General features: G+C 40.8%; 3 protein-coding genes and 1 long non-coding RNA gene across 5 annotated transcripts; 1 reads left to right on the forward strand and 3 right to left on the reverse strand.

Annotated features, from left to right (window-relative positions):
• Window positions 1–17992: 17992 nt before the first annotated feature.
• On the reverse strand, window positions 17993–63947 carry LOC145458941 (serine/threonine-protein kinase ATR-like). Of its 2 annotated transcripts, none has more exons than XM_080337455.1 (42): window positions 63006–63947; window positions 62165–62297; window positions 61828–61957; window positions 60876–61046; window positions 60592–60764; window positions 58913–59071; window positions 55065–56998; window positions 54198–54431; window positions 53148–53343; window positions 51761–51912; window positions 51100–51214; window positions 50921–51043; window positions 49890–50002; window positions 49681–49810; window positions 47353–47523; window positions 46391–46638; window positions 45564–45763; window positions 45160–45226; window positions 44515–44635; window positions 43593–43748; window positions 40961–41196; window positions 39994–40168; window positions 39086–39229; window positions 38385–38537; window positions 37277–37465; window positions 36911–36978; window positions 34727–34936; window positions 32632–32833; window positions 30662–30853; window positions 30269–30378; window positions 29940–30084; window positions 29760–29878; window positions 26232–26420; window positions 25210–25327; window positions 24889–25044; window positions 23978–24175; window positions 21997–22154; window positions 21191–21335; window positions 20061–20165; window positions 19590–19741; window positions 19153–19351; window positions 17993–18354 (listed from the first exon to the last, which is right to left on the reverse strand). In XM_080337455.1, the coding sequence occupies exons 1-42, from the start codon at window positions 63062–63064 to the stop codon at window positions 18295–18297; spliced, it is 8208 nt and encodes a 2735-aa protein (XP_080193581.1). In that variant the 5' UTR covers window positions 63065–63947; the 3' UTR covers window positions 17993–18294. The 2 variants fall into 2 exon arrangements, with proteins under 2 accessions (XP_080193581.1, XP_080193582.1); XM_080337456.1 differs by lacking the exon at window positions 21997–22154 and adding an exon at window positions 23105–23262.
• Window positions 63948–64075: 128 nt separating this feature from the next.
• On the reverse strand, window positions 64076–72034 carry LOC145458943 (26S proteasome regulatory subunit 6B). Its single transcript, XM_080337458.1, has 10 exons — window positions 71875–72034; window positions 71657–71816; window positions 69009–69183; window positions 68332–68438; window positions 67785–67894; window positions 66738–66913; window positions 66590–66675; window positions 65528–65604; window positions 64818–64986; window positions 64076–64441 (listed from the first exon to the last, which is right to left on the reverse strand). Exons 1-10 carry the CDS (start codon window positions 71878–71880, stop codon window positions 64272–64274), a joined length of 1236 nt encoding a protein of 411 aa, XP_080193584.1. The 5' UTR covers window positions 71881–72034; the 3' UTR covers window positions 64076–64271.
• Window positions 72035–75987: 3953 nt separating this feature from the next.
• On the reverse strand, window positions 75988–80627 carry LOC145458774 (tether containing UBX domain for GLUT4-like). The gene is made up of 2 exons (XM_080337259.1): window positions 78398–80627; window positions 75988–76386 (listed from the first exon to the last, which is right to left on the reverse strand). Exons 1-2 carry the CDS (start codon window positions 80139–80141, stop codon window positions 76250–76252), a joined length of 1881 nt encoding a protein of 626 aa, XP_080193385.1. The 5' UTR covers window positions 80142–80627; the 3' UTR covers window positions 75988–76249.
• LOC145458775 (uncharacterized) lies at window positions 76386–79979 on the forward strand. The gene is made up of 2 exons (XR_013921182.1): window positions 76386–77254; window positions 77615–79979. It is a non-coding gene; the product is annotated as an uncharacterized LOC145458775 (long non-coding RNA).
• Window positions 80628–108792: the final 28165 nt, after the last annotated feature.

Genomic DNA, 108792 nt, shown 5'->3' on the forward strand with positions numbered 1-108792 from the left:
TAGAGGTAAAGCGACTAGGTCCGTATCAGCCTAGAAATTGCCCATTGGTCCAATCGTACGCCGGAGGAAAACGCACTCGTGCCTTTTCTTCAGCGCATTTCGATAAAAATGAATGGCTTACTTATAGCGAGGATAAAAACGCCTTGTTTTGCTTTTACTGTCTTTTATTCGACAGTGCCGGTACCGGAAGCAGTGGCTCTTGTTGGAACAAAATTGGTTATCGCGATCTGAAGCATTTGTCAGAGCGTGTGAAAGCGCACCAAAAATCCCAAGTGCACATGGCTAGTGCAGTTAAATATAAATTGTTTGGCAGAGTAAATGTAATGTCGCCGCTCAATGAAAGTTATCGCGTATCAGTCTGCAAGAACGATGAGCTTGTAGATAAGAATAGGCATGTTCTCTCTCGGGTGATTGATGCCATTAAATTTATTGGAGTTCATGAATTGCCCCTTCGAGGCCACGATGAGAAGGAATGCTCTCTCAATAGGGGGGTATTTTTGGATCTAATCAAATACACGGCTTCCATGGATAGCATTTTGCGCGAACATCTCGACACCGCGACAGTAGCTAAGGGTACCTCAAAGACTATTCAAAATGATGTGCTTGATTCGATATATCACATCTATCTACAGCATTTGTTTACCGAGATTGTTGACGCTGAATTTCTATCTGTTCAGTCTGACGAAACAACTGACATTACGTGTTTGTCACAACTAGTCGTGATTTTTCGGTTCACGAAATTTGGTATGCCAGTCGAACGATTCCACAGCTTTGTGGCTGTTGACGATCGCACTGCTGTCGGAATTTCTTACGTATTAAAAAAAACATTACAGCCCTATTCAGTTGAGTCGAAACTTATTGCGCAAACCTACGACGGCGCAGCAGTCGTGAGCGGATCGCGACATAGCGTACAAGTTTTAATGAAAGAAGTTTACCCGCATGCGCATTTTTTGCATTGCTACGCGCATCAGCTCAATCTTGTAGTGAAAAAAATGTGCTTAGGAATATCTTCTGTCAAGATATTCTTTGCAAATCTTTCTGGGTTCTCCTCCTTTTTCTCTGTTTCGCCAAAGCGATCTGATTTATTGCGCGACATATGCAAGCACCGGTTACCTAGATGCGTATCAACACGGTGGAACTTCCAATCCAGAGTTGTGCAACGAGTGTCAGATAGTAGGGTGGAGCTTCTGGAATGCTTCTCAGTGATTGAGAGCTCTCCTGTCTGGGATGATACTTCCATACGTGAAGCGGCGGGGCTTAAACGACTCCTGGAAGACGAAGAATTTTTGTTCTTTTTGAAGCTTTTTTGTGACATCTTCATGCACGTCGATACACTGTACAGCACTTTTCAGTCGCGTATGGCCGATGGTACTACTGCGCAAATGTGTATTGCACATTTTTGTGAGGCAATTTCGCATATTCGGGAGAATGTACACTTCGCTGGTGACACAGCACTTTTACGTCGTGGGATAAGTGTGCAAAACCTGCTTGTTGCGGCTTACGAATGTTGCGATATACTGATGTCCCAAATCCAACATCGTCTGAATAGTGACCAGTTGGTTGCTTTCGCCCTGTTAAATCCGAGAAATTTCCCTGCCTACAAAATTCATTTTCCTTCTGGACTACTGCGCAGCGTGCCTCGTTATTACCCGATGATCGACATTGCTCGGTTGGAGAGCGAGTTGACTTGTTTGTATTCTAATACATCCTTTTCGGAAGTTAAAACCACTAGTGAACTTTCAAAATTCCTAGTTGAAAATTCGCTTTCGATCAACTTTGCTACAGTAACTAGCTTTCTGAATATCATTTTGACCACCCCGATTTCATCCGCGGAATCCGAGCGCAGTTTCAGCACATTGAAACGTATCAAGACCTTTCTCAGAAACAGGATGGGCCAAGATAGGCTTAATGCGTTGGCTGTTCTCTCGATTCACAACGACGTGGTTCTGGGAATTCCAGATTTCAATAAACTCGTTATTGAACATTTTGCTAATAAGAAATCACGTCGCGCACAATACTTATACAAGACATAAATTAATGCTGGTGGGCGGACGACTGTACACATCATGTTCTTTCCGAATAATTTCAATCAAAAGTGAGCCCAGGTAACTCAACCATGTCTATGGCTAAGGAAAAGTGAGTGGTTTTCATCCTTATTACTCGAGGCACACTGACAGTTAATTTACCGATATATTTTGTTATGGCTATGGAAAAAAAGTAAAAAATTCATCAAGATGAAATAATTTATTCATGAAATTGTTTAATGCGATATGTGCTCGCATTTTAATTTAACACAATGCTTGGATTCATGCTTGAATGATGGCAGGCAGACTCGTAATTAATCTTCCATGGATAACAGCTGGCTTTTTATAATGTTTTACGTTTATGGGTGCCACCGCTTTGATTGCCTATCCCCTGGTCGTAACGCATCAGGATCGTGTACCAAACACTTTCGGACGGGCTTAGAAAAACGAGGGCAAATCGATTTGACTCGCTTTCGGGACGAGAATCCTACCATATACAAATCAGGTCGGAGGCGCTGCAGCACTTTACAGAATTGCTGAGCATGGAACGATTAAAACACCACAAGGTGTCATGCGAATGCTCTTTGTAGGTAGTTGGTCTGTGTATTTTTTGGTATAGTCTTACTCGGCGCTTGCGTAATCTCTACCACGAAATCATAACGCATGCTACTAAGGATACCCTGATGATTGATTCGTGGCATGGGAACGATTCTTAGTTCGCGTACATTTTGTAAAATAATCATTTGAATAAAAAACAATGAATAAAACATTTGTTACCGCACTTCAAGTCACGCCACCGGCAAACCTCTCGCGGCACCTACGTTAAAAATCATTGTTTACGGGAAATTCATGTGACCATCATGAACGTTGAAAAACGCTACTGTGACGTCATATTGATAACAAGTCGCTTGCGGCCCTTGCCCCACCACCCGATATTGTCACGAGCCGCCACTGGTAGTCAGTCTGCTGAGTCGAGGTAAAATTGCTTTGTCCAGATAAACGTGTTACCGCCGAGAGTCGTTTACAGTCTTTTCGCGCCGAAGACCGCGGGTTTAACCGACCACGCCAACTCGAATAATATTTTTCTCTTTGTCAATATCGAGAAAAGGTGGGGTCGAACCAAGCCCCTTGTCGTGCTACCTTGCTCATTATCCACTCCCACCGGACGCATAGGCTACTCTGGCAACTACGAATACAATGCGAGCCGGAAGAAAATATCTCACAGCAACTATACCGGCAATCCGTGCCGAAAAAGCACTTAGTCAGCACAGCCCAAAAAATGTTGGTCTTGGGCCCAAAATGCGCCAATAGTGAAAATTTTCGATCATTCATGACTGAATCGGTTTTCTTGCTGCCGAATTTTTGGCACACCTTTCAGAGTCCCATGTTAGCCTAAACCAGTGGCGGCTCGTGACAATATCGGGTGGTGGGGCAAGGGCCGCAAGCGACTTGTTATCAATATGACGTCACAGTAGCGTTTTTCAACGTTCATGATGGTCACATGAATTTCCCGTAAACAATGATTTTTAACGTAGGTGCCGCGAGAGGTTTGCCGGTGGCGTGACTTGAAGTGCGGTAACAAATGTTTTATTCATTGTTTTTTATTCAAATGATTATTTTACAAAATGTACGCGAACTAAGAATCGTTCCCATGCCACGAATCAATCATCAGGGTATCCTTAGTAGCATGCGTTATGATTTCGTGGTAGAGATTACGCAAGCGCCGAGTAAGACTATACCAAAAAATACACAGACCAACTACCTACAAAGAGCATTCGCATGACACCTTGTGGTGTTTTAATCGTTCCATGCTCAGCAATTCTGTAAAGTGCTGCAGCGCCTCCGACCTGATTTGTATATGGTAGGATTCTCGTCCCGAAAGCGAGTCAAATCGATTTGCCCTCGTTTTTCTAAGCCCGTCCGAAAGTGTTTGGTACACGATCCTGATGCGTTACGACCAGGGGATAGGCAATCAAAGCGGTGGCACCCATAAACGTAAAACATTATAAAAAGCCAGCTGTTATCCATGGAAGATTAATTACGAGTCTGCCTGCCATCATTCAAGCAGGAATCCAAGCATTGTGTTAAATTAAAATGCGAGCACATATCGCATTAAACAATTTCATGAATAAATTATTTCATCTTGATGAATTTTTTACTTTTTTTCCATAGCCATAACAAAATATATCGGTAAATTAACTGTCAGTGTGCCTCGAGTAATAAGGATGAAAACCACTCACTTTTCCTTAGCCATAGACATGGTTGAGTTACCTGGGCTCACTTTTGATTGAAATTATTCGGAAAGAACATGATGTGTCCGCCCACCAGCATTAATTTATGTCTTGTATAAGTATTGTGCGCGACGTGATTTCTTATTAGCAAAATGTTCAATAACGAGTTTATTGAAATCTGGAATTCCCAGAACCACGTCGTTGTGAATCGAGAGAACAGCCAACGCATTAAGCCTATCTTGGCCCATCCTGTTTCTGAGAAAGGTCTTGATACGTTTCAATGTGCTGAAACTGCGCTCGGATTCCGCGGATGAAATCGGGGTGGTCAAAATGATATTCAGAAAGCTAGTTACTGTAGCAAAGTTGATCGAAAGCGAATTTTCAACTAGGAATTTTGAAAGTTCACTAGTGGTTTTAACTTCCGAAAAGGATGTATTAGAATACAAACAAGTCAACTCGCTCTCCAACCGAGCAATGTCGATCATCGGGTAATAACGAGGCACGCTGCGCAGTAGTCCAGAAGGAAAATGAATTTTGTAGGCAGGGAAATTTCTCGGATTTAACAGGGCGAAAGTAACCAACTGGTCACTATTCAGACGATGTTGGATTTGGGACATCAGTATATCGCAACATTCGTAAGCCGCAACAAGCAGGTTTTGCACACTTATCCCACGACGTAAAAGTGCTGTGTCACCAGCGAAGTGTACATTCTCCCGAATATGCGAAATTGCCTCACAAAAATGTGCAATACACATTTGCGCAGTAGTACCATCGGCCATACGCGACTGAAAAGTGCTGTACAGTGTATCGACGTGCATGAAGATGTCACAAAAAAGCTTCAAAAAGAACAAAAATTCTTCGTCTTCCAGGAGTCGTTTAAGCCCCGCCGCTTCACGTATGGAAGTTTCATCCCAGACAGGAGAGCTCTCAATCACTGAGAAGCATTCCAGAAGCTCCACCCTACTATCTGACACTCGTTGCACAACTCTGGATTGGAAGTTCCACCGTGTTGATACGCATCTAGGTAACCGGTGCTTGCATATGTCGCGCAATAAATCAGATCGCTTTGGCGAAACAGAGAAAAAGGAGGAGAACCCAGAAAGATTTGCAAAGAATATCTTGACAGAAGATATTCCTAAGCACATTTTTTCACTACAAGATTGAGCTGATGCGCGTAGCAATGCAAAAAATGCGCATGCGGGTAAACTTCTTTCATTAAAACTTGTACGCTACGTCGCGATCCGCTCATGACTGCTGCGCCGTCGTAGGTTTGCGCAATAAGTTTCGACTCAACTGAATAGGGCTGTAATGTTTTTTTTAATACGTAAGAAATTCCGACAGCAGTGCGATCGTCAACAGCCACAAAGCTGTGGAATCGTTCGACTGGCATACCAAATTTCGTGAACCGAAAAATCACGACTAGTTGTGACAAACACGTAATGTCAGTTGTTTCGTCAGACTGAATAGATAGAAATTCAGCGTCAACAATCTCGGTAAACAAATGCTGTAGATAGATGTGATATATCGAATCAAGCACATCATTTTGAATAGTCTTTGAGGTACCCTTAGCTACTGTCGCGGTGTCGAGATGTTCGCGCAAAATGCTATCCATGGAAGCCGTGTATTTAATTAGATCCAAAAATACCCCCCTATATTCCTTCTCATCGTGGCCTCGAAGGGGCAATTCATGAACTCCAATAAATTTAATGGCATCAATCACCCGAGAGAGAACATGCCTATTCTTATCTACAAGCTCATCGTTCTTGCAGACTGATACGCGATAACTTTCATTGAGCTGCGACATTACATTTACTCTGCCAAACAATTTATATTTAACTGCACTAGCCATGTGCACTTGGGATTTTTGGTGCGCTTTCACACGCTCTGACAAATGCTTCAGATCGCGATAACCAATTTTGTTCCAACAAGAGCCACTGCTTCCGGTACCGGCACTGTCGAATAAAAGACAGTAAAAGCAAAACAAGGCGTTTTTATCCTCGCTATAAGTAAGCCATTCATTTTTATCGAAATGCGCTGAAGAAAAGGCACGAGTGCGTTTTCCTCCGGCGTACGATTGGACCAATGGGCAATTTCTAGGCTGATACGGACCTAGTCGCTTTACCTCTAATTTTTGCTCTAAAGGCAGCTGGCTAAACGGCGTACGGAGCAAAGATTCAACACGATTCATGTTCGCACTTGACCTGACTACTTATCTGCAGAAATGGAAATGACTATAAATCGAGAGATTGCGTATGCCTTACGAGTTCGGACACATACGCAATTGTTATCTCATAGATTGGACAAGGAAATGTCATATTGAATCCAAAACATCATTCTGAAGAACTACGGATAGCAGCCTCGGAAATTCGGTCCCGGTACAGCTTGGGAGATTTTGACCTTGAGGCTGGAGATTGTCACACGACACATACGGCTTACGGTCTATAGTGTCTACTGTCTATGTCTGCTGCAAAATCGCCTTCGGAAAATATATTACCGAATAAATACGTGGATGAAAGCCGAAAACTTGGTACACTGTTACATGAAATCATCGAGAAGTAGCCTCATGACCGTTTTCGGTATGGTACACTGTCAAAATTAATACGAATTGATCAACGCCGAATTTTGCGTAAAATTTACTGAGGAATAGGCTGATCAAGCGATAAGCTGTTAGCCGCCATCGAAAACGAAACAGCTATCGCGCTTGACAGGGGTTGTAATTGTGAGCAAATGGCCCGAAGGCCACCATTCCACGGTGAAATTGACATTGGAGAATATAAAATAAAACTAAATATTTGAATGCAAACCGAGGATGTTAGTAAACTGTTTCATGATATCATCATCTCATCACCTATCTCTGTATGGAACACAGATACACCGGCTTTTGCGTGAAATCCGCAATGCGTTAGGTAGGCTAAGTGTCAGATCAGCGCACATCTCTACCATACTCGAACTTGATAACGGAATTGCTGCCCTAATCATTGAGTGCCAACCTTGAGACTTGGCACAGCGTTCGATACTAAAATCAAGACATACCATGTAAAAGCTCATGACGGATCTAGCTAAGGAGCATCGTTAAAATTAATGGAGACCAATACCGGCCGCAAGCGACTTGTTATCAATATGACGTCACAGTAGCGTTTTTCAACGTTCATGATGGTCACATGAATTTCCCGTAAACAATGATTTTTAACGTAGGTGCCGCGAGAGGTTTGCCGGTGGCGTGACTTGAAGTGCGGTAACAAATGTTTTATTCATTGTTTTTTATTCAAATGATTATTTTACAAAATGTACGCGAACTAAGAATCGTTCCCATGCCACGAATCAATCATCAGGGTATCCTTAGTAGCATGCGTTATGATTTCGTGGTAGAGATTACGCAAGCGCCGAGTAAGACTATACCAAAAAATACACAGACCAACTACCTACAAAGAGCATTCGCATGACACCTTGTGGTGTTTTAATCGTTCCATGCTCAGCAATTCTGTAAAGTGCTGCAGCGCCTCCGACCTGATTTGTATATGGTAGGATTCTCGTCCCGAAAGCGAGTCAAATCGATTTGCCCTCGTTTTTCTAAGCCCGTCCGAAAGTGTTTGGTACACGATCCTGATGCGTTACGACCAGGGGATAGGCAATCAAAGCGGTGGCACCCATAAACGTAAAACATTATAAAAAGCCAGCTGTTATCCATGGAAGATTAATTACGAGTCTGCCTGCCATCATTCAAGCAGGAATCCAAGCATTGTGTTAAATTAAAATGCGAGCACATATCGCATTAAACAATTTCATGAATAAATTATTTCATCTTGATGAATTTTTTACTTTTTTTCCATAGCCATAACAAAATATATCGGTAAATTAACTGTCAGTGTGCCTCGAGTAATAAGGATGAAAACCACTCACTTTTCCTTAGCCATAGACATGGTTGAGTTACCTGGGCTCACTTTTGATTGAAATTATTCGGAAAGAACATGATGTGTCCGCCCACCAGCATTAATTTATGTCTTGTATAAGTATTGTGCGCGACGTGATTTCTTATTAGCAAAATGTTCAATAACGAGTTTATTGAAATCTGGAATTCCCAGAACCACGTCGTTGTGAATCGAGAGAACAGCCAACGCATTAAGCCTATCTTGGCCCATCCTGTTTCTGAGAAAGGTCTTGATACGTTTCAATGTGCTGAAACTGCGCTCGGATTCCGCGGATGAAATCGGGGTGGTCAAAATGATATTCAGAAAGCTAGTTACTGTAGCAAAGTTGATCGAAAGCGAATTTTCAACTAGGAATTTTGAAAGTTCACTAGTGGTTTTAACTTCCGAAAAGGATGTATTAGAATACAAACAAGTCAACTCGCTCTCCAACCGAGCAATGTCGATCATCGGGTAATAACGAGGCACGCTGCGCAGTAGTCCAGAAGGAAAATGAATTTTGTAGGCAGGGAAATTTCTCGGATTTAACAGGGCGAAAGTAACCAACTGGTCACTATTCAGACGATGTTGGATTTGGGACATCAGTATATCGCAACATTCGTAAGCCGCAACAAGCAGGTTTTGCACACTTATCCCACGACGTAAAAGTGCTGTGTCACCAGCGAAGTGTACATTCTCCCGAATATGCGAAATTGCCTCACAAAAATGTGCAATACACATTTGCGCAGTAGTACCATCGGCCATACGCGACTGAAAAGTGCTGTACAGTGTATCGACGTGCATGAAGATGTCACAAAAAAGCTTCAAAAAGAACAAAAATTCTTCGTCTTCCAGGAGTCGTTTAAGCCCCGCCGCTTCACGTATGGAAGTTTCATCCCAGACAGGAGAGCTCTCAATCACTGAGAAGCATTCCAGAAGCTCCACCCTACTATCTGACACTCGTTGCACAACTCTGGATTGGAAGTTCCACCGTGTTGATACGCATCTAGGTAACCGGTGCTTGCATATGTCGCGCAATAAATCAGATCGCTTTGGCGAAACAGAGAAAAAGGAGGAGAACCCAGAAAGATTTGCAAAGAATATCTTGACAGAAGATATTCCTAAGCACATTTTTTCACTACAAGATTGAGCTGATGCGCGTAGCAATGCAAAAAATGCGCATGCGGGTAAACTTCTTTCATTAAAACTTGTACGCTACGTCGCGATCCGCTCATGACTGCTGCGCCGTCGTAGGTTTGCGCAATAAGTTTCGACTCAACTGAATAGGGCTGTAATGTTTTTTTTAATACGTAAGAAATTCCGACAGCAGTGCGATCGTCAACAGCCACAAAGCTGTGGAATCGTTCGACTGGCATACCAAATTTCGTGAACCGAAAAATCACGACTAGTTGTGACAAACACGTAATGTCAGTTGTTTCGTCAGACTGAATAGATAGAAATTCAGCGTCAACAATCTCGGTAAACAAATGCTGTAGATAGATGTGATATATCGAATCAAGCACATCATTTTGAATAGTCTTTGAGGTACCCTTAGCTACTGTCGCGGTGTCGAGATGTTCGCGCAAAATGCTATCCATGGAAGCCGTGTATTTAATTAGATCCAAAAATACCCCCCTATATTCCTTCTCATCGTGGCCTCGAAGGGGCAATTCATGAACTCCAATAAATTTAATGGCATCAATCACCCGAGAGAGAACATGCCTATTCTTATCTACAAGCTCATCGTTCTTGCAGACTGATACGCGATAACTTTCATTGAGCTGCGACATTACATTTACTCTGCCAAACAATTTATATTTAACTGCACTAGCCATGTGCACTTGGGATTTTTGGTGCGCTTTCACACGCTCTGACAAATGCTTCAGATCGCGATAACCAATTTTGTTCCAACAAGAGCCACTGCTTCCGGTACCGGCACTGTCGAATAAAAGACAGTAAAAGCAAAACAAGGCGTTTTTATCCTCGCTATAAGTAAGCCATTCATTTTTATCGAAATGCGCTGAAGAAAAGGCACGAGTGCGTTTTCCTCCGGCGTACGATTGGACCAATGGGCAATTTCTAGGCTGATACGGACCTAGTCGCTTTACCTCTAATTTTTGCTCTAAAGGCAGCTGGCTAAACGGCGTACGGAGCAAAGATTCAACACGATTCATGTTCGCACTTGACCTGACTACTTATCTGCAGAAATGGAAATGACTATAAATCGAGAGATTGCGTATGCCTTACGAGTTCGGACACATACGCAATTGTTATCTCATAGATTGGACAAGGAAATGTCATATTGAATCCAAAACATCATTCTGAAGAACTACGGATAGCAGCCTCGGAAATTCGGTCCCGGTACAGCTTGGGAGATTTTGACCTTGAGGCTGGAGATTGTCACACGACACATACGGCTTACGGTCTATAGTGTCTACTGTCTATGTCTGCTGCAAAATCGCCTTCGGAAAATATATTACCGAATAAATACGTGGATGAAAGCCGAAAACTTGGTACACTGTTACATGAAATCATCGAGAAGTAGCCTCATGACCGTTTTCGGTATGGTACACTGTCAAAATTAATACGAATTGATCAACGCCGAATTTTGCGTAAAATTTACTGAGGAATAGGCTGATCAAGCGATAAGCTGTTAGCCGCCATCGAAAACGAAACAGCTATCGCGCTTGACAGGGGTTGTAATTGTGAGCAAATGGCCCGAAGGCCACCATTCCACGGTGAAATTGACATTGGAGAATATAAAATAAAACTAAATATTTGAATGCAAACCGAGGATGTTAGTAAACTGTTTCATGATATCATCATCTCATCACCTATCTCTGTATGGAACACAGATACACCGGCTTTTGCGTGAAATCCGCAATGCGTTAGGTAGGCTAAGTGTCAGATCAGCGCACATCTCTACCATACTCGAACTTGATAACGGAATTGCTGCCCTAATCATTGAGTGCCAACCTTGAGACTTGGCACAGCGTTCGATACTAAAATCAAGACATACCATGTAAAAGCTCATGACGGATCTAGCTAAGGAGCATCGTTAAAATTAATGGAGACCAATACCGGCTTTGCGTGAAATATGTTTGCGATACATGACGGATCAGCACACACTCGACTTTGGAAACGGAATTACTGCCCTAAACTTTGAGTAGAAACGCTGAAACTTAGGACAGTGTTAAATACCACCATCACGACATGACATACCAAGTTTCAAGAATTATCATGGTGTGAAACACCATCAAAATCGACCTATACCAGCAAAGGTCGACTCAACGCATATCACGGTATCCGAGTTCAGATGTAGATACGATTGTTACATCACACCTTAGGGGCGACAGGCATATATGCCCCGGTTGCTCGGCCATTTTACGAATAGGAGAGAGTATATCACCGTTTCTTAATTGTGCGCGGCTTTGAGAGAATAGATAGTGAAAGCTTGTTATGAGCGCTACCGGGGCAAGCCCCGGCTAGGCATTCACAAAGCGAAAACACAGAAGAGAATTCGATTTTCGCAGAGACTTCTCTATGTATGGGCATTTGCAAGCGAAAGCACAAGAAGAACGCGGGTTTCGCTGTGATCTCGGTATATATTGAGCGCTGTGCGTCTATAAATGGTTAAATTGTTATTGAACAGAATTTTAGGTGGGGCAATGTCCCAGTTGCCCTATAGGACGAGCCGCCACTGGCCCTAAACTCGATTATGTGTTGGTACGTCGTGGCGCAGTAATGGATGACGCAGAAATGTCTATTTCTATAAATCATGCGTATTTCTCGGAGAAGGGCACCTAATAAGCAAGACATTTAGTGACATTAAATCGAGCAAGGCGCGAAAAGAAATTGGCAAATGTTGGGAAAAGTTTCAAATAAATACGCTATGATTTAGGTTCATTTGCAAAATAATTTTGGGCTCTTTTCAAGCTCGGCCCGTCTCGAATTGGGCGGTTTAGGATGTCCCAGTTACGGTCCTGCGCAAAATGAATGAATCGAAAACGAATGATCGCGCAAACTGCGCTGTTGAACGATGAGTCGGAGGTTTATCTGGGCTCCTCTTCCCCTGCCGTTGCCGTTCTTACGGCGACAAAGAAGCCCAGAAAAAGACCCGACGAAAGAAAGCACTCACAATGAATGGAAAAGAACTAGAAGAAAGGGCCGCGGCTTCAAAGAGATCAACATCGAAAAAGAACTGTGACATCGGGCACTCTAGGCCGAGGCGGATGTTAAGAGTAAAGGATCGCTACTGATGCGTGTCGTTCTACATCCTCCTATCTGTTCATGACATCGCATTGTGTCTTATCGCATTGTACATTGTGTGTGACTTGTTCAGATAAAAATATATAACCCAACCATGTTATGTTATGTTATGTTATGAGTCAGCTCGTACCTGTTCTGTACTTGTCGCTCGCATGTCGTCAAATGACACGTCTTGAACTTTAAGTCAAATCGAACATGTTTTCAGCCCTACTGTTACCTCACGAAGTTCTGAATCAGTTTAAAAGTTGATGTTTTATTTATTTTACCAATGGACAAGCCTTTAACGTTGCATCTTGAACTTTAGGTATAAAGTTGTAATATACCTTGCGGACCGGCAGAAACGTCGTCGCGGACCGGTGGTTGAGAACCACTGGTTTAAAGCACAGACCTGGCAACAAACCAGATTTTAACTTGAATATGGAAACAGTGACTTGTAACTTTGATTGTTACGGCATAATTTGCTATATTGACTTTATTTTGAACCTGAATTACAGTACTCACACGACGTTCGTAGGTTACGCGATCACGGTACATTAATAGACTATAGACTTCAAAGTAAAAGCACTTCCGTATCAGTTTATATACAGTAGTTTTTGTCCACACATTAACATTAATAAATATATTTTATAGTCTAAATTCCAAGGTATTTTCGCGGCCGCTCAGAATCACGTCGCGGGCCGGATCTCTATATAATTGGTGTGGTACCTTATGATGAGTATGTTCGGAAACGATTAGAGTTAGGCTTACCCAATATACCGTGCAGCAAACCATTCCCAGTGCATAGGCTTTTACCAAAGTAGAAGCTCTCCATGGCACTATTGATAGTGGAGAAAATCCCTCCGGTAATTGCAGCAATACAATCGGACGTGGCCAGGCATATCATGATCAAGCTGCATGGTCCTCGTAGATTCTATAATGCAAATTATAATTGACTTTACGGCCGTCCAGTCACAACGAAAACAATGATTAGCGATCAATAAATATATTCTGTCGATACAAATTTGTACGATATTGACTATACTATTAACCCCAGCCCCTCGATGAGTAAATAAATATCCAGAACAAAATTTCCAGATGCTGAAGTATTTATGAATGACAAAGAAATAGGGGACAAACAATTTCACAGTTGATATATGACGAAATATTCGAAGTGAAGTCATACGAGTTTCATTCAAATCCCAAAATGACAGGCGATAGTGCATCTTCCGTGCTTGCTAATAATTAGGGTTGCATTCAAAACAAACAGTGTTTTAAACAAATGCCTTTTTGAAAAAAATTGTGTTTTTTTAAAGTTATTATGCCATAATTGTGGATTACTGTCCAAAAAACATGTTGTTCGAGCCTACGGACAATTACCACCCGATATAGCCGACGTATATCGATATGGTATGGTTGAAACCCCCAAAATAGTCGGTTCAACAGCAATATTACTGATATTTCGTCAAATATTTACCCTATAGTTCAAATTGTCAATGTCGATCCACTATTAGGGTTACCATATTTTGGAAATCTGAAAAGAGGACACTTTTTCAAAATTTTCAGACTTGCAATACCGGACGAAAATTCTGAAAATGGGAAAATTTTGCACTTCGTGGTCGGTTCACTAAAAAAGGTCAACTTTCTAGCTCAGCTACCAAAATATAGTTTTTCTTTCACATTATCAGTTGGTTGACTAAAAAAAGGTCAACTTTTCGGCTTAGCTCCCGAAATGGCCGCCGGAGCGTTACTTCAGGGCTGATTTATTGTGTCTCAGTCGAATTTTGCCCTATATTTAACCAAAATTCTCAAAAAAGAGGACATAATCTCAAAAGAGAGGACATTTGGGCGTCCTCCGAGGACACTTTCAGAAAAGTAAAAAAAAAAGACAAATCCTGTTAATAGAGTACGATGGTAACCCTATCCACTATGGCTTCAAAAATAACATGTTTTAAACAAGGGCCTTGTTCTAAACATGTTTGTTTTCAGTTGATTTTTGTTTTAAATGCAACCCTAGTTATAGTGCGGAGCGGATCGAAAAATTCTCCGGTTCGACTCCAATCCTGTTTCTTGAATTCACTGGTCCGGGATCCTAGAGGCCGGATTCTTGAAGGCCGGTCCGAAAAACTCCGACAATAGTCATGTACGAGTACTTATTTCTAGTATACTACAAAACAGTAAATTATCCGGTACGGGTTCAAGTTGTCTATTGAATATTGCAACAACAAAAAACATTACAATAAAAACTAAGATTTTTGTATTGAACACAAAGTTTGTATTGGCGGCTACTGGCGCGTAATTGGGAGTTACAACAGTCAATAGCCGCAATAGCGATTATGACCATATCAAGAGAGTACGATCCGGCTCCAACCGCTTCAGAAAAAATGTGAATCCGGCTCCGACCCAAAATTAAAATAAAAACCGGCCGGATATCCGGTCCATGCCCGCTCTAATACTCGTGGTATGTGGTATAATTACAGCCCGTGATGTCACTTTAGTGTATTTTGACTGTAGCTAGTGTTCTAGTGTATTTTTTATGAAAATTCTGCAAATCTAGTGTTTTTCATGAAGAACGACATTTAAATGAAGATGTTATTTTGATGTGCTTTACATAATATATACTCTAACGAATAATAATTTTTATTATCCGTCTACACTTGTTCATTTAGCTCAAGAACAAACCTCATAGGTATATTGCTTTGCTGCCGATCATTTCTATCACTGGCAGAGTGAAGATCCTGAGATTTAATCCAGAATTTTCGACACCTTTTATAAATATGCCATGGCGATGCGGGACTGAGAAATATGATATGATGTTCGGGAGTCCATGTTGAAGTTTTTACCAGGCCAAGACTGGCAGTTTGTTAATCGAATCGTCATGTCCTAGTAGGGGTGAAGTTTGGACGACAACGACTGAGATAAAAACCGGACAAACCGGCAACATGACCATTGTTTTTACACTCTAGCCTGAGACCGGTTTTCAACTCCCAAAAGCGAACATGACACCTTGCCCAAATTGCCTGGGCCCAGACATGAATGATTTCCAAAGGTGTAGCCTATATGCATTATTGCACATTCTGTGTAGCCCTGGTGTTGTCAAGGATGTATAGGCCTATGTCTTCTTGTAACTTCATTGGTGTTAATCAATGCATCCCTTCATATTTTTACGATTTATGCAATAGATTTGACATAAATTTAATTTCAAAACTAGTGTATTTCTTGTCGATGTAGCGTTTTTTGGTTGGCAAATATAGTGTTTTTTCGCGAACCTCGAATGGCAACACCGATGACAGCTTCCAGGACTGCGGAAATGCTTGAATTGGTTGGTTATTAAACACAGAGTGGTTCAACTATACGGGCAAGCGAACCATAGAAATAAAAAGTATGCCATGTGTGTTACCTGCGATTTAAATGTTGTTCCAATGACCATGCTATTCATAAATATAGACCACGCCGAGGTAGCTCCACAACACGTTGACAGGATAGCAAAGTAACCGTGCGGAAGTTCGGCCGTCGAAAAGCTGGACATGTCTGTCGGCTTGTCGCAGTCATGTTGTAGATGTGAATCACAGATAATTCCATATCTTGTGGCAGTTGGAAGTTCCGATTCCGTGATCGTTTCATTATATACCACCATTGCGTTAATATGAGTTTGCTACAAGAGCAGAGTGAAACTGGTGGATAAAGATATCAATATTGCTACAAAATACTGGCTATAATAGGCTTGTCTATACCCGCATGTACTGCGCACTGCTCATCCATACTGCGTCATGCCTATCACACTAAACTATTCCTCGAGTACGCAGTCAATTCTTCCTTTCTAGTCCGTGACTGACCAAGATCATCGATTAAAAACACAGTTTCACAGATGGACTCGTACTGAACTCGGCTTCTACTGATTCTAATACACGAACACGAACAGTCAACAGTGTAAGAGGATTTAATTTTCGTACTTTTACGGTGAAAGTGATATATCGAGACGACTACTAAATCTACCGAATACGCGGTAAAACGCCTGATCACTCAAAACATCTGTCTCTTCGTACCGGAATATCTGCAAATGTTCCCAGCGTAGCTCTGCTAAGGTCTTCCTTCGTGTCCTAAAAAGTTGATGTTAATCATTATTCGACTATATCTGTCGATTTGCCTCAAATCATCGATCGATCGATTAATGCACACTAACAATCTGCTCCGGAGCCATACCAAGACTATAAGAAACTGACAGAAATATCTATATACCGTCAATAACAGTGCTTCTTTATCAATTTCATATCGATTTATGGCCCATGAAATGGATTGAGGGACAACTTCTGAATATGCCTGCATATTATATATATAGGCTACTCTGGACGTAATTACATGTACTTGCCACTAATGCTAGCTTGTTTTATCAAGTTTCATTCCAGCTGATTGCTCATGGTTGAATACCATCAATAGCAAATTCTACCTCAACACATAGTCCACGACCGATGATACTGCAACACGATCCATTTGCAATTAGATCATAACTCCTGGATGTATGCACTTTGATCAATATCCGGTTCGTCTAAAGCTCAATCGTCAGATTACGAGAAACCATTCCATGCTTCCCGATACTGTCAACAGATGACCCTCAAAACTACCCACTACACGCGCCGGTGCTGGGAGGACTCGAGTCACATTTTTAAAGTGACTTGGAATTGATGTATGAGAAATATGGAATGACTCGTGCCTGTGAGGCATCTTTTCGGATCAATATTCTGGTCCTCATTAATTTTACTTCCTAAAGCAGTGCTTCCCAAAGTATGGGAAGCCATCGAAAAAAGGTTCAGAGAAGAGGATATATTTGTGACGCGTCGCTGATCTTGATATGACAAATTTCGCCACAGCAGTATGGAAAGCGAAATGCTAAGAACGATTTGGGGATACATAACATCCAATGGCGTAAGCTACCTGCGTCCCTCCAAATTTTCTACTTGATCATTGTGACACCATCTGTGCCCAGTACATCACGCCATTGTTAAAAAAAACTCCACCAATTTCCTACCGTCCATCCCAAATATTTATCCTGGCTACGCATACCAATGTAACCCGAATTCTAACTTTAGCACACATGCTCCAGCAGTGGTGGCTTTTGGGGTGGGCGATCGCCCAGGGCCCCCTTCTTTGGTTTAGGCGCTTTATTCACGGATTATAGCGAATACTTCTTTTATAATTAGACAATGTATGATAAAAGAAGGCTCAGGAGCTAGAGCAATTCAACATATAAGCCATCTTCAAAGCCGTGTTACAGAGTCATATACACACCACGTAATTCCCGTCCCATATGGCGCACTAATATCAAGTTGGAAATAATAGATACGAAAGGGGGTCTGGGGGGTGTAGCCCCCAGGTAGCTGTGATTACATACTTATAGGGGCCTCCTGTAAGACTCACTCAGGGCCCCCCAATCGTAGGGCCACCACTGTGTCACATGTCTGCATGTCCACAGATCAGCTAGCCCTAAGCCGACACCACACCCTTCATTTTTCTATATTAGTTTTAAGAAACCTTTCATTGCCTGCAGTCAATACGGGCATAGTCAGAACAATCAGGAAGACACGCGATACAAACGAAACATTTGGACTTGTTCGGAATGGTAGGTAGAACACAATAATTGTTACGTTATGTAAACTGTAATTTTCGAATACGATATGCACGCACAGATATGTTTTGGTGTCCTTGAGACAAGTATCGGACTCGGGCAGGAATAATCACCCGTCACATGTCCCATTTTCCAAAGATGTCAAGTGCTGACCAAGCGACAACGCATACAAAGATTGATTCAACTTCATCAACAACGTCGTAGAGCCCATGACGCGTCCGTTGCTGCTACAATCCACCAGATGGCAGAAATATTCATACAAGACTTCACATGTACGGCGCCCATCCGATGTACATCTGGCATAGTTTCGTTTCGTCAGTTGCTTCCTAAATGATTGGTCACCCGTCGTTATTAGAAATCAACATGCTTTGTGCCACTCGTCTCTGATAGCATCAGCGCTAATGCGTATTGGAAAGTGCCATAAGATAATCAGTATTTGTAGAGTAGATGCTATGAAAGTATGCGCCAATATTCAATGAATCACGCTGTAAGCTGTATTTACGCAATCCCGACTTCTGTAGCAACACTGCACTATGCTAACAGACAGGTAGCAAGCGGAAAATACGATTACGATTACAGCGCAGGTGTAACCAGTGCATAATATCAAATTGCATTGAGTTGTTCACATTGCGGCAAGTTTTGCTGGTTATAACGTAGTTTTGGGTTTCAATGACGCATTTCCCGGTAACATTTGCGAAGCCTTACTCCATAACGCGTAGAAACGAAGCCCAATTCAAAGGCACACACAAATACACTGTCCAATTATGCGTTTCGATTAAAAAGACGAATGAAAATCGCTCAGGAACTATTATGATCGCGCGAATGGGGCGCGTACGTAATCAGATATAGTATAACTGTATTTGCTCATCTTATCGAGATAGGAGATGGTGTTCATCAACACGCGTATGTCGAGATGACCGTCTTAAGTCTTCAGTGAACCCCAAATTTTCTCAACTGCTGTAATAGGTAATTTGCTCAGAGTAGCATAAATATATAGCGAAATACATCGGTTTTTAACCCATACAATTAGCCGGTAAGGTCGTGCTATGAATTAGCTGGTGGGTTCGGCGCCTATACCAGAAGCTCATCAGAAATGATGACAAAAATGCAATCCACCAATATACCTGAATGAGATAGTGTACGTGGCCCTCGACGGAGAGAGGTAAGCACTTGTTCTTGGCTGCGAAACCGCGCAGACGCTTGTCAATGTCGTTGACGTGAGACAGCGCCATTTCGTTCATGATCTCGCCAGATTCATTGGTTTGGTCACGACTTCGCTTGCTCCATTCGACCAGCGGGTCGTATATGAACGTCTTCAGCACGCTTTGAAATTGGAAATAGAAAAACTGCCAATGAGCATTATGAAACGGCCGGTCATGCACCAGCTGAGAGACATGAGAATCGCGGAACATTTCTCCACAAAAGGATCGACATATGCAAAACAAGTTATCAAAGTAGCTTAGGCTACAAACTGTTCAGGCAAAACATCGTCTATCGTCACTCACCATGCTATCAAAGCTGTAAGATACGTTCGATCGCGACATATAAACAGATAAAATACCTCATTAACGGTTCTCTTTGCTGCCTCAAGAGACGCATGACGGCTTCGCAAGCGCAACGGAAAAATCCCTCGTACCTCATAGGACCCATCGCATCCGTCATGTTATGTGTGAGTCGGAACGGCACGATTTCGGGAACGTCCAACGTGAGTCCCTGTTAAGACCAAATTCAGATGGGGGCAAAATCGAAAAATAACACCAAGGATTGGAGACAATTATCAGAAATTGTAAAAGGGGACTGCCAAATAACTTTTGGTAGTAGTTGAAATAGCAGAGTGCATCTTCACGAAAAAATGACTAATGCCCACACAAATTAGTGGAATTTTCGGAAATACATTCAGTTATCGTGATGTCGGGGCTATTTCGATACGAAAATTTCACCAGTACACGTGATGGAAAACTGCCCAAAAACCAATTTATAATTTGACCACATGTAACCCAATAAAAAAAATCGGGTCAATAATCGGACTAACCTTATTAAACAAGCAATTGAAATCCACATGCACAGCCTCGCCTGTCGTCGAGTCGAAAAGTATGTTTTCACCGTGACGATCTCCCAACCCAAGGATGTATCCGACCTGCCACGAACACACCCAGTTACAACCAAAGCTCCACACTAGGGCTTCCGAAGTTTATTTCTGCTCCCGTCCACTCTCTTTCCGCAACTCATTTCAAATAACACGATGAATGGTGTGGAATAAAAATGCACCACAGGCTTGTTCCATTAAGAATAGCGCCAAACAACTTCGGACTTTTTTTTTTCAATGCCCATATGCAATTTTTATTCCAGTTGATGTTGAATATAACGGTGGTTCACGTGGTTGGATATCATCTGTGGTAGGCAAACTATTGTCGTTGTATGTTTTATTGTTCGATTAGCGCTACCTGTCTGGGTTTACTGACAGGCTACTACAGCAAGGGTATGCAACCTCTATTCGTAGATAATCACACCCATGCATCGTACAATCTCAGGCAGCACTTTTGCAACAAATGCTTTCTAACCACAGATTCATGGACTTTAAAAAATAACACCCGGGATCTACATTCCGTTGACTGGTAACGGCAGAGTAGACTCGTCGACAAATTATAATGGGTTGGCCGACATCATAATCTGTTCCATATTGCAAATAGCATGAAGCGGGATATTACATTTACAATATATTTCCTGACTATATCATTCTACATATTATACATTTTTGTAGGCCGACAAAATGCAAAATGTTGCAAATGCCCATCCCATATTTTATGGTCGCGATCGTGACCAATATCCTCTCAGCCGCTTTCGTTGCGATGGTATTGTGCAGTAACGAATTTGACAATTCAAGACCAAATGTGACAAACAGCTATTGAAAATGATGAATGCAACGTATTCCTATTGAAACGGCAATAATCAATTTCAATAGAGCAAGATACACAGCCAGCAGGTAATTAGGTTGCCTATAACTATTATAATTGGTGGTCAGCGCGTACATGACGTGACATTTAAATTGAAAGTTCAATAGTTTCATGGTAGAAAGCGCAGTAGCCACTTTGAGTCAAACTGATACACACTCCCAAAACCTCAATTTGGGGAGCCCTGGTTTATAAGACGCCCAACACATACCATAGACATAACAGCGGTAGACCTCGCGTAGGCCAGTCTGGCTGCGTACCACGACGTCGGGTCAGGAAACGTAGTCAAAAACCAGTCCCCAAACACAGCCGGGTGCCTGGCCATGAGCTTGTTTCTGAAGACGTCCAGCTTTTTCCTAGGTAACGCAAAATGAAACTGTGACGTAAGCTGTTAAAAACGATGCCGAAGATTTGATGCGTAAATAAATGGTTGGAGATTGGAATAGTAATTGAAATCTCAGCCGCATGCAGCACACACTTCAGCGACAGTGCTTCAATTATGACCAGTTAGTTGTAAGATATTTATCATAAGATTTACTGGCAGATTTATCATAAGATTTATTAGAAGGTACCAACAACTGAACATGCTTTATCGAGCGATGTAGAGTTTAATCAATGTAATTACGTCTTCCTAACATAGTAATGGGACATTCCAATCCATGGTTTGGCCTGTTTTGAAATACATCAACCACACCGGGGGATATATATTATACAGCATTAGGCAAGTTCCATTGCTTTATTACTTATTTTATCAGTTTACAATGTCACAGTCTGATAATAGCCATTTAACGTTGCTTGCTAATCAATCCGCTATGCCGTAAATGGTTGTGCTTACCAAAATGTCAGTCTGGTATAATCGGCGTTGTGGGAGGGAAAATTTCGTTAAATACGGGCAAAAAACGCCAATAAGCATCTGAAAGTGTTTTCTCAGGAAGAAAGACTAATGAATCTCAATCGCGGCAGTGAGGAATGTGAACATCTCTTAAAACTATGATAAGTGCCAAAAAAAGTGCTCACTCCAAAGGTGCTGTGTATGGTAACTGCAGCGACTTGATGGCCTTCACCGACGTGTACAGGTCACGCGAACGATAAATCTTCAATAAAATCGGTCGAAATCCTTTGGTGTTGGGCACCCACTCTATCAAACCGCACTCTTCATTCAGTGGAACTACAGCCTAGCAAACAGAAAAAAGCAAACGGTGCAACAACTAGGACTGTGCAATGTGAATAGCTAGGGTGGAGCCAAGCATTCAAACACTGCCTATTATGGAGTCATAACCAGGGTTGTAATGACTCGAGTCACAACTTTTTGGTGACTCGACTTGACTCCGGTCATTTTTTCAAACGCGTAAATTGACTCGACTCGAGAGAATTTGTAAGTTGACTTGACTTGTACTCGAGGCATTGTACATGACTCGAACCAAGTAATATGAGTCGAGACTTGGACGGCAAAAGACAGACATTTCATTGTAATTTCGAAGAATAGTAAAGTCCCCACATTATTGATATTTCGTCTATCAGTCCTGATACTTGGAAAATAGGGCCAGAATCTGTTAGGACTGAGGAAAATTACAATATTTCTATATCACTCGAGCAGAGTTGAAAAAAGTGGGTTAAACCAAAAACTGAGCAGTGAAAACAATGACTTGGAATCAGACTCGACCCTCTACTCACTGACTTGGACTTGACTCGGTGGCAAATTGAAAATGACTCGACTTGACTCGAGTCAAAACTATAAAAGTGAGATTGACTTGCGACTCGGAACCTTGTGACTAGGAAACGACCCAGGTCATAACCATAATGATGACTTATCTTATCTTTTGACCCCAAGCGTCGTATTCTCTTATCCATATATCAACACTGTTGCCCTACCTCGTTCAGACATTGCCTCCATCGTGAATATCGACTGAATATAACGGGGTTATGGGTGAAGGAGCTTGTTATCGGTTTTATTACTCTAAAAAATCAACTCTCACATCTAAACTCGAATCATTTCAAGCGATACTCAAATCAGATTTGAGTACTTGCATCGTGATTGTGCCCAACTCTAACAAAGACACAACACAAGTTTCAGTGTCTGCCAACATCACGGCGTGCCAAAACAAATTCACGCCAGACACGTAACTGCAACGATACTGTCTTCGGCGCCAGGTAATTGCGCAGTTCTCTGGTGCTGCAGAAAGTTCCAGTCTGTCTGTAGATTCGTATTAGAATGTGTCTTAAACCGTTGGTGTGCGGGACCCATTCGATAACGCCGCATTCCTCGTTCAACGGAATTACGGCCTGGCCAAAAAGAAGTGTTTCAGTGCCACTTACGCTCAAACAGAATCTTTTGTGTCGCCGGAATGATTTTGTGGGCATGACCGTGCAGTTCAGACAATCCCATCAGTAGTAATTGATCCGATTATTTTGGTTCAAAATGACAAAAACGGCCCACGCTATGGCAAATTCATAGTTGGTTTGAATCGGTCTAAGGTCAATTGGGCATCGACTTTCCCTAGTACAGTGGTTCGCAACTTTTTCAGTATGCAGAAAAGTAAAATTCGAAAACAAATCTTGCGAACCGGTTAACTTTTGAAAACCAAAATCAAGCCAGAATGTGATGACCGAACTAACCAAAGAACTACAACTTTAATTCAAAGAGAAATTTGCTGCAGTATTTTCGATATTACGCATGCTGCAAGGCAAATTCCCGCTTAAACCACCAACAACCAACAAATTTTGTCAAATTCTCTTCACGTAGTCTCCTGGCATCAACATACTGGTCTTAAACGTGTTGTAGGCTACTTTCAAACAGTTTGTTGCAACACTTATAGCATTGGGTCATAGGATAAGTCAAAAGTATACCATGATCTCATGAATCAGTATATATATAAATCGGTATACCAGCTTTAAAGCTCTTACACAGTCGACATTGACCAGGGGTTTAAAACCACTGCCTCACATGCATTAAACCCACTTAAAAACTACGACCTAGCGACGAATAGGAATGTCTCACGTATGTCCGTATGTTCAACTGGCGTCTCCTCGTCTCCGAGTCGAGCTTGAGGCATTTATTGACGATGGTGTTGAATTCCATCAGGCGCGCATCCTTACGCAGGTCGTCCTTTGGCTTGCACAGGAACAAATACGTCTTCCCGTCGCTGGCCCTGATATTGATCTTCTTCGGACGTTGCAACGACGGTAGGACTTCGATCTACGTATGAAAAAGAGCAGAGGTGGTGACTAACAAAGTATAACAATAAATAACATCTTCCTATTGAAATAAACCTGAATATTTTCGGCTGACACTAGTCAGGGGTAATCCTCAGCAACTAGCAGAGAATTGGAAAGAACATTATACATATACAATCGTACCACCAAATATGACGTCATCAGCATGAAATATATGTAGTATATGAATAAGTTATTACATTGTATATTGAAGTTCTGCACCTACAAGAGGTTCATCAAACCAACTTTGTAAAACTACTTACTGGAATACTCTCAGATCTTTGCTTTCTACTTCCATTTGCAATAGTTTGACATGTCTTAGATATGGCTACTTCTACTTGCAATTGACTAGGAATTTACAGTGATACTTCTGCTCAAGTATTAGCAGTGGCTAAAGTGACCACGTCTGGTAGTATGATGTCATCCACGTTGTCCTTGCGTTACAATGAATATTTGTGATGTCATGTAGTTATTGAAAATCATACTGGCCATGCCTATGTCCAGGCATTCGCAGATGATGTCGCAGATTTTATTCAGTTTCAAGTATACAGCTTCAGAGCATTGAACTAGAAAGCCAGGATTACGGCCTTTAGAATTACAAATTCAAACTCAGTGGCAGACTCGGCATTGGCTACAATTAGTCAATAATTTATATATTGGCATCGGTAGGTATGATCAACATTGCCCAATACATACAGTGTCTTCGAATCCAACGATATAAATAGCCTTGTCTGGAAACGGGTTGTGTCTTCTCATTGGTGATTTTGATTCTTGAGTCGTAGAAGTCCCATGGCTTGTGAACTCATTTCGTGGCAAAGTAACGGTCATGTAGCGTTGCAGTGGCAGTAAAATCTAAACAGATTCATCGGCCTATTAGCAGAGGTTGTCAGGAACGAAGTAGTTCTGCCTTTTCCGAGTTCCCGATCACATATTATATAATATATATACAATTGAGATTCGCTGGTACGATATCACAGAATCCTTGCTTGTGATTCTCAAAGCCAGCTCACAACTGACCTCACTAAAGCTGTCCTCTTCGACCAGCCTTTTCAGCGGCTTGAAATGCGTGCTTATGCTGAGCGATTGCATGGTAGAAGCTGGCTTGTTGCAAAGCTCCAGAAGCTTGTCGGTCAGTCTGGAAGAACCCGTTTCGTTTGAAAACAGAAAACACACAATCAAGACCATACGCGAAGGTATGATTGCTGTGAATGCATTATATTGGGGATTTGTGTCTTTTGACTTTCCCTACTAGTTCTCTAGAGTGGAAACTCAAACATATTATTTAGTATGAGGAGATTGCGATTTACTCGCTATAAGTTAACCACACTGTCGTGCCAAGAGAAGCATACATTATTTGATAATCGCGGAAATGTATACCTACAAATTGAATCACCAAGAATTGACACCAAAAGAATATTTATCTCTGACAAACACGGATGCTGGGTCGTCCAAAATTTGGAAAATTTCAAAGCTGTACGTTGCAATGTCTCCTTCTATAGATTATCGACAAAAATCATCAGTGAGCCTTGTAAGAAGGTCACAGGAAAGTCGGTAAGATTTCGTGCAAATCCTTAGAAAGTAGCTTCCGAATAGCGGACAGGCAGAACACAGAACAATTGCTGTTGGCGGACTCTTTGAACAAATAGAAGCACCTAATCAGCAAGTAAGCGGCATTGCATTGCCGATTAGCAAAAGAAGAACAGTGATTTTCAGTTTGCTAGTCTGCTCCCTATTCTATGGTCAGTGGTCTAGCCACTTGTCCGCAGCTACTTTCAAACACTTTGTGCCAAATCTTAATCACTTTCCTGAAAGTTTCTTACAGGCTCATTGATGTTTTTTATCAATTATCAATAGAAGACATTACAACGGAGCATTTTTGAAATTTTCCAAATTTTGGACAACCCTAATATATACAGATAAAGATATACACAGAGCATCTGATTCACTAATCTGCTAGTCGAACACCTGAATCAGTATACAGACTATGTATGGCTTCCAATTTTCTGTCGCTATTGGACACGGGGATGGCGCAAGCTCACCTGGTGGCGTCGGATATGATCTTTGAAAGTTTCCTGTCTTTTAACTCCGCCAGTTTGAAGATTTCTTTACATCTGGCCGCGCGCTTCGGATATGAAGACTTTGATATCGCCATCAGCGTCCACAGAGCTTGCTGCGGGTAGGCGCGGATCACTTTCGCCACGACAAGCTTCAGCTCCTCGAACGTAGGCCTGGAATGAAGCTCACACTGAACAATTGGGATTAATTTCCGCAAGTGCTAGGATAATTCATTGTGAGGGGACTGAATTCTGGGATGGTCTTGAATCCCCAGCGTATTATTTAGTTTGGCTGTAGTTTATCAGAAAAGTGGAATCTGGAATTGTAAAGCATAACAATAAATTAATGTTGCAAATGCTGGAATTAGCTTTTGCTCAGATTCAAACACCATACAAGGAAAATTGGATGTGTGACGTATACCGTATATGCATGACGGTAACTGAATACATTTTCAAAAATTGCACCAATTGGTAGCGTTATTAGTCATTTTGTGTTACAAGATGCACCCTGCAAATTGCAAAAGTAGCCATCTTTGGTCAGCTATTAAAAGTATCCGACTTCTCGACCAAAACAACTTACTTGAGCAGTTTACAGATCTTCATTTACTAATTGCACTTGAAGTGGCTTCAACAAGTCCTGGAAATCGCTATATATGCCGAATACAACTTTACAGCGTTATTTCTAACTCTACTTGAGTAGACCTACCAACGATTAATCTTTCGACTACCTAAGCCCCTATGTGCATTATGTCTTTGTGCCACTTTGTTGTACAGTTTTACGTATGAGACCATGCGTAATTAAGTATGCTAGTGCTAAACAGTAGTGTTAATCGACTTATTGATAGGCAAAGATGGCACGAGTGTAGTATATTTAAACTAGCTTTTGCTTTTGGTATAGTCGATAAGGGCGAAAAGCATTGGTGAATGCACATATGTGATCAATTGCTAAAATCAGTATGACTTTAAAATACACAAGGACCCCTCGCTGTCAGTCACACTTCATTCTAGCTGAGCAGTCTCATTATTTTCACATGATTACAGCCATGTCAGACTGGTTGATTGAAATCAATGTTTCATAACATTAAACCGTTTGACAATCGATTATTCCCTCTCAAGTTTGCCTTTCCGATAATGAAAAAGCAGCAATTCCCTGGCGTAATTGTGAAGGACGAAAGTCGGGAATTGAATATTGATTTAGGAACTGGTTATTTTGGATTGTGTACAGGCAATAACTCATGTGACACTATCGTACATTATTATGTAGAATAAATGGACATATGTCTATAAAGATGTTTCTGTCGTACATGTCTCAAGCACACATTGCCGCAGTCACGTGCATATTAATGCCAACTCATTATCCAATGGTAGTATGCCAATGAGTCATCGAAATACCTGCAGGTGAAAACAGGCAGAAAATATACACATATAAAACGACAATTCCGAACGCTGTGATGTCACTAAGCTGGTGACATCGCACAGGAAGCTTTTGATTACTTTACTTACAGAGCTTTTACTCAAGTAGTGTCTTTCAGGTAGACCAGATTTACTTATATGTAAACACTAAATATGCGGTGGGCACAGTAACCGAGTGGGTGGTGATTGACAAAGTAGATTGAGTAGGCACACCCCAGACGCCGTTCATCCGATGGCTAGCATACATGCTCGCAATTTGACGGCACATCTTCACGAAAGATACAGGATACTTGATTTTACCACAGAGTGTCACATCACGGAACAGCCCCAACAATTTCCTGTGACAGCTGTAACGTCGGGCAGTACAATAGATTTTACTCATAGCATGCACGGATGCATTCATGAACCACATCAAAAATACTATTGGAGGAACAGAACTTCAATACACCTTATACATACAATTGTATGATATATAGTCACATCAAAACAAACCCTACTATTTACGGGTGACACATGCAGGGCTTTGGAGCAGCCGCAAATTTAAACTGCTCCAGCTCCGGCTCCGGAGCTCTCTTCTATCATACATTAGCTCTGGCTCCAGCTCCGGCTCTGAAAATATTGAATGGTCCTGTCTATATCAGGGGTGGGTCGCAAATGTGGCCCGCGAGAGGGTTTTGCGTGGCTCGCGAGGTAATGTCCTATTATATTATCGAAAATGAATTGCTCAGATTGTGAACTTGCAATGCCAACCAAAAATTACAATTCTGGCTGCGACACTTGGGATGTTGATGACTAAAATATCAGTTCCGACGCATTGGCAGATCCAGGGTCCAGTCACATTTTCAGTAAATCGTCGTACATTACAATAAACTAAAATAGTAGCGAAATTTTTCTTCACGCGTCGCGTGTTTAATTGTCACACGATTTCTTGCTTGGTAGCCTACCCCCAACTAAAAATGAAAAAAAAACGCCTAATTTATCCGATTGAGTCTAACTGTAGGCCTACTCGCAATTACGGAAGAAAGTCTTTTCGCGTTTGCGCTCGCATAAAAATCGTCGACAGTGAAATGTAGGCACAAAATGATTGTCGCATATTATCGGAGACCTTCGATATCGATGTGTCCAGACGCCGAATAGTCGTGTCCTTGCAAACTGAGCCTAGCGGGTGGCATACAATAGACCCGCAATACTAACCTAGTTTATTTATAAACTTAGAAAATTTTACCCGCTTGGCGTGGCTATAGTGGACCGCGCACTCGTTCGTCAATTGCATGTGCCCCTTTTAGCCGAAAAGGTTGGCCATTCCTGGTCTATATAGATTATTACTAATCTACTAATAGGTTAGTTATCTATAGTAATCTAGAGTCTGTCAGCCGTCAGTAACATCCGATGTAGCAACAAAGACATATAGGTGCCGCAGTGCCGGCTTGTGACGTCATACTGAATACTTGTCAATTGTCGACAACATCATAGTTGCACTAGAACGCAATTTACTCCATGCCATTGCTGTGCACAGCATTAAAATTCAGGCCTGGTGTTCATTTATGTTAAATCAGCAGATGTGGCTGTTGCAGATATAATAGCATCTTATGAAATAGGTCGGAGCCGGAGCTACTCCTCAAATAACGGGCTCCAGCTCCTGCTCCGGCTAAATTTTATGTAGAGCTCCGGCTCCAGCTCCGGTGAAAATGCCCGGCTCCGGGGCTCCGGCTCCAAAGCCCTGGACACATGTCACCAACTAGTGGAGAATTGATATGAACAAAGAGCATTGTATATTAAGAACCAACAGCCTCTGACGAGTGTGAGCTGCAAATATTCGGGTTTCTTTCAATCTGAATATATCATTCAAATTTAATAATATAGGAACTACTTTGTACGTTAAACTTCCTAAATGTTAAAGTCTTTATATCATTTTGGTTTTAAATATGTCAAAATCATTTTGGTTTCAAAAACATTGAATTTAAGAAGTGGAAGTTTCCTAAAAACGACGGCTCTTGAGTCGGAAATAAAAGAAGAGGCTCTATCTACTCAAACATAGCAACATACTAGAGGTAAGTGCGTTATCTCAGAGAGTGAAAAACAAAACTCGCGACGACTCACAAATGCGGATGGCATATTCTCGACACCAGTTGCGAAAAAGCAGTCAGAAACACGTAGGCCGGTAATCTGTCGCGTAAGTCCGACACAACCCCAGTCAGCTTTTTGGCGTCGTCCTTATTCTGAGGTTTAAACGCATTTGATAATAAAATCAATAAAAGACACCATCAAGCCGCAACTCACGTATGGCTTGTTTGCCTTCTCGAGCTTAGCGATGTTGGCTTCGTAGTCCAGCCAGACGGTCAGTAACTTGGTCAGGGACTCGTAAATGTGAGACGTGCCGTAGCAGAGTGAACGTCCGTAGTGATTCATGATGTAGAAGAGATGGCTGGAATACGGAATAGTGCCAATCCCTCATTGAAGTTTTAGCGGTTCAAAAGAACCACGAGATTGCGATATATTGAAGATGGTAAGAATTGGCAAGAATGGAGAACAAAAATTTTGACTTTGTAAACAATTTGGACAAAATTCCAACTTGTCAAAAAAAAATCGCATTATCATTATAATATTACCCTGCTTTCCCGGGATTCCTGTTCTCCCCCATAAAGGCACTCATCAGCTTGTCGTAGTACTTTGCGGCATAGAAATGCGAATCCTCCCATTCCGGCATGAAAGCCACCGCCTGTAACGTTGTGAAGACAGGACTACAGCTAGGCACAATAATTCCAGTACTCATAAAAGGTAAAAGGTACATTTTTGAACTTTTCACATTGTTCATACTGTTGAGAGTGTTACTCAATTACTCGACGCCTTAAACTCGATTCAGAATATAATAGCTGGGACAACTAGAAAATCTTCAGTTTTTCCAAATTAGATTAGAATTATAACAAAATATATTCAAGCCTGGAGCGTGCACTCGGGCACTCGATTTCGCGCAGCCGTAGACTTGTTGAAAATGAGAATACCTCTCGGAAATGTTTCAGTATGGTGTTGCTGTCGGAACTAGACGATTCCTCCATCAGTCGCGCCACCAACAGCATGGCCTTGGCCGTCGACATTTTCTCAGCCCTGCCCGGCATGGTTGAGTTTCCTGCCGCGTCAGGAAAATAATCGGCAACCCCTTTTTGCAAGGTCAACAACGCCTCGTGACTTTCACCCTGGAGATATCGATTTTTTCTGTTTATAAACGCAGTCGATTTCGCTTAATTCAGACAGTTTGGTTTCGCTCACTATTGGAAGAATTAGCGGAAAATCAATGAATGTGCGTAGAGACACACAACACATTCAAAATACGGCAGTAAATCAATCGCAGCAGCGCTATACTGCAGTAATCGGCACAGATCGCATAAAACGCATGTCAGGTATGCCTTCAGGTTAGTTGTAATCATTACTGTGTCTTCGATACCAAACCATACAACAAATACTATATACTGTATTACTGTGCAACACACACGTATGGTATGGGGTTCAAATAGTACTTTTTGATATCAACACAAAGGCAACTAACTGTCGTAGTGTCATAGAAGCGTGTTTAGTTTTTCTTCTTCTACTTCAGTGAGCAATCTCACTTTCTCTGCTAAGCTTTACTGTACCAATTCGTTCTACAATATGCACGCAATTGTACTTAATTTGAAGTGCCTATGAAGCCGACACGGCCTTCGGGCCTTATAGGAGTTCACAGTCGATTGTTACTGCATGGATCGTCATTGTTTCGCCATAATCACTCATCTTGTGTTAAAACAGTGGTTCCCAACGTGGGCGATATCGCCCCCCAGGGGGTGATTTGGCGGTCTAGGGGGGCGAAAATGACGAAGGGGGCGACAGGGGGGCGAAAATGGACAAAGGGAGCGACGGGGGGGGCGAAAATAGCGAAGGGGGCGATAGGGGGCGATGACGCGTCAAAACGGCTGACCTTTTTTTTTTTAGTCAACCCACGGAAATTTAGTTACAAAAAGTGTGTCAAATTAGACATCGAGCCGAAAATTTGACCTTTTTTTATTTTCAGTCAACCCGCCGGTGATTACAGAGTGTATGCCCAATTTTCGGTACACAAAATTTGGGGGGCGATGATCGGTGTTGACCTTGAAAAGGGGGCGATGGGTCGAAAAAGGTTGGGAACCACTGTGTTAAAACGAAAGAAGTACTGTTTATTGTACCGTAACCAAACGATAAGAATTGAGAGCCTGTGAACGAATTAAACAGAGTTTATTACGTGAAAATTTTACTATTGCTCCGTTCCTGAGCAGCCTGGCCGAATAAAGCGGTTGTCCTGATTATCTGGTGACCGAATTAAGCGGATTCGGCTATATATTTGAAACAATCGCATCTTTTAGAGAACGTCCAATTTTAAAGCTCGTTTGAAATGAGGCAGAGAGTATAACGTTGTCTGCACCGTGGACGTCGAAGTTGAAACCTTGATCATCAATTAGAAATATAATGGGGCCAGATATTCTAATTTCGTCGCGGTGGAATCGAAGTAACTCGTGCCCATTTTACACATTTTGAGAAAATTAACTTTACGTGAAGTTTTCATATTCTTTCAGCCATATGTTGGCACCGATTAACTTTGAAGAACTGACATATAGTTTTAAACTAGACAAAAGCTACTTTGATTCCACTGCCACGATTTTTACGACGGTGACATTATATTTGGTGAGAGGATTGTTGATATACAATGTTATTTTCAATTCTCTACTAGTTGCTGATGAGTGTAAGTCAAAAATATTCGGGTTTATTCCATGTGAACACACTATCTAACGGTTTACATTTCTTTCGCGAATGAAATCGACATTACAACCCGCCTACTTTTCAAAACCTATAGAGTACCCAAACAAAATTTGTATCAATTCTTCATTGACCACCCTCTGAGAGTGGATCGGTGATCAAGTAATAATAATTGATAATTAAACGAAGTGCACATAAATCTACCGCGTACCTTATTCCACAGCCACTTGGCACGTTCGATGCAAAACTCCGGTATTTCCATGTCTTGCGCGTTGATGAGCGCGTTGTAGGCGGACTGCAGGTATCCGGCCTTACGAGCGTGTTTCGCAGTTTGAAGCCATAATTTGCCCACCAAATTTTTGACGAACGCAGTGTCTACAGTGTCTACGGAAGCTTGTTTGCTCAAATGTGACCTGATCATGGTAGAGAGAGGTTTTAAGGCATGGCGGATATGATCAGTGCGTTCTATTTACCATTACTTCAATTTTAACCCTACTCCCGCGAATGCGAACAACGGGACTTGAACCGACGCCCAATATATCGCCGTGATCAGGAAATAGCAGCCTAACCAACTGAGCTACTCGGACGGCTCAGACGAGAGAGGTGACGATGATATTGAAACAAGTCTACGCGATTTCTCAAAAGTGAAAGATGAATTTGTTTTTCGTTTTCACGTGACGTGATACATAATCCTTCCCATAGTGAATGACCTCGTGGTTGTCTTACATATCAATTACGGCGTTCAAACAAGACATTACTGAGTTCGATACATTTACGCAGTCGCGCGCACCGCGACTGGAAAGTCTTCGTTATAAGCATTACTCACGGCCGCCGCTGATTACGTCATCGCGATAGAGGCAACGCGCCTTGTAATTCGTGTTTATTTGGCTTTGCCTGGTCCAGTTATATAAGTCCAAATCCATGTTACTGTTTTTATAGATACTATTGATCGCACATAACTAACAAAATGTGCAATTTGCAACTGCACAAGGCCATCGTAAGTAAATATATTGCCTTGTTTGACACTTCTCATAGGCGCGCGATTTCTCTTGTTGCTTCATTTCCTATCAATTTGAAACGTGTTCTACACATCGAATGTCCGATACAGGTTCGTTAGTATATGGGCATATGATCAACATCTATTCATTGAAGTCTACAGTAACTTCGTACAACATATAAAACGGATTTCAACTGTCTGTATGTTGTTATTACAGGCGCAAGTATCGTACTCGCGTAACTTACACACCCATGTCTGTAGTGTTTAGCACTGGCGTCGGGTAACTTATATAAGACCAACCTTCGTGATACTGATCTTGTTGAAGTGTTATGGACTGCATCTAACTATGTGTGTTACATTCAACTGTATAAAAGGCAATCGTAAGTGAATGTATATGCCCTTATGCGGCAATGCTGACACGTGCGCGGCATTTTTTCACGTAACAGAATATTGCTTTATTTCACACCAATTTGAAGCGTGTTCTATCCAACTAATTCCCGATATTATGGTTTCAAAGAACTCTTTCGATCAACAACTACTCTAAAACGAAAACTGTGTCTGCTTACGGCGTGTAGAACGGAAGATATAAGGGATTATAAGATTAGCGTTCATTTAGGCGAACTGAGCTACACATTGCATTTTGCGGGAAACGTTTTTTCTGTATTCAACCTGCATTTTGAACGGATTATGGGGTAAGGCAATGATTTATATATAGCTCTTTGTATGCGCATTGACAATAGCTATTTATAGACGATAACTGTAACCGTTTATGACCACTACAACGCAAGATGTCGTTAATTGATTGAAGCGAGTTTGTGAAAAACTGCATGGATCTTCATTGCAATATCAATTCAATAGCATATTGGAAATGGAGACATACAATTTTACATTACTATGAAACAGAAATTCGTGTATGGCACTATTGTTGTTTTTGAATTGTCAAAAGCCCCATCACCCAATTTTAGTTGGGACAAACTAGTGTAACAACGAAATTGTTAACGATGTTGAGATGACCAGAGTCACATTTTCTGAATGATTTGAGTAGACTCGAGTTACTGTAAAAATTTGCAGTGACTCAAGACCTGAAGGTAGTGACTTGCCGGCGACACCGGTTGGTATGAAGAACCATAGCGTGTTAGTTTTACGTGTACCAGGTCATATCTTTCAATGAATATGTTCTTAAGACGGAGAAAATTTCGAGAAAAACGAGGCAAACTCTTGCTCTATCACTATGAAGTCGATAGACAACTGTAGTCAGGTGAGCCACGCAAATGGACAAATAAAGAATACAGTAATACATGTACATTACCTTTCTAATAAATCAAGCACGGCTCTCTGCAGGCAGAGTATCGGCTCCCTCGTTTTGAACGAGTTCTGTATCGGCTGCAGACGTTCTTGCCATGTTCTGTAACAGTCCATTGCGATCTGCTTCATATCCGTATTGCCGTCGGTAGACTTCAGCTTTTCTGTTATATCCTCCAACTCAGTAAGCATGTGAAGCCGTATGATTGCTTTGTATCTGAATGCGCAGTTATAATTATCACACAGCTAGTAATGGGCCCCATTAGCGAACTATAATACTGAATGATTAGTCGATCAGTGGTTCTTAACCCTAGAGGTCTGCGAAGCATTTTCAGGGGGTTCACAAAACGATTGATAGTCTAATTTCTAATTATTTTACAATTAGACCTAGAGAAGCCACAAGGCAGTTTCTCTTTATAACTACTAAAAGTCCAGGAGTCACATCAACAGAATGATTGTCCGAGATGAAATATCCTACTGTGCAAACTCGTTTTAATTGCCAAGTTGTCGATACGTTATTGCTACAAACATATCGCTGTGGGAGATGTTTTGTGGGGGTCTGTGGAAAAAATATAATGTTGGATACGAGGAATCTGCTGTAAGACGAAGTCTCGTTAAGCCACTATCTTGATTGTAAGTTGTTCGAAAGAAAGAAATGCAATTTACTATTTGCTTGCTCTATCGTACCGACCCTATCGTAGGGTGTATATGGCTGAATTGCGTTACCGAAATTTAACGAATTTTGTGCAAAAAGTCTTCCTAAATTTCACTTATAACTGGTCTCGTATGAGTAGTATGTATTGAAAGTAGACTGTGAACTCTATATTATGAAACAATGCAGAATAATACGTTTCATATTTCTAGGTCAATCAAAAATTGTATTTTTTATTTGTCTAATTAATGGAAAAGACTTGAATGTTTTGCCTTTTCAAATCGAGATATACCTTTCTAATATATTTGGCGGACCGGCAGGAAAGTTGCCACGGAAAATAGATTTAATGTAGGGGTCACAAACTCTAGCTGCAACTTTGGAATTAACTCGTTTTTGTGATACGGGGGAATATTTTGCTCGGTCGTTATGACAATTTCATTCATAATAACACAGAACAGTGTCTAAAAACAAAACCACTTCGTTCACACAATACCAGTAAGCAGTGTTGGGATGACTCGAGTCATGACTTGAGTCAACTTTTTCGTATGACTTGACTTGACTCGAGTCACTTTGGAAAAATGACTTGACTTGACTCGAAGCTTCAAAAATGTGCATTGACTCGTGACTCGGAGCAAAATTTACGAGTCAAATTCAAGTCATCAAGTAAACGGTGTCGAATAAACCACCGTATTTTGTGTATGTTCAGATTGTCCGAGATACGCCGGTGTCACTTGTGACACTGTGACTGCAACCATTCATTCACTAATTTAACGTTTCACTGAACCTCGATTGTTAGATCACAAATAAATTGACCGCAAACTGAACAAGCACAGCTTACGTTGTCGTAGTAGTAGTAGTAGTACTGTAGTAGTAGTAGAAGATTTAACCAAATAGCAATGTGTCTCTGTTTCTTAGGCGGCCCGATGCTTACGTTTCGCAGCGCTCACCTTTGCCAACCTTCTTGTGTGATTTAAATCGAACAAATATAGTTTGTGCGTAGATATTTTAACGGACGTGTAGATGGGTATTGTAGGCTATTGTACCATATCAATTTGTCTCAACGTCTCGAAGCTTCGTATTGAGTGCTATATTTTGGCTGATAATAAGTGACTGTAGCATGTAGCTGTACAGTTGCTCACGTATTTTATTAGCAGTTCTACGTGTGCGCGGGGAATACAACGTCTTTTTGCATGTATATTTAACTAGATATTCGTTATTTGATTCAAGAAAAATGATCAATTAATCTGTCTTTCACCCGGCTAGCAAAATATAATGACTCATCACTCATACTTCGAAAATTCAATTTGACTTGAATTGTGACTTGACTCGTGACTTGACTTGACTCGAGTCACCTTTGAAAATCGATTGACTTGACTTGACTCGAGTCAAAATCTGCAATGACTCGAGATGACTCGTGACTCGAAGGTAGTGACTTGATCCCAACACTGCCAATAAGCGATATTCACACCCTGAAAATCCCAAACTATCATTGACACCAGTAAGTCCACTCTCCATGAAATACAAAACCGTATAACATACCCTCTTTGATACGACCCGCGTTCCATAGTGGCAGCAGACAATGGCCCCGTCTGGTCCAGGTAAACATCCTGCGTAAAGCAATACGAGTGCATCTTACCGACGATGCATCAAATTGCAAAAATTGCACTTCAAGATTTTGAAAAACGCAAACACACACAGATATAGACGGTTGAATGGTATATTTGCATTGAAATGAACCCAAATATTTCCGGCAGTCAGGGGTAATCGTCGGCATTGTATATCACCAATTCTGATGTCACCGGCATGAATTCTGAATAATCGAGGCGGAGAGATCGATGTACTATTTTTAGATGGCACAGGAGCAGATAAAAGTTATGCTAACAGCAAACAGCCAAAAAATCTCACGTCGATAATGCTCCGAAATTGGTCCCAACGCTTTTCCTTGACCACCAAAAGCAGCTGTCCCAGTCTTGCATTCCAGTCGTGCGATTGCGACAGATCTGTGCGCCGAGAATCCGAGTTGAGGTATTTATCGAGCGAATCCCATCTGCCCAGTCTCCAAGCGGCCTCGATACGGAAAGATTCCAAGTCGTCCTGATTGTAATTTCATACTCTCGGTTCCGAAAGGCGTACAGAAACAGAGAGAAACGACCGTACACAATCAGGGCCGTTGAGCCTGAGTCTCGTTAAATTTTCTCTCGATGGAGTCAGAGCCACATAAATATTGTAACATTCTTTGGGGTCGCGGACACACATACCAGCTGGAGTCTGACACCGATTCCAACTACTTTGAATCGAACCAACTGTCTCAAAATGCTACTAGAACAGGGGTGCTTATGCATATCTCTGGTTCACCGACCGCTTGGGGGTCAATAGACTAATTTTAAGGGGTCTATGTAAGGCCAGTGTTAAATCTATAACTATAACACTACATTGTCCTTTATAAATCCGTCCTTAAATCCTTACTTTCAGCGCTGACCAATGGTCACATGCGAAAGTGGTGACCTCTCTGCAGCCATCAGGTAGCTTTTAAAGCAACAAATAGACTAGATCGCAATATGAGGTGTCATCATTAGTACTGATGACCTTTTTTAAGTCATCAGCGTCCGAAATTTCACGGTTAGGGGTCTCACGCAACAACCTTTAACAACATTTAGCGGTCCACGCTACATGAATGGTTAAGAAACACTGTACTGAAAAGTGCCTTTGCAGTTGCAGCAGTGTTCCAGATTAATCACATGAAACGGCCCTTCACAGACTCAGTTTCTTTCTGCGAGAACACTTTATTTAATTCAAGAGAATAGTTTGATTGGCTTGGTGATATGAATAACTGGAAATTGTGATGAATGTAGAATTTTCCGATCCTATTTACAGGAATGTTGGAGTTTGGTGAAGAAGATATTAGGAGTATTTCAAGTTTCCGCAGTCAGAGTCGGTATATTTAAAATGTCTAGATTCGCAGTTGGAGTCATAAAGTGAACCAGCTCCACAGCCCTGGGCGCAACGAACGCACCTGCCATGTGTTCCGCTTCGAAATGGTGCCATCCATGAGGCAAGTGGCAGTCGAAAGTTGCCCCAAATTCATCAGGCACTTCACGTAATCTTTGATTCCTCGTAAATCATCGGGGTTCTTTTCGATAGCGTGAGCGTAACAGGCGCACGCGTCCTAAAAGGGAAACAGAAACTTTCTTAGATTCTATAATTGTACTGCCAAATTTCATCAACTAATATGTAATAAGCTTTCTTACTTTCACATATTTCTGGTCTTACACAGGGTATTTTTAAACAGTTTTGTACGAAAGTTGAAGCTTTGAGACGTTGGTAGGCCTATGTCTAAAGTAGACCATGAACTTCACATTACGCCAGAAAGCGTTCTATATCATGTTCTGGACTTCCAAGTCAGTTTAAAATGTGACGTTTTATTTTTCTAATAAACGGTCAACCTCTTTAATACTAGAATTAACGATAAAAGATATTTGGAAGACCGGCCTGAAAATTAATGCAGACCTGCGGTTGAGAACCGCCGCCTTAATATACCCATATTTTTGGTCACGATAATCATACTGCAATAATATTTCAAACTTTCAAAATCGCTAAATTTGGATTCACTCGGAAGCGCGTTGCGTGATAACTTGACTTTACCGTAACAACAGTACGATTCTCAAACAAATGAAATTTCTGGTTTGCGACAAAGCAATGCGCCTGGCCACGAACCTGTAACTTTCCGGTGCTTTCCAATTGCTTGATCTGAATGCTCAGCGTTGGTCTCGCAGAGCGCACGGCCGCAATGCCAGCCACACCGTCTGGTTCGTCCATTTCGACAAAGATTTGCTGCAAGAAGTTGATAGCTTCCTCGTCCTGTGCAAGAGCAAGTCAAAGGAATTATCGTTGACGGAACATTCATCGAAATCGTTGTGTTGTGCTATGCTTAGAAGTTAATTTTACATTAAAAATGTCATGACTATTGTTATTATGACAGGGATGCATTAATATCGTATTTATAAATCAGAAAAGGAATGTTTCACTGCATATGATCATGAACTGAGATACACAGCACTTGGTATGTATGTAGTCAGGTATTCAAGTTAGAGGTTTGGGGTTAGGTTGAAGTTAGGGGTTAGGTAGATCACTATTAGGATAAGGAGCTGTGAAGGGCTGAATTCACTGGAAACCTGAGCTTCATTGCTGTCGGCCGAATTCACAAGCTATACTAGCTAACGTCGTAAGAACACTTCATTCTAAACATTCTTTGCATATCGATAATCTGGCTTGAAGCTACCTTTTGAATTACTGTATTATTGTACACGTTCCACCGTCAATATACCCATCGACAGTTAACATCGACACAATCTCACGCCAATCGCATTCCCCCATTAATCCCAAAATTTACACCAAACATTTGAAGCCTGCCAGAGCTCCTCACGTATGTCTGCGATATTAGCTACGAAAACAAAAGACCGGCTAATTATTTCAACGTAAGAGAGGAATCCGATCCAAGAATTGCAGGGAAAAGGCTATATTCAAGTATTCAGATTAAGTCTGCTAGTATTCGTATTGCTAATATTCTAATTTCTCGAATTCCTCAGATAACAGCAAAAGACGTATTCTCCGTTGTTCCTTACCACCTTAACCTCAGTCGTACGGGCCGAGTCCGCGTTCTTCCCCCTGAGATGAGCCTCATAGTGCAGCAGAGCTCTGCGGTATGCGCGGCAATGAAAAGACGCCTGCGCCAAGAGTAGCTGCGGAATTCTTCCGAGGAAGGCCTTCACTTTTTCGACGTGAACGCTTAGCACTTGACTGGAAAGCGAGGCGGTCGTAGTGGTCAGAATTGGCACACAAGTAGAAGTAGAAGTAATGGCGTAAATTTCTACTTTGCAAGTAGTAGTCGCGATTTCTAAAACATGTCAAAGTTACTCCAAGTAGAACTTGAGAATCAAAGTCGTAAAATTAACATTGTAGGTAGTTTAAGAAAGTAAATTTGGTCATACTTTTATCTGTCAATTCAGAGGTGGATACTTTAAAATTTGCAAGGTGCGGCAAATGAAAAATGACATAATACACTACAAAGAGGTGCAATTTCTAAAATATATTCAATTCAATTACCATGATACAGGGGCTATTCAAAATTTTGGATTAGTAATAGTAGTATTTACGGTGGGCAGTTAATTAATAATAATGAAGTATTTCCCACTGTGAATAACATTTTTTTTCAATCCAAAATATTGTACTCTTATAACTTTGCTTCGACTGGCTTGAAGTGAACCTCAAATTTGTTATGCATCGTTTTTTAGACAACTTGACAGTTTCATGGGATTGCCTGTAAAATTTGAAGAAAAAAGTTATTTCTCGAAAAATTAGAAGAAATTTTATTTTAATAGTTGCGCTTCTACGCGTTCGAATCGAGCCAAAATTGGTGTGCTGCGTTTGTTTTTAGCCAACCTAACAATTTTGTCGAGTAACCAACAAAATTTGTTAAGTTATTTTCAAACAACCTGAATCGCAGTCTAATTTTTCAAAGAAGAGTTTTGCCAAGCAAAGAGCCAAGCAACTTGGATCCCTGGTAAGGAACCGACACAAAACGCATCAAACCTCGACGACTTTGATTTCTGATCGCTCGCTTCGATCTCAGCCTGCCGCAACCATCTCGTCACGTGATCCAATGCCGAGAACACGGCCTGCGCGCTCAGTTGCAGCAGATGCGTGCCGCGCGCGTGCTGGGCGTTGATCAGATTGGCGGAGGAGTCTTGCGAAATTGGCTGGTCGATAGCATGTCGTTGGTTGATAGGTCCTTTCGATTGGTCAGTTTGTTCCAGTATCATGAGCACCTGAAGAGGTAGATATATCTTATACCAGTGGTTCCCAAGCTGTGGGGTATTAAATGGTTCCAGGTGGGGAATAGACGCATTTGGTAAACATTATATACAGGATAGTCTGCATATTTACGGAGACGCATGCGCGATTACCGTTAACGGTTAACTGCTCCGGAATGCATGTATCGAAAATGATATTGCGTGCTGTTCACAAAACCTCATTTTAAACTCTGGATAACCAATGATGGCGTCACAAACGCAACCAGGATGACGTGGGATAACACTTTCGCTAAATTTTCAGGGATACCGGTATCGGTTCACAATGTGTTTTATGTTGCAGTTATAGGCGATTGTCTTGCGTATTATCATGGTTGTGTGTCTTGTGTACTCAAACAAGCAAATAGTCGCTCCGTAATGACAAAAATTAAAAGGAAAAACGTCGATAGTTTTGGGAAGTGGGGAATGAAGACTCGGAATAAATCTGAAGTGGGGGAAAAAGACATAAAGGTTGGGAACCACTGTCTTATACCGATATATATATACTGAAAATAGCACCAAGTGAATATTGTGACGCATCATTTTGTTATGACCTTCAACTTCACGTTTAGTGTAACTCCATTCCTCTCTTGAATTCGGTCTGGCTCAGGGGTTCTTAACCAAGGTTCAACCAGTATCAGGGGTTCGCTGGAGACACATACCCGACTCATACAACAGAATTCAGATTGATTAGCAGCAGCCTAAATATTCATTATAATGTTTCTGTTCACTGTGAAAATCATGTTCCAGCAGTATTGTTCTTACGAAACTGTCGTTGATGCCCATGCACAGTTCATTTTGTGCATCAGTGTTCAAAAGTAATGTACTAGATACGTGATGTGGTCGGTTTTGTATTTGTGACTGGGAGAAAATTTTGGGGTAGCGTAAGGATTTGCCAGGTTAGTGAAGGTTAAGAACCACTGGTCTAGCTTCATTATTGATCAGGTAACTGATAGATCGGTCGTCAGGAACCAGAGCTGGTTGTCATTTGGCACAACTGATGAATTTTATGACACCTACTACTATCTAAGCCAGGGGTGGGCAATTATTTTCCTATGCGGGCCAAATGAGAAGTAGAAAATACGTTGGCGGGCCGAGTGAAACATTTTAGCTATATTCTCCACCGTATTTTAATTTTATTTCTAAATTACATTGTTAATAAACGCTGCTCAGTGAATGCGTTCATGTCATGGGATGAGGAATTGACGGTTAATTAAAAAATATCTATTTGCTGTCATGATTCGAAACAATGCTTAACATGATACATTTTTAACTCTCTTTAAACCGCTATCCACGTTCTTATATTAAGACTCGAGAACAGTGGTTCTTAAACTTTTTTAGGCACACCTCTCTATGATAGTGAAAAATTTCGCGCCCGCCCTATTATGATATCACAAAATATTAATAAGTGCAACCAGAATGCTAGCAACCCCAACGGATAGTTTGATGGTATGGAAGTTTATGGCTGTTGATGAGAGAATTCTGAAATATCAAAGTCGGACAATACACAGAGCAATAACTGAAAGCTGGGGGTAAATCGCGCCGAGCGCGAAAAATTGTTTCTATAAACTGCAGCTTCGCGCCCATCTTCTGATGCTTTCGCGCTCCCCACTTCGAGAACCCCTGCACTGAAATGTATATGCAATAGTACAAAGCTTATTTTCTTGGTCGCTGCCTTCCGAGCAATGTGCATCTTTAATAGCCTTGATGTTGAGCGAAGCTTGCATTTTTCTGAACTCCGCCCTCCCTTGACCGAGTGTTTCGTATTTTTGTCATAAGAGCGACATTAATTCAAATCCCTAATCACGGCGACATGCGCGGCAAAAACTAAAAGGACGGCTTTACACCCCTGACTCCAATATACAAATAGGCATATTTAGTGCTAGGAAGTCTAAAGTCTCAAAACCTTCTTTGAATTTCAGTTTTCGCCTTTCTTTTTTGGCATGCCCGTTAATCCATTATGGGTGATAAATATGATGAGTCATATAGTAATCGCGAGCACTTATTGACTTGTTTTACGAATTAGGTATTTGGAAACGTAGCACGTAACAATTTGAAACATATACCGTATAATGCGTAATGTGACAATGGCAACAAAGAAGGTTTGAATTAAACTATATGGAAAGAGTGATTTCTTGTAACTTTAATTGCTACTCATATCTGCCTTTATTTTGAATCTGGATTATGCATGCGAGGTACGTAGGCAGCGTAATCGTGGCATATTAGTGAACAGACTTCAAAGTAAACGAATTTCCTGTTGAGTTGATACAGCCTGTTGTTTTATTCATTCAAAAAGCAAGTTTTATGCTTTGAATTCCAAGCAACCTTTCGCGGGCCGCACTTTGCCCAGGTCTGATCCAAGCCAAAGCTTTTACCTCCTGCACAATGAAATCAGCGTGATTCGTATGTAACAGCGCCTGCAGGGTGGTGTGAGGCATCAGGAACAATGCGGTGTTGATGTCGTTTCTAGTCACTGCCGAGCAAGCGTGGAAAACCTTGCTGGCGGTGCGGGCTTTGTCATTCTCGTAAACCTGGAACGAACCGAGAATATAGTACAGCGTCTGGAATGAAGCAGACGCGATTGAACAACACTAAAATTTCATATCGAACATCGATATTTTCGAGGAATGATGGTCAACGACTAATATATCGTAGGGTTACCATATTTTGAGATCTTTAAAAGAGGGCATTTTTCACCGACTGCAAAAGCTACTATAGCAGACAAGGAAAGGGTGATTTTCAAATTTATACAGCGAATGTGATTGGGTTGACTAAAATCTCAAAATACCAGTCTCTCGTCCATTCAGCCCACATTTTGCGTAATTCGTGGGTCTTTTTTCGCTATTCTAATCTAAAAAAGAGGACATTTGGGTGAAGGTAAGACATTTCTTGGAAAAGGAGGACTAACACTAGCAAAACCATCGTCTTTGTTCTTTTCCTCGCAAATATTGCCGCTGTGTAATCAAACTTGCTCATGTCCATTTAACCCATGTTGAGAAATCTAACTTTGTGCAAGGTTTAAACATTCTTTTGGACATATCTTGGCCATGATTAACTTTCAAATAATGTGATCAACATAAACATGGCTAACATATTGCAGAGAAAGTGAAAAGTTTACGAAAACTTGATGTTCCATAAGTTTTAAATGATGGATAGAATCTACATTGATTCCACCGTGACGATACTGTATAGTAAACGGCACGATTTTTGTGAAATAAAATAATAAATTCCCTCTGATACGTGAGGAAACGGCAACTAATCTATCATAACGCCATTTTTCCAAAGAGTAACAAGTACCATTTGCATTAGCAATGAACAGTACATTCCCGCCCAGTCTCGAAATGTCATGTTTGGCTTCCTGAATAAAACGGGTTGCTTCATGTTTTCCAGGAGCCATTCTTTCTTCTTCAGAAGGTATCTGAAAAGAGAAAACAACATTGTCTAGTACAGGGGCGGGCAACTTCTATTTATTTAGTAAATTTATTAACGTAATGTACTTCAATGGCTAACGAAGTGAATGAGACATCTGTGGTCGATCAAAGTTGTCTACAAGTTCTTTCAACACTGGCTGCATGTCAGACGTAGAAATCCTTGGTAAATAATTCATGTGAACCCCAGTTATATTGCCGCTTGATCTTGCTAATGTTCAAGGTCGAAAACGTTTGCTCGCAAAATGTATGTAGACCTGCCGGCCACATTATCACGTAAGAGCGAAATTTGTCTGTGGGTCGTATGTTGCCCGCCCCTGGTATAATAGAAAAAGGGGTCCTCGTTTGAATATAGAGGAGTTGTTGGCTCATTGATTAGACTGATGCAAAAGTCTAGCTAAGGATTCTTACCGGGGTTTCTAAAGCAACCAAATATTCTGCCTTCATAGCTATTCGAACCCTACATTCGTTGCCAGTAATTGAGTATTTTACATTTCCTACTGTAATTGATTACCTCGATGTATGATGCGGCTCCAATACTTCTCGAATACATTCCGGAAATTTTCTCCACAGTCTTCTGCCTGCGCGATATATGATATAGAATGTATTGTGTCGCCAACAGGCGTCAGAGTCGCTCTACTACCAGTAAGTTTTTGCTCTAATTCATCAGGCCCAATTCAAAGTCTAAACTGATTACCAGCGACTGAGAAAAATTACGATATTACGAATGTGAGCCATTCTATATCACTCGAGCAGAGTTGAAAAATGTGGGTTGAACCGGACTGAACTCAAAACTGAACACTGCACATAATGACTTGGACACGGACTTGACTCGAGTCAAAACTATAAAAGTGAGATTGACTTGTGACTCGGAACCTTATGACCTGCCTATTCAACTAAAAGTGTTGTTCCACACACCGTGATTGTCCTTCGACCCGTCTCTGCAATCGTAGATTTTCAGCAGTTCCTGAATAGCGTACGCCGATATGTCCTGATCGATGGGTTTCGCAGCGAGAAACGCCTTCACCAATTGCGAGATCAAGTGAAAGGCGAAATCTGGAATGTCCACTGTGAAAAATTCAGACACCGACGTGTCGCCGTGCAGATTAAGGACAAGCCTGGAAAACAAAGGTAGGTTCACGTGGTCGTCACAATCAATACAGCTGCAGTGAGGCACTGTATTCCCTGCCATCATGGTAATTGAAAAAAATCAAATCGGGAGAAAACTATCCATGAACATGATATTTTTCTACCGATGTTCATCAATAATTTGAACATTTTATGCATCCAAAATTTAAACAATTTCCATATTTATTGTTCAAAAACATAGGACATAAGGAGAGGTGTTGTACAGACGAGCCAAGACTCACCTGTGATAGCGCAATTGATCATTAACAGCTCAGAATTTGCATTAACTCGTCTTAATCGAATTCTATTTTCTCATCGATTGCAAAAATCCAAATATTATTAATGCAGAGCACCAGAACCCCCTCAAAATCACCAAGCAATGGAAAATATGGCTCTGTTACGCGAGGCACAAATTAATCTGCCCTACTGATAGTTGAAAGTACAGTGCAACGATGCACTTTAGTAGTATGAAGTTACGAAGGCCATGTAGTGAAGAGCAGATACCTTCTCTCACAGATGCATCGGTTATGTATAAAGCGGTCAATGCCTCCCCAACCATGGAACACACCGTAGGCTATATCACTGCGTTAAGCAACTTAAAACCCAACACGGCCTACCTGTCGGGATCTATCGCGCCGATAAGTCCCAGACACTGTCCGCAAAGCAGCCTGACGGCTTTGTTCAAATCTCGGCAACCGAGCAGTAGCTTAGAGACGAGATTTGACATCACTTCGTCAGAAGAGTCCTGCCCGGTCGTTGCGTGATGGCGCTGTATATCCCGTTGACGCTCTTTCAGCGTTATGCGGAGTTTCGTCAGCGCGTGAACTCTGACTTCGGAGCTCTCGTGGGATAACAGCTCAGTGGCCTGCGCGCAGACGATTTTGAAATAAGATTTCGGGCGACAACATATTTGGTGATACGATTGTTCTTTCCAATTCTCTACTAGTTGCTGACAATTGCCCTTGGCGGGCGTCAGCCAAAAATATTCGGGTTCATTTCAATAATATACTATTCAATTGTACATTGAAGTTCTGTACCTCCAAGATTCTCATACCTACCGGTACTAATAGCATCTTTTTAGTTTGCAACACCCGCATAGATAACACTTGATGGGTATCACTTATACCCAGCAGTGGTCAAGTTAGTCATAGTTGGTAGGTCTACTCGAGTAGAAGTGGTCGTAATGTCAAGTAGAAGTAGAAGTAACGATTTCGGAGACATGCCTACACTACTTCACGTGCGGATAAAAAATGAAGGTCTGAATATTAGTCGAGTAAGCAGTTGTTTCAAAGAGCAAATTTGCTCGAAAGTAGCTACGTTTGATAGATAGAATCTGTAAAAATACCTTCACTTAACGTGATACACAGGCTATTTTGTACGGTTCTTATCACATCTCCACTCCTAAAATTGACGCAAACTGATCCTAAAACAACTTTCTACTTCTCAAATTCAAATTTTATAAAGTGCTTTAGGCTGAAAAACCGTTAAGTAGAAGTGAAAGTAGTGTGCCCCCCCCTCTGAAAAAGAACAGATTAAAACCATAGCAATGCTAAAATCGCTACAGCAAGCCCAACCCCACCTGAGTCAGTTGCGTCTTCAAATCGTCTCCGTTCTGGCTTTTGATGACCGCGCGAACCTTCTGGTTGATTTCTCTCAGCAGCGGATGGTCCGGCAGGAAATATAACTCATGGAGGTGATCGCTGGTGTCGGAAATACGTTCCACGACCAAATAACTCAAAATCGCAGTCACCTAAAGTCCAAATATGTATCTTTTTAGCAGCCACAAGGACAATGTTACCAGTTACATGTCGGCCAAAATAATTTTGTGTTGCTGAACCGTGACTGTTTTGTCGCACTTTGCACTATTAGTGAACGCTGAACGCTCTCTCATTCGAAGTTTCATGCTGGTGACGTCATATTTGTGATCTGATTATTGATATACAATGTTCTTTCTTATTTTCAACTAGTTGCTGACGAGTACCCATGACGAGTGTCAGCCGAAAATATTCGGGTTCATTACAATATGAATATACTATTCAAAGCCTTTATAATCGACCAGTTTCTATTTAGTAGATGACCGTATCGATATATTGTTATGTCAGTGGTTCTTAACCTTTTTTCTTCCAGCGTCCCCTTTCAAACATTATCGTGCTCTAGCGCCCCCCACCTCTTGTTGTAAGGACTGTAATAAAGACAATGGGTGAGAGGGAGGGTCATAACAGCACTCCGTCACCCCCTGAAAAACGGTTGTCTTGGGCACCCATAGCGTGATAAACCAAACTCATGAGGGCTTCGCCCCCCAAGAACCTCGTCGCATGATTTCGATGGTCAGCAAAGTTCATGTGGTCGCCCTAGGAGCCAAAATTTTCTATAATGCATGAATGAAATAGGTTGTAATTGCATATGTATGTCGCTATAATCATTTTATCCTCTCAGCCCACGTAATGAGATTTACCAGTAGCGCTGAGTGAGCTGTTGTATTGGAAAATGAAAGCCACGTAATTAATGATTGAACATATATTCGGGCGTGCCCGTTGGTACAATTAAATCGCTACTTGTCATTTTGTTAGCTCTTGTCTGCTATATAGTTAAAAGATATCGAAACGCATAAACGTATTAAACTAAAGTAAGCACACGTTTCAGAATTGGTATTTTGTCACTAGCAAATAATTTTCTCTGATGTATGTTATTTTTCCTGAGGGGTGCAGATTGCGGCGACATGATGATTCGGCACGAGCGATTAAAGCACGATTAGACTTATATGCATCGAAGTTTACGCTCAACATAAGGGCGATCCTCTTCGGCTAAGGTTTACTCGCTGGCGATCTTTTTGACACACTTCTCGGAGTCCCATATTCAGCGGAACCGTGGGGAGTCGTCGGAACATGATGTTCATTCACCGAAATAATTTAGGGCACCCTTCGAGCTAACCGATTGGGGGTTTGGGTTGCAGCAGTTTCGGTCTTGGTAAGAGGTTTAACTGGGTCGTTTTGGGACTTCGGTATTGGGAATATTTCACGCTTTAATCGCGCTCAAGGACCATTTGACTATAATAAACCATATAATAATTGTGTGTGGTATATTCAGGGTCAAATCAAAGTTGTTATATCAACAATTGGGTACGGTCTCATACCCTGTGCTTCCAACCCTCCCGAATTCACGTCGGCGATTGGCAATATGGGGAAATTAATGGTATTGGATTTTTTCTTAGTGCTTTGTGTAACTATAACTAAGTCAACTGAGAATGGGATGCATATATCCGCTCACATTGAATTTAGTACTGTACCCAGTTATTAATTTTAATGTGAATGTATTCCAAACAAAGCAACTCATATTATATAACGTTCATGTGAGATTGTGAACCACAACACGAGATAGTATCATCCTTTATGATACGATGAAGAAATATTCTGACAATTTAATTTTGTAGCTCTCAAATACAACTATATTTAGTTATTCAATTCATGCAGAAAGCTTCAAAACTTATTTATGTACAAGGGGCTCTCACTATAAAAAATGGTATACGGTGCCTCCTTCTTCCATTTTTACACGCTGTGCTCTGCGGGATAAAATACCTAATGCGAAACATTTTGTTGAAAATAACCCTAGCGTGACGGCAGTGTTTTAAATAACGGGAAATTGGCGATCTAAAAGTACGCGCTATTCGTTTAATATGAATTATAATAACCCACTACATTCATAAAAACATATGTAGCAAACATCGGTGTGTAGCGCGACCAAAAATTTCGGGATTTGACATGTTTTGTGGAATGCTAATTTGTTCTGAATACTCATTAAGGATATGTCCTACTACCACATCATCTACGACGAAGCCATTTTTCTTCAGCGCCCCCTGAGCGTTTCCGCCCCCTTCAAAATCGCCAGCACTGGTTTATGTCATACTAACTGGTTTTGGTAAAATATCCAGAAGAGGCAAGATGGTGACAGTGATGTGACTGAGCAAAGGTCCGAGACATCCTGTGTCAACGCGCCTCACAAAAGCGTTCCAAGCGGTGCAGCAGATGTCATACCAGCTTCTAGGCATGGAGGAAGATATTGATTTATCAACAAATACGGAATATCAATTTCACTAAGGAAAGAAGACAAGGCACTAACGACAGTTTGAATAGCTGCTGTGCGATGCAGAGCGTGTTAATGATTTTGACTCTCACGGCGGTGACGTCTTTGCTTTTCATCAGTTTCAGCAAGCACGTCAAACTTTCGATGATCTGAAATTCATTTCGGCGCATCACAAACGAAAAGTAACTAAGGAAGGCAAAGAATTCTAGAAAGCTTTCCAGATGTTCTTAATCTGGGGACTTGTTAATAATAATAAGCCCATCAACGGCCAACATTGAAACTACAATTATATACTATAAAACAGGGGCGGGCAACTTCTCCTGTCGGCGGGTCTGATATGGGATAATGAAGTGCTTGCCGGGCCGGGTTCCAGAATCGATACATTAATCACGTATTCATCCAGCTGTACGAGGAATAAATCGTTTTTAATGAAAACATAGAGACCAAAAATAGTGTTTAATGAATTTATTAACCTATTGTACTTCAATAGCTGTCGAAGTCAATCTGACATCTGTGGTCGATAATAGTTGTCAACATATTCTTTGAACTCGGATGCAGGAACCCTTAGTAAAAACTACACGTGAAAATCTGTTATATTGGAACGCAGCCTTGTCTTGTTAATGATCATGGTCGAAAATGTTTGCTCGCAAATGTAGTAAGTAGTTTCATGACCATCTTTCTCAGGTTGGCAAACTTGGATTCATTCTATGACGCATAAAATTCGTCAATACTTTCAGATTCGAATTTCACTTTCATGGTAGAATATATCTGCGGGCCCCTCAAAATCTCGTATGTTTTCCGGCCCTGCCATAAATCAACTGAATTGTCCTTATAAGATGTCAATAATTTTTACTCATGTCAACATTTTGTCTTATTTCCAATGCTCACCATAGGTCCGAATAGCTAACGAACGATAGGAACACTTATAATTGCACTCCAACTGGTAATAAGACCATGATGTCAGGGCAAAAGGAATAGGTCACGTAACCACTCAAAAAAAATTAGGGCTTTCCGCTAAAAATAGGTTAAGAACCCCTGACATGAACATTGAAGTATGATGTCCTCACGTTTCTCTTTTCTTCTGGAATAACCAAGGCCGACCTCAGCTGACTGTTAAAAAACGTCAAAATACCGAGGAAGTGCGGATGAAGCAGGTCGCGAACGCTCGACAGAGACGACGATTTCTTCACCTGAAAAACCACGCATGTCACGCATGAGTGAACGCATAGCAATCAAAATACGGCACCTTTCTGCCTGAGGACTCCTTGACTTTGCAAATGGCGTCGATGGCCTTGTGGATTTTATTCACGTCGACGCTGATGTACGATACCAGATGGTGGTGCAGAGCTCCAAAATTAAGCCTGCGGTACAGGGTCAAATTTCATTTCATGTCACATATCACATTCAACGTCCTTGCAGAGCAGGCCTATCCAAATCGGTAGAATTAACTAGTACTGCCACTTCAGCTAATCATTTTTAGGCAAATCATATTACTAGGGATTTTGTATAGTGTAAAGTAGGTTTGCAATATGTTTGCCTTCCCTTTGAGAAGGAAATTGTCACAACGACTGAGTGACCTAAGATACCCTGTGGCAAATGACTAAATGTTCAAAAGTTGCGACTATTCGTACTGTCATCAGATATTTTGTATTGGCCACAAAGACGTATCCAGAAATTTTAAAAGTATTCGCCTACAATTACCATATACTTGAGCGGAAAAACTCACAATGACTGCTTAGTCCTACACCGTTCTTCGGTGATGCAACAGAATAATTGTGCCAGTGACGTTACATTTTACAGCAATAAAATTCAAGATACGGAGAAACCAATTGATATACAGGGCCGGAAGTATTAGTAACAGTTATCAGGTAGCGATCCAGAGAAAAACTCAAGAAAAGTCCACTTACAAAATAAGAGATTCTCTCTCCAGCCTGATTTCCTCCGCCAGGTATCGGAACAGTAGATCCAGATCGTAATCCGATACGATGGCATGGCAGAAGATATGCTTAAAGTTTGGCATCAGTAAATCCGCACTGGTAATGTTCAGTGTTTCACTCAACTGAAACAGAGCAGGACAATGGCTAATCAGTGATGAGGGCTGGGTATAATAGACCAGACCACCTATGTGTTTCGGTTCCAAGTCTAGTATCACGCTTAAAGTTGAGTATTCGAGCATCAAAGACACTGATAACAGTTACATAACTTTGGACAATGACTATTTCATAAAGCTTCTTAGTGACCTTGTGATTCGACCACATAGAAATATCATTCCATGAATATTCATAACCTTGGTGTCGATTCGACTTGAAATAGTCTTTGAAATCAGACGCTCACCTGGGACTAAGCGGTGCTAAGAGTAGGCATGCACACTAGGACTGTTTTTTCCAGATTCCAGGTATGAATGTATAAGGGGTTTTATGGTGCTCGACTACTAGGGTCTTGTGCACCAGGCCTGAGGGAGCTATAGTTGAATCAGATATGTCTACACAAAACAACAAATTCTACGACCGCAATAACCATGTGCGGATCAGTTAACAGACATTCCACAGATTACAGGTATTCACTGATTAAATTGCTAAGTTGCCTAGAAAACGCTGCACACCAGATTTGACTCAATTCCAACCAGTAGAAGAGGGGCAGAGTTAATAAAAAAAAATTTACTGTCAACCCCATGAAATTGTTGAGTTGTCTACAAAAACGATGCAGAACAAATTTGACGCAATTCAAGCCCGTAGAAGCGAAGCTATTTGAGTTTTTCATTGGTAATTAGCCGGGATTTCTCACCGTCAATGCTATATTTACATATCCGCAAGTGTCAAATGCAATAACTTCTCCTCTACTGGTTGAAAGTGAGCAAATTTTTATTATTTGTAAAGCAAACTTTTATTATTATTTTATTTCTAAATTTTTATGCTACCTAACAATTTATTCAGTGAATCCCCGAAATCCGGAAAAAAGTTATTTTCGAGCAACCCCAATGCACACTGAATGAAGAACAAGCAACAAATTGAAAAATCTAAATATCGAGAATTGTAATCGTCCGTGGAAGGTGAAAGGCTCCGAGAGAAAAGAAAATTTAACAGGAATATCACCAATCCAGGTTGGCATTATAAAATTGGTCAATTCATCAAATAAGTTCAGGAGAACCAAACTGCCACAAAACCATTTCCTCGCAATATAATTATAATGCTACAACTAGTTGACTACACAAAAACACATTCAGACAGTTTAGTGAAAGTTTAGCATATATTTTGAATCTTCAGTAGCTTACACGATTCTTACTATTGAACTTACCAATTTCAGCAATTTCTTTTGCTTCTCAGACGTGATCACGATTGGCAAAATGGTTTGCATATTTTGCAGAAGATACGTGCTCGTTTCGAGGTGGTACAGCTGCGCAACGTCCTCTAGCAAATCCAAAGCTGGACGGTTGCCGGCGTGTTGATGTCCGCCGGTTAAAGTCTTTGCAAAGCAAACGGAGACAACGTACCTGTGACAAAATGTCCCGGCTTGTAACACAAAATACAAATCCCATTACCGGCATCGCACTGTCCACATTCCCCTACAGAACTACATTCTATCAATAGGACAGGTTAGTTTTTTTTACAACTATTGTCTCGTTCAGCATAGCAGTACTAAGACAAGGGCTTGTTCACACAACAGTGATTACCCAGCATCCAATAGCTGTGTGAGGTCAAAGAATACCAATGTTGTAATGACTTAAGCCATGATTTTGTGGTGACTCGACGTGACTAGAATCCTTTTCTTAAATATGGAAAATGACTCGTCTCCAGGACATTTTTACAATGTACATTGACCCGATTTTTACTCGAGTCATCGCGCATGACTCGACCGAGTCATATGACTTGAGTCACAGACGGCCAAGACAGGCAATTCGTTGTAGCTTCGAAGAATAGTAAGAGACCGCATTATTCCGATTTCGTCTATCCGTCCTGGTATTTGTAAAATAGGATCAGTAACGGTGTGAAGTGGGGGAAATTATTATATTCTGCATTCAAGGTCACCCAAGCAGAGTTGTAAAAAATTGAATTGATCAGGAGTGGACTTGAAAATGAAAGCAGTGAACACAACTACTTGGACTCAGGACTCAATTCTCACCACCGTGACCGCACTCAGACATTTGAACCATGACTCGGACTCAGTGAAAATGACTCAACGCGACTTGATTGGAATCAATAAAAGTACAATCGACTCGGAGGGTCTTGTGACTTGGTTACAATCCTGAAGAATACAGAAATAGAATATGCATGCCAAGGCGACAACATTCTTCCGTCGATACAGAATGACTAGGCTATTAAGTCGGGAAAAAACCACCTCACATACCTATACTTTTGCAGGGCTCCGTTTTGCTGCAGTCTGTTCAAAATGAGATACGCCGAAGACTGTACCAATGACAAGGTCGACGATAGCGCAGCAAAAAGTTGAGACAATGACCATGAGAAGAGTTCGCAACATCCGATATTGCTCTCAGACTCGACAAGAGAATAACTCGCCAACGCTCCGAATATTTCGTTGAGTGTTAGTCTCAAATCCAAATTTCTGTCATTAATAGCGGTCCTGCGGTAAAATTGGTTCGGTTAACAGACTTACACAAGCACTTGCACACACAAGACTCTCACACCCAAAAAATTACTACGAGATGATGATATAGCAAGGTGAAAAATGGGACTTTCACAGAAAATATTAATTGCAATTACACATCACTATTACTTTTCACGTATTTTACTACACAGTGTAAACTACATCTCTTCACTGCGCATTGATTTTGGATGACACAATGTTTTCTATACATATTATTGGAAGATCAGATATGAATTGAGAATGCCCACAAATGTGTCAACAGTGATAACAGTGAACTATAGTGATATAAGAATTTCGATAGTAATAATGAGTGAGCAAATAGGCAATGTTAATATTCACCATGCAACCGTAAAAAGAATCATACAATTAAATTTATGTCCGAATTGTAGACATAGTGATGGTTCTGACTTCTGACAGAGACAATACGATTTCTTTTACTCCCTCTTTAGATCATAGAAAGCTGATAAATTCTTCATAATCATAAAATAATTTACAGTACTGTAACTTTGTAAATGAATGATCACATCACCAAATCGTACAAGAAAAATATCTACTACTATAAATTATCAAAAATAATACTCATCAGGATAAAGGAACGACCAATCTCACCGCAAAATCTCCTCCAGAATCCTCATATTCTTCCTGCTCTGCTCCGATCCGTTCTTTAAATTCAAGGCTGCAATTCTCTCATCCAACGACGCACTAGTACAGTACTGCAAGCTTTCCAACCACTTCTTCGACAGCATCCTCGTAGAATCTGTCAAAGGCCTGCCCTTGATCATTTCCAAATAATTGCTGCACATCTCGATGATCGTAACTTGCAGAGCGTTAAAGCAGACTTTCGTCTGTAAATTATAGTCCGGCTTCGCGACACAAGACTCAAACAAAACCCAGCGGCCGTCCATAATTTTATAAACCTCCGAGACAATGACACCCAGCAGTTGCACCACATCATCTCTCTGTTTCTTAGCATTGCCAGGTTTCTTCTTAAAGACTAGCTTGAAGCTATCGACACGAGGCTGGAATGGAGCACAATTCACACAACAAGCCGCGTTAGGCTCATCAATCAACTCAATTTTGCAGGGAGACGACATCAGCATTGTCACTCTGTGCACCAAGATCGCAATTGCAAACAAGCTCGAATGACAAAATCTAGTTTCCAGATCTTTGACCACTGTCCGAACGTGCGTCAGCATTCCTTTAAAAGGAGTTTCCGACAATGCTTTGACAATAAAGAACGGGAGGAACGCCAAAGCTATATTGGTCACGTGAGATTTCATGCCAATAGCCCTTTTGAAGAGTACGGTAGAACGGAAACGGCCGTACTTCGTTGTGTGTAGCAGTGATAGCGTCTTCAAACAGTCGAAAACTAGATTTGGGACTGCATCTGCAGAAGATTCGCAGCCGAGCATCAGCCCACGCTGCTCAAGACCTTCACTGATCGGATTCAAAAAGGTTACTCTCAATTCAGAAGACTTGAAATCGGTGTCAAAATCTTCCAGCTTAGGTAGATTCAACCAGGGCAAGGATACAAATGAAGTGAAGTAAAACATCGTTTTCTCACAGTACTGAGCAATGTATGACTTTGTATCGCCGGAATTTACAGCATCAGCACAATGTAAAAGAGTACTGTGGCTTTGTATCAGATTCACGCACGCACACACAAATCGTGGCCAATCTTCCGATTCCAAAGAATTCTTTGCAATTTTAAGCAAGCTCTCCATCAGGAGAACGCTTTGGTTTGCATTCAAAAAGGAAGACAGCAAATGAAAGATGTAATTTTGAGGGATATTTCCCAGGACCGTGTCTGTCTCGAGTGATTGAAACACGCGCATCACAATCTGAAGACACAGCTTGTAATTTTCCACATGCGACACTCTCATTTCAAAGCCGTCTGCGTCGGTTACGTTCTCGTTTGACGTCGACACCAAATCTTCCACATATCTCCGACAGAAACTTTCCAAAGTCTTACACAGTTTCAGGTTTACAAGCTCTGATTCTTGCGCCGAACATTTGGCTTCCATTTCCACTACAATACAGTGAGCGAAAGTCTGCACACCACACAGTACTATCGCATCCTGCGATAAATACCCGGAATCCAACATCCAGCGTAAAAGTTTTTCCAGCAAATCAACATTATCGTGGTCAAATGAAGAGAGAGGGGTATCAGAGTGAATAAGAGTTCGTATATTAACACAGAGATACTCCACAACACCTATCAACGAAGAGATAAACTGTAATTCTTCATCAGTCGTCCCTTCGGAATTATAAATCTGCTGAAGTTCAGTGGAAAGATAGTGACATAGAGCCGTTAAATATTCGTCGCCAATGACATGTTTTGCAGCGTAACGCGAAACAACGATCGAATCTACATTCGGCGAAGTAATCTTCTCAACGGCAAACAGTTCCTTCAGAAACTCGCTCAAACACTTTACGAAACACGGCCAGTCTTTGTCGGGTCTCAAACCTTCGTTTTTTCCTTGCAGGGTCTCGACAACGAGCTCCACGCACGCGACGGAACAGTAGATGAAATGGTGCAAAAGCTGCAACAATATTTGCATTAGCTGATACGTGGTACAGAAAATTAAGATTGATTTCATCACAGCATCCTTGCAAGAATAGTTATATTTAAAGAGGTGCTACGCTCTACACTCAGGCGCGTAGCCAGGGGGGGGGGTTCGGGGGTCGAAACCCCCTCCTTTAGAAACGCGAAACCCCCTCCTTTAACGCGAAACCTTGCTCTTTTTAAATGACCGCTCTGACGCTAATACTCGTTTGCAATTCAATAAGTCATATTATCAGTATTGTGCGCGGCGAATTAACGAAAGGCGCGGCCAATTAACGAAAGACGTATTGCTAATTAGCGAGATTCGTCTGTGCGCATTGCACTGCACAGTGTAACGCGACACGATCTCCCGCTGAGATGATTGGCGAAATCAGGTCATTCATTGTCGCGTGTTCGGCAATCATTACTAGCCTGATTTACCGCGTCCCCAACAAGCCTAATTCCGCTGGCTTGAATAATCACATCTGCAATAGGCCCGCGGCGCACGATATCGTCACTGGCCTTCACAATCACATCTGCATTGGCTTGGTGTGCACGATATCTTCGTAGGCCTACACAATCGCATCTGGAATAGGCCTCTTACTAAAGATATCACTAGCCTAACTATCGCGTATTGGGCCTACCATGCTTTGGCTCCTATTTCTCGATGGCTTAGATAAAATGCTATAAGTAATAAGTATATGCTGATTAGCGATTGTGATTAAAGAGTTACATCTCGTAACTGAATGACATCGAATGTCCGCAATCATGTTCGACGCGTGCGTACATGCGTAATTGATTTCCACTAGTCTTCAGCTATAGTCCAGTAGGCTTGAGTTATAAGAGGTAAAGGTTTGAACCACCTGAAATCGGCGTCATTATAGCACATATTCGATAAAAACTCGTACATTTTTACTTTCCTAAATCGTCGCCGAGGCTACGTAAGACGCAAGACGCATTGATGAGCGGGCGTATTTAATTGTTGGACGCTTTGACAAGATCGCGAATTTAATTGTTCAGCGCGTTGATAAGCGCGCGCATTCAAATGTTCGACGCGTGCGTATTTCATTGTTCACGACAGATCAGGGAGTCGCTAATTAACAGCACTTCCGGACTCGTCGAAAAGCTTATCATACGCCTATAATCGCCAACACGGGGATGTTGTATAATCGTTATTTACGCATCGCATGTACTTAACCCTAATGAGTCAATGCTACGTTACTAAATTCGGAAAAAATCGAACCCCCCCCTTATTTTTCGGCTGGCTACGCGCCTGTCTACACTATATGATATATATTCTCAAATTAAATATGGGCGTGTGAAAAGATTTTTGGCCGCAGCTATTTTCTTAAAAAAGCCACTGCATTCGGACTGCAGTTTTAAATCTTGGTGATGGTCGTTCCTTAACTAGTTACCGAAGATAACTTCTGACGAGTGTCATTCCAAAATATATGGATATATTTCAATATGAATATATTATTTAATTGTATATTGGTCGACTGCAAGGCACACAGATGAAAGTGTGAGCGGCCCCATTCATCTGTGTGACTTGGAGTCGACCTTTATCAAAATACATCAGCCCAGGCTTTGTCTAAAAAAGAGGTTCGTGTACCATCTTAATATAGTATATTGAACGTTCTCCTATTTGAGATCTCATTTCATGCTGGTGACGTCATATTTTTGTAATACGATTTTTGATATACAATGTTCTTTCCAATTCTCTACTAGTTGCTGACAATTACCCCTGACGAGTGTCAGCCGAAAATATTCGGGTTCATTTCAATATGAATATACTATTCAATTGCATATTGAAGTTCTGTACCTCGAAGAAGCTCTTTGTAGGCTATATGTATTCTTGCAATGGATGTTGTGATGAATGCAATCTCAATAAGCACGCGGCACAATAGCTTACTTTTGAAGATGGCACTCCCTGCAGCATTAGAAGTTTTCGCAAGATATCGAGGCTTTTCGACTTCAACTTGACTCTGCCGTACTCAAGTTGAAACAAAGCGACGCACCAGACGGATTCGATCTGGTTGTTAGCAAACTGGCAGATGTCCACCACAAATTCCTGGAATTGTCGACGGCGTCAAAATCAAGAGAATTTAAACAAGATAACATCATCACTGCCTTATTTGAGCCATTTCTAAAATACTCCACATTATATATTAGGGTAGAGTGAAAAAAAGAAAAATTTGAATTTCAAAAAGTGCCTTTGATATTTGGTCCCAAATCTCAAATGAATTACTTCAATCATAATTTTAGGTTCCTGCACCCTCTAGTGGCCATGTAATTTCACCGAACGTGCCGAAAATAGCTAATTTTGCCATATCTTGATACCCACTTATGCTAGAAAGCTAGTTTTGGGCTCAAAAGCTGCGGAATCAACATGTTTCTATCTCACTTCCATAGAACTTTGTCTTGAAAATGCACAGAAAAAAGTTACAAGCAAATGATTGATTTTTAGGCCGCCAATAGAATGTCAGTTGGTTTTATCAAGTGTGCAATGCCAATTTCCTTGTAACAATTTATTACATTGCTGCTTTAACAACAAAATCTTGTTTGGAGGACCTGCGAGTTGATTTATAGATCAATCCAGCATAATTTTGATTAGTAGAGAGAATGATTGAATTTACATCACATTTTGAACAAATGATAGGCCAAGAAGATACCCGTCCCACCAAGTTCATGACAAAGGTTTGTGATGATACAATATGATGAAAGTCCAATCATTCTCTTTTCCTCATCAAAATTATGCTAGGTTGATATATAAATCAACTCGTAGGTCCGCCAAACAAGATTTCGTTGTTGAAGCAGCAATGTAGCAAATTGTAACATGCAAATTGGCATTGCAAACTTGGTAAAACCAACCGACATTTTAATGGCGGCCTAGAAATCAATGATTTGCTTGTAACTTTTTTTCTGTACATTTTCAGACAAAGTTCTATGGAAGTGAGATAGAAATATATTGCTTCCGCAGCTTTCAAGCCCAAAACTAGCTTTCTAGCATAAGCGTATTTCAAGATATGGCAAAATCAGCTATTTTCGGCTCTTTCGGTGAAATTGCACAGCCACTAGAGGGTGCAAGAACCTGAAATTAATATAGAAGAAATTCATTCGAGATTTGGGACCAAATATCAAAGGCACTTTTTGAAATTCAAATTTTTCTTTTTTTCACTCCACCCTATAATATATCTATCTGACAACGCATCATACGCAGGGCATAAAATACAGAAATATTTCAAGGAAGCACAAGTCCACTATGGAAAAATTAGGAGGTTGTAATAATTATGATGACCAATACTATAACAAAAAGAAAAACATAATGGAATAAACGAAGAAATTCACTTTTTTATGGTAATAAGACTGTTGATATACCGTACAAAGTTCTTTTCAATTCTGTACTACTTGCTGACAATTACCCCTGACGAGTGTCAGCTGAAAATATTTGGTATATTGTATCTTATCAATATAGGCATGGGATGAAAAGACGGACGATTTCAACCGAATATGGAAGATATACGAGATGTACAATCATGAAAAGCTGCTCATGTGGTTCATTATAATGATAATTTCAGAGTAAGACGATACCTTGAGTAGACTACAACAATTATCTCTCGCACATTCAAGAGAGACGAAGTCCCGAATGATCAGATGCGACCGTTCTCCCCTTTCTGGTGCCGTAAAGCCTCCCAGGGTTACTGGGTACACATCTGAGCTCCCATCCTCAAATGACATATCCATTTCATGAGCACGATTCAGTTCTAAAATGGAAACAAGTGTCAATAAACCAAGTGTTGGTGTCAGCAATAAATTGTGAATTTAGATTCTTCAATCATGAAGATTGTAAAACTACCAAACAATATTCGATTCACCTGCAAGAATTGTGACCATCTCAATCAGCAAGCCGGATAACATGGTAATATTCTTAGTTTTGAACAACTCCAGCAAAGTCACGAGCAGTGTTACAACGATCGAATGAATGTCTTCCAGAACCGATTCACAAAGTAAGCTGAGTAAAGAGTGCCATATCCAGCGTGTGAACTCTGAAGTTGACAGAATTTGACATGACTTACATGGTCAGAAAGAACATTTGTATTTTCAATTTGAAGCTGTATTCCTGCATTTCATGGTCAAACGGGCAAATTGCAAGTATAGATATTTGGATTATTGGATAAAATAATTGTATTACTGAATGAGGTATTTAGTTAAGTATGCAACACAAGTAGAAGAAACAGTACTACATTTGACTCGTGTGTAAGAAGCGAATTCTAGGGCAAGCCAAATGTATAGCCTACTACAAGTACTAGAAATCATATCATTCACAAAGTTCTAAAATAGTCTTACTGGTATATGTAGTTTCAATGAACAACTTTTAATGACAATTGACAATAGCACAATATAATTTTCAAACTAGCAGGATGGATATCATTCACTGAGGCGGAATGGATAATGGCACTAAACAAGTACCATACAGACAATTGAAAAACCAAAATACCATGGATAGGAGGTGTATTGACGGGAAATTATAATGATTTCGACGTACGTTCTATGGGGCAAAGAACAAGGGAATGATTTAAAACATAAATTGAATCAAAACTTACTAAAACAGACAATATTTTACATTTTACAGCATTAAAAATGTGAGAAATTGGAATGCTACACCAGCAATCAAAAACCAATAAACAATGCGATAAAAAATGTAATTTTCAATGAACAAGATAAAATAATTTACGAGAAAATTGAATTTGGCCATGGGGGAGGCTGGGAGGAATCGGATTTCCCGCACAATTGAAATAGAAATATTATGATTGAAGGAATTTTCACCTTTGCACTCGTTACAAAATCTTTCCTGCAAGACAGCGTCAAGATGCAGAAATTGATCAGGCGTCGGCACAAATACAGGATGCGGAAATTTACGTACGAGGTGACAAATGAAATCCAAAATAATTTCGGTCTGAAAACGAAGTATTTAGTATTGTTTGCAAAAGAAATTGTACAAATAGGCAATCGTAAAATGTAAAAGACATTCGTAAAAATGTAGTAGTAGCCTATCTCTTGTACCCAATAACCCATCAAGTAAATGCCATGGTACAGCATTACCGTACTGAATGAATACGATTACCTGAAAATAAATAATAATGTAAATATAAGCACAACTAACCTGTGAACTTTTTCCTTTGGTTTTTTTCAACTCTTTGCTGATGACTTCAATATTTGTTAGATTTTCAGCAATTATTTTCTTCAGTGATTTCCTTATAGCGGCGCACTTTTCTACCAGTGCAGAACCTGTAAGACTATTGATCAGAGAATAGTTAATTGTACTTGAATTAATATTATAGGAGATGCATTGCATGGTACGTATTCACGTAACATGTAGACATTTTCTGAAATACAGCATATACACAGAGGAGGTCTACTTTTTGATAGGCTAACATTCATAATATCGTAATTTTTCTCAGTCCGAACTTCTGGCCCTATTTTCCAATCAGGACTGATAGACGAAATACCAATAATGTGGTGACTTTACTATTCTTCGAAGTCACAATGAAATGTCTGTCTTGGCCATCCTAGTCTCAGGTCCTATGACTTGGTTCGAGTCATGCACAAGAACTCGAGTACAAGTCGATTCAATACACAAATTTACTCCAGTCGAGTCATTTTACGAATTTGAAAAAATGACTCGAGTCAAGTCGAGTCAATACCATCCTACATTTATGAGTGAAATTGTAATAAATAGCAAATGGGCGAAATAGCCCCCACCCCCTCTCATTGCCTCATTGGCAGTTGCCAGTTGGCACTGATTATATCTTACCCTTCAAGTATTGCTTTGATTTCAGCTTGAATAGTTTTTACATGTCTTGGAAATTGCTACTGCTAATTAGGTACCCACAGTGACTACTTTGAACGTCTCTAAGTAAGTGTTTCACAAGCAAGTGCACCATATATATTATTATTAAAAGCGAAATATTGGCAGCAAATCTTCAGTTTATTCTTTGGCTTACCTCGACATATCTCCATATTCAAAGACTATATCCTGGAGCTGTTCACCAGTTACAGCCATTTTAACAAATGGCTACGTTACTGATTGAACAGTATATTTGTCATATAGATTGCAGCAGCACGATCCCCTCCGACTCTACGAGATATGCGGAATGCAGATAGTGTGTTTGTGATTATTATTCTTGGCGCTCGCCGATTTGTGTACATGATACGCATGAATGGTATTGATCATGTATCTTGTGGCAGCGCAGGTCTTCGGTTCGGTTTATTAGCAATTTTTATCAGTTCAATACACCACAAAATTGCGATACAATGAAAAGATAGGAAGGTGTCGAAACGACTTGGAGTAGTGGAGAAGTCTTTGGAATCGGACCCTCACCTTGGCCTAGGCGAAGTAAAGAGGAGGCATGCACAGTGCACACTGAATGAAAAGTAAAATAAGATAGTATAATACCTCGTCACCATCCGTAACTCTCATGAAGTAATTTACAGCTCATGAAGGTAATACGGTATGACTATATACAAAATCCTTCAAGGCGGTATTAGAACAGCAATAAGCGAAATGTATTTATTGCTGTTTTAATCAGTACCAAGTTGAAGAATTGGCATTCTTCATCAATTACTAGTTTTTTTTTAAATCTCGGTGCTACTGTGACATGTGTCGGTAGGCGAGTTCGATACATGAGATCGTATTTCTACTTGAATGTGGCACACTTAACAGAGTAATGTGTTTTCCATAAATGTAGCCCATTTAATATGAACCGAGTGAGGATCATTGTTGGCTCCCATGCTATCATATACACCTGCTTAAACGATACGACGACCACAAAACGTGGCTACCACGCCCAGGACCTGTTAATAAAACGCGATTACAAATTCCCTCCACAGTTTTCAGCATAAACCGGTATCCGCGCACAGCACAGTCCACGTGCCTACAGCAATAGTCTATCCAATACAAGCAGAAAGGACTCCCAACACAAGTAGCTATTCTATGTAAAAAGTCAAACTTTAAATGCACAATCCCACAGTTTGAAGCTGTTCTACAAACTTACTCGCAGCCACCACAAACCAATGAGAAGCAGTAGTTTATTAAACAGAGGGGAACAGACCAGGGACCACAATATTAGCTCTTCCCCGATAAACCCCTCGATCATCCATGTGACGTGAATCTTCATTACTGAGCTCGCTATTAGTGTTGTATAACGAAACGCAGCAACTGATGCCACGAAGGAAATTGAACAAAAAGCGTAAAGATGAATTTTGAATTTTCATTTGTAAAAGTCATGTTCTTGTTCATCTTTCTTCATCTGGTTCTTATAAGCTTTCTCGAAATCTTTTGCTAGAACGATGTATCTGTTTTCCCGCACTGCCATCATTCCTGCCTCCTGGCAGATGGAGTTGATATCCGCACCAGAAATCTTATCAGGCCGGGCTACGTCTGAAAAGGACATATCTTTTGTTAGTACCAAGTGAATATAGCAGCTCGTCACTCGGGTGGATTCCCTCACGCTAGGGTAAAATATACTGTCACATATAAACTGCTGCTATACATGATGAAGGCCATTTACTTCATCAATATCAATCAAATGGAAGAAAATAAGAAACAATTTCTGTTCCTATTCATGTGACCATCCCTTCATGAATGAACATCTTACGCTTCAAACAATGCTTTCCCAATAATTCAGCAAAATCAATTGTTTTACAGGGCGACGAATACATATAAAAGGATTCCACTCTTGCAATTGATGTACCCATGGCTGTTGTCAGTGAATATTCTATGAACTAAAACCAATTCATGAAAAGTGAAGACTCACAATCTTCGAGATCAACTTCGTCGCTTAAATTCATGCGTCCAGTAATGGTTGCAAAGATGAGACGTTTCTGTCTGCGATCTGGAATCGGAAATTCAATCTTCCTGTCCAATCGACCAGGACGAAGCAAGGCAGGATCGAGAGTGTCTGCACGGTTCGTGGCCATAATAACCTGAAAAGAGGAGTTGTGCATCAATCAGTTTGATTTTACAGCAGATATGTGCTATTGCATATGCCAGTGTTCAGGGTAGAGATAATTTAAATAATTCGCGAAGTATATGACAGCACATCTCAAATGCTACCCATGCTTCTTTGAAAGTGACTACGTCTTTGACATAAAACGGAGCGTCATGTCGCTACATCACATGGCACATAGGTTCAAAGAAATATGTATTCATTCCCAGGGTTGTTTGTTATGACTTGACTCATCGAGTCACATTTTTTCGTTGACTCGACTTGTACTCAAGTCATTGCTCAAGACTCGGCACATTCTGTCTTTTTGAACAAATAGGTCAAGAGTGGTGGTGGGACTCGGTGGTGAATTCAAGATGACTCGATCTGACTAGAGTCAAAACTACAAAAGTAAATTGACTTGCGAATCGGAATCATCATTGTAAAAAAGAAATGAAATCCAATATTAGCACAGCCACATTTGACATATTATTTTGATAAGAATTCATATTAACTCCTAGTATTGTGTCATCATAAATTACCTTCACATTGACTGTCTGATCAAAACCGTCCATTTGGTTGAGCAGTTCAAGAAGGATACGTTGCACCTCGCGATCGGCTGAAGAAGATCAGGTTCAAACATATCAATTCAGATGACAGTAACATTTTGTATTAGTTTCCGCACCTAGTTTCACCTATCCAATATTCTCACCAGAATAGAAATCATAAATGCATGACCTACATTTCAAACATCATGAGTAGTGCTGAGGCAAGGCTACAGATTATTCCATTTTCTCAGAGCAGTATGGTATGTTATTGTTCAAGTAATAACCTTAGTAGCTACATAAATATGCATACTACAGCAAACACCTGAATAATAGAGCTGCATTATCCTATCAGATAGTTGATTACAACAACACTGATCCGAGAAAAAATGACAACGAAAGAATTCAAGCAATTCATCACATCACAAGTGAGTAGGCCTACATGTGCGGAAACTGCGCATGACTCGGACCAAGTCATATGACTCGAGATTGGGGCTACCAAGACAGGCATTTCATGGTCATTTCAAATAAGATTAAACTCAACGCACTACTGGTATTTCTTCTATCAGTCTGGTAATTGAAAATGCTAAGAAATTAGTATATGTGAAAGCGAAGCATTCGAAAACTGAACAATCAACACAATGACTTGGACTCGGACTCGAATCAGAACCCTATGACTTTGACTTGATCCGCTGTTCCATAACTTGGATTCAAACTTGACTCGGTGGTAATTGAAAATGACTCGAGTCAAAACTATAAATATGAGATTGTCTCGCGATTCGGAACCTTGTGACTTGGTTACAAACCTGCTTAGAATACGGTGCTAACTTTCTTACTTACTTGTAATTCACTACTTCTACTCGAGTAAAAATTGACAACATTACTTCTACTTCTACTCGAGTACCAACAATGACTACTTTTACCACCTCTGACTGGCACCTTCACGATCTATCATAGCGACACACCATCTAGCCAAGCACACAGCCTCGTTCATTCATTCGCAGCTACAAACAGCAAACAGCAGTGTCATTTGAAACAAGAAAAAGAAGATCCACTCACCGCCAGTCTGAGCATCAAAACGTTTAGTGGCAATCGCATCGATTTCATCAATGAAAATGATTGCGGGAGCATTTTCCTTGGCAAGTCTAAAAACATATCAGTATTTAATAAAACAGCAATTGGTCCACTGCAAGTGCCAGACATATACCTGAAAACATCTCGAACCATTCTCGGGCCTTCGCCGAGGTACTTCTGAACAAATTCCGATCCGACGACTCTGATGAAAGCCGCCGTGGTATGATGAGCAACGGCTTTTGCCAACATGGTCTTGCCGCACCCAGGCGGGCCATACATCAATACACCACGCGGCGGGTCGATACCAATCTGGAAAGCAATTCCTATTTGAGAACAGAGACCGGACAAAAATTCAATTTCAACATGCACTTCTTCATCTGCACTGGGCAGACGGTATCAGGGCGGTATTTATTCAGCTTGATGCTGGTCACATCGATTTGAGTACTCAAATCACAGCTGGGTGTCAATTGTAAAGATTTGATTCGAGTGGCAAGCTCATTTTTCTTCAATCAAAAATAGACGGCTTCACATGAAGGCAAATATTTTATCAATGAAATATTTACAGTTTCAATACTTTATTTCAACCGTTGGAGTCTCGAAATCCAGGATAGCTATGTATCAAAAACCATATTGCAGTTCTTGCACAAGGCTATAAATATTACGAAACCGGCAATTTCTGTTAAGTATTGATCAACTTTCAGTTGGTCACATAGCGCTACGAAACTGTCATACTCCAGAAATATTTTGGATAAGTTCAACTGACATCATTTTCCTTGGAGTCTTAAAAAGAGTCATAATCCAACTTTTCAAATTAGTATTACATCAAAACAAGTGGTGCTTGAATACTCAACTCGAAGGTTAATACTCTACTCAGATTTGAATCATACAGTTACTCGATATTGCCCAGTACCCAGTACCAGAGTCAGAATTTTCAAATTGCCTAAATAGAGCATGAACATGGAAACACCGAAGGGTTCAGGAACAGTGAAAGTGTTGCATCATAGTAAATTTCGCAGGTAGAATATCCCGGCTTATTAAGATTCTTAATGAGACTACAAAAAGGGGACCGATGTCCTGTCAGTTGCCTAGTTACAGATAGCCAGTACAATCGTTTCAACGTTACTTGCATCATGGTACCATTGAAAGGTCAGTTGGTCACACTCGCACAATTTTATCTCACCTGTTTATACAACTCAAAATGGGTCAGCGGCAGCTCCACGGCCTCCCTCACTTCTTGCTTCTGAATATCCATTCCACCAATGTCGGAATAAGCCACATCCGGTTTCTCGTCTAGAAGATGAAAATGATGGGTGAGATACGATTCATGGGAGATGACAACCAAGTGTAGATAGAAAGCAAATTGCAAGAATTTACATACTTAAACAACAATCAGCCCAGCAAATAACAATGAACTAAAAATTATGACAGTACAAGTGGCTGCTATAGCAATAACCATGAGAAATTATTTTTATTTCTCATGGTTATTCATTTTTTTCCAATAAAATTTGAAAAAAAATTCAAAATCATTTTCATCAAATAAATCCAAAACAATTTTATGAAGTAAGTAGCCAGTACAATTTAAAGAAAAAAAGTTATTTTTGAACGTCTCTAACGTACACCCCCGACTGTAGGTACTGGGAAGAAAATAATAAACCCCGTGTTCTGCCAGATAAGTAGACTAACAAAGACAGTCTTTGGTTTCAGAGACATGTAACTGCATTTCTCACCTGCCGAAAGCATCGTGATGCTGCTGTCTGCCTCTGGCGGTAATACTGCGACCAGGGCGTTGCTGTGCTTGTGAAGAGCAACGGATGCATTTGGTTTCAAAAGCTCCCTGAAATCACAATTTAGTAAATCTGACACGAAAGAAATTTTTCGAACTGGGTATAATATGCCAAAGACAGGAGACAAGGATTTCATATACCCAACATGGTCATATACAACTGTCTCACTGCTGACACCCAACTTTAAATAGAAGTATTTGCATGAAAGTGCCGAGTGTCAATTTCGAGTTGATTTCAAATATGGATATATCGTTGCTGATTTACACATTGTGAAAATGTATGTAAAGTTTTCATTTTTTTTGGCCATATCTTGGCCATGATTAACTTTGCAAAAAATTAATAAACATTGGTCAAGATACGCGAAAAATATGAAAATTTTGACAAAAGCTCTATTTTCAATAAATTTGTAAAATGGATCTCAAAATTTGAAAAATGGTCATAAGCTACTTTGATTCCACCACAACAATATTATTCAATTGTTTATTGAAGTTCTATCCCTCCATCAGTCTTTCCAAATGACAGGAAGAGTCATATCATTGAGCAAACATTAGACTTTAGGGACTCCAGACGGAGAAAAATTTGTAGTAGGCCTACATTTAACTTATTCAACATAGTCATACCTGTCAATAGTACTTAGAATCTTGACATAGTAATTTGAGCCAGTCGTAGATCCAACAATAGCATGGTTTTGGTCTACCGCCTCCAGAAACTGGCCAATCACAAGTGGAATGCTCTGGATTCGCTTGACTTCCTCCTGAGCGTGCAGGTATTCCTTACGGAGATTTTTCATCTCATCTAAAATTATTATTGCCCTTATAATACCCATTAATCAAGCAGACAAGTGCTGGATACAGTGGAAACACACGAGTATGCAGAAGAACGCTGTAAATCTTTTTCCCCAGCTTACCAATTGTTAAGCCTGTAACTGTTATTGCATGATTAACAGATGTCACATTATATTTGCAGGAGTTCAAACCTCATTAGTTTGTATCGTGCTGCAAAAACACCATCAAAAAAATAATTTTCTGCGAAGTGGCAACTTTGGTAAAATATCGGCACTTCTTCGATAGTAGGTAGACATCGAAAAGTGTTCACCATGATCACCAATGAATGTTTTCCATGAACACGAACAAAAATTTATAAACGTCAAAATGTATTGTTTTTGCGTTTAGAGTGGGTTAGGGTCAAAGTTGGGTTTAGGGTATCCCAAGATTAGGGTTGGAGTATTAGGGTGGGAGGGGGATATTAGGGTTGGGGTTGAGGGGATATTAGGGTTGTGGGAGGGGGGATATTAGGGTTGGGGTTAGGGGTATATTAGGGTTGCGGGAGGGGGATATTAGGGTTGCGGGAGGAGGGATATTAGGGTTGCGGGAGGGGGGATGTTGGGGTTAGGGGGATATTAGGGTTGGGGTTAGGGGTATATTAGGGTTGTGGGAGGGGGGATATTAAGTTTGCGGGGGGGGGGATATTAGGGTTATGGGAGGGGGATGTTGGGGTTAGGGCAGGGGTGGGCAAACTACGGCCCGCGGGCCGCATGCGGCCCGCAACACCGTTCTGTGCGGCCCGCGAGAGTCTAAAGAAACTTATTAAAAATATTTATAAAATGCGTACTAAAAATCGAATTATTGCAGGGACTTGATTAAAATTTTTCTTAGTATATTTCACCATGATAATTGTAAGGCAGTGGGTCTCAACCTGGGGGACGCGTGCCCCTTGAGGTCATGAAAGCATGTGAAGGGGAACGCGAAGCTGAGCTCAAATGAAAAATTTTTCGCGCTTCGCGCGATTTACTTCCAATTCATAATTATTGCTCTGTATTTAGTATGAATTTCATATTTCAAAATCTCTCATCAGTAGTAGTAACTTCCCATGCCACCAAACTATCGGTTAGGTTTGCTACAGCACCCTGGTTGCGTTTTGTGATATGACGATAAGGGGGCGCGAAATCTACACATATAGTAGAAGCGTGTTTGAAGCTAACATGGTTATGATGCTGTCAGCATTGTGTGTCCTGGAACTGAACCCAAAGCGGAATTAGTAAATCTATGAACAGATCATTGCTCACAGATTTAAATTTCAATCCTGTTCTAAGAGTTGGGACAACAGACTTTCATCTCTATAGTTTTGACAAATTGGTTATTGAGGTCGACCAGCCTATGAAATCTCGCCATTGTTTCTGGCGCGTGTATGATATCATCATAGCAATGTTTGGTTTGTTTCAAATAAGCATATATATTATATCCATATCCTCACTATAATCAAATACCAGCAATATTGCGTTTTGGTTTATGATCCCAATTTTATATAGTGCGGCCCGCGAATGGATTCAGATGTTGAATGCGGCCCGCGAGCTCAAAAGTTTGCCCACCCCTGGGTTAGGGTATATTAGGGCTGTGGGAGAGGGGATTTAGGGTTGGGTGAAAGGGAGATTGGAGGTGAGTTAAACACCGGTTAGGGGTAATCTAACCCCAACGCTGAACCTAACCCACCTCCAACCCTAATATCCCCCTAACTCCAACCTAATATCTCCCTCCCGCAACCCCTTTCCTCAACCCTTAATATCCCTCTTTCCCAAATCCTAATATCACCCTTCCCATAACCCTAATTTCCCCCAAGCCTAACATCCCCTCCCAAGGCCTAATATCCCTCTTTCCCCAATCCTTTTGTCTTATAAATTGTAGGTTGTCATCAAAGGTTACTAGCCAAACAGACGACATGAACAATAACAGCACATCGTTTGTATAGTCATTAGCTTCCTAAACTTCTAAATAACCAATGGCAATTAGGGTATCCACGAAACTGTACACAGCCAAATTCAGTGGTCCGCACTAACATATAGGACGAGAATGAGAACCACTGCAGTATAGATTAAACAACCGCAAACATATGACACGTAGTCAGGACAGGAGGATTCACAATAGCCTTTTTTCACATACGGTTCGATACCTGCTTCTTCTGTCGCAAATCTTAGATTTGAAAGAGGTATATAAACTTTTCGGCAATTTCGTATTTCGTCACATATTAAATCCTGTCGTCAAAATTTATTGTGAAAAACAATTATCGCCTTAATCTGGCATTCAGACAATGCTGTCAGCTGTCAGGTCGAAACTATATATTGTCGTTTGCTTGAAATCAGGACAATGACCAAAGATTTGCAGTAAAATTATCAATCATACTGTATACGGTACGGTACCGTATCTGTATAGTCAGCGTAGGGTACCTGACCTGGTACATTCATTATTAATAATTGGAACATTAATTTTCTAACCTTTGATGTAGTCCTCTTGTACTTCCAAGAATTCCAACTGCTTCTGTAGCTTTTTATATTTGGAATAGAGGTCCTCAATTTTGTCGATCTCGGTTGTACTCAACATAGACTGCACGGTCGTGGGGCGAGATGTGGCCGGTGTGCTAACTTCGCTTTCACCCTGACATGAACGAAGACGTTAATCGAGTTCGAAACGAGGAAAAGATAATGATTCTCACCCCCATTGCGACTCGGTTCTTCTGGAATAAAGTTTATATGAAAAGCCAATATTCCAAAACACAGCGATAGCGAGTGGATTCTCCCAAACATGAATCAGCTATAATATCTGCTGACTGTTAATATTTAACGATGCGGAACTGATGATTTCGGTTCGGATTATTATAAATTTTTTCGATTATCGAATGTGATCATTGGATCAGACTGATCAGATGGAGATAACTAACATACGGAAGTTAGTATCCTATAATCGTATAATGAGACTATAGATACCAGACCAAAGTCACTACACTATTGTTAGACGTGGCCAAAGTATTCCTCGTTAGTGTGCATGTATAGAAAGTGACTTTCTATAGTGCATGCCTCCGCTTTACATCGCCTAGGCCGAGGTGGGTCTCTGATTCCATAGACTACTCCAAGTCGCTTCGACACCTTCCTATCCTTTCATTGTATCGCATTTTTGTTGTGCATTGAACTGATAAAATTGCTAATAAACCAACGATGATGATGATGATGATGATAGTACTCGAGTAGATGTAGAAGCAACGCCATGAAGTAGAAGTGATTTCCATTAGAGCGCTCTCATGTGGGGCTCTCGGGTAGTGACAACCTACTAGTTATATGTCAAAGTAGATGTTTCATTGATAAACAAGTGCTATAAAGTAAACGACTATGGATAAACTGCCTTATAGCCGCTTCGACGCCTTTCAATCTGTCCATTACGCAACATCAATTTGTATATTGTATGTGCCGGGCCGACGGAAATACTAATACAGCTGGTTTATTCTGATGGTAGTTAATAAAATGTGAAGACGGCCTGCTCTTCAACTCGGTAATCGGCAAGCTCGTCTGGAATCGATGCCAATGTTTATTTGTTCATTACAATACAAACTGTAGTCGCCTCTCGCCTGTGACGTTGAACAGACCATCTCCATTGTCTTATTTCCTTACTCGTTGTTCTGCCATAGCCTTTATAAAGGTTATGGATCTACAACTTGACTGACGGAGGAAATTGAATATTATTATTACTGCCAAATATGTATGTTAGACAATTATAAAAAGTTATGTCATTTTCAGAGGTGGTCAGTAACGAAGTACTTCTACTTTTTCGAAGTACTCAAGTAGTTTTCCTCTACTTCTGATACTTACTCAAGTAGATCTGATTTTCGCTACTTCTACTTCTACTTCTTAATATTTTGTGATCTACTTACTTACTTTTCGCTATTTTCAGTTTGTCAAGTAGAAGTAGTTCAATCTTCCAATCAGGAAGATAGCCTGAGCAATTTCGGAGCTGTTTTCACGGAGTATTAATATTTAATGTTCATAAAACTTTAGTAAAGCACAGAATTTTCGTCGCTCTTCGCGCGCAGTGGATACGGAGTGACCAGTATGATTTCATGATAGTATCGGTGAATATAATTTAGGTGGAGGGTTGGCGTGGTTCCGTTCACACCACATTGTCGCCATATCGTAATCTAGCATATATGTCCATTGTCCATGGCGTGTCCTAATCTGGAAGAGTGGACTTTGACTTTTTTTCAAGTTTTAGAGCTGTTTTAGCATACCACCTTTGAAACTTTCTGGACTAAATACATGAAATACATATTCTGCTTTTAGAAGTAGTATTTATATTTCACTTTCAACTCCCAGTATCATATACTTTGAGTCATAATTAATATCAGTTCTTTTGTCCGGATAACATACATGTTGAAGTATAAAAGCAAGTGCAGTAATGCCTTTAATTTCTGGAAATAAAGCTACACAATATGGCATTTTTACAGTGCACCATATTTTTTATTAACGTTTACTAATCGCGCAAAGTGTTTACACCGTATCCTATACAACGTCTCCGTATTGCTCTTCGACTAAACTACGGGCCATATAATATGGGGATGGCGCCATGCCATGCTATTTTCCTAAACATTTTGTTCGAGAAAACAGAGGATTAGTATCGCATTTCCTTATCAACACTATCATTTTCATCCTATGATGTGGACGAATGCTTATGGTATCGAAAATTGGATCATGCTGGTATGCATCAACATGAATCAAGCTCGTCACTTATAGCCAGGCCGTGTAATTTTTGGCATTGCAGGAGCCAGATGCCAAAACTGCCAAAAATAAAAATTTGAAAATGCCAAAAATAAGCAATTTTTGGCATATGCCAAAAATAACACGGCCTGCCAAATAGTGTATTTCGTTCATGGTGTTGTGTTAACAGGACCGCGTTACAAGCGAGAAGAGCGTTTGTGAAAGGCAGGTTTCTTAATCTGGGTCCAGCCCACCCATTAGGGGTGAAAGCATGGTGTCCTAAATGGTGTGGGCACAGCGAGATTGAACGGCTGACTGCATTTGGTTTACGTCATACTTTCCATTTGTCCGAAGGCAATTTTACGACCATTTTGACCGACTAGTCGAGCGCTAAATTTGATAAAACGGGTATCAATGAGAAGCTGCCGCAGTACTGATTATTAAAATATAAATTATATTCTGCTCATGAAACTGGAACCCCCAAAATCAACCACGATTTTTGCATTGTGATCGAGGTGAACATTGTGACGCAAGAAACTGACTGGCTATTTCTGAGCTGCATCGTCTCGTTTTGCCAGACAGTCTTGTTGCGTCAATGTTCTTAAACAAGCTAACCTTCCCAGGACTCTTCCATGCAAGTTGGTAATATTAAAGCCATCTGAAGTGAAAAAATATCGGTAGACTGAAGGAGAAATGATAGTCGGGCTACTAAATAGAATGTGTTGAGAGACAACACAGGAAACTCCTGGAAAAGGATCAGGAAGAAAATTATTTCCGCGACGAGGTCGATGGCACTGGCGGAGTGATCTCTTTTCATGATGTGTGGAAGCCGGTTCGGCCTTCCAAAGATTTTGAAGCTCTGAAAACCTTTTGTGGATGACTGGCATTTTGTGGATGACTGGCATTCTTTCCCTCAGCGGCTACTGTTGAAGCCGATATTTCCCAGATTCGCTGGGCGAGAAATGAATTTAGGAGAAACTTAGCTGACCTGAGCTTGGAAGCACTGCTACAGTGCAAACGATTAAAGTCTATTCAACAGCTGTGACAATCAGCTGTTGAGCGTGTTTGTTAGGCTTTTCTTTCATTTTTTTGCTTATTGGCACCGATTCCGATGGATACTGCACATTTTGAGGTTTCGTTTGATATAATTAACCAATGAAATCGTTAGATTTATTCTTCTCTTATTGTTTGTTGGCATTGATTATACGTGGATGCTGCGCATTTTGTGGTGTCTTTTGACAAACTAGCCCAAATAAAGCGTTTTTGTGACTAATTCGAGGCTGAAACTATCTATTTAGAGGACGATGCCAAAACTGCCAAAAATAAAAATCGAAAAATGCCAAAAATAAGTTATTTTTGGCATATGCCAAAAATAACACGGCCTGCTTATAGCTCAAATTTGCACCTTTTTATAATCCATCCAATCAGGATCGTTTTCACAACTACTTACTTTCTTGAGTACTTTTAAAGTCAGTCAATTCTACTTCTACTTCAAGTAGTTTTAGGTTGCTTATGAAAGAAGTACTTCTACTTGTACTTGAGTAGATTTTTTTCGTCGCTACTTCTACTTGGGTAGCTTTCTGGACAACTTTGACCACCTCTGGACTCATTTTTTGAGTTTGAATGTTTGTGAATATTGCCGCACCACCGTACTTACGGTCGACGAATAAAAGAGCTCTCTCTCTCTCTTCAATCAACACAGCGAATCCTCAAAATGGTTGCTATGACGTTCTTAAACGCAACAATTAGTTTTACAAGCGTTCTTTGGTTGCTTGGAAAAGACGGATTGATATTAATAAATGCGGACAGACGTTGCAGATCAAGGACTGTTGCAATTAGAGAAAGCATCTTTGGGCTTCTCCCTAACGTGGAGTTGCCACAAGCATCTTTGGGCTTCTCCCTAACGTGGAGTTGCCACAGAGGACCAATGCTCAGTGCTGCAGACAATGATTTCACATAAGCTCAACACTGGTTACCCTTTAGCTTCCCACCAACTAGAAATAAAAGCTACCCACTGGAGACAATTGAGAAACTAATGTCCTGCTCGCTGCTTCAGAGCTATTGTTGTTCATATCATAGAACCCAAGAGCTCAATTGAAATTATTATTGATTTTCTTATACAAACAGAACAACATGCATTACTCTCAAGAACTTCAGAAATTTCACGACATAGGTCTGATACGAGTCATTGAGTATCCCAGGTATGCTGCCAATACCAAAAAATATCCTTGTGGTTAAAGCATCCTGAGATGAACTTCTCGATCACCCATGCATAGACACGTGTACAGGGCAAACAAAGGGGATCGTGGTTTGTACGACCAATGTGGCATAAACAAGAAAAGGGCTTCATTTCCTTCCCAATTTAAACCACTTTGGGACTTTTTGTCTCGCATCAGTTGCATGACTATTATGTGACTGCCGTGTTGCTGTCGACCGTGCTTCTAGCGTAGATGTAGCCGTAGCTGATGACGTACTTGGTAAATCTGAAATGCACAAGATTATAGAATCAGAATTTGCATTTTGCAACTCCAGCACATTTGAGTGCATGATAAGCAATGCAAACCATAATATATATATTCAGAGGTGGTCAGAGTAGTCAACGTCTGTACTCATAAGTAACCCCGTACAGTTCTAGTCAAGTAGAGGTACTTCGTAACTGACCTCCTCTGTATATATTCCACTACAAAGAGAGTCATCTCATCACTTTGCCATGCGATTAAGAAACATTAGCACAAAGATTGGAGCTGAACTGTGCTATTCTTTAAGTTTATAGGGATCGAGTAATCAACCCATTTGAATCAGCTTAACTATACGCCACATCAAATAGCACTTTTCAGCTGAGGTGGTCACTGGTCATAGTAGTCTTTAGCCTGTATTGCTACTCGACTAGAAGCAGATGTGCACTGCAGCCATAAATTTCGACTCAATTACAAGTAGAAACTGAAGCTCTGAATCTGAACGTACTCCAGTACACTACAAAAAAAAATTAGACAACTTTGGTCTCAAATGTAAGACATGAGGATGATTTGGTCTGATTTTCAGCAATTTCAGTCTTGCTGATGAAGTGAGGTCTTAAAATTAAGACTGATTCAGCTTTTTAAGACCATATAAAATTGTCACAATCATTCGGTCTTAAAAATCAGACCAATAAAGCGCATCTTATAAGACATATTGTGCTTATTGAGACAGTTTTTGATTCATCCGTTTTTTTGGTCTTGTTTGGATTGTCTTGACGAATTTCGTTAATCAAGAAATAACATGGTTTGTGGTCTGAAAAATGAGACCGGAAAGTTGACATGGGCCAAGAGCATAAGACATAACTAGCTCTTTGAGACAGTTTTTGATGTGTCAGTATTTTTGGTCTTGTTTTCAAGACGGATTTCGCTAATCAAGAAACAACATTGTACGTGATCTTCAAAATGAGATCGGAAAGTTGACATAGGCCAAGAGCATAAAATTAGACAAATTTGGTCTCAAATCGATTAGGCTATTTAGAAAACAAAAGTCTTAAAGACCATATTGTCTTACCAAGTACTTTCTGTCTCAAAAGTAAGACCCAACTTGATCGATAATAGAAGCAGTTCTTTGGGGGCATCCTTTTCAGTGTTAGGTTCTGAGTGAAGGGGGAGAGTGATAGACACCATGGGACAATACTGCGCCAAGGACTTTACAGACACAGCTAGCTTATTGAGATAATTTTTGATGCTACAGTTTTTTTTGTCTTGTTTTTTAAGACGAATTTTGCAGTTTTTTTGGTCTCTTTTTACCCACTCACCACAAATGCTAGTTTTGACTCAGACAACCGTATATATTTTGTTCTGAATATTGCATGTCAGTAGTAAGCGGCATGTACCTTGATAAAGTTACCTAGTGAATATCTTGTAAACTCCTTGGTACAGTATTATCCCATCACTGCAATTTCAGCTTCCCCTTCGCTCAGACCCCAACATTGAAAAGGATGCCCCAAATCGCTGCTACTATTTTTGATCAATTTGTGTCTTACTTTTGAGACAGAAAGTACTCGGTAAGACTAATTGGTCTTTAAGACTTTTCCTGCTAAATAATCGATTTGAGACATCAAGACCAAATTTGTCTAATTATTTTTTGTACTGTACCTTCAACAGTTGATTTGGTCCACAATTCAAATTCTTTAATAATGATCAAATAGAAATTGACGTCTCAACGGTGACTGCAAAATAACTAATTAATGCCACTATAGCAAGTGCAATTCTCGAACAATTCAAGAATATTTTCAAAGACCGCACCATGAAAGTGATGCAAACCTATACAAAGACTACTTTCTACATTACGAAATTCAGAGTGTAAAAAGTATGTAGAAGTGGAAGTCACCTGAAAACGTGAACTTTTCGTTATGAAAGTAGATAAAAACCAATTTGAGTCCTCCAAAAATTTGGAAGAATATCGTTATTGACCACCTCTGCCGGTTTGTAAACACACAGGCCATTACAAAGAAAACACAAATGCCATTGTTACCTGCAAGCCCTTCATCACTCGGCTGTTCTGGAGACTTCAATTGAAAAATCTCTCCTAAGCGCATATCTGCATCGGAACCTGTTCCTATGATAGCGTGGACTGCCGGAGACAACATATTTCCATCGAATTCACCATCTTCTAATCCTAAATATACCTTTGATGCGGGACAAAGATTGCAATCGTACAGTATTGAGTTTTTGTCGCTAAGAACCACCCTTGGCGGCGTGGTATAAAGAAAGTAGTTTGGCTCCGGGGTGGATAGAAACTTGCTTACAAATTCGTATAACACCTGGATATTTTCTGCTGGGCGGAAAAATCCTTGTAAAATCTTCCGATTTGGGAATACAATCCGTATGATGATTTTGGGGTATTGATTTATTGCACGGAATCTTTTCATCTCTCTAGTATGTGCAGAAAGCAATGGCTTTTCGTTGGATTCATTTTGGAGCGACCGTAACTCAGAAATCATTCTTCTAATGTCGTGGATAGTCAGTTCAAAAAATTCATCTCCCGGGTCCTCCGAATCTGCGGCAGGTTTATTGGCAGTGGCTTGTTTCTCATCGAAAAAGATTTCGTTTCGATCACAAGGCTCCATCAAAGGTGTTATGCTGTAAGAATCGTCTTCCCCTGGAGAATACAAATCCATTCCCGCAGTTTCTTCTGGAAACTTGAAATTGGAGAAGTCTGGTTGGGTGTCAGGTGGTGAAATGGACTTGGCACGTTTTTGCAGGATTTCCCTCGATACTGGTCTACCGGGACGGACTCTAGAATTGGTAGATGCTCCATTTTCTGATGATTGATTACGGTTGACTTGTGACGTCGAAGCAACTTCAATACTTTCTGGCAATGTGGATGAACTCATATCATTCGGCATCTCATCGGAAACTTGGCCCAGGGCTGTAGACAGCATGTCGTGTGTGATAATTCCAAGTTTGCTGTTTGCCGCGTGCAATGGGTTAGTCGGAGTAGCTTGCGGGGCTGGGGGAGTATGGGAACTAAGCTTTTGAGGAATCGAAATTGGTTTTGCGGTATTGCTGGCAGCCAATTTTACATCAGAATGTATCTTTGAGGGTGGAGAGTCAATGTGACCCTTCATCTCACTATCCTTACCAGCAATATTTTGTCGTTTTTTGAAGTACAGTCGCATAATTGCGCTGCCTGATGTAATTCCGAGATTTTTCAAAGTAGTTGTTGACAGCTTTGCATGACCAAATATTTCTTGACGTAAATACACGATGCATGGCTCACACTGATCTTCTTTTATGCAAGAAAGCTCTTCCTTCCAATACTTTAACATGTCAGTTAGTATCACTGATGGTTCGAAAGTTCCCTGTAGTCTATTTCCATCTCCATATTGCAATGCAATTCTAACAGGAGATTCTTGTTTTGACTTTTCTTGTGGAACAAGTTCTAATTTGGCATTGTTCGGAATATTTGAATATCTCCAGGACAAAGATTCGTCTAAAATTTTTCTTTGGAATAGAAATGAATGATTTTCTGCACAGTAGCCTTCTCGCTTGCAAATGTCTTCCAAAGTCTGTGAAATTATGGTGTTTGGAGATGTTTTGACGTTTCTTCGTCTGCCATTCAATAGTAGGACGTTGATTGTAAAAGACATCGCTGGAAAACTAAGAAACCGTGTGATCCGAAATTGTCCGTAAATTTCATTTCTAGACGCATAAAAGTCTATGCAGCATAGCAGGTTCGTAATTGGTGCAAGCCTTGGAATTAGTACAGATATCATTTATATTTGGTAATACTAAATATGACGCAGGCCTTCTTATGCCAGAATACAACGTATGCACAATGCACTCAAGTTTGTAAGCATTCACAAGGGATCACGGAACAGATTTGGAAAACTATATAATTTTCAGCTTTTCCAAATTAGATTAAAAATAGCTAAACAATTTTTTTCGGCACTTCTTCGATGGCAGTCAGAGATCGAAAAGTGTTCACCATGATCACCGATGAATGTTTTCCATGAACACGAATAAAAATTTATAAACGTCAAAATATATTGTTTTTGCGTTTGGAGAGGGTTAGGGTCAAAGTTGGGTTTTGGGATCCCAAGATTAGGGTTGGAGTATTAGGGTGGGGGAGGGGGATATCAGGGTTGTGAGAGGGGGGAAATTAGGGTTGGGTTAGGAGGGATATTAGGGTTGGGAGAGGGGAATATTAGGGTTGGGGTTAGGAGGATATTAGGGTTGCGGGAGGGAGGATGCTAGGGTAGGGGATATTAGGGAAGGGGGATATCAAGGTTGGGGAGGGGGATATTAGGGTTTGGAGAGGGGGAGATTAGGGTTGGGGTTAGGGGTATATTAGGGTTGCGGGAGGGAGGATATTAGGGTTAGGGAAGGGGGATAGTAGGGTTGGGGAGGGGGATATTAGGGTTGGGGGAGAGGGGGATATTAGGGTTGGAGGTGGGTTAGGTTCAAAGTTGGGGTTAGATTACCCCTAACCGGGGTTTAACCCACCTTCAATCTCCCTTTCCCCCAACCCTAATATCTCCTCTCCCACAGCCCTAATATACCCCTTTCCTTAACCCTAATCTTGGGATACCCTACCCCAACTTTGACCCTAACCCACCTCCAATCCTCCAAACCCCAATCCTAATATGCTGCTAACTACCAACCCTAATACCCCGCCTCTCCCAACCCTAATCTTGAGATACCCTAACCCCAACTTTGACCCTAACCCCCCTCCAATCCCCCTTTCCCCCAACCCTAATATCCCCCTTCCCCAACCTCCCTCTTCCCTAACATCCCCCAACTTTGACCCTAACCCACTTCCAATCTCCCTTTCCCCCACCCTAATATCCGTCTCTCCAAATGCAGAAAAAAAAAATATTTTGACGTTTATAAATTTTTATTCGTGTTCATGGAAAACATTCGGCGCTTCTTCGATATACGCCCCAGATCGTAACAGTGTTTCACATGTCACCAGAAAGTGTTTCCCATGATCACGATCAAATTTTATAAACGTCAAAATAAATTGTTTTTTGCCTGTGGAGAGACGGATATTAGGGTTGGATGATATATGATATATCGAAGAAGCGCCAAACATTCATTGGTGATCGTGGTGAACACTTTCCGATCTCTGAACTGCCATCGAAGAAGTGCTTTTTTTCAAATTAGATTAGAATTAGAATTACAGGATGCACACAAGCAACACTACACAAGACTAGAATTAAAATTGGAATACCGTAGCGCGTAGCCTACAGAAACATTTTGAAAATTATATTTGAATTAGATTACCGCTATTTCGCACCAATAAGTCTAATTAGACAACTAGAATTATCTTGTTGTTCAAGTCAGCTTAGGATAACAAACGAATTTCTCGTCATGGGATACGGCCCATACATACGCACACACAATCAATCATTCGGTCGGGACACGGTGCGATTGCACCCCCCTTTCAAACACCTTCATTGGTGCCTATGTAAGCATGATGGTATGGTATAGAACCGGAAACTCCCACATTCAATACCCTGTCCGTGCCATACTTACAAGTTACAACTCTTCGTATGCTTACGCTAACAGCAAAACAACCCAATACCTTCCAGAGATGAGCGGATTTGAAATTTTTATGTCCTAATCCAATCCAAATCCGAACCTTCAATTCCAAATCCAAATCCTAATCCATAACTTTTTCATATTTAAGTCCATGTCCAATCCTAATCCGATTCCAACTAGAAATTCAGAAAAAAAACTAATTTGTGCAATGAAGGGATTCGAAAATTTTCTTTCAGAACCAACGATTCACTTGATTCAAGATAACCTAGTAACCATAAGTACATTAATAACTGATCTGAATAAAGTTTGTCGCCATTCGCCACACGACATTTCAATCTCCCAGAAAATAGGTAAATCCAATCCAAATCCTAATCCGTTCTGAAAAAATATCTAATCCAAATCCAATCCAAATCCGAAAAAATTTCACAAATCCTGTTTTTTCAAAACCTAATCCTAATCCATGCTCATCTCTGATACCTTCATATGGTTAATGTGTACCGGTAGTTGAGTGCGGTCGTCCTGTCAGCTGGAGTCAAGTGATCAGGTGAAGCATAATAGATGATCACGTATAGCACTATATTAGAAACTCAGAATATAATAATAATCGTTGAGTTAAGCCAGGGCTGTGGAGTCGGTAAATTTTACCGCCGACTCAAACTCCGACTCAACACATTTTCAATGGACCGACTCCGACTTCGACTCCTGAGTCTTTAAACTTACCGACTCCGACTCCGACTTCGATATTATTACCAATTTACTTCGAAAATTATATGCAGAGCTGGTCAAAGTAGTCAAGAAAGCTACTCAAGTAGAAGCAGAAGTAGCGACGAAAAATCTACTCAAGTACGAGTAGAAGTACTTCTTCCATGAGCAACCTAAAACTACTTGAAGTAGAAGTAGAATTGACTGACTTTAAAAGTACTCAAGTAAGTAAGTAGTTGTGAAAACGATCGTAATTCGTTCACATGGTGTGTCAAAAGGTGCAAATTGAGCTACGCCAACGGTGTAGAGCTTGATTCTCATTGATGCATACCAAGAGGTATCCAATTTTCGACAGCATATAAGCATTCGTCCGCATCATAGGATGTCAATGATAGTATTGATATTGAAATGCGATACTAATCCTCTGTTTACTCGAACAGCACGTTTTAGAAAATATCATGGCATGGCGCCCTCCCCATATTATAAGGCCGGTAGTTTAGTCGAAGAACAATACGGAGAAGTTGTATAAGATGGGGTGTAAACACTTTGCGCGATTATAGTAAACATTAATAAAAAATATGGTGGATCGTAAAAATGCCATACTGTGTAGCTTTATTTCCGGATCTTGAAGGCATTACCACACTTGCTTTTATACTTCAACATGTATGTTATTCAGACAAAAGAACTGATATTAATTAGAACTCAAAGTATATGATACTGGGAATTGAGAGTGAAATAGAATGTAAATACTACTTCTAAAAGCGGAACATGTCATGTCTTTATAGCAGGGGTCGCCAACTCAAAACGGGTCGCGGGCCACTTTTCAAATTTTCTAGTGGCCGCGGGCCGCATGACATCAATATCGATATGTAGTTGGCAACTACGTTATAAAACTCTACGTCAGTACAACGCTATGCTACCTAACATAGCCGATGGACATAGTGACTACAAAAGAACTAATATTTTAATAAAGCAATAAAAATACGACAAAAGATCATTGTCATCAATTTCATTTTATTTGGAACTCTGAGCTGTGCACGATACCTGGAAACGCTTTTGAGGGCTATATAGCAAGATACGTTACTAGCTGAAAGACCATCTCCACGTAAAGCTTGATCTTGTGGAGAAACCCTAAGCTAGTGGCTCACAAACGATTGTAGATATGCCTCCTTAATGATACTAAAAATTTTCGCGCCTCTCCCTTATTGTCATATCACAAAATGCACCCATACAGCTAGCAATCCAAACAGATAGTTTGATGGCATGGAAGGTTATGAATGTTGATAGGAGAATTCTATAATATGAATGACGGACAATACACAGAGCACTAACTATAAATACTAAATCAAGGTGAATCGCGCGCAGCGCGAAAATTTTTTCAGTTTACCGCAGCTCCGCGCCCCGTTCAGATGCTTTCACGTCCCTACAAGGGGGGCGTGCCCCCAGTTTTTGAACCACAACCTTAAGCCGTTTTCTAAGCGTCTCGGTCTTGGCAGTGTTTGGACCATCGCATGTTAATTTCAGCATTTCAAAATGTTTTCTTAGCTTTCTTCCGAAATCTCAAATCAAGTCGCGGGCCGCGTGTTGGTGACCCCTGGATTAGAGGTAAATAGCGCGGAGCGCAAACAATTTTTCAGTTGAGCGCAGCTCCGCCTCCCATTCAGATGCTTTCGCGCCCCCACAAGAAGCGCGCTCCCCATCTTTGGGAACCTCTGCCCTGAGCCGTTTTCTAAGCGTCTTGGTCTTGGCAGTGTTTGGGCCATTGCAAGTGAAGGCAATATGCCCATTCATAACAGCCGATTATCCCTCGATGGAATGCTGTTGCCATTACCAGAGCCGTTTTAGCTAGTGTCGAATAGTGATTTTGGGCACAGGAGAATAGCTTATTTTGAAACAACACAAAAACATGTAGAGACTGTAGTCAATTCCAGCATTTCTAATCGGTTTTCTTAGCTTTCTTCCGAAATCTCAAATCAGGTCGCGGGCCGCAGAATATGACTTGGCGGGCCGCATGCGGCCCGCGGGCCGCGTGTTGGTGACCCCTGCTTTATAGTCATCCAGAGAGTTTCGAAGGTTGGTATGCTAAAACAGCTCCAAAACTAAAAAAAAGTCAGAGTCCACTTTTTCAGATTAGGACACGCCACGGACTGCTAGATTACGATATGATAAGTAAATGCTGGATTGCGAAACATCAGTTTCAAACGTTATGATAAGCCATAATATTATATACTGTGATGAAATATTTAATATTGCAAAGGGCGACAATGCAGTGTGAACGGAACCACGCCGATTATATCTAGATTATATTCACCGATACCATCGCGAAATCATACTGGTTACCCCGTGTCCACTGCGCGCGAAGCGCGACGAAAATTCTGGGCTTTACTTAAATTTTATGAAAATTAAATATTAATGCTCCGTGAAAACAGACGCAAAATTCCTCAGGCTATCTTCCCGATTGGAGGATTAAACTACTTCTACTTGACAAACTGAAAATAGCGAAAAGTAAGTAAGTAGATCACAGAAAATTACGAAGTAGAAGTAGAAGTAGTGAAAATCAGATCCACTTGAGTAAATACCAGAAGTAGAGGTAAACTACTCAAGTACTTCCAAAAAGTAGAAGTACTTCGTTACTGACCACCTCTGATTATATGCCACAGTGACGTAAATGACTATCACATAACCATTAAACATATGCAAACATATGATTAACGATGGCATGCAAAATTGTTTCATTGTGGCATAGCTCGAATTATTCACTATGCATGAAGGATTGCCTTTCTATATTTCCTTCCTTTTTCATATTTTATCAGTTTTCATAACATGGACTCTTTATTAACCTAATATGTATGAATCATTCGATCACGACATACATTGCATACTGTATAATTAAAATGTAGATAAAACAATCGAATTGTTGCTCTTCTGTATGACTCAGCAACTCATTTAGAGATACATCTTATTAATTTTCGCACAGGGATATATAGAGTTCTATATATCCCTGTTTTCGCATTACACACTGTACTGATTACAAGCACACACACTCTCACTACTAATAGACATTGGTCATAAACAAAATTTAGAAAGTAGTCAAGCATATGTCTAGTCTACATGCACTTAGTCAAGTGTTCTAGGACTACAGTCTTTGAAGGACTGCAGTCTTTTTTAATCATTTGTTCGACCCAGGCAGCTAAGCCACATTAAAAATATTTATAATTTTGTCAAGTGGGAAGGAGCGTTTGGCAATATTTTCATCAATTTTACAACCAGACGATATATTTGCTCTGTCACAATACCATGGTATAATTCCAAAAATAGCATCAATTTGTGACTGCATCGCGAAGATGCATAGCCTATTGCTTCTTTCTTCCTCTATGCAACTGAATTGTATTTTGCAAATAATGTTCAATTCTATCTATGTCAAGGGTGGCCAACCTTTTTGGTCAAAAGGCAACATGAGATTTACGAACCATTGCGCGGGCAACTTGAATGTTGATGACCTTTTTTTACGCGCCCGATAGGAACTAACTGAATTCGGTAACATTGAAAACAAGACTTATAAGACTACGCTTCAAGATTGATAACAATTATATCATAAAAATTCAGTGTGCAACTGTACAGTGTGCACTGTGCACTTGTGCAGTCATGCCCTGGTCGCGCGAAGCACGAAATTTTTTCAAAGATAATTAACACTTTGACTGCCAACAATCCTAAATTTAGGATTTTACTCAATAACTTAAAGTGCCAGCGATCCTATATTTAGGATATTTTTCAAATGCGTACAGTAAAGTCCGGAATTGGTTCTATCCCCTGATTACGGGTGTATTCGAGGCTACTCAATAGGCTTGTTGTCATAAATAACCATTTTCTGTGCCGGAAGTATTTTTAAAAATCACATATGTTTGTTTTGGGGTATTCATGGTGTTTGTCGACTGCTATGGTCATTTACACCAGGCCGATATTCTTCATATTTTCCGTAACTGCCGACTTATAGCACGGCCCACCTCTAGGCTTTTGTAAGACACCGCTGACGCGGATGATGTGGCGAGGAGGAGCCTAGGTAAACCTCCAACACTTAGGTATCGGAATTCGGAAGTCGCCCTCGGTCGGACTCGAACCCGCACCCATTGGTGATGCAGCCGCGGATCATACCACCGCGCTATCTCGCCACAAAATCATATATGTATACAATTGGTTAACTTTGTTTTGGTTTGACCACTAGGTGGCTTTTCATAAAATGAGCAACAACAAAAATTGCAATATTTTTGTAATTCCTTGATATTGAAAAAAAAAAATTTTCATAAGATGCACAAGGTTTACACTTATCAGCACGCCCGATTCCAGCCAAATATCCACCTAGTCGAAAATTCGGTCCGTGGACATATGAGCATGCGACATTACAGCATGCGACGCTTCGGCATGCGACAATTTGGCATGCGACACATGAGCATGTGGGTTAAATTACGGGTTAGGGTTAGGTTAGGTTAGGTTTATGGTTGGGTTAGGGTTAGGGTTTAGGTTAGGTTAGGCTAGGTTAGGTTAGGTTAGGCTATGTTTCGGGTTAGGGTAAGTTTTTGGGTTATACAGTCACATGCTGAAGTGACGCATGCTGATGTGTTCCATGCTGAACTGTCGTTTTCCATTGTGTCGCATGCTCATATGTCGGGCAACCGAAAATTCATCGATTGCTGGCGTTTACTGGTGATTTCCATATTAGACCTTGGCAGCTAAATTGTTAATGAATTTGATCAATAAATATATTACTTGCATATATTGGGGGTTGCCTCTATATAGCTATGGACTCATTTGGCAAGGACAGGATTATTTAGCGTTTTAGACATAGCAATATCGACGGTTTCGGTGAGCATGACTCTGTCATTTTGCGCAAATGTTTCATCGCCGACGATCTCGCTTCGAGCGCACAGAGAAGTCCAATGTTGGACGACACGTTATATCACCGAATTGCGAGTATAGTTGAGCTCAATTTTGTAAATTACGCGTATTTATAATTTCTAGGATGGTTTCCAATATTAAATGCAAGAAATGTGAGAATAAATCATGCGATGTGCTAAGAAAAATTTCAAGTCAAATAAATCCGCTCCGGAATATTCTACTTTATGATCATATACGAAGATCTGCAATGAATTTGGCTGGCCCCGGTTACGCCAATGCGTCGAAACTGATGTTTTAGTCATCATCAAATTTCTGGGTCAGGCTAATCAAATTTTGGTTGGCCTTGATGTTATATCTAATTTCGAGAATTACCTCGCAGGCGACACAAAACCTTCTCGCGGGTCACATTTGGACTGCGGGGCACGGCCTGGCCGCCCCTGATCTGTATCGTTAGGCAACTAATAACAGTGATTGATGGTACATAAAAATCCCATTATAGTTATTATTAGTAATTTAAAAGATATCTTTGAAAGTAATTGTTTACATGATAATGAAGTTGGAGTCGGAGTCGGAGTCGAAGTCAGGGTTATTTTCCCTAACTCCGACTCCGACTCCAGTCAGTATTTTTTCCACGACACCGACTCCGACTCCAGCCACCACAGTTTTCACGACTCCGACTCCGACTTCATCAAGCAAAATTTAGCCAAACTCCGACTCCGACTCCACAGCTCTGGTTAAGACACACACAATGTTCAATGCGATAAGGCACCATGCGATGTAATGAACATATAGGAGGATGCCGAACGACGCGCAGTGGCGGTCTTTTTAGACTGGCCTTCACCTCGGCCTAGAGTGACCGCCTGCAGTTCTATTCGATGTTGATCGTTTTGAAGCCGCGGCCCTTTCTAGTTCCCTTTCACAGTTCCCTTGATTCAATGATATATTTGCCTTGATTGCATAAATACGAGAATAAACTGTAAATATTATTCCGCTTTTCTGGCATATGCATCAACTTTAATGTACGTCAAATTCAACGTTCAATTCAAGAGTGTTCTGCGCAATAACTCCAAAGGATATAAATACTAGGGATGGTGTGAACGTGAGGTTCATGTTCGCGTTCTGTGAGTGAACCTCAGAAATTTCCGAGGTTCACGTTCACAACCGAACCTCGGTAGGTTCTGCACTGTGAACCTTTTTCATATGTTACAATTTTCACATCATTATAACATCTTTGGCTGAAATCTATTTCATTTCAACTGCGGCCCACTCTATGCATGGCGCTGGCAGCATAAAAACAATCAACACTAAACGAGCATGCTCCTTAATGACCATTTCAAAAATTTTACTTGCTTTGTTACAAAAGTTTGCTCGAAATATCTAGCTTTCAGTTTGTGAATATTTAGTGACTCTCTGCTGTGAGTTTGATCAGCAATCACACAACAGCAAGAGCGAAATACACTACAAGTAGATAGTCACCGAATGATGCTTATTCAACCAATCAATGAAATTGATATCGTTGTCTGATGTAAAAAATCTAGCAGGCGTTTTACGGGGTCAATCTTGATTTCACATGTTTATTGTATCATAAAAACAAATCCGTGCGATATAACTTGATAATTGGGTAGTATCGATAGCAAGTATAGAAACCCGTTTTACACTCTGCTCAATATTTAACGTAGCAATACTCAGACGCCGAATACATTGTCCGGTCTGGCGAAGACCGGGCTTAAAGCTTATATTAACTGCAAGTCCTCGTCGAATTTTTGGCAAAGCGACGGAAGATAATGATTTTATGGGATAATTTTATCATTTGATTACCCCAGTTAATACATTTGGCGACGTTTAAAACGTCAATATGTACTTCACCATTGTGGCATTATGTGACCCGAGTCGTCGCTAGGTATCGTGTACAATATTATAGGTTATAGGCTATCACTTCACTGAAATGCAGGGTCAGTATTTGCAATATGACGTCACGTGACGTCATGAGGTTCACGTTCGCGTTCACACAGAACCTTTTAAAAAGGTTCGCGTTCACACGAACCTGAACATTTCCGAGGTTCGCACCATTCCTAATAAATACATGTTCGAAAAGGACTGGATTAAAAACTATATTGTTAGAGCAGTAAACGCGCCTTTGCTGTTTATTCATAACGGCTATGGTTTATTTGAACACATCTCACGTTTTATCCGCTTTTCGTACATGTGCCTCGATTCCAATTACGCCAAATTCAACCGAGTAGTATTTATTTCGTGCGTGCATTCATTTCAATCGAACATATCTTCGGAAAGGATTTTCAAAACTCGTCACCAAAAATGTTAGGCCTACTTCTCATTCAGTTGCAAAGTATCTATACCAGTGACGTGCGGTCCAATGAGGCAGTGCCTCACCTGTCGTCTGGGTAAGTGAAAATCGTGAAAACCCTCGACGAGTCAATGATTATTGATAGGGATGGTGTGAACATGAGGTTCACGTTCGCGTTCTGTATGTGAACCTCGGAAATTTAGAGGTTCGCGTTCACAACAGAACCTTGGTATGTTCTGCACTGTGAACCTTTTTCATATCTTACAATTTTCACTTCATTGTGACATATTTGGTTCGAATGTATTGCATTTCAACTGCGGGCCACTCTATACATGGCGCTGGCAGCATAACAAATCAACACAAAACGAGCATGCACCTTGACAATCTCAAATATTGTACTTGCTTTGTTACGAAAGTTTGCCCGAAATATCCAGCTTTCGGTTTATGAATATTTAGTGACTCTCTGCTGTGAGCTTGACCCGCAATCACACAACATTACGAGCGACATAGACTACATGTAGTCAGCGAATGATGCTTATTCAGCCAATCAATGAGATTGATATCGTTTTTTGATGTAACAAATCTAGCAGGCGTACGGGGTCAATCTTCACTTCATATGTTTACTCTATCATTAAAACCAAATCCGTGCGATTGAGGTGTTGGCTACAGCTGTATAACTTGTGGGTTAGCCTAATATCGGTAGCAAGTATAGAAACCTGCTTTACACTCTGCTCAATATCAATGTAGCAATACTCAGACGCCAAATACATTGTTCGGTCTGGCTAAGACCGTTAAGGCGTAAGGTTATATTCCCTGGCAAGTTCTCGTCGAGATTGTTGGCAAAGCGACAGATGATATTGATTTTATGGGAGCATTATATCATTTGATTGCCTCAGTTGATACATTTAGCGGCGTTTAAAACGCCAATATGTACTTCAGCATTGTGGCATTATGTGGCCCGAGTCGTCGCTAGGTATCGTGTACATTGATTTCGGCTGTCACTCCATTGAAAGATAGGGTTGGAATTAGCAATATGACGTCACGTGACGTCATTAGGTTCACGTTCCCGTTCACGCAGAACCTTTCAAAAAGGTTCGCGTTCACACGAACCTGAACCTTTCAGAGGTTCACACCATCCCTTTTGATGTTTTACATCGATGTTCATAAATAACTAAATTTGAACATTTTTTTCACCCAACATCATCACTTTGCATAATTATTATTCAAATATACAACGCAAAATGAGAGGTGGGGCACGGGCGGGTCGTGCCTCACCTGCGACAATGCAATTCATCATAAATAGCTCGGATATCATAATAACTGGTATCAATTAAATGCTATCGTCACAGTGATTCCGAAAATCCAAATATTAACAGTGTCAGAGCACCAGAACCCCCCCCCCAAAAAAAAAAAAAAATTAGCCAATGAAGGTGACATTCGGCTTTATTAGGCCTGCAGACAATGCCATCACAGAGAAACAATGGCCAGGTGAGGCACAAACGAATCTGCCTCATGCACTATTCGCTAACAATTGGACAATCGAAGCGCAGTGAAACCCGCTATCGATTTCGGAATCCAACAGTCTTGTTGGAATTATATAGTAACGACGCCCAATACGTAATGCGGAGCCAATACATTCCCTTACTTATGTAGCTGTTATGTATTTTCCATCCATAGCTACGTTAAATTGTGGTATGTGATAGGTATTTGCATAGGCTGCATTGTCGTTGTTTGTGTCCCTTATGCTGATTTTGACTGCAATAGCCTACCTATAACCCCTAATTGTGGTATGTGATAACTAGGGCCATTTTTATATGACCTTAAAAAATCAATTATATGACTTTATTTTTGGGAAAATATGACTTTATATGACTTTATGCAAAAATCGTGTATTTTTACATGTAACCAACGTCACTCATGGAACTGACGAGTAAAACATGAACAACATAACAGTAATACACATCCATTTTTATTTTAAACCACTTTAGTAGTACAGTTTCATGTAGTGTGGAATGTTGGAGTCTTTAAAGTTACGATTTGGACGTAAAAATGACTTTAGTAAGGAAAATGAGCTCTCCACAGACGCTGATGTTGATTGACACTTCTGTAGTTTTGCATACAGCGCTGCTGAAATGTCTTGTCTTAGTAGCTCCATAATTTATTTCACATCGTTTTTGTCCAATCGCTTCCTAATGTAATTTTTGAGCTCAAGCGGATCTTTTTCGAAATCGAGGGCATTTAGATCAGCATTAGCCTCTTTGATGGTGTACGCACAACTTTCCATTTTCAGTACCAAGTTTGAAATATTTTTGTAGTGGAGGCATATTTCTGTTAACTGACTCGTCATCTTTGGATCGTTCACTGAATCTTTGACGCTCTTCACAATAACTCCTTCAGCTTCCCGTGCGTTGACTATTTCTTTTACTTGTGGAAGTCTCTGAACTTCAAATGACGCCCCACTTCAGTGTACAGAAGTAAAACAGATTGTGTAGCAACACAATGCAATGTGTGACCTCATAATGCAATGTATGACCTCATAGGTCTGCGACTGTAATGTTATGTAGGCTAACCTTACAGTTTGACTTCGTTCAATCAGAAATTGCCTTACTTTCTTAGTGCGTAATTGCTTCAATTGGCACTTTTTATTTAAAGTATACAACAATACGACTTTATAACTCAAATATGACCTAACCAGGAAAATATGACTTTATAACTTTCTTAATATACCCCATATGGATGCGGTTTTTGCGTCAAAATTGATTTCACGACTTACTGATGCATAGAAAAAATATGACTTTAATGACTTTAAATGGCCCTAGTGATAACTATACTTACATAGCCTGCGTTGTCGTTGTTTGTGGTCAGTGGTGCCATTCCTAGTGTTTTTACACTAGATCTAGTGTATTTTGACTTGACCTAGTGTCCTAGTGCATTTTCTTTCGAAATGCGGCAAATCTAGTGTTTTTTTATTGAAAAACATTTGTAACTGAGGATGCTATTTTCATGTGTTTCGAATAATTTACACCGGTACTGGAAGAGATATAGTAATTATTATCCGTCTAAACTTGCTCATTTAGCACAATAGCGACCAGTCCTACATGTGTTGTAGAACAGTGGTTCTCAACCTTTTTTTAGACACGCCCCCCTTTTTGATAATGAAAAATTTCGCGCACCCCTTATCGTCATTTCACAAAATCCAACTGGGATGCTAGCAGCCCCAACAGATTGTTTGGTGGTATGGTCGGTTATGAATGTCGATGAGAGAATAAAAAAATATGAAATTGGGTCTATATAGAGAGAAACACGCGTGTATTGGAGGCAAATGGCGCGGAGCGCAAATTTTTTTTCAGGTGACTGCTTCTTCGCGCCCCCCTTCAGATGTTTCACGCCCCCCCAGGTTGAGAACCCCTGTTGTAGAATATGGAATTACAACGGCTATCAGTGTGCAAAGTAAATGCTCTCTATCAGAGTTGGATCAATTGTAATTTGTAATTGTAATTGAATGTAATTAATTACATTTTTCAATGTAATTGTAATGTAATTGTAATTGAAGCATTTTTATTTTGTGTAATTGTAATTGTAATTGTAATTTGACAAAAATTTTGCTCAATTACAATTTCAATTACATTAAATTGCTATTGAGACCTGACAAGCACAGCATAAAACAATTGACTTATAATGCATTCTCTTTAAACGAACGACAAGGAATTTGGTGGATCCATTCGCGAAGGCCATTGACCGCGCCCTTGCGGGCGGAGTTTATTTTTATTTTTACCGCTATGCTGGCCTCGGCTGCCATTCCATACAATTTTTAAATTACTAACCAACCGATGGATTCGCAACACGTGGCTCACGATTGAATACGCCGAGAAGCGAACTGCTGAGCCGGCTAAAAGCAGCAGAATTGATAGTCCCATAGCTGGCGATCCAAGAGTCGAAATTTGATATGTATGGTCGTAATCGAAAGCTAGTGTCGCACTGATTCCGCAATAAAAGTATATTTCCAGGCAATGGTACCATCCCAAAATAGTCGTGAAAGTCTGGGAATCGGCATTGTTCTGAACAATCGCTATGGGCGTAACTGGTAATTGTTGTAGTCATGCTGCTGCAGCGCTCTCACTTTTCAGAACAGTTGGCCTTAAACGGCTATTTTGGAGCAGTTACATTGCCCTGACGAGATTTTATTTTGTATTTTCGGAATTAGTACATCAATAGCTTACGATGAAGACCAGATGCATCAAATTTGGACGCATGGATCGCCAGCTCTAGGACTATAAAGTTTGCTGGTTTTAGCCGACTTTTCGGTTCTCATATACCTAGTACCCTCTGTTACACGGAGAACACTGTTTGAAATTCGAGAGAATGGTTGTAAAAGAAGTGTAATATGACGAAGCATATATTTTATTGAAGTTTATTTGAACTCATATGGAACAGATGAACTTAACCCCACCAAAAATTGACGTGTAAGCGTAAAGAAAAGGGTAGAAATGTAGTGTAGAGTAATCTGAACTTGAAGGCATTAATGTAGTATTCGTGTACCGAGGATAAATACAAGGAACGAACATTAATGATCAGAGGTATAATCTGTCGGCCATTTTAATTGAGGCGAAATGTGAACTCGCCGGCTGTATAGTCAGTGAATCGCGGCAACCACATATTTAAATCTAGCTTGGTAGAGTGAATAACTGTTATCGCTTAATGGGCGATGCGAATTCAGGAAGTTATAAAGGGTCAAATTTCATAATCGATGCCATATGGTATAACTCGAATGAGATGCGAAGACCTATCGTTGCGGCAAAGTTAATATGACGGCGAGCAGCGGACTTTTAATTTACCAAATTAATGCGACCTGTAGTTGCGTTTTTTTTTATATACATACGGGAATACATGACCTTTGGAATTATTGTTGAAATTAGTTCGGTAAGCTCACGTCAGAAAAACGACAATTGTATGTGATCCTAAATTCACACTCAATTTGAATCTCCATTCACGCGGGTGAAAAGCGCCGTGTGTTAGCGATCGTGGGGATGCGTTGTCACGGGTATTTGACATAGCACGTAGGAAAATGTGAATTATGATCTCACCTTTATAGGGGAGATACAATAATAGCCTGATCATTCGCGCGTTATTATCTGTGCTCTCCCGTATATACCGCATGATGGATGTTAATTCTCATCTGCTTTGTACAATTGATCGCTTGGTCAGTATGGTAAGCGTTTGCTCTGTAATTAATACTGTGCAGAAGTGCATTATGCGGTGCTTGGCGTTGGGTTGTGCTGTCAGGTGCTGATGAGGCGCGAGATTCGCGGCGGTGCGAGTTCTGAATTAGTTCAAGTAGTTTTGCTGAACGGACGTTTTCGACACTGGCTTGCTGGTTGGTGATGCAACATGATAACGAGATTACCATATGGATGGCCGCGTAGTGAAAACCCGCGTGAACCTACCACTTTTTGATCATGAAACTCGAGAACAATCCATCTAAGGTAAACACCCAGCTACGTATCTCGTGCGGCCGATATAAATATACAAGCGAAGATATATCTGACGTGATACTGTATCTATACCAAAGTAATGTGACCTGTAGTTGTATTTTGACCCTTTTAAAACTCCGCAATTTTGCAACTATTCGGTGAAAGAAAACATAAAGTTAACTCGACGTTGAATTTCAATAAATTCACCTCAGGAAAATCAACAATAGTCCGGGATTCTAAACTCGCACTAAATTCGGGTGATCAACGCCGTGTGTTAACAATCGTTGGCATATGATGTCGCATGTATTTGACACAGCGCGCAAGAATATATGTATTCTGGTTTCGCCCGTACAAAGAAGATACAAATTATTCGTGCGGTACTCTCTATGCTATAATCCAGTTTAGGAGAACCTCGAATGAATTTCGTGTGCGCATAATGAAACAACAGCGCCCGCTGGCGACCTAAAGAAATATATGAACAAAAGTCGCCCTTTTAATAAAAAAGGGGGGCTATTTGTGATGCGCTAGGTCGTCGCTTCGACCAATTATGGGCCAGCCAAGCTAAGGTCGTACAGGGTATGCCTCTGACGCCTAAAAATACTAGGATCCTGGAGTTCAAGCTAGGCTTCGCATGAAAACCCGAATTGAAGAATTCTTGTTGTTAGACGTTGTTGTGTGTGGGTTGCTGAGTAAGCTTGTAAAAGGACTGACAACCCAAAGGTAATGTATTTCTCTGAGTGGGGGAAAGGTGATTGCAGCGAGCGAGGTACTGCAATGTATTGGGTTGGCACAAAATCAAAAAGGGCGACCGATGTTTCTATCCAAATAAGGAGCCGAGGCCGAATCGTGACACTTAGTCATTTCTGCTCGTGCACGAAGTCGTTATAATGGGTCATTTATAATGATGAGGGAGATTAACTCGCACACGAAGCTGTGCCATTTTGGTAGCTGATAGAGCCGAAAACAATTAGTTAATGGCCGCGGCTGGAGCACGAACTGTGATTCATAAAAAGATTAAAAAGAAAATAACTCATCACGAACTGGGCCCGAAACTTATAGCCAGCTCTTGGCAGGGAAGACCTTGTTTGTTTTTGAAACAGAAATGCATATAAGCAGCCTCGAATCACCATCTATCCAGTCCAATTCGGACTCCAACGCGAAGCGGAGGAATTGAAGCTTATAGACAGACCGCATCTACGCACGGACGAGGCTGGCATTGTTGCACCGAGGTTACGTCATCGAAGATCAGAGCGTATGTAAATTTAAGTTTATTCAGTATTTGATTCAAGATAAATGACCAATTAATTTGTCCTACACCCAGTGCAAAGTGTAGTGACTTTGCATCATCATGCAATCATGCATACTTCGAAAATTCAATTTGACTTGAATGATGACTTGACGGTACTTGGCTGGGCTCGGGTCGAAATGTGTAATGTCTCAAGGTGACTCGTGACTCGAAGGTAGTGGTTTGATCTCCACACTGTTCTGAGGTCACAAGAGTTTATGGTTATAGCTATTCTGGAACACAGTGCAACTGTATAAAAAGTGCTAGTCGATTTGAATTCAAAGAAAGGGAACGCTGAAAGACAGAGAGGGTCCGAATTGTATGACAATTGCTAAAGAAAAGAAAAACTGACTTGTGGATGATATCAGCAGAGGTGGTCAAAGTAGTCAAAAAAGCTACTCAAGTAGAAGTAGGAGTAGCGACGGAAAAATCTACTCAAGTACAAGTAGAAGTACTTCTTCAATAAGCCACCTAAAACTACTAGAAGTAGAAGTAGAGAAAATCAGATCTACCTGAATAAGTACTAGAAGTAGAGGAAAACTACTTGAGTACTTCCAAAAAGTAGATGTACTTCGTGACTGACCACCTCTGGATATCAGTCATATTCTGTTGTAATTCGAATGGGTGATGACATATGAAATCCTTTGCAAATATTGCCGTTTGTTCTCAGACATGCGCGGTATATAGTCCTAGTTGCCATGGATGAAACAAAGAAGGCTACACCATATTAACACATTTTATGGATAGTATTCAAAACGGATCATGCTTGATGGTATTGATCCATGTCTGCGGAAACCCGCTCGAATAATCAATACGAAAAGTATGTAATTCATTTACGCGAAAATTTGAGTAGGACAGTTAGTATAGTTTAATTAAAGTCCAGAGATACTAATGTCTAGAGATATAAAAGCAGGAAATGACGAGTGCTTATGCCGCGTTTAGTCAATCAGTTTTAATAATATTTTCATCATTTCAAAACACCACGAAACTGCGATCCAGGGCAGTCGTACTAACTATCCTGCCGCGTGTAGTAATTGGCTGCGACAGATTTGGCGCGATGAAAGTGTCTAGTTGAAAGTGAGCCTGACTCCAGTCAAGATTTGAATTTGCCGAAAAACACTCTATTATTTCGTGTAAGCTTACATGGGCCGAACTAGGACCAAGAATTAGTGAGGATGAAAAATAATCACTAGCAGCGATAAAGTTTCCGTAGGGTATGTTGCGGCGTTGTAAATGTGTGGTATCGCAGTGCGTCAATAAATATGTGCCGTTCGCTGTGCATATTTATGCCGACAATAAGGCGGGTGCCTTTGTACCTAGATATTCCATGGTTTTGTCAGCATTTTAGAGCATTCTTGTTTAGTGTTTTTGAGGACAATTTACCTCGCTGACGTAAGATGAAACGCACTAACTCAAGAATAGCTTCAGAAATATACCCACTTGTCGCATTAAGTAATAACAAGGACAAAGTCAAATTGGATTTATTATTGGTACGGCAAGCAGGCGACTCGAACCAGGCTTGGACAACTAAATAATTCTAGTCGTCTAATCTCACGGAATTAGAGCGAAATGCCAGTAATATAATTTTAACATAATTTGAAAAAGCTGCGTAGCTCTAATTCTAATTTTAACATAATTTGAAAAAGCTGCGTAGCTCTAATTCTAATTTTAACATAATTTGAAAAAGCTGCGTAGCTCTAATTCTAATTTTAACATAATTTGAAAAAGCTGCGTAGCTCTAATTCTAATTTTAACATAATTTGGAAAAGCTGTGTAGCTCTAAATCTCACCAAATTCGGAAAAGCTGAAAATTTTCTAAAGTTGTCTGGGTATGACTCGAAATGAAAATATATTTACCTATATCTGAACGTCACAAGCGCTACTATTTCGGCAAGGTCAATACACTCAATACCATTCTGATCTCGACATCAATGCCCATGTGGAGACGCTGTAAATGGTCACGGAGCAGCGAGCCAGTTCGTTGGCTACTGTGTCCGTTTTGTGTTGTGATGTATATCGGGGCCTTGTGTTGATTTTACGACCTAGCGCTGAAGCGCCAGTATAGTTGCCGGCTATCTATCGCAAACATCGCAAATCGCAAACAACAATATCAGCGGATTTCAAATTGCTAATTCGATACCTTTGGTGCTAGACCTTGGAGAAGATCGATTAATATTCCAAAAGTTTAGGGCTACTATTGTGATTAATAAACATCGATACCTTGGTCACTAACTAGGATTAATACAGAAATATTATACAACCGGAATTACTAGGCCTATAACATTAGGAATACTTCAGGCCAGTACTGCTAATATAAAGACCTTAGAAAAGTAACCCATGGTTGAACTTATCCACACATTCGTTTTTCGAAACTGATGTGTCGATGATGGAATATGACACTAGCCTAAAACCCGCTTTGTCCGCGTATTCACTTTACGAAGTGAATGCGCCTGACGAACGCCATTTTGTCGCATTGCAATCATTACGCGTACGAACTATGAAAGTTTACTGTATTGGCAAAAATCAATCTGCAAAAGGGTATTTTTATGGGAGGGTTTACTATGACGTATTATTGCAACGTGACGCCTATCTTTCTTATGTTGTTCAAGTACTGCATTTACCTAATCTTTGACATTTACCATCATATTGCTTTAAGATGACGCTAACATGTCTTAAATATAGGTATAAGTTATGAACATTTAATATGAGAATAGTTGGTTGTTACTGCAGTAATTTAATAGCGAGTACTACAACTGTAGGTATTAATAAGGCGTCATAACTGACCCCGCCCCTATACTAGTGTCAGGACCCTTCACCCCAACGGGACAAAATTTTGAAAATTTGATGTGTAATGGACCATAGGACAATAGAAACATGGGTGTTTAAAGACCTCTTGGGGTAAGGCATTGGAGCATATGTGAGTTCGAAATTCGCGATAAGCCTAGTCTATTGCCTATGAAAAACGATATATACGAATGAATAAAAAAGCTTAAGCACACCAATACTGGAAATTAAGGAATATAGCATGATTACAATTAGGATATTGGTTCACATATGACTATTATAAGTGAGATGGTATCATTTTGTGCTTATCTGGGACTGTGTCGTATGCATGTTAAGTGTTAGCTATACCATCAGTTTGCTTAACCGAAAATGGCGCCACCATTTTTTCATGTATGCGAGCTTTTACAGTGAGCCGAAGTATGACTGATATATGTATGCATATCTATGCCATGTATGATGTCCACATGAATTGTACACTCAGTTGTAGTATCCAATTATTGCATATAAAGACGACATCGGTGCGTCCGCTATAGTTTCGGCGAACTTGTGACTCTATGCCAAGTAAATCCGCCAGTCTGAAACAGAGCCCCAAACGAAGCATCCAGTAGCAGACTATATCCAGAAAACCGGACATTGACGGAGGCATTGTGGAAGGGTTTGACGTATTTTGAGATTGAAGGGTGATGTTCCGATGTCCCTCTGAAAAATCTTGACATGCTATTGATTGGGTCGGCTGCTTGCCGTAGTTGCAAAGTATACAGAAATAAAGCAGTGCGATGAAATAGGAGTGACTGCTAACCGAAATTGCAATGTATACATAAATGAAGAAGCTCGATTAAATTTGCTGGAATCGCTCCATAAAGCCGATGAGCTAAAGATGGAAAGAGCCAAGAACATAGAGGTATTGCATTCGGAATATCGTTACAACGAACCCTCAACAAACCCCGCGTTCTGTTGGACTTGGAATGCCCGATCTCCGAATCGAAATCACGCAAGTAGGCTACTTGATGATCCTAAGTAGTAACGACTCAAACAAGGGGTCGGTTCCTGGACTAATTGCGGTTTGATATCTGCATCTGGAAGATTGGGGAACTCTTATAAACAAGGTGGTCGGCAAATTGGTCAACTTGAACTCTGTGTGGTATTGTTTTTTTGTGGCATCGATTGGCATATTTCTTGTATATTATATGCATGTATATTGTCGGCAGGAAATACCGTCACATTTATGGTGTAAACACACCTTGGAGTATTGAACTGTTATTAATCGTGCATGAATATGAATAGGTTAAATCTTGACTCGTGTAGTGATTGACGTATGTTCCGTGTGCCAACTTAACCGAGTTTTGCATAGATACTTCATTTCTGTCTGCATGATAATTATTGGAGTATGTTGGTTGTGTTAAGCCAAGGGGCTTGTCTATTGTATGAATAGTTTGAGCCGCTGGACCTACCAAGGTCACTGCTTCGTTCGATCAATCTACAACCAATGCTTCAATCAACGTCGACAAAACCGGGTTGTATAAGGGGTGTGGAAAAATGTGAAAAAGCCAGGAGATGGGGTTGAGCTCTGTGAAGTAAATCGAACCAAGTGTGGAATACTTGTATGGCAAGCGCCATGAAGCTACACTATAATCAAATGGAGGCACCAACTGGTCTTCTGGGGCTCAGCGTCATTTCTTGGCAATTTCAGTGGACGGGGGAGAGTCTGAAGACGAACACATCGATTACCTCCTTACTATCTGCGAACGCCAATCTATGAAAAGAAAAGATCGTCGAAGGATCACAACTGGGGTTTTCTGCGCCGACACGGGAAGCGTCCTCAAATTGAAAAACGTCGTAGAAACCTAATACCCGCCAAGCTGGGAGGAGCGACAACCTATAGACATGAAACTACGTGATATAGGTGACTCCTCCCACGTTGACTCCTTAGTAATAATCAATTTCGACGGACTATCGGCTCCATTTGCGATCGAGGAAGGAGACCTCTCAATATTGTAGGTCTAAAATGGATTGATCATGTACAACAATTACCAAACATAGCGACTGAATTTGAATCTCCGCCTAATGCAAACGAAGGGTTGTCTTTAGTAACGCTTCATGACGGGATCTCGTGTGATCAACGGGACGGAACCAAAGTCGGAAGCAGTCTTCGCGACACTGTAACCGATGATGGGTTGATGGAAGCTGCAAACCAGATAAGCGTCGAGCCGGCACGTTGTCTGTGTCGCCGCAGGCCGTTGCCGCTGGCGCAAGTGTCGAGATGGTAATCACCACTGGCGCGAAATGTGTCGAGTTAGGAATCCCTGCTGGCACCAATCATAAATACGCCGATCTTACGACGGCAACTGTCTTACCTTCTTTCCCAAAAGGTCAAAAAAATATGGGAAATCCCTAGTGTTGGGTCAGGTAGCCCCTGCTGGCACTAGTCGAGAAAGTGTCGGGTCAGTTAGCACTGCTGGCACTAACTAAAGATGTGTCGAGTCAGGAATCCCTGACGGCACCAATAATGAAGACGTCGAGCGCGGAATCCCGGCTGACGTAAATAAGGACCTGCACGAGAAAACTGGTCCTGAAAGCTCTCGTGGATGCACTTGTCCGAATAACTGTAACAATTCGGCCCATAGATGCATGACGACAGCCACAGTTATGAGTAATTTCCCAAACAAAGCAGCTGTTACCGGCTAACCGGACACATGTCCGGTCATGACCGGCAAGGAGTCTGGGGATTTTAAGATGCACGTCTCCCCAGAAACGGGCCCCCGGCGGCGACTGAATCCGCCGGCGTGACGGTAGGCGTGGGCACACGCCGAGATCAGAGGTCAGATTGAATAGGTTGGGAATCCCCGCTGACAACGAAGAACCTCGCCCTTCTCTCCACCAACACCAAAACCCCGTTCATAACGAGATTCGCATTGGGCCAATAACTGGCCCAATTACTATGTAACCTTACAACAAGACACCAGTCCCAGCGTGAAGACGGAACTCGAAAGTCTCTGTGCACAATCGGTAGCACTGGCGAAACTGTCATACAAACCTCCTGACTTTTGACTGGCCTAGAAAAAATCGCCATCCCTGAAGGAGTCTTGACAGCCGTTTATGATCCATTTGCTTCCGAACTTGATAGCCTGCGGGGCCAACTCAGCGCCCCCCAATCCATGAAATACCAATGCGACATCGGACGTAAGGACCCATCGACTAAGCCTTTCGTTTCTGGCCCTTATAACCCGACGCGGGAGGGTCAGGCGAAGGCACTAAAGGAAGCAATAGATATAATACCTTATTTTGGTATTATTGAACAAGGTTTTGCCGAATGAAAATTGGCTATTTTTGTTGTTCATGAGAAAATAAATGAAAGACTACAAGACAAGGCGTGTCGCTTTCGATAGTAGCAAGACGGACGTCAGAGGTAAACCCCCATCCCTAGAAGTGTACATGATCGCTTACTACAGTCCGACGTGGGTAACTCCAGCGGCGAAAGACTATGATCCAAGCACTACAGCGCTGAAACATCTGCCACCCCTAACAAAACAATGGCGGATGAAAGCGAGGCTGGTGCAAGGAAGACGATCGAAATCGATGGCTAACAAAAAGGGGGAGTATAAAACTGTCAAACCAACTGATGCGACTTATGGGAAGCAACAGTTGCAAACTCTTCGCGCGTGAAACCAAACCTACGGAATGAAGAAAATCATTGGTGAAACACCAACAACGACGCGAGTGCATCCGGTCACCACTGCTAAGGCTCTGCAGAACACCACGGAAGACGGCAGGACCGACATCGGAACGGACTACCAAAACCCAGACCACAACCGCAAGGTAAGTACCGAAACAACTGTTTTGTATTCAACAGGAGACGACAAAGACGACTCGTCTTCGAAGAGTGTCGAACTAATGAATATTACCTTTGAGTCAACGATGGCTAACACATCGCCGCAGCCCGGGCAGAAAACCCACAGATTTCGTTGACCACAACTATACTCGATGGCTGCACGAACTGGTGATGATGGAAGGTGGATATAAGGTAAGTGGATTAAACTTGATCGATAGGATGATTATGGAAGGTGCGAAACCGATACCTACACTGAACCCGGTTGCTGTGATAATGATGGTAACCGGGTTGATAGCTCTGGTGATTGTGTTATGGGTAGGTTGTATAAGGTGTCGTCGACGTAGAACCTTAAGTCGTATGAGGAACACGAGGAGACGAAACGGAACAAGTCAATAGATGGCAATAAGAGTAATACGGAACACAACGGAGAATGACTAAATCTGAAGGTAAGAATGGGTGTTTAAGATTTAGATGTAAATACGGGATTTTCATAGTTTGTTATAGGGAAGTAATGAAGTGTAACGTTATAATTTTGGTAAATCGTTAAGAAAAATGGTGATAGGTATCATGCGTATAAAACAAATCCTTTGGCGCATCGTTTATGATGAGTCCCAAGCACTCCGTGTTTCACGTAATGGGCGTTAAAGGGAAAAACTGTGAGTCATGGTAAGATAGCTATGTAACGAAGCATAAATGAATGGCAGTGCATCGTTTATAATAGGTATCAAGTGAATTATTTTACGTAATGAGCGTAAACGGAAAAAAACTGAAACCTCGCAACTAGAAATCTGTTGAGTAATGAAATATCAATTCGAGAGAACAATAAAAAAAAAGGTTGACGTGTAAAAGTACTTAGTCAATAAAGTGATCACCATGAACGGGTAATGTTGGTGTATAGTGCACTAGTTCCGACTTTTCAGTACGTTTGTCGGTGCATTCATCCGCGACTCACATATTGCGCAGCTATCCGTGGGTTGGCAATCTACAATACGATTTCAGATCACGATGATGCATCGTTATTTCGTCTGGCTAACTAACCAGACCACTGGATATTATATAACGTCTTATCTGACAAAGCACGGTTTTGTTTTTACTCCTCATCCTAATTCCTACGTCCCTCGATAAAAATAATATTGTTTCTTTAATTATATACTATATACGCAAATCCAACACATGCATATATTATAATACTTTTTCAACGACATACTGCACCCTATCCTCAATCCTAACCCATAGGAAATTAGGTAAATAACATTTTACATTTCCAATTACGTGAGCCATAATTACCTAGCATACAAAACACGCTTACATTACGTCACAGTGACATCTTACATAGCATACTATGTACGCACATCAACGCAATTATTACTACACAATCTGAATTAGACTTGAATTGTTGTTAAATACGACGCTACGGTTGTCAAGGACCACGGTTGAATTTATGACTATTCAATTACATGTTCAACAGCAGCAATTGTAATTGTAATGTAATTGATGCATGCAAGGAGTAATTGTAATTGTAATTGTAATGTAATTGATGCATGCAAGGAGTAATTGTAATTGTAATTGTAATTTGATATTTTTAGCATGGAGTAATTGTAATTGTAATTGAAACATTCATGAAAGTAATTGTAATTGTAATTGAACTGAAATAATGTAATTGATCCAACTCTGCTCTCTATACCCGCTGCTATTGTTACGTGCGTGCGTGTGTGTATGTGGGGATGGGGGGGGGGGGCGTGCCTCACCAGCCATGAACCTCACCGCACGTCACTGATCTATACATGCCTCGTATCTAAACGTGTTGTAGCCAAAGGTGGGTGTCTGATTAAAAGACTATATATGTTTCGGAATCTTGTGTGGATTCGAAATTCTGAAAATGATAACGAACCAGAACGAGGAAGTGCCGAAATCATCATCATATTACACAGTGGCGGCTCGTGACAATATCGAGTGGTGGGGCAAGGGCTGCAAGCGACTTTTTATCAATATGACGTCACAATGACGTTTTCCAACGTAAACAAGTAACTTAATGATGTTACGGTAACATGAATTTCCCGACAACAGTGATTTTAACGTATGTGCCACGAGAGGTCTGCCGGTGAGCTGTGACTTGAAGTGTGGTAACTGCGTAAACGGCGTACGGAACAAAGATTCAACGCGGTTCATGTTCGCACTAGACCTGACTAATTATCTGCAGAAATGGAAATGACTATAACTCGAGAGATTGCGTAAGCCTAATTGGAAAGGTCAACGAGTTCGGACACATACCCAATTGTTATCTCATACATTGGGCCTGTCATATTGAATCCAAAACATCATTCTGAAGAACCAAGAATAGCAGTCTCGGAAACTCGGTCTCGGTACAGCATAGGAGATTTTGGCCTTGAAACTGGAGACTGTAACACGACACATATGGTTTTATTACTGTCTATAGGTCTGCTGCGAAATCGCCTTTGGAAAATATATTACCGAATATATACGTGGGTGAAAGCCGTACACTGTTACATGACATCATCGAGAAGTAGCCTCATGGCCCTTTTCGGTATGGTACACTGTCAAAATAATGCAAACAGACCGAATTTTGCGTAAAATTTACTGAGGAATAGGCTGATCAAGTGATCAGCTGTTAGCCGACATCGAAAACGAAATAGCTATCGCGCTTGACAGGGGGTTGTAAGCAAATGGCTTGAAGGCCACAATTTCACGGTGAAATTGACATTGGAGAATATAATATCAAAGTAAATATTTGAATGCAAATGAGAATGATATCATCATCTCGTCACCTATCTCAGTATGGAACACAGTTAAGGTTACCACAGATACACCGGCTTTTGCGTGAAATCCGCAATGCGTTGTAGGCTAAAGTGTCAGATCTGAGCACATCTCTAACATATTCGACCTTGATAACGAAATTACTGCCCTAATCATTGAGTGTCAACCTTGAGACTTGGCACAGCGTTCGATACTAAAATCAAAACACACCTTGCAAAATCTCATGACAGATCTAGGTAAGGAACATCGTTAAAATCAATAGAGACCAATACCGGCTTTGCGTAAAATCTGTTAGCGATAAATGACGAGTCAGCTCTCACTCGACTTAGGAAACGAAATTACCACTAACATAGTTCAGTGACAAACTTAAAACTTGGTACAGCGTTCGATACTAACATTAAGACTTACCGTGCCAAATGTCATAACCGATCTCAGTATTGAACATTGTCAAAATCAATGGATACCAATACCGGCTTTCGAGTAAAATCTGTTTGCGATACATGACGGATCAGCACACACTCAACTTCGGAAACGGATTTATTACCCTAAACTTTAAGTAGAAACCCTGAAACTTGGGGCAATGTTAAATACCACCATCACGACATGACATACCAAGTTTCAAGAGTTTTCATGGTGTGAGACACCATCAAAATCGACCTATATCAGCAAAGGTCGACTAAACGCATATGACGGTAACTGAGTTCAGATATAGATACGATTGTTACATCCAGGGCTGTGGAGTCGGAGTCGGAGTCGGTGGAGTCGGAGTCGGAGTCGGGGTAATTTTCGCTTGATGGAGTCGGAGTCGGAGTCGGAGTCGTGAAAACTATAATAGCTGGAGTCGGAGTCGGAGTCGGAGTTGGTGGGAAAATACTGACTGGAGTCGGAGTCGGAGTTTGTGAGAAAGACTATGACTTCGACTCCGACTCCGACTCCAACTTCTCTATCATGAAAACATTTGCTTTCAAAGAATTTTCAATAGAATTTTTATGTACCACCAATCACTGTTATTATTAACCATACAGATCAGGTGCGGCCAGCCCGTGGCACGCAGGCCAAATTTGGCACACGAGAAGGTTAGGTGTGGCCTGCGAGATAATTCTCGAAATTATTTATGACATCAGGAACAATTGCAAGGCCAACCAAAATTTGATTAGCATAACCGCGAAATTTGATGATGACTAAAACAACAGTTCTGACGCATTGACGTATCCAGGGGTCAGCCACATTTATCCCAGATCTTCGTATATGACCATGAAGTAGAATATTTCATAGCAGATTTTTTGACTTGAATTTTTTGTCGGTACTTCGCATGATTCATTGTCACTAGATTTCTTGCATTCAGTATTTGAGCCCCCTTCTGAAAATTATAAATACATATTATTCACAGAATTGAGTCTAACTATATTTGCTATTAGGAGATACGGCTTCGCTTGTGCACTCGCAGCGAGATCGTCGACAAAACATTTGCACAAAATGATAGAGGCATGTTCAAGTTCACTGATACAGTCGATTTTGCTATGACTAAACGTCGAATAATCCTGTCCTTGCCAAATGAGCCCAGTGGTATACAGATGCGACCCCCAATGTATGTTAGCGACATATTTATTGATATATCTATAGCCTAATTCAGTCGTTATCTTGCAAAAAAATTTCGCGCTTCGCGCGACCAGGGCCTGATTGCGCACTGCACAGTTACATGACATATATTGCTATCAATTTTAGAGCGTATGATTAGATATTAGATATCAGTCTTGTTTGCAATGTTACCTAATTCGGTTCGCTTCTATCGACGACTGAAAAAGGTTATCAACATTCCAGTTGCCCGCGCAATGGTTCAAAAATCTCAGGTGTCCCTTTCGCCGAAAAAGTTGCCCACCCCTGATATAGATAAAATTAGACATTACTTGCAAATTACAACTCAGTTGCAGAGGGGAAGAAAATCGCAAGATGCGTTTTGGCGATGCAGTCAAAATTGATGCAATTTTGGGAATTATACCATGATACTGTGACAGAGAAAATGCGTCGGCTGGTTTTGTAAAATTGTAAAAATGATGTAAATATGACCAAACGATGCTTCCCATTTGACAAAATTAAAAATATTTGTAGTGTAGCTTAGCTGTTTGGGTCTAACAAATGATTAAGAAAGACTGCAAGTCCCAATCCTTGAATACTTGATTCAGTACATGTAGACTAGACATAGGCTATGGTCTTTGACTACTTAACTAAATTCCATTTATGACCAAAGTTTATTATTAGTAGTAAGAGTGTTTGTGCTTGTAATCAGGATAGTGTGCAATGACAAAATTAGTAAGTTCAATTTCTTTATTAGTTGCTGAGTCATACACAAGAGCTACACTTGGATTTTTTATCTACATTTTTATTATACAGGATTGGATATCTGCCATATTTGAATGATTCATACATTTCAGGATATTAGATAGTCCATGTTATAAAAACTTGAATAAGGAAGGATATTTAGCAAATCTTTATTTCATGTTAATTGCATAGTGGATAATTCGAGCTGTGCCACAATGAAACAATTTGGCATGCCACAGTTAATCATATGTTTGCATACGTTTAATGGTTGTATGATAGTCATTCAACCGACAATGTGGCATATATTTTTCGAAGTAAATAGGTAATAATGCTGGAGTCGGAGTCGGGAGTCGGAGTCGGAGTCGGTACGTTTAAAGACCCAGGAGTCGGAGTCGGAGTCGGAGTCGGTACATTTAAAGACTCAGGAGTCGGAGTCGGAGTCGGAGTCGGTATATTGAAAATGTGTGGAGTCGGAGTCGGAGCCGGAGTCGGTGGTAAAATTTACCGACTCCACAGCCCT

Source organism: Botryllus schlosseri, chromosome 16 (genome assembly GCF_051294905.1).
Source record: "Botryllus schlosseri isolate E-star chromosome 16, Bs_hap1, whole genome shotgun sequence".
NCBI lineage: Eukaryota > Metazoa > Chordata > Ascidiacea > Stolidobranchia > Styelidae > Botryllus > Botryllus schlosseri.

Coding starts and splice junctions, on each gene's coding strand:
- LOC145458941 (XM_080337455.1), bottom strand. CDS start 63,064: ATGGCTGTAACTGGTGAACAGCTCCAGGATATAGTCTTTGAATATGGA. Junction 45,764..46,390: donor GGCGCGATAGATCCCGACAG/GTAGGCCGTGTT, acceptor TTTGTTTTCCAG/GCTTGTCCTTAATCTGCACG. Junction 22,155..23,977: donor AGTTGAACATACGGACATAC/GTGAGACATTCC, acceptor TCTGTTTGCTAG/GCTGTAGTTCCACTGAATGA.
- LOC145458943 (XM_080337458.1), bottom strand. Junction 69,184..71,656: donor ACAAGAGGACTACATCAAAG/GTTAGAAAATTA, acceptor TAATAATTTTAG/ATGAGATGAAAAATCTCCGT. Junction 68,439..69,008: donor ATTCTAAGTACTATTGACAG/GTATGACTATGT, acceptor TTGTGATTTCAG/GGAGCTTTTGAAACCAAATG.
- LOC145458774 (XM_080337259.1), bottom strand. CDS start 80,141: ATGATATCTGTACTAATTCCAAGGCTTGCACCAATTACGAACCTGCTA. Junction 76,387..78,397: donor GAGTGATGAAGGGCTTGCAG/GTAACAATGGCA, acceptor TGTGCATTTCAG/ATTTACCAAGTACGTCATCA.